Below are 115,370 nucleotides of genomic sequence, written 5' to 3'. Positions count from 1 at the left end.
AGTCTGTTCCTTTTGACCCGAGAAGAATACGATCTAAATCAGCTTGCAGCTCTTTACCAAACGTACAATCGCAATAACGATGAGAAAAGTTCTTAAAATACAGCCGATTATTCTCAAAGCGTCGCCAGTCGTGAAGCGGACACACACAGATACACACATAAAAGCGTATGCTAGTGTGTTAAGTTACAGCACCAGAAAACGTGGTGGTGGTTCAGCGAACTAGAGAAAGTACTAAATAAGCAAAAGCAAATGCGGCGCACTCGCGCAGCCTCGACTGACCTGGTCACCCCTATAAAGCCGGTCGTGGACGTGCCCCTAGTCCACCTCAACATGGCGAAAACGTTACGTGGCGCCAGCATCGCTCACAATGGCAGCGCACAGGAGCCTTTCTTGCAAAAGTGTATAGTCATAGTATCCTTTATACTCACAAAGCCTGGCAGTTCGACGACGGAGCCTTAGAGTGACCGGTCTCAAATTTGGAGCGCGAGGATCTGGTAGCACAGAGCATTTCTCGGGGAACCTGCAGTCAGCCCACAGCTTTTGAGGCGGCGAGGACCCGAAACATGGTTTTATAACCCGTCCAGAAAAGAAGGGGTAGCGCGAGGAGCTCGAGGAGCACGAGCGGACGTTCCATCGCTCGGGAGAAGTGTTTCAGCGTATCGCTGTAGCAGAGCGCCCGTTACATGACACTCCTCTCATCCGTTGCCTGGCGCTCTACCTTTCAACTTTCGGCGGCCGCGTCTCGTGGCGATCTGCCAGGCTTTGTCAGTATAGAGGAGGCTATGGTATAGTACAGGCACGGCCACTCGATCCCCCCTGTTGGTGCGGCCTGCCGATGTTTTTCCCAAAACAAAAGAGCGCGCGTGAGAGGAGAACTTCTCCCATTTTCCGTGGGGGCGCTGCACATCGGTGAGCGGTCTTGTGAGCTGAAAGCTATATACTCTGTTTCACCCACGGTGGTTTCACCTTATGTTGTACCGCAGGAAAGGCTGTAAGCGCGAGCTCCTTGCTCTGGGGCAGTTCTCGGCGGCACAAGCTCTCGTGCAGTAAGGGCAGCTGTCAACGCTATGAGCTCGCGCTTCCAGCCTTCGCTGCGGTACAACATAAGGTGAAACGGAGTATAGAGAAGGCGCCCAACGCGCTCTTGCTCCGCTACCCAGATAAAATATCTGCCTGTCATTGGCTTCGCCGATACCGAGGCGCTGCCGCGTTTGCAGAAGGCAGCAAAACCCGCTTTCCCCCCACCTATGCGCCGCTGTGCTCGGCGAAAATATCGTAGTGTCACTCTGCGCTCGCGTGTGTGGTTTGTGTTAGCATTTTGGAAGCTGCCGGAAATGTAAATGCGCGTTCTAGTTCCGAGTGCCAGACGGCGATGAAATGTGCCAACTCCACTCGTGAAACGGAAAATCCTGAAGTTGATGAAGTACAATGAAGTCTCTTCCGAACTTGAGTTCGCACCGCTCACTTACATGGCTGGCTACTTGGCCTTCGTTTGCGAACAAAAGGTGACCATTTTTATTTGTAGAAAGTGCCGTAATTTCAAAGTAATTAGCTGAAACATTCAACCTGGCAAAGCAATAAGAATTTCTCAGTGAAAGCAAGGAAGGCTAATGTGTAGAACCCGCTAAACTTTGCATGTGACGTGTCCTGAATGCAAGCGCAACTTAAGGGAAATGCATCACATGACGGAGCATATCAGTCCATGTTTAGCCTTGACCAAGGAGGACTCAGCTATCCACGACCTGAAGCTGTCTGGCTGTGCACGCTCGTCTGCACCTTTGTCGAGAGGGCTCTACAGTCGGCAGAGATTCGTGGTTGTGGAAGGATTTGCAAGGTCCTCTCGAGCGCTGTGCTTCCACACCTTATGGACTGCCCGCTGATCTGGTGTGTTAACTGCCGAGACCCCTACCGCAGCGAAGAGCTCTGCGAGCTCTTTCTCAGAAAACTCCTCTGATCTTTTTTGGCAAACTGGGCTGGTGACCTAAACAGTCCACTAGAGAATATAATGAGGCTTTCGCGGAAGCCTCTTTCACGAAAGGCACTCCGCTTGTGAACTATATGACTCCCCTGGTCTGTTTTTTGTAAACAATGAAGTTTATATTGCTGAAGTTATGCACGCGGAATTTGATTTTATATTGTCCTTCACAGATGAATAAATGGCACAGCTCACGCGTGCTCGAGCGTCGGTTAAAACCGGAAATCATACGGCCTAGCTATATCCGACTATAACTCCTATATTACAGTGGTAATAGAAACGGGGCATCAGTTAGGGGAACAAGAACACGGCAATTCGCTCATACTGCCAGCAGAATGCAGCTTTAACGCGCAGCCTGCAGCTGAGTGAGCTTTCCGCAGAAAGAATCATGTGCTTTTATTCTACACAGATTTGTCACATCATTCATGCAATCTGGCACTCGTTTCAATTGAGACTTGCGGCTTCACGAAAACAAAATCTAAATAGGCACCGGGCCCGGCCGGGAGTACTGCTTCTCTCTCACTATATTTCGTCTTACCTTAGCATGGACTAACCGCGAACGCTGTGCTAGCGCGAGCGGCTAGCCTTTACTGCCTTGACAGGAGCACTCGCTGCACGAGCGCTCATGCAGCCGCCGAGGCTTCCTTCGAAGCAACTATCTCGCGCTTTTAGCACGCGCGGCTAACAAGTACATACTAACGTGAAACGAAGTATAGAGTTCCTCGATACGCTCCCCCGAAAGGAACTCTATCTCTCACTAGATAACGAGCGCCACGGCTGGCGCTGCGGGGTAAAGTAGAACTATCGCTCTCACCGGCGGAGTGAGGCATACGGCAGGCCGCTCCCAAGGGGAGTCCTAATCGAGTGGCCGTGGTACAGGGGTGGCCAGCCTGACCGGTCCTAAGAGCCGCAAACAAAACCACGAAACTTCCAAGAGCCGCGGGGGGGGGGGGGGGGGGGGGGGGTGCAAACATTTGTTTTGATTTGAGAGCAATGAATGAAACTCAGATTACTTTCAATCTATCCGAATCAAAATGTTTGGAGAAGTGCTCGTGTGAGCGGGAGGGAGGCGGCGCAGTGTGTTTGTGTGTGTGTGGGGGGGGGGGGGAGGGGGGAGGGGAGGGAGCCATGAGCCGCACTTTAACACGCGAACAGCAGCATGCGGCTAGCGAGCCGCAGCTTGGCAACCCCTGGTATAGTACATAAGAAGTTCGCTAAATCTTCACCTTCGTCGTTTTTGTAGCGCTCACGCGTTCCAGCAATTGTGCCATAATCAAGCTTGAAAGACCTGTCAAAACCAAGTGACTTGAAGTCACTTGGGAGGCATGAGACTAGCCCGCAGAAACGAAAGAAACTAGAAATTAGACCGTGGCCCTGGGAAATCTTCTCAACGTCCGGTGTCGCTCTACATGCTCTGTACTTGTATGGGCAGCCCACGTTCTGACTTAAAAGTACAGAGGTTGCGGAAAGCCGACGGCTGAGATTTGCGGAAGCACTTGGTGGGAGACAAGGCCCAGACCGTACTTTGGAATAACATTCCGTTCCGCAGTGGGATATTAACAACCCCAGTGTCCAATTTCTGATCGCTACTTTGTGTCATGATGTATTTCGTCATTCGGTTTCTTGCATCGATTGCGGTCATTAGGTCTTCATGTAAGAATCTTATCTGTGCACGGACGAGAATGACATTTCGCTTCCCGTTTGTCTCTATCACAGTTTATCATATGCAGTCTGCCCACTGTAGAATAAACCTGTGGTAATTGCAAGCCACGTGATCGAGGACCTTGTGTCAATAAAAATACATTGTAGAACTGAACCCATAGTATATTATTCACACAATCTAAATCATATGGACCACCAAAGAATTTAAAAATAGCGAAAGTTTCTCAAATATTTTGTTTTGTTTTTAAACGCGCGCTTTTACCATGGATAGGGTAATTAACAACTTTTTATGTTTCGGTTTTGTTATTTTGCTTTTAAAGATGGCGGCCAACATGGTATTTTGTTTATTGACTTGTCGCGTCCGCTTGCATTGCGCCGTCGCTTAATTGTGAAGTGCGCTCCGCTGGAAGACAATCACAGGTAATTTATTCTCACAAGAGTTATTTCAGGCAGGAAACTGTTTATTTGCGCTGTATATAGTAAACTGACACGAAAAAGTTACAAACAGCACATGCAATGATGCGGTTGTTGACGGGTATCAGCGGACAGACACGGTACCACAAACAGTATAGATGTTAGCGTTCAAGCTGTGTGCATAAAAATGATAAAATTGGTCAATCAGCATAGGCCAAACAAGTAGAAGTAAAGCCGCTGCAAAGGCATTTCAAGACAGCTATTTGTGCAACCATTTTCCTCTTACAATGCTTCACACAACTGCAAACTGGAAGCAGTGCGTAAAACATAAAAAAAATGGTTTGTGTGTGTGTTTATACAGCCTAGAACTTGATCTGCCTCCAAGGGCGACGAGTCTCCCATGGCTGTAGATAAGCAATCTAGCCAGGGCAGTACAACCGCTAGCCTGGGGTTTTTAACGTGCATCACGCAGTAGTGATACACGACCGCACGAGGGTAATTACAAACAAGCTGCTTTAACAGTAACTACAAGCTAATGTGGTTAATAAAGCTGTGTTTTGAGGTCCATTACACCTACCCGTTTTTTTTTTTTCCTAAATTGACGTTTGACGTATCTTGTCAATTTTCTAGGAGCAGATTTCCTTAACGCGATGTTCAAAGGTTAGTCAGGTATGTTTGATCACTTACCTTAGAGAAAGCCTCTCCCCTACAAAACAAACTGAACAGATGGCCTTCCGCTAGTTCTGCAGTTCCCGCAGCTGAATGGTGTCCTGATATATATCAGAGCTCAGAGGCTGCGACCTAAACTTGTGCTCCAGCCCTGGTCTTCCCAGTGTTTCTGCGAAAGCTTATCGGTATGTCAAAAAAGTGTTGTGAACGTTTTATAGCATGTGAGAAAAAGAGCCTGTGGTAATACGAGCTGACCTTGCAGTGCTGAGGCCAAGCTCGCACAAAAGCTGCGCGGTCCTTAACGTTCGTTAAGCTATTCAAAGAATGGTTAGAAAATATTGCCACATTTTGTATTGTAGCAGTGTGGCACTCGGTTTTATTGCTGAGCATGCCGGAGGCACCTCGTGCTGCATTAATTTTTTTTTATAGCAATAAACTAGTAAAGCTCATATTGTCAATGATTGTACATGTTGAGTTTTAATTAAAAAAGAATACTGGCCTAACATAACCTAACTCATCCGTAGGAACCGGTAAAGACAACGACTGTAAGTACAGTGATGCCTCGTTAATATGAATACTCCGCTCTATAGATACAATTATCGGAGACGAACTAAGTAAAAACATACATTTTTGTCTTGTTATTATAGACAGATCATATTATTGACAATGTTCGGGGAAACGGAGGTTTCCGTAATAACGAGACACTACAGTTTAAGGAAATGACAATTTACTTTTTCATAGCACTATTTCATTCTCCAAGGTTTTTTTTTTTGTGATTTATCACAAGCTGGCAATGCTCCATAGGGTGTTCAATGAGCTAGGTTATGCGTGCCGTTGCGTGTAAAGGGAGCTTTGAGAAGACGAGTTAAAGAACACTTTGTCCAAGTTCAAGAGAGGAATAGTCTTCTTATTGACCACTGGCTAACATAAAAGAATGTCAGCAACAAGTTGTTGTTATATTCTAGGGGACTTTAGAACGAGATCTACTGGCATGACAACCTGCAGTTGTCGTGCTGATGGCAATGGCTCCTGTGTTAAGGAGCCTAAAGTTTTAATTGCCATTCATTGATTGACATTGCAGTTTTTATTGTCATTGTGAGGAGGACTTGATATAAGTCCTCCTCACGGTTTGCAACCTGGTTCGACCGGCTAAGGTTCTCCTTTTCAAGTGTCTCATAGGTGGCGGAAATTGCTATCTGTCAGAGGCATCCCTGAAATTCCACTCGTGACTAACGACTTCAAAAATGGGTTTCCAAGACAGCACTGATTGAGACAGATGGTCATAAGGAGACGCCTCTAAGCCACTGTTTTAGCAGTGAAGCAGTTACGTGCTAGGATCTGAAAAAAAATTCCTTCATGGATGTTAACAAAAAACTCCCGTTTAAACGGAGCTCCTTCGTTCCGATTGATCGTGGCAAGTATAAATACAACGGGGGGGTAACCCGCGTGAGTCACCCTTCCTTGGCATTCTCAGATAGTGAGGTCCTGATCGCTTGTTATATTCTACGATCATCGACTTATTTCAGCTACTAGTGCGCTGTGACGAGGCAGAGGGCAGGACGCGCCGATCTAACGTTCTTTTCTTTCGCTTCCTTGATGCAGATAAAAAAACTTGAAACACAATCGACAAAAAAAAAAACTGTCCACGATGTCTATCTAGAAAAATTGGGTTTATAACTTGTCCATAAATCACCATAAGACAATGATCCCTTTAGTCACTAAGAATTAATTACAGACAATTAAGCAAGGAAGTCGTGCACATGCCTCCATTGCAATCATATGTAAATCGTATAGATATCTATATTTGTAAAGCTGTAAAAATAAAAGCTTAGTTGGTCCTCCATCCTCACATGAAGTGGATGGGCTCTACATTTTTTTTTCTTTTCAGATATGCAAAACTGTCGATACAGCACATACCCAATGATTTATACAGTTTGCTATATGACAAGTTGCGGATTATTGACGAGTGATCACTTGTGGCGGTGACACTCATAATCGCATAAGAGATCATAGGATGCATGTCAGAACCCTCATGAGGAATTTTATGCCTCGATGTCAATTTCAGCGGCCCCACTACGGCTAGTCCGTCTCAGCATAACTTCACAAAGAGAAAACTAATCGGAGCAACGTTTGTGAGAGCTCTCCGCAGGAGGTGTGTACTCCCACGATATGCTGACACATCCCTCACTCAAATATACGATTGGCTCGCTGGTGCCGTAGCTTTCGTTGTTTGGCAAATTATGTTGATATGCAGTATAGTACTTTTGTAATGCCCTGTAAGTTGCAGGGGTCGCCGTGTATAGGATGAGTCCAGGGGCGGATTTAGAGGGGGGGGTCCGGATGTCATGACTCCCCTCTTGATTTCTCCATGTGTGAAATTTAGGGCGTGAAACGAGGGAGAGGGGGTTCCTAAACAAATAATACGCTGACCAACACCTGACCCCCCCCCCCCCCCCCCCCCCCCCTCACACCCCTCAGAAAATTCCTGCATCCGCCCCTGGATGAGTCTACCTAGCTCGAAAAGCGGTTCACTTCATGTACGAATATGACCTGAAAATGCCCTGTCACCCAAGAATTAAGCTCTATGTCGACGAATTTCAGCATGATGAGCCGCCTTTCGAGTTTTCTCAATTTATCTCCCTGGTTACCGATTCTCTTTAATTCTCCGAGGGACCATCATACTGGAACAAGAAAGTAATTGCATGCAGTGAACGAACGAAGCGATAACCTCATACTTCTAAATAAGAGAAGTATTGTGGGTCTTTCTGCTTGACGTACTAAACAGAGATATATGGGGTCTGGAGCTTGACGACGGGGGGCTCCACGTACGTTGAACGACAGGTGCGAGCTACAACAACACTTGTTGCTATAGTTTTTTTTTTTTTTTGGGGGGGGGGGGTAATTGTACTTTGGTGTTGTCACGATCTTTCTCGAACGTGGACGAAGGGGCCGAAGCACCCGCCGAGGAGAGACGACACGCAGCCTGGTTGAGGGTGGACGATGTCTGACCGGAGCGGCGTGCGCTCTACGGCGTTTATTGGGCGAGGTGATCAATGTTGCCCGCCGAGCCTGGCGGCCGCAGACGGGCGGACTGGAGGGGGGCGCTACATACTTGTTACACTCCTCGCCCCCAGTTTGTTTTTTCTAAAAACAAAATATATAAACAAACAGACACGGCCGACACCAACTAGGCGTCAGGTCGTGTCAAGTCCCGGCCGGTCGATGGTGAAGATCACCCCGGCGAGTACCGGTCAGGTGGCCTTCGCTGCCGCATACTCCGCCTGGGCCCTGGAGTCGACGGGCCAGGTGTGGCAACGCCGGGCGCTGCCTGTACAGGTTGCGCTCCACCCAGTGGAGCCGCAGGGACTGGATTTGGGTGTGGCACCGGTCCAACTGGTGCTACAGGACTGGCGACACTTGTCGCCTCCGGGGTGGATGGCGCTCCGCTGGCCGCTACTGGTGCTGTTGTTGGGCCTCCTGCAGGCTGGTCCTCTGAAGAGACGGCCGAGGGTGGAAACCAGGTCCCGAGGCGAGGCCTGACATGGTCGGCGTGCCGGTGCCAGGTGGTCCCGTCGGGCATGCGGACGAGCAGCGACGAGGCACTCGCTGGTGAAACCACACACCCGGCAGACCAGGGTGGGCCAGGACGGAAGTTCCTGGCGTACACCGACGCTCCCGGCTCCGGCAAAGGCCCGGGACGGCACCCTCGGTCAGCAGCCAGCTTCTGCTTCAGCTGCTTCAGGAGCGCCGTGGACCGGAGGTTTGGATGCAAGACGTCCAGGGGGGTCTTGACCATCCGGCCCAGCAGAAGCTCGCAGGGGGCACGGCCAGTGACCTCGTGAGGTGTGGTCCGGTACTGGAATAGTACCCGGGCCACCTGAGTACGGAAATCCCCGGGCTGGCTCTTCTTGAGCTTGTCCTTGATGGTCTGTACCACCTGCTCCGCTGCACCATTGGAAGCAGGATGGTACGGCGGAACCAGCATCCGGCGGATCCCATTCCTCTGCAGCCAGTCCAGGTACTCGGCGCTAGCGAAAGCGGGACCATTGTCGGACACAATAATGTCCGGCAATCCCTGCGCCGCGAAGACCTGCCGCAGAGCCGCAATGGTCGCGCTTGCCGATGGACTGGTGACTGGCAGTGCCCCCACCCACTTGGAGAAGGCGTCCACTACCACCAGGAAGTAGTGGCCCTTGAAGGGTCCCGCATAGTCCACGTGCAAGCGGGACCACGGCCTCTGTGGGAACGGCCAGGGGGTGATCTCCACGTGGCGCGAGGCTCGCTGGTTCTCCTGGCAGACCTGGCAGCCTTGCACCTGGTGCACGATGTCCTGGTCCAAGCCAGGCCACCAAACGTGCGGCCGTGCCACCATTTTGGTCTTTTCAATGCCAGGATGCCCCGCGTGCAGCAACTGCAGCACATTGGCCCGGAGACTCTGTGGAATCACCACCCTGGAACCCCACAGGAGGCAGCCTTGCTCCAAGCTCAGCTCGGCGGTCTTGTGGCTGTAAGCCTGGTGACGCAGCTCCTCCCCTCGGGAAACCGCCTTGACCACCTGAGACAGGACCGGGTCCCGGCTGGTCGCCTGCGCCACCGCAGTCCTGGTCAGCACCCCCGGGTAGGCCCGCTCCAGCAGGAAAACGTCAGCTGGCTCTGGAACGGCAGCAGGCACCTCCGGCAGGGGCAGGCGGCTCAGGGCGTCGGCAGGTCCTAGGTCCTTCCCAGGGCGGTAGACCAGCTTGTACCTGTAGGCCGCCAGCGTCAAGGCCCAACGTACCACACGAGGCGATGCTTGCACTGGGACTGCCTTGTCAGGTCCCAGCAGCCCCAGCAGCGGCTTCTGGTCCATGACCGCCTCGAATTGCCGGCCCCACAGGTACTGATGGAAGCGCTGGCCCCCGAAGATGAGGGCCAAGCCTTCCTTGTCGAGCTGGCTGTAGCGTTGCTCTGCCGCATGGAGACGACGAGAAGCAAACGCCACAGGGCGTTCCTGACCATCCTGACCCCGGTGCGACAGGACGGCTCCTACCCCGTACGGCGACGCATCCACGGTGAGGACTACAGGCTTGGCCGGGTCGAAGTGCACTAGCACTGGAGCCTTAACGACGAGCTCCTTGCTGCGCTGGAAGGCCAAGTCCTGCTCCTTCTTCCAGGCCCACTGCTGCCCATCACGAAGCAGACGATGCAGCGGCTCCAGATGCGTCGACAGGTTGGGCAGGAACCTCGTGTAGAAGTTGATGAGGCCGAGGTAGCTCTGAAGCTCCTTCTTGCTCTTGGGCTTCGGCGTCTTGAGCACGGCCTCAATCTTGCGGGGTGCCGGGGCCAGGCCAGCCTGGGAGATGATGTGTCCCAGGTACTCCACGCTGGGGGTCAGGAACACGCACTTGTCCAGCCTCAGCTTGAGACCGGCGTCCTGTAGTAGAGTCAGGACCTTGCGCAGGTTCTGCAGGTGGTCCCCGTCGTCGGTACCGGTAACCAGGATGTCGTCCAAGTACACCGCCACGTGCCTCATGCCCCTGAAGAGGTTGTCCACCTCTCTCTGGAAGATGGCTGGGGCTGAGGCCACGCCGAACGGTAGGCGCGTGTACTGGAAGAGTCCCATGGTAGTCGAAATGGTGACATACTTCCGGGCGGCATCCTGGAGCACCAGCTGCTGGTAGGCATCTCGAAGGTCGAGCTTGGAGAACTTCTGTCCCCCGGACAGAGCCGACCAGAGATCTTCTACCCGAGGCAGCGGGTACTTCTCGACGGTAGCGACGGGGTTGATGGTGACCTTGAAGTCCCCGCAGATCCTGACGCGGCCGTCTCGCTTGAGGACTGGAACGATTGGTGCAGCCCACTCGGAAGTCTTGACGGGCACCAGGATACCCTCTCGCTGCAGCCGTTGCAGCTCCTGGGTGACCCCGTCCTTCAGGGCGAACGGCAGCGGACGCGGCTTGAAGAACCGAGGCCGGGCTCCCTCGGGAACGTGGATGCCGACCGTCGTGCCGGCGAAGGTGCCCACCCCCGGCTGGAACAGGGACTGGAAGTCGGTCAGGAGGCTCGGGACGTCTTGCACCACGTGCAGCGCAGCTTCTTGGTACTCCGGCAGCCGAACACCCAGCGAGTGAATCCAGTTCCGGCCCAGCAGCGTCGGCGACGACCCCTTGGTTAGGTAAAGGGGAAGGATTGCCTCCCTGTCGCCAAGGCGAACGCTGACTTGGGCCCGACCCTGGACCTGGGAAAGCTGCCCGGAGTAGCTGCGCAGCATGACGTCAGACGCCTCGATAGACACGCCGGGGAAGGTCCGCTTGAACAGCTTCCCGGGTATGACCGACACGCTGGCCCCCGTGTCCCGCTCCATGGTGATGGGGTGGCCGCAGATTTCGACGGACACCAAGTAAGGTGGCACGGACGATGGAGGCTTACTCGTCTGCCACACGTCGAAAATCTGCGGGTCCTCGGCCACGACGTGGACCCTGGCTGAAGACGGACCCGGGCCTGGGGCCGCTCGTCCCCGCCGCGTTTTCTTGCGACGACCACCCTGGCCGCGGGCTTGGCTGGAACCCGGGCTTGAACCAGGCTGCCGCCGCTGCTGCTGGCCGCCACTCGTCCTCCCCCCTCGGCAGACACGTGCGAGGTGCCCAGTTCTCCCGCACGTAAAGCATTGTGCTTGGACGAACTGGCACTGTGAGGGGGAGTGGGCAGCACCGCAGCGGCTGCAGGCACCGCTCCTTGCCGCCATCTTGTTCACCGCCGCTTCCGTCGACGGTGAGCCGGCCGCACGCGCAATCTCGCTGGCGTCCTTCGCTGCTGCTTCCATCGCCAGCGCTGCCTTCACCGCGTCGTCCAGCGAGGGGTCGGGAAGCTCCAGGAGTCGCGTCTGCATGGCGGGGTTGTTGATGCCGCAGACGAACCGGTCCCGGAGTAGCGAGTCCAACTGGTCGCCGAAGGCGCAGGTGCTCGCTAACCCTCGTAGCGCAGCGACGAACTGCCCGAGGGTCTCCCCGTCCTGGCGGCTCCGGTTGTTGAAGCGGAACCGCTCCATAAGCGTGGACGGCGCCGGGCTGAAGTGCGAGCGCAGCGTGGCCAGCAGCTCACCCAGCGTTTTGACGTGCGGCGTGGCCGGCTTGAGGAGGTCGAGCAGGAGGCTGAAGACGCGGGTCCCGCAGCTGGCCAGGAAGATGTCCCGTTGTTTCGCCTCGGGCGTGTCGTTCGCCCGGAAGAACACGTGGACTTGTTCTTCGTAGACTGGCCAGGCGGACCCATCTCCGTCGAACGGCTCGAGCCTCCCGTACAGCGGCATGGCGACAGGAGCGGGGTGCGGTGTTGCGACTCTCTCGGCGGCGTGGGCCGAACCGTGCACGTTGGTGGCCTCCAGTGCCACGGTTCCTCGTCGCCAGTGTCACGATCTTTCTCGAACGTGGACGAAGGGGCCGAAGCACCCGCCGAAGAGAGACGACAGGCAGCCTGGTTGAGGGTGGACGACGTCTGACCGGAGCGGCGTGCGCTCTACGGCGTTTATTGGGCGAGGTGATCAATGTTGCCCGCCGAGCCTGGCGGCCGCAGACGGGCGGACTGGAGGGGGGCGCTACATACTTGTTACAGGTGTACTGCCCGTACTCGCACACAAGCCCAAAAGTGCTTTCGTGCGGCGGATTTATATGTTTGTAAAATGAAGCGAAAATAAACTATTACTAGTACTAAAAAAAAAAGTCACGTTTATGTACATATGCCTAAGAAATTACCCGGCTCACATACATTGCGTTCGAGAAACGACGATCGTGTCCTGCCTGACGCGGAAGATAGCACAAACACTTTAAAGGGATACTGAACCAAATAATTAAATGCCCATTTTAAGTGGCACACGTTCTTTCCACGAGCCAGTAGCCACCAGTGTGCGCGAGCACACGCAACGAAAATGGCGTCAAAGACCTCCATTCGCACTTAAGAGGACAGTGAAATGCATGGGCTTTGGGCCAAAGGTTAGACCAATTAATCGCTTACCTTTTACACCAGACACCACTGTGTAGATGAAAAACTTGTCTTTATTCTCTTTTGCCCCGAGGCCCAGTAATTTCACTGTCCTCTTAAGCGCGAATGGAGGTCTTTGACGTCATTTTTGTTGCGTGCGCTCGTGCACACCGGCGGCTGCTGGCTCATGTAAAAAACGTGCGTCACTTATTATGGACAGTAAATTCCTTGGTTCAGTATTCCTTTAAGAAAAGTTTGCACACACCGGTAACACCACAATCCTACTAGATGGGCAAACAGAAACAACTGACACCGACAAGCCTCCAACATATTCAGAATGATGGCGATGGTACCTTTGGCAGACTTTTAGTCATTCGGTGCTCGTGTGAAGTAACCACGAGTGAATGCAGGCCTGCCAAAAATACTCCCCCGTGCATGATGCTCGTGCTTGCGCACAACCCCCTTTATTCTACAAAGCCTGCCAAATCGCGAAAGAATCTTGTTTGAGGCTCGTCGCTGCCGGCTGTTTCTCTTTTTTTTGCTCTAATGGGACTCGGGCATAACGCACTTAAAGAGAAATCCTGGAATCCCGTACGGCCAAGTGAGTCCCCGGCTTTTTGGCTTTTTGTTCGAGGAGGCCCATTCATAAATCATTCATAGCGTGATTCGGCAACAGACGTGACATTAAAACGCTGAGCGAGGATCCAACCGGGGAAATAAACTTGAAAAGAGGCATTCACAAAACAGCAACACCGACAACGCCGACAACGCGACAGGCGAAGTTTAAAAGTATGGATTCGTTTAGTGCAATTAACTTCTAAAGCTACCGGTCACTGCTCGATTTTTCTTTCGATATTGGTATACCATTATAACTGGGCTTATCATGTTTTCTAAAAATATTACCATTAACGCACTCAATTTGTTTTATTGCAATTATTTTTGCCTTGTTTTTGTTTTAGAGCGCAGCTCTTAGGCGCCCGTTTCCGCCTTGAGCGGCGTCGCCGTCGCCGTCAGCGTAACCGCGCGGTGCATTATGGGAAATGACCCACAATTCACCACACGGGGAGGAGGAGGAGGAGGAGGGGAAGGGGAGGAGGGGTATACCCTCCCCTCAGCACACTTCCCTCCTTCTCTTCAAGAGCTGCGCTCCGATTCGGCGTTACAGGGCGTTGTAAACGTCTCATTTTTAGAGCGCAGCTCTTAGGGGCCCGTTCCCAACTTGAGCGGCGTCGGCGTAACCAAGGTCATCCCAAGGTCACGTGGCCCCCAAGGTCATTTCAAGGTCACGTGACCCCCAAGGTCACCCCAAGGTCACGTGACCCCCAGAGGTCACGTGACCCCCTGAAGTCACGTGACCCCCCCCCCCCCCCCCGAGGTCACGTGACCCCCTCCTCCGAGGTCACGTGACCCCCCCGAAGACACGTGACCTCCGCCGAGGTCACATGACCTCCCCGATGACGTCATCGTCACTGATGACGTCATCGGCATCCGCATCGTCATCATCACTGATGACGTCATCACTGATGATGACGATGACGATGCGGATGCCGGTGACGTCATCAGTGACGTCACTGATGACGTCATCAGTGATGATGACGATGACGATGCGGATGCCGGCGACGTCATCAGTGACGTTGACGTCATCGGGGAGGTCACGTGACCTCGGCGGGGGTCACGTGACCCTGAGGGTGGTCACGTGACCTGGGGGTGTCACGTGGCTTCGGGGGGGATCCGCATCGTCATCATCATCATCACAGATGACGTCATCAGTGACGTCACTGATGACGTCACCGACATCCGCATCGTCATCGTCATCATCGCTGATGACGTCATCGGAGTCCGCATCGTCATCGTCACTGATGACGTCATCAGTGACGTCACTGATGACATCATCGGCATCGTCACGTGACCCCCCAAGGTCACGCGACCCCCCCCCCCAGGTCACTTCACCCCCCCAGTACCCTTCCCTCCTCCTCCTCAAGAGCTGCGCTCTAATTCGGTGTTACAGGGAGTTGTAAACGGCTTTCACTTTTTTACTTAGTTTTACACATTCAGTGGTCGCCATCCGGCTTGAGGGCCGCTGTGTACCCCCGATTACCGGAAGCGGCCTTAAGCGGAACCACTGGGTATTATTTGACTGTGGTACCTATAGCTGCGCAGATCCCCTCCTTCCGACCTAATCGTATTCTCAGCTTTGTTGTTCTCTGGGATCCTCCTACTGTCCGTTGTGACTGTCTGTCTTCGTGCTCTGGAGCCACGTGAGATCACGGTCTTGTTTTGAGTGCACAGCACGTCCTATACAGAGCACGCTTATCACCCAGATGGAAAGCGCTGAGTCACTAGGTTTTCGACGCATGCGCGTCGTGTGATAATCCGCAGGAGGGAGCTACTGAAGATGCTCAGAAGGCGTTCCACAGCTCAGCCAACAAAGATGGCTGTGAGCAAAAGGCCATTACTGAAAAGGTCTACGCATTGTTTCAGCTCAAGTCCAGACACCGCCGACTCTATGCTCGTGTTCCAAAATTTACTCGATCTTGCTCGAGGGTAAGGGTTTGGTAACTTGACGTTTGAAAAACTATCCGCGTCCAGAGTTGCTTTTTCTGCCTTGTCACGTGACATGATCCATCGGAGTAACTCGGATCTATTCGAGTAAGATTTGGAAACACAACTTATATGTGCTAATGGGACCAATCAGGCAGCGTCAAACCGCAAGTCGCTATGCCTTTTTGTTTTTGATTCGTTCAGCGATGATAGAACACGTACAGAAACATGACGAACACCATGATGGTGAGATTGTTACGCTGTCTCATTGGTCCCATCAACTCTCAGCATCGGCTGCATTCGGACTTAAAGGAACTCTCCAGCCTAAAATGGGGTCGTTAGTGCTCTGTAAACCTTGTACCAGAGGACCTCCTCATGGAAGTCTCCACGAAATTTTAGCTCGTCCTTTAATGAATAAAGCTTATGGAACGCCTCTGAAAATTCCCGGATCAATTCACTCGATAAACGATTCATGACGTAACAAGATCAGGATGCCGTCTCCTTAGGACTCTTCGTCCTCCACTCTTCTCGGTCCGCCCTGTTGTCTTCGCGTAGACCGCATCTCAACGCATCTAAAAAAAAAAAAAAAAAAAAAAATACTCTGGAAATTTGGGTTCATCAGATTGACTACTTCCCTAAGTAATATAATTATCTGGCGTATAAAGGAGGGGACGTGGCGCTAGCTGATACACTTTCCTTAAGTCGCACGATCCCCTGTCTCAATAATTTACCTTATTAAAGGGTCGTCACCCCGTACCAGTACAGTGCATGTTATGAACTGGGGATCGCGACCACAGTCTCGGCAGTGAATCACTAGATAGCCAGAGACAATCTTGTTTGTGTTATGATGCTCTCACAGCCCATCCGACTAGAGCCACGATATAAGCTTATATAGGAGGCTCTGGTACGACAGAGATCTCGGGTGTCTTGGGAGAGCGGCTAAATGTTGGTAAGAAGGGGTACTTCACACTATTAGTTGCTGTGGTATTTTGTTACGCCACAGGTTTTGTGAAGTGACGCAACGAAAATGTGGGTATCAGTCTGAGCTTCTCGAATTATTTTTTTTCATAAAATTTTAGTTATTTTTGTTTAATAAATTAGCAGCGTAATTGAAGGTACGTAAAATTTCGGGAGCGGTGAACACCTACGAATGTTTATTTTAATGCTGGAGAGACCCTTTTAGGTGAAACGAACTCTAACGGGGTTACTTCATCAAGTAAAAGCCCCCGCATAATTTGCTGAAATCAGTTATCGCTTTGAACGTTATGGTATACATATTGACTTCGCACGTTAAAGATACTTTCAGCCTTTTGTTTTTTTATTTAGTTCATTCGAATTTAAAAAAAGGAAACAGAACTCGTATACTCGTATTGAGAAATGTACGATTCCACTACTCTGAGCGCGGTCGGGATACTGTGTCGCGATGCCTGCATGATAAACTAACAGCTGGAGTACAAGTGCACTCAGACTGTGATTTGTGTGTCCCTGCAGAATTTTCGCGAACGTAGTTCTCAAATCACACGGAACGAAGAATATCTCGTTCAGCAAGTTCAAGAAACGTGACAACATTGTTACGAAAGAAGCAATTTGTTACTTACAGCGTGAAGGGTATACATTAAGAAAAGTTATGTATGTTGTCCTATGACGCACTCTATGTAACATTTTTTACACCTTTCTTTATCGTTGTTAGTCATTGAACCTAGGAAACAATAAATAACCATGGTTTTCAGTGTATAGTTGGGAGAGTATACCTCTGGGAATTCCTGCGAGTACATTCAGCTACTTGTACCTGAGATCGACGAAAAGAACTATATTATAAGGGCTTCACAAAGATATGTTAGTTGTAAAGGTGTTTCGAGACTAGTCTACAGACTGGTAGCAGTATAGTTGGTAAGCAAACAGCTTTAAACGACTTCAGAGAGGTAAAACAAACGAATTAAAGGCCCTTATATAGTAGGCTACGATTTTATTATTTTCTTTGTCTGTTGTCTCTAACTAAAGCAACTTCGCCTTCCTCTATGGTAACAGTGTTTCGTATGGCTGCGTGTCTAATGTAAGGTGTGTACATGTGCTACGTTCTCTTTTTCTGGAACGGGAACCAACTCATCGGAAGTGCAGGGGTTGGAGGAGACAGCGCCAAGTTCTGCCTCTCGACGGGCTGCGTCAACGCCGGTAAGGAAGGCGCTGCATGAACTCTTTGCAGAATCGAGATAACCTAGGCGAATCGCCCCTTTAAAACCATGTTGGCATGCAAACAAAAACACAAATTTTGTTTTCCGCCGTCTTCCATCAGTGGCTCTAAACAAATCTGAGAGCTGAAAGACTAGAAGAAAACGAACGCTGCAGGAATGAAAAGTCTCAATGTGGGTACATGAAGTTTGTGTCTGTCGAATTTGTTACGGTCTTAGAAACTGCCAGCGATGAATTACGGGACGTAATGTAAATTTGAACGAACCGCGAAAAAGAAAGTATATATTGAAGGACACCTGAATAAGGGCTATGTTTCGCCGCTTGAAGGTTTAGGTAACGTTGTTCGAGAATATTTCCTCAACGTGACTCGACTGATATTCTGTAGGTCTTCAGCTTGCATGTGTCTCTGCACGATTTCTTTGTTAACCTGTATAGGCTCTTTCAGGCAGCTGTGCATGGGCACCGCCATAACCGACCTTCAGTTTTTGTTCCCTCTTATTCCGTTCCCTTCACTTCATCATTGCCACAGCAGGACAGGTTATTGCCAATTTAGGCGCTACTGTGTCCTTCTCCTCAGCATAGGCCTTTGAGGAGGCTTGTCAATGCTCAATTCAGTGTCTTGGTATCTCTGTAACACAAGAGAAGGTCGGCAATGGCGGCTTAGTGGGGCGCGTGTTTGAAGCGTCTATAGACACTACTAGCTCCAACGCAACGCGTTCTCCCTTAGCTGAGACAATGCCACAAGCACGAGACCTCGAAGTCGCTGTCTTGATGCGTTCTTCCGCACAACGAGCACCGTGCTTGAAACGTACGTCTCAAAGCCAGGAGTGCGTACTAGCCCGCGCTTCTAGGCTTGGCTGCAGTCTTAGCTTAAGGATGAACACAGTATAGTTAGTGATTGCACCGAAATTAGCAACCGATCAATGTGGGAGAAATTACTTGCGGATATAAAAAAGAAAAAAAAACGTACTGACGATGTAGTCAGACTCTAACCGCCGAATTCATAGATGTCACTCCGAGTCATGCCAAGTGAAGGGCGACCCTTCACTTACAGAAGGGCGGTTGAAGGGGCACTTCCACTTGAAGTGAGGTTTACCATTCTGAAATGGCACTTCGCTTTCACTCGAGCAAGTGAAGGGAGCCCTTCTACGGGATGCGTCCGGGAGCGAGAGTAGAAAAGAAATTTATATTTATACTTTGCGTAAGACCACAAAAGTAAGTTAATTCTTAGTGTGTTTACATAATTTGTGTTTATAAAGAAATATTAGCACATAACAAACATGTTGCGATTTCAGAAACGAACGTAGCTCGTGCATCTTCTTTCAAACTAAATTGGCCAGCAATATAGCCATCAATATCCATGCTGAATACATTCCAAGTCCTTCCGATATCCTTGTTCCAACGCCACCACCGCCGTTGCCTTTTCGTGTTTACTTGCCCTGCTGGTTTTTTTTTTTAAAGTTTTCATTTCCGTAGCGTGTAATGGATAAGGCCAAGGCACCCGCTGCGCGGTTCACAGAGATCGAAAAGGCAATACTGATGGAACTTGTAATGACGTACAAAAAAATCATCGAATGTAAAAAGACCGACGAATCGTCGTTAAACAAAAAAAAGGCAACTTGGATTCGACTCTGCAACGAGTATAACTGCAACCACGGTGTATATCGACGGGACGTGAAACAGCTAAAAAAATGGTGGGAAAATGTGAAGGCCAAAGCGAAGAAGGACCATTCCAAAGAAAAAAACAAGGTCCACAAAACAGGCAAGTCTCTCGTTCAGGTTTCTCATCGCGCTGAAAGTGCCTCGGAATGAGCGATGGGTCACATTTGTAGCCCGAACTGTCGGTCACAAATTCGCCCTTGTTTCGAACTGTTGTTTCTGGAATACCTGTCATGGGGGATGGAGCGTGAACGTGCGCAGACAAGTCGGTTATGCAACCTAATGCTGTCAGTTGAATACCGTAGTAACCTGACAATGGAGCAGCATGAACGGAACCGCAGCACGATATAATACTACCGTTAAATCAGTAATTCTACTTGCAGTTTTTGCGGCGGACATGTACAGTAGATCACAACTGACAACACCCAGATGCTCAATATTTCATTTCATTACGCATGGGGCAGAGGGGATGAACATTCCCTATCAGCAAATGCATGCCTATAAATCGGGGTATATTTAAAAAGGAAAACAGATCTTAGATAACATTAGAACTTGGAGTGCCTAGATTGACTACTGTTTGCTCCTTTAGGAGGGGGGCCACCTGGCAAGCCAATGAGCGCCACCTCCGTGCTGGTTGGGGCGGTGGCCTCACACGTGTTCAACAGACAGGAAAATATGGAGGACAGCGATGGGGCACCCTATCTGCCCCCGGTCTGCAGCCTCCCAGTTCTCCGACTACTGCAGCCGATGCTGGACGGCGAGGAGGACCCTCTTGATGCCGACTTGGGTAGAATGCTTGAACCGTTTCCATGTCTTGACCTGTACTTTCTAAACTGGTACCTTTTCGTCTTTACCCACTGATCTTCTCATGGATATGCATGGATACGGTTATAGATCATAATGAGTCTGCCTTCAGAAATGTTTCACCTGGTGTTCCTCAGTAGTACATACTGGCACCCCTACGTTTTTTAATAATCATGAATGACCTTGCAGCAACCATCTCATCTAATATTAATCTTGTTGCAGATGACTGTGTCGTCAATAACAAAGTAAAAAGTGTGCATGACAACATTCAATTTCAAGATAATTTAGTAAAAATGAACAAATGGTGCGAACAGCATGTACATTACTTATGTACAAGGTAACATATATCATTGCAGGGCTGGGTTCCATACAGCTTCAAAACAGTACATGGCAACTACTGCAGACTAACAATGACCATACTCCCCTGACAAAGAAACAAACAGCACAGGGTATTAAAATAATCATAGCATGATTTCTGCCAAGAAATATCTATACCAAGCACTCCAAAAGGTGGAAACGGTTAAGTGATCTAGTGGCCTAGTTTATGGCACAGGTTCAAAATGGATGAAAACATTGTTACACATTAGATCAGCAGCAGAAAAAAAAAATCAAATACTTCAAATTGCAACTGCATGAAAAACAAAAATACAATCTCAAACTTATAAAAACTCTTTCTACTCTTCATGTATGTCCCATTGTTCACTTCATAACTTCTACGTGTTCTTTCAATTGCAGAGGAGCCCGGTTCACCAGCTGGGCCTGCCTCAGACGTCGGTGCACCACTGTCACCAGCGGCTGCCTGCATCGCTGATAGACCTGCAGCAGCCCCAGCAGCTTGCCTGATTAGCCAGACATCTACTGCAGGGTCACCAGCTCCTACACCTGCGGCTGCTGCAGCGTGCAACAGTGGTAGTGCGGCAGCAGCTGTGGGCAGTGGTGCCCGCCAGGTCGGAGGACGTATGGCGCTGCTGGAAAGGAGCCTCGCAGAGGAAAACGATATGAGGATGGCCTTTGTCCAGCAGGAGCATGCCCTGCGCTGCAACTTCCTTGAACAGGACCACCGCGACGCACTCAGCAAGAGAGCTGCGCTGCATGAAATGGAAATTAAATTGCGCGAGGACGAGCTGAAAAAAAGAAATGCCATTCACGAAATGGAGATGAAGCTCCTGTGTATCAAGGAAAACATACTGCTGCAGGAGCTGAGCCAGAAGGCTGCACAATAAATCATGTTCAAACTGCTATGCCTGCTTTACTGATGGTTCACTTTTAAAGTCAAACTGAAGTATCACACACTTGGAAGTACGACTCCTCACCTTCATGGCCTGTGTGATGGGCCTCTTGAGCCTACGTGCAGCTCACGTAAAGCTCAGCAGAATGATGTTCTGCCGGATACGCAGACCCGAAGGAGAGTCCTCCGGGAGAATCGGTGGCAGGTGTGGCTGCCGCCGCCTTCTGGCATTCCGTGCCCTGGGACTTGGTGGCGGGGGTGGAGGAGGAGGTAGGGGCTCATTTCTTGCACGTCCCAGATTATGCAAAGCCGCACACGCGGTGATGATGCTGCATGAGTGGCGAGTCTTGTGCTGGAGCCGCATATCCAAACAGGGAAATCGTCTCTTCCAGACCCCAAAGGCCCTCTCGACGGAGTTCCTCGTTCGGATCTGGGCCTTGTTGTACCTAAATCAAATTATAAGGCATGTGATCGATTTTTAGGCATCTGGGAACATACTTGCAATCACTGTATTTTCTTTTTCAGTATGGAAATAACAGGTTGACATTCTTTTGTCGAGGTTAGATATGTTTTATTGACAACTTTTCGTGCACGCACGGCTTCATGATACTGTTGACATCTCATGGAAACTTTTTCGTTCTTGCGACATTTCGTCGACAAACGTTTTCTTCTGCTAGGTGGATTGAATTTAGTGGTCGCGGTCGTCAAATCTTATGATTTTTTTTTCATTTGCCTAATGCTGAAAAAGAAAAATTAGACTGAATTTACTTTTTAGTGAATGAACCACCGACGGCGGGGCAAGCTATGTCTTAAACAGACCACACGATCACACCTCGCTTTGCTCCGCTCTGCTAGGGGAAATGGTTCATTAGCGATGTGCGCGACCAAAAGCGCCGCTGCGGTCAGCTTTCGACGATTGGCCAAACCGTGGGCATATGAGCATTGTCAGATTGTCAGCTTTGACGGTGTTACTTTCGGATTGCAATGACTCCTAGCTTCCACTGTGCTTTTTAAACACACCACCGAAGTCGTCGTCGCACCTGATGGTAAGTAGACAGGATAACAACTGGTGACGTCACGTCGAGGCAAATCCCACTCGTGACGTCACGGATGGAAACCATAACAGGGCGCCATTGAAACATCTCGGTGCTAAAATAATCTCAAGTTCGAGCTTGCACCAAGCCTTGTCGAAACCGCCAAGGGTTCGGCAAGGTAGGAAAGAACATTGGATATCGGCGAAGTGATCTGTCCATGAAACGCTTGAAGAACTGTTTGTCACCGGCAATGACTGCCTGCTATTACAGACATTAGTGATGTTGTCAGTGCAGTACCAAAACAAATCTTATACTTCTGCCGATGATTTGGCTTACCTCCCTCCGGGACTATTTGCCGCTCCAGGGTTTGCGAGCGGCGTCATCAGGAAAGGGAGACAGGCATAGCCCATATCCCCCAGCAGGACGCCGGGCACTCTGCTCTCCTCGTAAAGGGCACGCGCACGACTGCCATCAAAGATGCGGCTGTCGTGCACAGATCCTGGCCAACTTGCCACAACATCAAAGAACTGTAGCTGTGGGCCGGTGATGGCCTGCAGGTATATAACATTGCATTAATACGGCAATTTGGGCCAGTTGGCTCATGCTCGAAAACAAGTGAAACAACTGCCCCCCCCCCCCCCCCCCGGGGCTGGCTACGTGCCTGTTGCCCGTAAATAACGTCGCATATGCAAGCTAGGTATAGGCTGTGCAATGGCTATTTCGAGCGGGCCCAGAGGTGTACAATAAGCAGCAACAACACAGCTGATGAAAGGGTTTCCCTATGTTTTACAATGATCGGGTTGAACAGCTGAAATCGTTTTGCGTGAGCATTACCCATGCTTCCCAGCCTGGCAGTTTAGTAGGCAAGCTACGTCAATAAGGGGGGTATAAGAAATATGAGCTCACCTGGACGTTCAGGGAGAAGACTCCTTTCCTATTGCGATAAACTTCCGCATCATCTCCGCCGGGGCTTCTGATGCGCACGTGGGTGCAGTCGATGCAACCCGTGACGCCAGGAAACTGCCCCATTGCGTAGAAGTCGCGCATAACGCCGTGGTACTCCGACGCAGCCGGGAAGTGCACCAGCCTTCGGAAGAGCACCCTCGCGATGAGCGTCGTCACCGTCCTCACTGTGCGGCAGACAGTCGGCTGGGAGACATGCACCAGGTCTCCCGCTACCATCTGGAAGGTCCCGGCGCCGTAAAAGCGAAGGGTGACCAGCAACTGGAGCAGGGGGGTGAGCGGCAGTCCTCGGTTGTCGCCGGTTTGCTGGAGAGGCAGCAGCGTCAGGAGTTCCCTCACCGTCGTCTTCGTAAAGCGATATCTCGCGAGGAACTGGCGGTCACTGTACAGCTCCATCGGGTTCAGGCGGTCCGATAGATTACGCCGCGGCACCGACGGACCGAGCGGGTACATAACGCCGAACACAAGGTCGCACGCACGAGTAGCGAACTCAAAAGACGCGATCCTGCGAGCGGCATCACTCCGATAACCCGGGTAACCCGCCATCTTTTGCGATGAAGGGAGGCTCGAGTGTAGTTGAAGGGCGGTGCCACCACTCACTTGAATTTTTTCGAGAAAAGTCCGAGTGAAGTGCGAGGCGAGGGAGCGTTTCGAGTGAAGGGGGATTTATGAAACGTAATGACACCCACTCAAGGGCGTTGGAAGTTAAGTTCGAGTGAAGTGGGATCTATGAATTCGGCGGTAAGGGCAGCTTTTACTGAGACGTTTTAAAAATGAGCAGTGCTGCGTTAACTCACAGTGCAGTCACAGTGATAACTGCGACACATCATGGCGAAGTCGTTGGGGATCGGCGTTCTGTTGAACATTTGTTGCGTTCACACACCGTGGAGTACGTGAACAAAAGCTTTCGGAACAAAAGACACCTGAACATTTCGTTTCCGACAATTTTCTTTCTTTTTTGCTCCAGAGCGCGTGAAAGTGCGTCTCACGGCACGGCCTTTTGGCATCGACAGTGCTAGGCGGCATTTTATTATTGGCTACTTCTTTCTTTTATTTCAAAAAGCGCGTCCAGTGCATTGGCATCGGGTGCTATCAAAGCCCTACATATAAAACGGGTTGTTAACGTTATGGCGTAGCTCTAGAGACTACAATCAAGGAAAGAAGAAAGAGCGGTCCTCTGATAGTCCAAAGTCACAGCGATAGCCGCGACACGTTACGACGAAGTCGTTGGGAATCGGCGTCGCGTTCACGCACCTTGGGGTAGAGTGCCTTCATACACACGCGCGCTTTTGCTTGAGTGGTGACATCTCAGCCATTTCTCCGCCCAGTCGTTTTTTATGCATTTTGAAGTGCGCGCAATCCGGTGTCAGTCAGCTCGAGCGCGTAGCTTTGGCTAACGCATAGACGCCATTTTACCGCCCAAGTCACGCACCGAGCGCTCGAGAGCGTCACGCGCTGACACATCCAGGGCAACAATGGATGTCTTCACCCTGAGACAGACAGACATGTAGGCACCCTACCTTGGGGGACGTGAACAAAAGCGTTCAGAACACAACGCTTTTGTTTCTTTTTTGTTCCAAAGTGCCTTAAAGCGTGTCTCGCTGCACGAGCTCTTGGCATTAACAGTGATACGGCGGCATTTTGTTGTCGGCCCTTTTGTTTTACAACGACTTGAAAAATTTTCAAATCGTATGGCAAAATGCCAGTTGAAAGGGACTGTGAAAAAAGTTTAGCCAATATCACGCTTGATAATTTCTTCCTATTCTTCAAACATTTTTACATTTATTTCACCTATACTTGCATATAAAGAAGGCCTAAGGTTTTCTCTTATGTTTGCAATGCCAGCAGTTTCGAAAGTAAGCCCAGCCATGGGAATAAGGGAAGTAGGAGGAGCAGTGAAAAACGTGTCACCAATTTTCTGCGTAAAAGCTGAACAAAAAACATCGTTACGCAACTTAGCAGATTCAACATCACGCACGAAGGCGTCGGCGTCATTCTTGAGTATAGTAACAGCATCATACTTCGGATTAATAACTCTCCACAGCTTTTATGGATTACTCTTAAGTATGCACGGAAGGTCGGTGTTATAAAATACACAATTTTGTGCCCGAATGGCGGATGTGAATTGTTTTTTCCGGATTGTAAAAGCAGTTCCAGTCCGAGTTTCGCAAATTTTTCTTCTCTTTACGAAAGAGCCGTTTTTGTTTAGCTTAAATGTTTCAAACTGTTACTAAACCAAGGAGCAGATGAGTTTTCGGTAGACGCGACGGTCGGGATAAAGATGCCAGCTAATTCTCGCATTTTATATTTAAACACAACCCAATTATCATAGAGAGGTCGACCATCAAAATCGAACAAAAACCACCAAAAATTTATTTAACTCGGCATTATTTCCGTGATAATTACCTTTATCATCTCTACGTTCCTTTTCTTTCGCTTTGATCTCGCATCATTATGTAAAAAAACCAAAAAACGCGCAGTTAATTACCCTATTGTCACTGATTTCGCATAGGTAGTTCATTGACCTTAGCGTGTCGGGCTCAGAAACAAGAATAAGATGCAATAAAACTTTGGCTAGGGCTAGTTGGTACATACCGATTTAAAGGTTAAAAGGTGCGAACTGAAACAAAAAGAAAAACGACACATGTACGACAAGGACAACCGTACGACAAAGACAACAATGAGGACAAGGATATCGGATGAATGGGACGTTGATCGGGTGGGTTTGGTTACAAGCTGTGAAAGACTGAAGTTGTGACAGAAATTAACAAAACCTCCATGCAGTTTAGCTCATATCAAGATTGGTGGAATCAGATAGGATAGACCAATCAATTGAGAGGTAATTAAAATCCCCGAAAAGCAGGATGCTTAACTGAGGATATTTCAGCTACAATTTGTTGAAGGCATCATTAAGACAGGTAAAAAAAAAATGGATCACTGTGAGGAGGTCGGTAGCATACACCAATAAGAAGTGTACTATGCGAAATTGCACAACAGAGCCACAGCATTTCCAGCGGCGACGAACTATTCACACGGTTGCATTTAAAAGACTAATTTATTGCAATCAAAACACCCCCACCCCTTCGGCCACTTCATCTGTCTTTCCGAAATACGTTAAAACCGGATCTGCTCGGAAAGATATCTGCCTCAGTCACTGATGATGACATCCATGTTTCAGTAAGAGCAACGTCAGAATCGGTGGATGTTATTAGGCTGCGTACTTCGCCTTGTTTTAACATCGCACTTCTTATGCTTGTGCAAAGGAAGCACAGTGGTCTGGGGGAACTTGCCCATAACCACGGTGACGACGTCCGCCTAGTTAAGTAGGACACTTTTTTACAGCATTCGATCCCTTATCAAAAAAGTACCACTTAGGGCCAATAAGGAGCGTTTTAAAACGCAAAGAGAACGGCTTAGCCTGCTCACGCACGAAAGTGAACAATTGGCGTCTGGCAACCTAAACCGGATGTGAAAAGTCCACAGACGTGGCGGAGCCGGTGACCTTTATCCCACTAGACAAGAGTCGTTCTCTCATTTTGTAAAAAAAAGTCAAAAGTTTGTATTATCTGGCGGTTCTTAACGGGACGAGATTGAGTTGGCCTGTGGGCACGTTCGATGCTGTCTGGGTATCCCCTAGATGTCAAGATGATGCGAACAAAAACTGATAACCTTCTGTTCAGACTGTGCCAAAGTATTCCTGTCTGTGTCAGGCAGTCCATAAAGAAGGAGATTAGAGCGCCGCGATCTGTTCTCTGTGTCGTCCAGGCGTTCGGTCAGCGTCGCCAAACCACCCGTAAGGCCTGCCGTGACACAGCGGAGTTCCTCAAGATCGTTTTAGATGAAATTAAGACTGGAGAACTCATACTCTATTTGTGTCAGGCGGTCACAAAGGCTGTTGCCTGTTTCGTCAGTCTGAGTAAGTTTCAATTCAAAATTATTTTTTTTCTTTAAAAATGAAGAGGGAAGGGAGAGAAAAAAACAATTTAGTAGTTGCTTGAGAAGGCCCTTGCCTCCCCCAACATTAACAGCAGATTAGAAAAAATAAAGAAACCTAGTCTAACAGAATCAGAGAGATAAAGATATAATAAAAACAAATTAACTTAGAATAATAAACATACCTTCAGTTTGCATTCAAGTAAATTTAACACTGACAGGTAAATAGCGTGCGCATAATTACAGATGTAAAATATAAGAAAACAATTTAACATACAATTATAGTAACGTGAATTCAGTTTTCATTCAAGTATTTAAACACTGAAAACTATATTATTAAATATTGTGCATATATTTTTCCTAGTTGAACAAATAATATATATGTTCATTGTGTCTGAACGACACACTAAACATTGAATTGATTTCAGTTCGTCGAGTAGAGTAGCCTGACCGACTTCAAGCTTGGTCAACAAAGAGAGCACAGCTTTTGGGATGTCATAACTTGGGTTCGACTTTATATCGCCGCCAAGGAGCAACAGTTGTACTACGGCACTGCACTGGCAAACAGTTGTAAGGCAACACTGGGGGCCTGGTACCAAAAGCAAACACCTTTTACTACTTTTTTGGCACAGAGAGGGTAGGAAGTACGCATCTGTGGGAACAAGACGAAAGGCGAGCTAGCAGTCTTCATAATAGCAATGCCACCAGGCCCACAAGCGAGCACAGGCAAGTTCCGTCCTCTGTAGCCGAGTCTGGAGTTATTGATGTCGCTTGACTTGTGAACTTGCCGAAGAGAGCGCCACAGTTGATTGCGTCCAGCACCAAGCGAGGGCAACTGAAGGCACCGTCATCCTCGCAGCAATCCGATTAAGCAGCCCATGGTAGAGCCTGTCGAGGGTGCGAACTGGGCGAGGAAAAGAGAAATATCTGGATCTGTGCGAACAAGGCGAAAGGCGGATTAGCACACTTCATCCTTCATGCCACCAGGGGTGCTATGTTGCGCTTTTTGCACTCCCAAAAGACTTGGAAGAAGGGAGTGACGTCAACGACTAGAGCAAACGCAGATTGGATGTTGACGGAAGAAAACAAAATCAACATCCAATCTGCATTTGCTGCGTTGTTGACGTCACTTCCTTCTCCCTAGTCTCCTGGAAGTGCAAAAAGCGCAACATAGCCCCCCAGGCCCATCTCATCGTCTTTTCCTTCAAATGGTAAATACGAAGTTATTCTGTCACCGGTGATCGCAGAAACTGCTGCGCTAAACTCACTGTTGTTTGGCTGTGACCTCCGAGGACAACCCTATGGATCGATGACTTCAGGGAGGAGCTTAGAAAGGGCGACATCTTGAAGAAAATCGCCGCCTTTAGATCCTACCAGATGAATCAGGTATGGATGCTTACCCTTCGATCTCCGTTGGCAAAACAGCAGGTGATGGAAGCCAGGGAACTCAAGGTAAGAGCCATGAACTACCTGGTGCTTGACGCTAACAGCACTGAAGTGCGCCTCCAACTGCACTGGGTACCTTTTCATGTACCCGACGAGGTCGTACATAAGACCCTGCAGCCCCACAGGAACGTGACTGAGCTTGCAAGGGAAATATGGCGTGTTGAAGGTTTCAAAGATGTGGAGTTGACAACCAGATTAGCCCGAATGAAACTGAAGGCGGACGTAAACATCGAAAACGTATCCCACCGGATGAAAATATTTCGCGGAACAGCACTCATTGTCAACCCCGGTCGCACACCGCTATGTTTACGCAAGAAACGCAGCGGGCACATAAGACGGCAATGTCGAGTTCCGAAGTGTCCGAAGTGTTTTGAATTGCCCCATGCTGGTGACGATTGTATGAAGACGTACACGAATGTCGCCGGGCATTCATTACGGACGAAGAACCAAATGGAGATATCATGGACGCCACTGAGGCAGATGACCTGACAAGCATTGGCATGCCTGCAACCAAGGAGAACGAATTGTTGCTTGCTATACTTACCACGGAAACTATAGTGGCGGAAGTACCAAAAGCGGAGAAAAACGCTTCAGGCTCCCGAAATAGCAAGTGTTGGTTGAAGGTGAACAAAAAAAAAAAACGTTTTGTGAGAAAGACCATTAGGAAGCCGCACAGCAGATCGCGGTTGGCATTGAAAGAGAAATAGACAGTGACAGTCAAGACATTAAGCATACTCCTGAGCAGGCATTAGCAGCTACAGGAGGGAACGATGACAATTCGCAACCTCGGATGCAAGTCACGAAGCGAGGGCGATATCGCTCTATGTCGGAGCACTTCATAAACAGAGCGACGAAGCAGGGATTTGAAGCAAAGCGGTTTTTGCCAAGTATGAGGCTTGGTACGACGAACTGTCCAAATATTGAACAAATCCGAAGAGTTTACGCTAATTTTGAACCAGAGTTTGAGTAAACAGGTCTGCAAAAAAAAAAAAAAAAGAACATTTTCTTTAGGAAAGAGTTTTCGTTGGATGACGTGAAAGATAGGGACTGGCCGCGTTTTCAAAGTGCAACATAGCAAGTAAACAATGTTTTAAGAATTACCAACTAGAGTGAACGTTTCAAAGTGATATATAGAATACAAATGCAATGTAAATTGTATGTAAAACAATTGTTCGTGCTAAAATGTCTTTAGCATGCAAAAACAAATTACCGCATCTCCACGTGGTGAATGGTGTTGATTGGGGCGAAGCTCTGGTGGTGGTGATGATACTGATTTTGTTCATAGGTAGTGCTGATGGTGCTGATTTTTTTTTTATCGCTCATAGGTAGTGCTGAGTTCCCGGTTGCATTGGTATAGATCATGGTTATATATGCAGTTGAGCATTTGACCGCAGCACCCTCTCGTCTCTAAACGTTGAACCAATGCATGCAAAGTTTAACGCGATTATATACGCATTTGACCGCAGCGCCCTCCGCTGTATAATTGTGAGCGGCTACATGCAACGTTTCATCCATGACATCCCCAGCTCTTGAGTTATTACCACATCTCAGAGCCCCTACTTGTTCCGCAGTCATGGCCGAGTGGTTAAGGCGATGGACTAGAAATCCATTGGGGTCTCCCCGCACAGGTCCGAATCCTGTCGACTGCGCAAATATTTTTTTCTTTTTTATAAGACAGATGGGATGGCATCGATGTGAGCACGGACGCCGGACGGGAGAAGCTAGACCATAAGAAGCTTCGCCCCTTAAAAAAAAAAATCTGTGGCGTAGCTTTTTGTTAACGCCCCCTCTTCGCACAAAGCGGACCCAGGTTCGATTCCCGCGGGCTGCGGGCGATCATTTTCAAAGATTTGGCAACATCAGCGACGGACACCCTACGTTTTACTACGCCAACTGCAACATCAACAACATCATCATCAACAACACCAATAACATGAATAACAACAACGACAACAACCACTACTACTAGAACGACAACTAAAGCTACAACACTTACAACTACAACTACAACATCAACAACGGACGTCATTTCCAGTGGTTCAAAGAGCCCATAAAATCTACCGCTGTAAAAAAAAACGCTCTGTGGAGATGCCTCCGCTTCGTACGTATCGGACCCAGGTTCGATTCCCGCGGGCAGCGGGCGATCGTTTTCAAGGATTTGGCAACATCGGCGACGAACACCCTCCGTTTTACTACGCCAACTGCAACATCAACAACATCACAAACGACAACAATAACAACGACAACGACGACGACGACAACAACAACGACAACGACCAGTACAACTATAACACTAACAACTACAACTACCACTACAATATCAACAACGGACGTCATTTCCAGTAGTGGAAAGAACCCATAACAGCTATCACTGTAAAAAGAGCTCTGTGGTAATGCCTCCGCCTCGTACGCATCGAACCAAGGTTCGAATCCCGCGGGTGGCGGGATATATTGTTCAAGGATTTGGTAACATTCATATTAAAAATAGCGCAAAAGAGACGAGACAAAAAGACGAAGAAGCACACAGGACAAACGCTAACTGGCAACTAAACTTTATTGAAAGCTTCCAACTTTGCTATCGCCATGCTCGCGCTTAGTCTCGTTCAACAGAGACAGGGCGTACCGCCAAATCCGCACAATCATACCGCCCACCGCCTGTTCCAAAAAGTCAGCAAAACAGCTACATCACCCCGCCGCACAATCCGAACGAGAAAAGAATAGAAAAAACGCCGCGTTAATATTGTCAAGTTAGATAGTGTTAAACACAAAGTTGAGTGCCCTTTCAGAGCCATCGTCACAGAGAGAGACAGCTGGCAGGCCCAGGTGAGCAGGTTTCTGCAACTGCACCTGAGTAACCTCATCCCAGAAGACCCTTACAAGGTGAGCAGTTCGGACCACCTCATCGACGCACTACGGGAGGGCCTATCTGGAGTCAACAACGCTTTCTCCTTGGACGTTGAGGAATTGTTTTATTCGGTTCCACACGACGAACTTCCAGTTGCTATTCGGGAACTGATTGAGACATCGGGCGTTCTTGCGTTTCAAAACGCGTGTGGGGTTACGGTTGATGCCTTCCTGGAAGTGTTGAACTGCTACCTAAACTCAACGCTTGTTTGCTTTGAGGACAAGGTGTATGTGCAGAGGCGTGGCATTTTTATCGGGTCTAGTGTGGCGCCTGTACTATGTGAGATTTTTCTTGCCAAGTTTGACCGCTCGGTTTTGCATGAGTTGGTTGACTTCCCCGTTGTGAAGGTTTGTAGGTACGTCGACGATTTTATTATTTTTGTTAGTGTTCCTGCAGAGCAAAGCCTGGTCTCTTTAGTCGAGACTACTCCGGAAGTTTTTAGCAAATCTTCTAAGCATTTACATTTCACCTACGAACTTCCGTTGGAAGGTTTTTTACAGTTTTTAGATGTCCGGTTGTCTTTTAACTCTCTTGACCATGTGTGCTGGATGTACAGGCCACGCACAAAAAAGGCCCTTTTAGCCTTTGACTCAGCCCACTCTAAATTGATAAAGAGGGGCATCGCATCGCTCTGCCTCCGGTCGGCTCTGTTGAAGTCCTGTCCGCATGTAGTTAGTGAAAGTTTTGACCTCCAGACACTTCGCTTGGAACACTCCGGGTTTCCCTCGGTTTTAATACAGGGAGTTGCGGAATCCCTTCTAAAGAAGTTGAAATGCTCTTCCGTTGTACCTAAGAGGAAATCAACGAATTTTGTAGTGCTACCTTATATTCATAAGGTGTCGCACAATCTGAAAAGGATAGCATCGAAGTTCGACGTGGACGTTGTCTTCACTGCCCCGTGCAGATTGTCAAAATTGTGCGCTATGGTGAGCGGGCCGAAAGTGAAGAAACCTGTTTGTAGCAAGAAACACGTGACAAAGTTTGTACCTTGTGCCACTGAGGTGGTTTACAGGATTCCTCTAACGTGTGGCCGTGTTTACATAGGGCAGACGGGACGTTGCTTAAATGATCGACTTCGAGAGCATGCGGCTTCTCTTGGCAACAATTACGGTTCCCACTTACCGGGGCATTGTAGAACTTGTGGTTGTTCCCCCAAGCTGGACGGTGCGAAGGTGGAGGGACGAAACAAAGGAAGGAGGGAACGAGAGTTGCTGGAGGCAGCGAAAATACGAGATTGTGACAAAGACGTTTGCATAAGCGTCGCATCGGTGTATATGCAGCAGAAAGAGTACCATTTCATTAACACTATCTAACTTGACAATATTAACGCGGCGTTTTTTCTATTCTTTTCTCGTTCGGATTGTGCGGCGGGGTGATGTAGCTGTTTTGCTGACTTTTTGGAACAGGCGGTGGGCGGTATGATTGTGCGGATTTGGCGCTACGCCCTGTCTCTGTTGAACGAGACTAAGCGCGTGCATGGCGACAGCAAAGTTGGAAGCTTTCAATAAAGTTTAGTTGCCAGTTAGCGTTTGTCCTGTGTGCTTCTTCGTCTTTTTGTCTCGTCTCTTTTGCGCTATTTTTAATATGAATGTCCACTACCAACTTGCCCAGCAGACCAAGCTTTTACAATAGATTTGGTAACGTCGACGACGGACACCTTACGCTTCGCTACGAAAGTACGACAACAACATGGACGTTATTTCCAGTGGTGGTAACAGCCCATAACTGCTACAGCTGTAAATTATTGATTATAGTGTGATTATAACCGGGTAAAATGAGCATGTCAGCTTCATGCTGATACCAGGTTTCCGTAAACATGATTATGTCAAAAGAAACACTGCACCGATCTAAATATGATATGATACTGGGCGTCTTCAGATAAGATAAAAAAAAAACTATGTCCGGTGACCATTTTTAAGTTTGATAAAAAAAAATATATTTTGCTGGCTTTATCCCCAGAAAAATAAAACCAAACCTTGTTTTCGAAAAAAAAAAATTGTCTTTCCGAAACAAATATGTAAGCACCCTCTCAATTACGTGTACGCTTTGCGTATCGCGCGATGCTGACATTTCGGGCGGTTTCCCACAAAAAACTGTTCTGGCTACGGGTCTAGAAATATTCACTGAAAAATTGGGCATAAGAAGGATTGACAATAAGTATTAATTACCAAGTATTAGGGTAGTTCATTTAAGAAAAAATCGCAAACACGGCACAATGCGCAATAACGCTCTGGATTAAAGAATAGTTTTCTCCGTATCTTTAAAAGCTCAGGTATTCAAACTTTGCCAGTGTGTTGCCCTTATATATTTAAGTTTTGCGTGAAATATTGTTGTCCTGGTTAAGGTGTATCCACACGACGGACCGGGCCGCGGACCGATTGATCACGTGATGCGCGGCCCGCGGGCCGCCCGGCTGCAATGAGCATCCACACGGCGGACCAAAAGAGCATACGACAGAGCGAACGGGCCGGTCTAACCCTCGACCTCACAGCTCGGCCAAACGCACGCAGCGAGCTGCTTTGAGGCTATTTGTAAGGAGCCAAGATGGAGGTTGAACGAAAGGGACGTTTGGCCGCGGTGGCCCTGGCGTTGACTCTTGAGAACGAGAAGGACTTAAGTGAAGCGAAAAAGGCGCGGGGACATCTTTAGATGGTTATTTGAGTAGTCGTCGTGAATATGGTCCCACAGAGCGGGGAATTGCTCCACGAGCGCGATGAAGTAAAAAGTTCCATCGTCGCACAACGAAAGGTTCGTCTTCTTCGTCTTCAACAGTTGGCGCCAAAAGAAAACGACTTTGGATTTGGATTCCAATCCAAACAACAAAGTCAGCTTGTTGCCAGACTTAGCACTTCAATTATACTAAAAACGCTTCGGTCCGCTGCCAAGGTCCGGGCGAAAAAAGCGCTTGGCATTTCTCACAAGCGCGGGCCGCGGACCGCCGGCGGACCTCGAAAAGCGGTGACGTAAGATCACGTGATGCGCGGCCCGCGGACCAAAACAGCATTTTGGTCCGTCGTGTGGATACACCTCTAGTGGGAGAAATTTACAAGATTTTCTGATTTAACTGAAAATGCATTATTTTAAATATCATTTTTAAAAAAATCTTTAATACAGTATTCTTTTCTAAACTCTCTGAAACTGACGTTTATAATATGTTCTAACAGTCTGCAAAAACATAATGCAATGTTTGTGTTGCTTTAGTGTAATAAAGGAGGACGACGACGACGACGCACCTAAACGGATGCTTGATTCCTCACCTCTGCAAGTAAATCAGTTTTTTACTATTATTTTGGTAATTTAAACTACAACCCCCCTGGGAGCGTTCGCAAAACCTCTTGGGCAGTCACCCTGAACGAAGCCCGTACTCCGAGCGACGCAACCATGAGCGAATCCACCCCCGGCTCTGAGAGCTTCGATGACAACGATATAGATGACGCAGAAAAAGAGGGTTCCGGCTGGACCCTCAACTGTATGAAGCGACGCCACCTCTCCGGGGGCTCTGCTTCAAGTCAAGCCACCATCATTGATGCCCATCGCGAGAACCGGACGGTCATCGTCAAACCCCAAGACCCGACAAAGCTCATCGCGAAGCTTAACCCTCTAACCCTATCTCAACAGCTAGATTCCATCACACCCCATGGAGTGATTCAAATTCGACCGAACTACAGACTGAACCTCCTTGCAATTGACATGCGGGACAACAGCTCCATGCAAACGATCCTTACTTTAACAATTCTATTAGGGATCAAAGTCCAGACCTACGAAGCTCACCGACGATCTTCGGCCGTAGGAGTCATTCGTGACGTAGACAAGGGCATCACAGAAAGCGACCTCAAAAAGGCTATAAGCGCAACTACGCCAGTCATCCTAGTCAAAAGGCTAGGCGCTTCAGAAACGGTGAAACTTGTCTTTGCAACCGAGACCATGCCAGAACACGTCGTTGCGGGGCATATACGCTTCAGAGTACTGCAGTACACCGACAAACCACGACAGTGCGACAAATGTCGGCGGTTCGGGCACATTCAGACCGCATGTCCCCATGTGCAACGTTGCAGCCGCTGTGGCGGCACTCACGACCGCATCGACTGCCAAGCCGACCAACCTAGGTGCGTCAACTGCAAAAGAAAGCATGAGGCGACCTCTCGAAGCTGTCCCTTTTATAAAACGGAAGCAGCTGTATCGAGCTATCGTCAAACCCACAAGGTCAGCTACCCACTAGCGAAATCAGCTGTCCTCTCCGACATCAAGAACAAAACTGCTGGAACTCTGAATCCATCTTCCAGGAAGAGCTAAAACGAGAAAGTGGAGGATGCTATGATGCCGCCACTAGACGACGATCACTTTCCAGCTCTTCCACGCCAGTCAGCTGCGTCCACATCCGCATCAACTAGCGTTGGACCCGAAATATCACCGCGGCAACGCCAGGACAACTTCGCAAGAGTGATAAAAACTTCTGCTCAAAGGGCTAGCGACACAACGTACCGATGTCGTACCCAAGGCTCCGACAATAATACTGAACCTCAAGGACTAGGATCCGCGGTGTACACCCTTGCGATGCTACTTCGTACCTTTCTGGCCACACTGGAGCACCCGCTCGCACGAGCAGGCATTACCCTAATTGACTTCACATTACCTCTCGTCCACTCTTGGATCAAGTAGACTCATGCAACTGCCAGAGCCTTAACAGATATTAATACCAACACCGTGCTTGATACCCGAACGATCCCCAAAAAACGATCACAAACCCCAAAACGTTTTAAAAAACTTCCATCTATCATCCAATGGAATACCAATTCGTTCCACCGTCGCCTGCCAGAGCTTCGTCGCAGACTCATCGAACTTAAAACAGACGTACTTGCTCTGCAGGAGACATACACCCAGAAGGGTTCCCAGCGAATCTCCCCTTACGTGGAGTACCACAGCGTCACTGCTCACCCCGATGGAAAATCAAGGGCTTCCCTTTTAGTCAAACGAAACTACCTGCATGGAGAAATAGATCTGTCTGACCTGAACACCACGGTTGCCGAACATGTCGCCGTCAAATTACAGATTGCTGATCAAACAGTCGTAATTATATCATCCTACATCCGACCAGCCCAATCGTGGGACCCAGACCTGCTGAGAGTAATAAGAGACCGATGCCCAGGGCCTATAGTCTGGTGCGGAGATTTTAATGCCAATCATTACGCCTGGGGAAGTGACACAACGACGGAACGAGGAACCGCACTGCTTGAAGTCACCAGAGACCTTGGACTACGTTTTCTCAACTCCGGAGCTCCAACATTCGTTCGCGCGCATCTACAAAAGGCGAGTGTACTTGACCTCACTTTTGTATCAAAAGAAATAAGCTTCCTATGGGACATCGAACCAGACACCTGGGGGAGCGACCACCTACCAATCCGACTCACCCCACGTTATGGCACCCAACCAAAAACCAGGGTTCACATTACCAACTGGTACAGGTACAGAGAAGTATTCTCAAATCTGATGAAAAGCACAAAGGCCCCTTGCTTAGAAGAAGCTATACTAACGCCCTTAAATATAGCTACAACAAAAATCACCCTCCGGATAAGCAAGCCCGTACCCGATCTTACGTATCTTCAAATACGCGCCAATGCCAGACAAGCACAGCGAATCGCCCGACGCACACACCAAGATGAAGATTGGATAAAATATCGACGCATCGACGCAGCACTTCGTCGATATACCATAAGGCTGGGGAGACTACAATGGGACCAACGCAGTGAAAGTCTATCGACAGATACTGGGTCAGGGCGGCCTTGGACCACTGTGCAATGCCTCTTAGAACCAGTGACTCCCCAATGCCCCTATGCAGCAATTGCAATGGGAAATCAAACATCGCTCCAAGAACTGGCTGAACATTTTGCAGACGAGTTCTCACGCCCCATAAGCCCTCCCCAAGGAAATCCGCCTTCCAAAGGCCCCCCCTTCCAACCTATTCAACAATCAACATAGACGATGACTTTACCTTGTCCGAGCTCCGATATGCCCTCTCCCGATGCCCTCGACGTGGAGCTCCGGGTCCTGACCGCATCACAAACCAGGCTCTAAAAAACCTAGACGAGTCATTCCTACCCGGACTGCAACAACTTATAAACAATATTTGGCAATCTGGGGATGTCCCTGACACCTGGCGACACTCAGTAATAGTACCAATAAAAAAAACTAACAAGCCTGCAGCTGACATATCTTCGTACCGTCCGATTTCTTTGACTTCGTGCTTATGCAAACTGACTGAGCGCCTGATCTACCGCCGTTTAAATTGGCGATTCGAACGAGGGCAAGCCTTTCCTTCTCAGCTGTCAGGATTCCGAGGAAGCCGGTCAACAACAGATGCTATCGGCGACATCGTTTCGTCGTTAAAGCAAGGAAAGGCAGAAGGAAAGGTCATCCACACCGTTTTTCTCGACATCCATCGAGCATTAGATGCTCTGCCACACTCTGTAATCCTAGAACGACTACAGAACACAGGAATAGAAGGGTGCGCCCTTCGCTTCATTACTTCTTTTCTTTACAACAGAACATTCGGTGTCCGACTGGCTGGCCACCTGAGCACGATACGAAGCAGCACCCAGGGGGTACCACAGGGCAGTGTTTTGAGTCCTCTGCTTTTTAACATCGTAATGGCTGGACTACCGACTGCTCTTCCTGGGGGTGGCCCTTATCCCATACACTGTGCCATATACGCCGATGACGTCGCGCTATGGTGCGCTGGGCCTACCAGACTGTCCACTACCGTCCGCGCAGTGCTACAACGAGCTCTATAGATCGCACGGCCTCTTTCCTCCACCATGCCGGTCTGACACTCTCTACATCTAAGACATAAGTTCTCACCTATCGCCCTAAAGGCAGAATGAAAGGAAAATACTCTGCACTTAAAATTGGAGGCAATGCCATTCGACGTGAACCACAAGTTCGATACTTAGGCGTAATCATTGACGACCGCGTCACTTGGCGCCCCGCGGTAAAAGGTATCCTCAATAAGTCCCATAAGCTCCTCGGCGCTCTCCATCGAATATCTGGAAAAAACTGAGGCGCCAGACAGATGACAATGACGACACTCTACCGAGGACTAATAATAAGTCGTATCCCGTATGGAAATCCTATATCTGGTCCATATCTGGCCATATCAAACATTATATGATTATATACGGCCTATATACAGCCTTATCTGGCATATATACAGACTTATCTGGCGTATATACAGCCTGATATGGCGTATATACAGACTTATCTGGCGTATATACAGACTTATCTGGCATATATACAGCCTGATATGGTGTATATACAGATTTATCTGGCTTATATACAGACTTATCTGGCGGCCGGTTTTCAATATATTAAAAAGCTAAAAAAGTAAAAAAAAAAGATTTTATTATCAAGCTTGAATGACTCATTGTTCGCGAGCTAAATATTAGCACAAATAATCCCAAACTTCAGCTTTGACAAGCTTAAGTTTGAGATTATTTGTGCAGTTTTCACGAGGATTTCAATGTAGCTTAATTATTTCAAAGTGCTAACATTACGCCCGAATAGACAATTTGCTATATCCCCCAAGCGCCTCGGCCCGTACTCGAGGAATCGTGGGGACAGTGTTTCTTCAGCTGCCTAGTGGTCGAAAATTTCGATCAATTTTATGGTTACACAGATTTGAGTGTAATTCGGAGTCACCCTGAACACGTGCCGTACAGAACCCAAATACCTAGCATACCACTTTTAAAATGTCCCGCCAATGTCAGTACTGTGCATTTCGTTCAACCTTCAACCTGGATGAGCTGCAGATATATCTCTTACATTATTATCATTCTCGTACAGCTTCAAAGACGGTGATAATAAGTTAGAAACGCTAAAATGTCATAAACAGCTCCGCTGAATCCGAGCTAAATCCCGGTTTTGGGGGTTGTGATTTCTCGACTTTTAAGTAATTCCTGCTAAAACAACAATCACGAGAATGATAATATGGTAAGAGATGTCGGCTGCTCAGCTTGGTTGAAGGTTGGACGGAATGCACAGTATCATAAACGCTGCCATTGACGAGAAAATTTAAAAGTGATATGACAGGTAGTTGAGCCCTATGGGACGCTTCTTCAGGGTGACTACGAATTACACTCGAAACTGTGTAACCGTAGAATTGGTCGAAACTAGCCATCGTTAGGAAGCTGAAGAATCACCGTTTTCATAACTACTCGAGTGTGGGCCGGGGCACTTGGGAGAATTGTAGACAATAAAAAGATACAAGGTGCTGATGTCCTTTTGTCCTTCAAAAGGACAGAACGGCTTGTGTCCTTTTGAAATGCCTGGCCAGATCTGGAATTTCCATACCTGGCCAGGGGTATCAGGCTATATCTGCATTATGAGGCTATATCTGGCAGATATTACATATCAGGTTATATGTGGCCAATTTTTGATATGGCCATATCTGAAATCTTCAGATCTGGCCAGATATAAAATTTTTGTAAGGGATGCTCTACGCCTTGCCATTCTTAAATATAAATCGTACGCAATGGAGTATTTAGGAACCTTTCACAGGAAGGCCCTCCGTTTCTGCCTTGGGCTATCTAAATCCGCACAGAACATTCCAACTTTGACCGAGGTGGGAGATTCTCCACTGCAGCTCCACGCACAGGAGAAAGCATTAAGATATGTCAGCCGTCTCTCAGATGCTCCATCCTCGGACCCACTTCTTCAACGCCTCATAACACGACACCACTCTCAGGTTGGAAAGGCTGTAAAAACATTCCGCGATACTATCGGCTACCCAACGGATGTATGCCCGATACCTCCCCCTTATCGGGACGACTGTCAACTCCACGTCTCAACAGAGATAGCCGACCTCCCCCGACGCAAGCACGTTTCTGAAGTGGTAGCGCGGAGCATCGCCGTTGAGACAATAGAAAATACCTACTCCGGCATGACCCACATTTATACCGATGGAAGCATAAAAGACAGCTCGTGCACTGCAGCCTATGTCTCGCCTGAAGATGGACACCACGGTAAAGGACGAATTGATATCTGCGTTGATTCCACCACTGCAGAGCTTGCTGCCATTTGGTTAGCAATTACCCAAACTCTACGACACACCAACCTATCCAACATCGCCATCTTCTCGGACTCTCGAGGCGCCTTACAGCAACTAACACGCCTGGAAAAAGCGTGCCCACTAGCCAGATCCATCGCAAATTTGACCAGGCGCGCTGCAAAACAGGAAACAACCATCTGGTTTCAATGGATCCCATCACATGTAGGTATACCCGGAAATGAAAGAGCAGATTCGCTGGCAGCAGAGGCCCACTCAGACCAAAGATCCCACTATTTTTGTCCACCCGTACAACGCAGCAAAATCTCTTATAACAACGGCCATAGAAAGCATGCACCCGTATATTGAAACCAATTCAACACCCATTCCAGCATTGATTCCGCGAAAAAAGTTCTCCAGGCCTCAACAATCACTCCTACACAGGTTGCGAGCCGACTGCGCTTCAACCAACAAGAGACTTCACCTCGTCAAGCGCATTAAGTCTCCCAACTGCACCACATGCAACATCATCGAAGACAGAAACCACATTATTTGGGTGTGTCAGTCGCTAGAAACAGAGCGAACCACACTAACGCAAACACTGAAGGCTCTCCATGTTTCGCCGGGGGATTCCAACGCTCTCCTCTTCCCATCAGGATCCCGGACGAAAAGAACAAATATACTGAAAGCCCTCATTGACTTTTTAGAAACGACAAACCTGTCAAAAGACTGTGAACTAGCATACAACATGCCTTCATCCTATGGCCGCCGATGGGTCGAAGCGGCGGGTGCTTCGTTCCGTCGCCCTAGTCGTGGCGGGGGCGCTCGCGCCCCGGCGCTTCGGCTTCTTGAAGTCAGCGCCCAGCAGGGGAGCGCGTGCTCCGGCTGCGTTTGGGGCGGCGGTGGGATGCGACCTGTCCTTCCATCGCATCGGCGGCTATACCCTTCATTTCTGTAAATACGCCCATCCCCATTATCACCTCCTACCCTACCCTCTTTTTCTCCCGATCCCCGCAAGACGACGAACCAGACCCCTCCATGGGTGACTAACAATGCGTCTTGCATCCCTCTTTCTATTTTATTTATTCTTTAAATTTTATAATAAAAGCAATATTTACACATACATAGTGTTATAAAGCGAGAAATATGGGCAAATTGATGCCAACGGGGTTGCCATAAATGGTGCGTGCATATACCCGTTCTTCGCAATTTTATTGTTATTAAAAAGCGTAAAAATGAGACGGGGTGGCCAAGAAAAGACCAATTGACAGCACAGAGGTGTACGGTAGTTTTGAAGGGAAAATTCCTAATACATTTTCGTACAACCGACCTAAAAGTGCCCATGGGCCGGAGCGATCGAGGTGCGCCACCCTGTAACACGCTTCGCGGTGCCTGTTTCAACAGCCGGCGTGGAGCGTCTCCGTCTACGCGACGTAAAGGAAGCAACCGGATCGACTTCACAAACAGATCAGCGTACAACCTTGGCGGCAACATTATGTAGGAGGTAGGGCGCGGCAGAACCTGAACCTGCGCCGCCTGTCAGCGCCAATAGGTCCGCCGCCGTGGAGGGCCGCACAACGCGCAGAAAATAAAAGAACATTGAAAAAAATTGCGTTGATTGAGATTGTCTGTAAATTAATTTATAAGACAATGGTTTGGAAAATCGTGAAATCCAATTTGGGTATGCTCATGTGACGTAGGTAAGTGATAGTACGGCAAGCCACTTTAAGAACAAGTACCAACTACACGAACTGCAGAGCCACAAGTATACGTCAGCGAGGTGTATTTTTTCCGCAACTTGACATGGCAAGAGTGCCCGTGATTGAGTCGGGGGTCGTGTCAAGCACCAGGCAACGTTGTACAGCCTCTGACGGCCCACCAAATCGCTGATCGAGTCGGCGTCAGAGATGGCTGCCCCACTGAACACTAAACTGCCGAACGCGAAACTACACTACTTCCCTAAAGCTGACGTCAAAGCGTTCAAGGACATGAAAGCAAAGGACTTAGACTCTGTTTCCGTTATGCGTGGAATTCAGTCCTGTCACTCGTGGCAGCGTACGCGGTCCGACACTTCGCAGCCGCGGCTGTTTTAGCAAGAACAGTATACACGGATAAAAGATATATATCTTTAGAAGTAGTGTCCTATGGCTTCGAAAAGCATATCGAGGTCGCGAGCTTGCGGCGCCACTGAAAAGAAACGAACAGTGATCGCTACAAGCAAAACGGGAAAAAAACTGTTCCTCCTCGGAGTGCCAAGAGAGGGCCGTGAGCGACTCAAGTCAGCGTCCGGCAGAAAGAATTTACGCGACAAGCTCCCAATGTGCGCACAAGATCTTGACTAATCAAACTAGTTTCAATTGTTCCACTTTAAACATGTGTTATTTCTTATCACTATTTAAATTTGGTCGTCAGCAGCCAAGCCTCCCCACGAAGGGTAGGCTGCGACATTCACTGATCCGAGAAATCTGTATTTAAATTGTTGACTTGTGCTTGAAACTCACCTGTAATCGTTTGCATGAATTATTATTTTTCACGAACTCCTGTCACAATGCTTTCTCTTCACAGACTTTCTACATCTTCCAACCCTTTGCTTGCCCTTGTTTGAAATCGGCAACTTCCTATCTTTCTCTACTCCCATTTCGGGAATTTTGTATATTTAGAAACCTGTAAAATTAAAAAAGCAAAATATTGCAGGCCATTTCTGAAGGGCCTGTTAGGACAGATTATGAGCCTCGATCTGTGAAAAGAAGAAAAAAAATTGCGATGGCCTTCATTTTAAACTTATTTTCGAATTATTGCAAAATCGTTAACCTTTCTACATTTCAGAAAATTTATGCGAATATAAAACAGACGAGTTTAAACCATTCTAAAAAAATTGAATTTCCAGTCTCTTTAAGATCCGGATTCATAAAGCTCTGAATTGATCCGTAATCGACAATGCACGCTTGCCTCCTCTCATTTTATGTAGAGTCTCTGCACAAAAAAAAAATTAAACCTAAGACGACAACAGTTTTTCTTTTATAAATATCCAAAAAGTGGTTTCACGCAAGTCTAAAAAACGAGCGCGTATACCGACAGCGACTATGTGATTGTTTTTCCTCAAAAGAAATTTTATTTTCCGCAAAAAAACAGTTTGAATATGTTTTTGCAGTTCCACAAGTGAAATATATCTTTAGGTAAAAATAAAAAATGTCATCCGGACATGGTCGTTCGATCCTATCTGAAAACACCCAATACAAACAATCTCAGGCAATCGGATTTTTTTTAAAAGTATCTTTTATTTTCTACAATTGTGCGGCCCTCCACAGCGGCGGATCTATTGGCGCTCACAGGCGGCGCAGTTTCAGGTCCTGCCGTGCCCTACTTCCTATCTCATGTTACCGCCAAGGTTGTAGGCTGATCTGTTTCCAAAGTCGCTCCGGTTGCTTCTTTTATGTCGCGTATACGGCAACGCTATACGCCGGCTGTTAAAACAGGCACCACGAAGCATGTTACAGCGGGTGCACATCGATCGCTTCGGCCCATGGGCATTTTTGTGTCGGTTGAACGACAATGTATTATAAATTTTCTCTTCAAAACTACCGTCCACCTCTGTGGTGTCTATGTGTCTTTTCCTGACCACTCCGTAGCATTTTTACGCTTTTTTAATAATAATGCCATTGTGAACAATGTGTATGTGCACGCCAGGCACGTAGCCAGGGTTTTGTTTCGGGGGAGGGGCGGGGGGGGGGGGGGGGTGGACCGGGCCCGCTACGTGCTTGGTGCACCCCATTTATGGCAACCGCGTTAGCGTCAATGTGGCCATATATCTCGCGCTTTATAACTTGGAAGCCACACAAATATTGCATTATGTTTTTGCAGGCTCTTCTAGTACATATTATGAACGTTAATTTCAGAGAGTTTAAAAAATATTAAAGATGGTCTTTTTTTAAACGATTTTCAAAATACTGAATTTTTATGGAAATACCTGTGTGTGAGCAATTCTTGTAAATTTCTCCCGCTAACCAGGACAACAATATTTCACGCAAAGGTGAACTATGGTGTATAGTGCAACATACTGGCAACGTTTGAAGACCTTAGCTTCAATAGATACAAAGAAAAATATTCCTTAATCTAGAGCGTTATTGCGCAATTTGCCGTCTGCGATTTCTTTTTTTGTTTTTTTCGTCAAGTTGACTACCCTAGTCCTCGGTGATTAATACAGGGTGTCAGAAAACAAAATTTACACGGTCTTTTTTTACCGCAAAAATAAACTAGCCTCGCCGAACGCTCAATCTCCGCCCAAATATAGAGCTAGAGGTCAACACCAGATGCCAAAGTTTCAGCCCGATCCGATAACTTAATCAAAAGTTATAAGTGATTTTCTAAAAATTTCAATAGGAAAATGGATCACATTTTTACCCGTTTTCGGTTTCTGGCGCCATATAGCCTCATGTGTTCAAAAACTCCATCGGCCGCCATTTTCCCATTAAAATTTTCAGAAAATCACTTATAACTTTTGATTAAGTTATCGGATCGGGCTGAAACTTTGGCATCTGGTTGTGACCTTTAGCTATATCTTTGGGCGGAGAATGAGCGTTCGGCGATGCCTAGTTTATTTTTGCGGTAAAAAAGACCGTGTAAATTTTCTTCTGTGACACCCTGTACTTTTTGACAATCCTTCCTTTTGTCAGTGCATATTTCTAGACCCGTAATCAGAACAGTTTTTGGGGGCAGCCGTCCGAAATGTCAAAATCGCACGATACGCAAAGCGCGAACATGACTGAGAGGATGCTTAAAATTTTTTTGCAGAAAGACATTTTTTTTTTAATCAATGATTGGTTTTATTTGTCTGGGTATAAAGCCAGAAAAATTAATTTTTTTTTCATCAAAATTAAAAATGGTCACCGGACATGGTTGTTCGATCATATCTGAAAACGCCCTACTGTCATGTTTATTTGTTACGGAACGGGCATTTAGGTAATCGTGGTAGATTAGAGTTATCTTTCGATGACAAGGAGTGACCAAGGTCCACAGGCTAAATTAGCTCCCAGTATCCCATTGCAAAAAGAAACACAAAGATACCGAGTAGATAAGTTAACAAATCTTCTCAATGTCACCATCATTTTTGATTGGACGAGTGGGAAACCATCGGCTTGACGACCAAATATTTTTCCATTTCTCACCCAGACATGTTTTCAGGTCGACTGCCGCCGCTTCTTAGCAATCGTTTTGCTAAGAATACGTTTTAATGACGGACAAAGATGCTCGTTCCCAAATAGCCGCATATTTATGTCGATGCCTACATCCGAGTTTTGTAAGGCGCTTCTTTTTTGCTTTTTGAAGAATAGCGTCGCGCTTGCTGCGCTCTAGAAGCTGTAGGATTATGTTTGTTGTCTCAGTGTCCCACGTCGGTACACGATGACAGATGTCAATATCCGCTCGAGTAATTGGTTTGCCAATTGGTTCTTCCAGTTTTCGAACCACATCTCAAAGTACTTCGGCATCATGCTTAAGGATTCTTTTGATTCCCAGATTGGTGGTCCTCGAGTACTGCTCAGTGTCCGCATAAGTCAATCCTGGCAGTTTCTCAAGCACGTTTCTAGGTCATCGCACGTTTGCGAGAGATTTCTGTTCTCTTTCTCTAACAGAGCGTTTTTTTTTTTAAAGTAGTGTCTCAAACTTTGTCATCATGTCCTCAAACTCGCGGTTCGTAAAATCCATACTATCCTTTGCCTCTTCAACATTATTCCGCAAGTCACGTCTGTCACTTCTAATATGTCATTCCAGTGTCTGCCTAAAAGCGTTCCATTCCTGGCGAAGTTCATCTTTAAGTTCATTCAGTATTTTGTAGATGTCCTTCGTCATCAACCGGTCGAACGGTCATTTGGGAAGCGACGCGGCGCCGTTATGTTGGTACTGGAGAGCAGACACCGGCAGCCTGACCGAAGCTGCTTGCTTCCTTCTGCTCAGCGTCCACCCTGCTCCAGAACATGAACCAGAGCGTGGACCCCTGCGAGAACTTCTACGACTTCGCGTGCGGCGGCTGGGTGCACCGGCACCCGATTCCGGAGGACAGGCCTTTGGTGTCCCAGTTCTCCCTTATCTGGGACCAGCTGAAAGCCCAGCTGCGCTCGCTGGTCGAGAAGCCGCCACAGGACTGGGAACCAGGCTTCATCCACAAGATGAAGCACATGTACCGGTCCTGCCTCAACACCAGCCTCATCGACTCGTACGCCGAGGAGCCTCTGCAGAGGGTCCTCAGGTCGCTCGGAGGCTGGCCCGTGGTCGAGGGACCCGGATGGAACGCGTCCAAGTTCCACTGGCTGGACGCGCTCATACAGTTTCGGCACTTTGGCTACAGCCACGACATCCTGCTCGACCTGTTTGTCATCCCGGATTTCCGGAACAACACGCGATACATCATCTTCGTAAGCAAACGACGTTTCAGGGAACAGTTTTGAAAAGCGATTGCTTTATACGGGAAACCTGCAGGGACCTTGCTTGCTCGTGGCGGTGGTGCTTTTGGTCACGGTGTAGTAAGGCCATAGAAGAAAGTAAGGGGGGGGGGGGGGGGGGGGGAGATTCACTCAAGGGAGGAATCCCGGAGATTTCTCCTCAGCGCGCGCATCCCGCCACAAAAACGTCAGGCTATTGCCCACCGCAAAAGCCTCACGTTTTTGTGGTGGGCAATAGCCTGACGTTTTTGTGGCGGGATGCGCGCAAAAGCCTCACGTTTTTGTCGCGTGATGCGCGCGCCAAGGAGAAATACACCGGATTTCTCCCTCGTGCCCAGGGTGTAAGATAGACAGGTGGGTAAAGGGCCCATAGAAGCCTACCGTAGCGCCGTGACCGGATTGCGTACTCGTCTGCTTGCGGGTACCCCCGATTTCCGACAGATGGCGCTGGGGCGAGAAAGAAATCACAACATAGATTTAATAAAGTCATTGGGTTTTAGAGACAGCGAAGGGAGAGTGGATTTCGAGACTGTAGAGATTACCAAGCAAAGATTAAGTGAATGGTGGCAGAAATCGAGAGAAAACTAGGTATTTTCTTATTCACTGATGGCAAGGGGGTTTCATAGCCTCATTTTCTTTGCACTGCGGAGTGAATATAGATTTCACATTTAAATATTTTAAGCTTAAATGGTAAAACAAAATTTCTAGGTGGCGTAAGCTACCGCCCGATCCAAAGGGCTCAGCCGTATTCATCCATCCATCCATCCATCCATCCATCCTAAAGTTCCTGTATAGACGCTTTACATACGTGCCATAATACAGCCGCCATTGCTGACCTTCTCTTGTTTTACCGAGATACCGAGCCACTGAAATTGGTGTGGACGAGCCTCCACGAAGACCAATGCTGGGGAGAAAGACAGGAAAAAAATCTAGGATGGCAATGTTCTAGCCTGCTATGGTAATAATGAAGTGAAGTAAACGTAATAAGGGGAAACAAAAACTGAAGGTCAGTTATGGCGGCGCCCATCCACAGCTGCTGCAAAGCGTCTATAGGCTCCCTACGGGAGCCAGAGTTGCGCGTCTGTTTTCCACGTGCCGCCGCGCCGCTGTTCGCCGAAATTCGATCACGTGAGGAGCCGGATCAAGTGCTGTGCAGGAAAGTATACTCTGTTTCACCTTATGATGTAGCGCAGGAAAGGCTACAAGCGCGAGCTCCTTGTTCTAGGGCACATCTCGGTGGCATAAGCTCTCGTGCGTTAACAGCAGCTCCCAACGCTATGAGCTTGCGCTTCTAGCCTTTTTTGCGGTACAACATAAGGTGAAACAAAGTATAGACTTTGCACCCGCCCCGCCGTACTACCTCTGCTTTTGAGCGCGACCCGCGCCTCGAACGCGCGGCGCCGCTATTCGCCGAATCCCGTCACGTGAGGAGCAGGATCAACATGCTGTGCAGGAAAGACGGGGCTACAGAGACGAACGCGCAATACAGGAACTCTAGGCTCTCCTAGAGTTCCGGTATTTTTAGTTAAATATTTGATGCAGCGCGAGGAATATTATATCCTTCTGGCCGTTCAACTCACCTGCACTAGCCGCATTAGTGTGCCTTTCACGGATATCTTAAAATAAATATGTTCGAATTCAAATCAAACACCCCATATATTGCGAACAGACTCGCGAAATATTTATTGAAGAATACCACCGCTGATATGTAAATGGTATCAGTGTTGCGAGTTGCGTGAAGCGCGTTAAGCAGTGTGTAGTAAGCGTAAGTATCCAAAACCTACGTTGAATACGTGTAATCCTGTTTGGTTGAATGCCTCTGTCAATGGTTCTGTTGTCTTCGTCATACCATCGGAGTCTGCATGATAGGTAACTAGGAGCCCAAGGGCGACTTTCGAGGGCCCTAATCTTCACAGCGGGATCGAGAGACCGGGACATCGCCATCTGCTGCGATTGGTCAGCAGCCGCCGCCTTCTGCGATTGGCCAATCGCAGAAGGCGGCGATATCCGGTCGCTTTGTTTCTCTCTTTTTTTTCAACAGATGAAAAAAAGATAATGACGAAGGTAATGGAAACCTTGATTGAAAAATTTGAAATTCGGTTTGCTCAGGAACATTGATAGAATGCCGTCTGAGACCTGCTTCTCAGATATGCGTTTGAGCGTGACCGACTGGGCTTGGACTCGCTCGTATACGCTTATGACGAGAGGACACATCGCATAGCCCTGACACCCTACCTTCCGTTCAACGTATATTTTTCGCGTCATTCTTTCACTGTGTGCTGAAATGATTCTAACAACGTTATAAGCGACAATTTCCCAGAGAGAATGCGTATATTCGTCCCGCAAAAGCTTCATTCTAGTTCTACGCGGATCGGAATTCTTCCGGAGCTACCTGGGGCTGAGCGACGGTGCCAATTCGCCAGGGTGCTTTGCCGTCCCAAGGTGTTACATTTAGTTGCACCACGGCTGATCCTAATCAAAAACCATTGTGTGAACCAGTTCTAAATTGCGAGGAGTGCCAGGAGGGTAGTGGCATGTTTTAGGGGCATGGCGGTTTTTTCGACTTTTAGTTCTGTCGGCTTCCTCCGTTGATCGCATGTATTGGTTGTCCGCGACTTCTGCGGGGGGAAAATATACGCACGGGACTCATCTAAAGAGTGCAAGATAAAAAGGGAACAGAAAGTTAAAGTGAGTTCCTCTTCTTGCAGCTGGACCAAGCGTCCCTGGGACTCCCTGACCGCACCTACTTCCTCAAGGGGCTGAACGACAGCGTCGTGGCCGCGTACATGAAGCTCATGACGGAGGCCGCTCACCTGCTGGGAGCCGACAAGAAGGCGGCACAGACCGAGCTCTGGGACGCGCTCCAGTTCGAGATCGCGCTGGCGAATGTGAGCAATGCTGCGTCCATGCGAAACCACCTAGAAAACAAAAAATTGAGCCCTTCCCCCTCATACGGCGTCACTAGCAGGTCCACGCAAGGCCGTTTAGTACGCTTCAGCGTCACCACCAGCGGGTCCTGCAACGTCTGACAACGAGCGCGACGCTATATGACGGGGCGACGCCAATACGCGCGGGTTAGCCACTTTGCGGGGACTCTTGTTTAGCTCCGCAGCGTGTTGCCGCCTGGCGCGGGAATCACTACCGGTGACGTCATGTGCAGGCCTTGTGTTTTCTAGGCGGCATTGGTCCGTGCCCGTCAGTGTGTAGACCATTGCCGTGTGACGGTTCCCACGTTGAAGTATGACGTAGTTGGGCTGGGCGACAGTGAATAAAAAATTCAGTAACATTGGTGGCCGCCATTTCTTGGCCGCGAATTGTGTGTTTGAAGCCGAGTCTTCGCCAAACGCTCACACAGCCCTTGTGTCCGATACACGCTAAGAGTACGTGCCCAAGCAAGCAATCACGGACTCAAATAACTGGTGCGGCAACTTATAAACGGCGCGCACTTTTGAAAAGTGTCTAACAGAGGATCTCTAAGACCCTTTTCAAAAGTGCGCGCCGTTTACAAGTGCTTCTTTTAAAATGCTCGTAACATTTAGGCATAACTATAAGAAATAAAGTATAGCCGGGGAAAGAATAGTAGCGGCACGGATCCTTTAAATTCTGGCGCCATCCAATTGGCAAATGAAATAATTTGCTACTTTTCACCAACCCAGCTAGATCGATATTTAACATGGTGGCCGTCAGAACCAAGAAAAATAAACAAGGTTGATCGCGTTGACACAGACCAGAGTGAATGTGCGACAGGCTTTTCAGGGAAGAGTAAAAGGGCGTCTGAACGGCACCGCCTAGAGAAGATTCGCTCGCATATCGGACAGACACCGTGAGGAATGCAGCTTGACAGGAGAGGCCTGGCCTCGTGCCATTGAGTCCCTTTTAGGTGCTATATGCCACCGACCCTGGGTAACTCGGTAACTCAGTCGGCAAGGCACCTGGCTCGCAATCTCCAGGTGGGGAGTACGGATCCTGCCAGAATAATTTTAAGCAGTTTCCTATGGGTGTAACGCTTTTCGGAGTCGGTTTTTTGTTACAGCTGGCTGTTACACTTAGACGTTACATAACTCCATGAAAATCGCTTGATAAAAAAACATTCTACGTTAAACCAATGATATGCGTATGATGAGTGGCAAAAACCGTTGATTCGTTTTGATGCATTGAGAGGGTATGGCAGTTGAAGCAACACCTCGCAGATAACAAGGCCATATTACTGGATGCGTGACATCAGCCCGGGGCACCGACTGTATACGAGTGCTGCGTCAGTGTTCGGCTGGCACTAGTTTCCTGATTAATTGAACATGAATCACAAGCGAACGCTGACGCAGCACTCGTGTCCATTCCGTGCCCCTCACTGGCCTCTGATAGGTGACTACACAGATCCAGCTCTGTGGCCTCTTTACCTGGGAGGCGTTGGCTCGTTCTCCTCACTGGCTATAAGCCGACTAAAATGACGTTAGGGTATTGATGCCTAAAACACGCAAGTGGTATATTAGTTCCTGGCCTTATCTGTAGAAAGCTGCACGGAAAAGTGATGGATGCCTCTGCCTCTGTGCTCCGTTTCACTTGAAGTGTGAGCGAAGCAGAGTTTACAAGCGCGATCGAGCTACGGGCTTTCTATAGTCCCTGCTGACCATATGCGCTCCTGCAGTGCAAGCATCGTTTAGGGCAGCGTACTCATGATTGTAGCGTCGGCTTCGCTGGCACATAAAGTGAAGCAAACTATAGTCACCGACACCTTAAGAAACGTCCTAACTTATGTTCACACTATTTGCTTCGTGATTTGTTTTTCGACGTTCTTATTGGCAGGTGGCAAAAGTTCCTTGGCTCATGAGCAATAATGATACACTCGGAACTCGCAACGCCCTTCGTTTCTGTCAGTGACATATAGCGTGTCTGAAATAAGCAGGCTTGTTCTAAAATTTGTCGTGAAAGTCGGTGCGCTGCCTCTAGCAATCTAAACTTTTCGTCAAAGGTGTGTTTCACTGGTGGCTTTTACCTTGTAAAATTACAAAGGGTGGCTATCTTTCTGTCCAAATATTCGGCCAAAAGCTTGCCAGGGTCTATGGCGGACGCCGACAACCGAATCAAGTGACGGGGCGTGTTTTGAGTACGTATTGATAGATGGCGTCGAGAGCAGCGTCAGGAGGTGTAGCAGACAGGCAAAAGAGAGCAGACGACACGCAGACGAAATCCCTCGGCAGCGAGAACGCCGTCGCTATGCAACCGCGTTTTTTGTTTTTTTTTTGTACTTTAAGTTTTTTTTTTTTTATTGTTCGCATTTATTATTAAAGCAAAAGTGCATTTAAAAAATGTAGCGTTCTTTTTATTAGACCACGGTCGTTGCGAGCAGTCTTGATAAGGAGGTAGAGCTATCAATCAATACGTGCGCCAAACACGCCCCGCCACACGACTCGATCGTCTGCGTCGCCATCCGCCATTGACCCTGGCATGTTTTTTTGCCTTATCTGTTTATATAGAGGGAGATACGCTTTGTAATTTTACACAATAAAACCGACTAGTGAAATACACCTTTGAAGTAACCTATAGAATGGTACGTGCAGTTGTCGATTTTTACAGCCCATTTTAGATCGAGCCTGGTTATTTAGGGCACCATATAGTTTAATGACACTTTTCTTTTTGCAGTATTCGTTGCCACGCGAAGAGAGGCGCAACATGAGCAAGCTGTATAACAAGATGCCCCTGAACGGGGTTAAGAAGCTCGCACCACAGGTACGTGCAAGATATTTCTTAGATGAGTACTATTAGCGCTGAGATGTTTCGGTGGCGCCCTTTTATGTTTTCCATCCGTGACGCCACGACTGGGATTTGCCTCGCCGTGACGTCACCAGTTGTTATCCTGGCTACTTACCATAAGGTGCGACGACGAGCTTGGTGGTGTGTTTAAAAAGCACAGTGGAAGCTAGGAGCCGTCGCAATCCGAAACTAACACCGTCAAAGTTGACAATCCAACAATGCTTATATGCCCATTGTTTGGCCAATCGTGGAAAATTGACCGCAGCGACGCTTTTGGTCGCGCACATCGCTAATAGTATGCGCTGTTTCACCTTATGATGTACCGCATGCTACAAGCGCGAGCTCCTTGCCCTAGGGCACATTTCGGCAGCACAAGCTCTCGTACGTAAAGAGCAGCTCTCAACGCTATGAGCTCGCGCTTCTAGCCTTCTCTGCGGTACAACATAAGGTGAAACGGAGTGTTGGCAACATGAGCGATCGAAAGCGTCGTTGTGGTCGGCCCACCACAATTGGCCGAATGCTGACTCGGGGGTCAGCAAAGGATGTCTCATCGACAAAAATAAGAGGCATGTAAAAACTTCAATTTGGACGGTGTTGGCAGTGTTTCTTTGAGAGCGCTATGATTTCAGGCTTCCACCATGCCCATTACAAACACCACCGAACTTTTTGTTCTCGAGGTAATGACGTCACGAAAGGCAACCGAACGAGGGCGCCACCGAAACATCTCGCCCCTAATAGTCGGCAACGATCTTACTAAGAGCAAACTTTGACTAAGCGATCCGCGTATGCGTGACGCCTCCATAGCTGTAGACCACGGGAGGCAGTCACGCCAGTGCACGAGAAGGCTTGTGCCGTCGCGTGCTCGGCTCGCACAGACCTGCAGCGGGGCTGTCACGCGCGCACAAAGACTGCAGTTCCCACGGTGCGTGCCGGCAGCGATGGCGTATCGAAACTGGCTCGTTAGATCAACATCATAAAGTATAGTGAAAGCACGAAGCTTTGGAAACAGTCCTCTTAAAGGTGTATCCACACGACGGACCAAATTGCTCTTTTGGTCCGCGGGCCGCGCGTCACGTGATCTAACGTCACCGGTTTTCGAGGTCCGCCGGTGGTCCGCGGCCCGCGCTTCTGAGAAATGACAAGCGACTTTTCTCGCCCGGACCTTGGCGGCGGACCGCGGCGTTTTTAGTATAATTGAAGCCCTAAGTCTGGCAACAAGCTGACTTTTGTTGTTTGGATTGGAATCCAAATCCAAATTCGTTTTCTTTTGGCCCCAACTGTTGAAGACGAAGAAGACGAACCTTTTGTTGTGCGACGATGCAACTTTTCACTTCATCGCGCTCATAGAGCGATTCCCCACTCTGAGGGACAATAGTCACGACGAGTACTCAAGTAATCATCTAAAGATGTCCCCATGCCTTTTTAGGTTCAATTAAGTCCTCCTTGTCCTCAATAGTCAACGCCAGGGCCACCGCGGCAGAACGCTTCTTTCCTTCAATCTCCATCTTGGCTCCTTACAAATAGCCTCAAAGCAGCTGGCTGCATACATTTGGCGGAGCTGTGAGGTCGAAGGTTATACCGGCCCGTTCACCCTGTCGTCTGCTCTTTTGGTCCGCCGTGTGGATCCTCATTGCAGCCGGGCGGCCCGCGGGCCGCGCATCACGTGATCAATCGGTCCGAGGCCCGGTCCGTCGTGTGGATACACCTTAAAGGTGTATCCACACGACGGACCATATTGCTGCTTTGGTCCGCGGGCCGCGCATCACGTGATATTACGTCACCGGTTTTCGAGGTCCGCCGGCGGTCCGCGGCCCGCGCTTCTGAGAAATGCCAATCGACTTTTCTCGCCCGGACCTTGGTGGCGGACCGCGGCGTTTTTAGTATAATTAAAACGCTAAGTCTGGCAACAAGCTGACTTTTGTTGTTTGGATTAGAATCCAAATCCAAAGTCGTTTTCTTTTGGCGCCAACTGTTGAAGACGAAGAAGACGAACCTTTTGTTGTGCGATGATGCAACTTTTTACTTCATCGCGCTCATGGAGCGATTCCCCGCTCCGTGGGACAATAGTCGCGACGACTACTCAAATAAATATCTAAAGATGTCCCCATGCCTTTTTCGGTTCACTTAAGTCGTCCTCGTCCTCAATATTGAACGCCAGGGCCACCGCGGCCAAACGACTTTTTCGTTCAACCTCCATCTTGGCTCCTTACAAATAGCCTCAAAGCAGCTCGCTGCATGCGTTTGGCTGAGCTGTGAGGTCGAGGGTTAGACCGGCCCGTTCGCTCTGTCGTCTGCTTTTTTGGTCCGCCGTGTAGATGCTCATTGCAGCCGGGCGGCCCGCGGGCCGCGCATCACGTGATCAATCGGTCCGCGGCCCGGTCCGTCGTGTGGATACACCTTTACGAGCGTAGAAAACGTCAAAAGCTGGCAGCGGAAACAAAATGCACTAAACGAAGTTCAGCAAACAGTTTGCCAGAAGCGTCAACAGGACTTTAAAGGCTCAATCACAGAGACTCGTTTTCTTGCGTTACGTTACAAAACGTTACCAGGAAATATGTGCTTCGTATTAAGCGTGGCCACCAATTCAAGGAGATAGCCTGGCACACGACATTCGAGACGCGGATGTTTCGGTGACTTCGACGTAACGTAAGAAAACGGTGCTCTATGAAAAGTTGAACCGTGCTCAACTCCTTACGTTACGTTACGACGAGCCTTGTGTCCTTGGTTGTCACGGTAACTGACCGTCCTAGCTCGTCGTCACCGAAACATTCGTGTCTCGAATGTCGCGTGCCAGGCTATCTCCTTGAATGGGTAGATACGCTTAATACGAAGGACAGATTTCCCGGTGACTTATCGTAACGTAACGTAAGAAAACGGGTCTGTGTGAACGAGCCTTAAGAAAACGGGCTGTGTGAACTAACGCCGTGTGAACCATCCTGTAATGTGATAAAAATAAATCATAGGTTCGGTCAGTATTGGAGGTAACCACCCACGCAGGTTGGTTCCTTGCAGTGCCTTAGATTTTAAGAAAATATATTAGATTAACTAAATTATTTAATATTTGAAGACCTTGGTCTGACTCAACCGTCAGCTTGCAGTTTCTGAGCGCACCGAAAAATGGTTTCATTAGCGCTCTGAACACATGTCTAAAATTATACGTGAATATAAAAACCTGACCACTCGTCGCACAACCTACATATGGCGGCAAACGACCACTGCGTCTGGCCTCGTATGCAAAAAATCACGGTCGCGACCGCAGACTTCACGAGGGTTCCCGTTTGGTTTCCAAACTGCCCTCGCTGTATACACGCAGATTGACTGGGACCGCTACTTCAACTCGCTGCTTGTCGACAAGGTGACCCCGGACGAGCCCATCAGCGTGGTCGTGCCCGAGTTCGTGAAGCAGTTCGAGTCTCTTATCCTGCGCACGCCGGCGCGCACCGTTGCTAACTACATGGTGTGGCGCGCGGTGCTCCAGTCGTACGGCATGCTGGGCAAGCCGTGGCGCGAGCGACTCCAGGAGTTCATCGGAGTGCTGACGGGCCAAACCCGCGAGATGGCCCGCTGGGAGCAGTGCATAGGCTCGCTCACGGGCTACTTGGGCATGGCGCTCTCCTCGCTCTACGTGCGGCACTTCTTCCAGGAGGACAGCAAGGGCGCCGCGCTGGACATGGTCAACTTCATCCTGAAAGAGTTTATGACCATCCTGGACGACATCGACTGGATGGACGAGCAGACGCGGCAGCGCGCACGGGCCAAGGCCCTGGCCATCCAGCCGTACATCGGCTACCCGGAGGAGCTGCTGAAGGACGCTCTCGTGGGGGAGTACTACCGCAACGTGAAGCTGCAACCCGACACGTACTTCGAGAACGTCATGCGGCTGCGAAAGTGGTACACGGACTACGAATATGGGCATCTGCGAAAGCCGCACATCAAGGGCAAGTGGGAGAACCTCGCCCAGGTTGCTGTGGTAAACGCCTACTACAACAGCCAGGAGAACTGCATCAGTAAGTGCTGTGTTGCCGGTCGGCGGTTCTCGCTTCACTGGTCATCGTGGATTGGTGCTCGAAGGGTCCAAGTGTCCGCTAAAAAAGAAAGCCCGGACCTCGGAATGCCACTGTTTGTTCTCAGAAAAAAAGGCGCTGAGGAAAATATATAATACATCTCTGGCCCGTGAATAATTGCAAAATGCAGTTTGTCGTACCGTCCAATTTTTAAGCAATAATTGGTAGGGGAGAACAAAAACTGAGGTGGCTGCTATAGTCAGTTACAGGTTAAGAAAAGTTTTCGGTGGAAAGGAAGGCTGGGGAAGAAGAAGCAGACGGAGTGCTGAAGAAAAGAGTAGAAAACCTCCTCCTTTTTTCAGCGTTTAGTCTGCTTCCTTTTCCCCATCCTTCCTTTCCCTCGAAAGCTTTTCTTAACCTATAACTGACTATAGCGGCCCGCTTCAATAAACCATTCAACCCAGGACGCCAACGCTGCGTGAAAATGTGACGCTATAGACTAGTTGGGAGAAAACGCGAAAGTCTGAGAACATGACGTTACCTGGATTAAAAGAAAAACGAGAAATACCAAATTTTTTTGAGCCGACGTCCAGTATAAGCTTAATATTGCCGTGTTCCTGACCGAGGAGGAACGCTACTTCATAATTTTAGAAGATTCGCGTTTACTCTCACCCCGAATGTTCGATGCTCGAATGTCCGAGATACCAAGTGTGATAGAAAAGGAGCCCAGGGTGACCTTCCCGACTCACTCCCCTGACGACGACAGACTATCGCGCTTGCGCGCTATCCAGCTGTCACGCCGACCTCTCGACGCTCGCTGCTGCTGTCTCGACTAGGGATGCCGCGAACTTTTTTCGAATCGAAGTTTCGATGATCGAATCAAGCGGTTCGAAAGGTTCGAAAGATTTCGATTTTTCGAATTATCTATATCGTAAAATTCGACGGAGGTCGAATTTTCGAACTTGTTAAGTTAAGAAGTTCGACGCTTTTCGAACCGTCGAACTTATTACGCTAAAAAATTCGATCTTTTTCGAACTTTCGAACTTATTGCGCTGCAAGATTCGATGCTTGTCGAACTTTCGAAATTGACTGACCAAAAAATTCGATGAATTTCGAACTTTCGAACCTATTTATCAGGAGAATTCGAAAAGTTTCGAACTTTCGAATTCTGAAAAGTCATAAGTTCGACGAACTTCGAACTTTTAGGGTAAAAGTTCGACGTTCGTCGAACTTCGAAAGACCGGCGGACGGTTTCATTTGATTTCAAGTAGTGGGGTACATTCGTAATTTTTTTTTCTCGAACTTTTACACGCGGTGCTGCGTTCCTTACGAAAGACAATGTCGTTTATTTCAATGTTCTGGCATGCTTAGGTTTAAAGAAATAAATCCCCGAAGGGGCGAGGAAAGACGACGGGTTTTTGACGATTATCGTTTGTGCCAGATTTGAAGCACGCTGCAGCCGGAGCTATTTATGGTAGATATGTTATACTTTTTTAAGAATGATCTATGTATAGTTTAGGTAAGTGCCGTCTTAAGATGTGATTATTGTTATTCAACGTGAGTTTCGTAGAAATGTCCAAACATGTATCTGCATGCAATTATGACCTAAACTTGATATTTATTTTCGTCTAAGTTGTTTGAGGTATCGCATTTTAATTAACACCACAGACAGTACATATCATTGCCATCTGCAGAATACAAAATAATATATTTATTGTTTTTTCACGTTAAGGAATAAATTAACTCATGAGAGAAGATTTCTAGTAGTGTTCAAGTTCAGCACGTCACCAAAAGAAAACTTTTTTTTTTTTCGCTTCACGTTCCTGGGACGTGTTTCTTTTAGCCTGTACACATTTTGGTAAAAGAAACTTGTTTCGAAGTTCTGAACCTCTGAATATGCAAGAATAGAACACTTCCGAGTCCGACGAATTCTTGATAGATTTTTTTTTTCTCCTGCTTTTTATTCCCGCATTTATTCTTTTTTTTTTTTTTTTTTTTTGTTACTATCGGCACAGGTGTTTAGGTCGAAAAGACAGCTTTGAACTTCCGAACCATTAAGCATGTGACGAGCAGTGCCTTCTGACAACGAGTTTCTAACAATGACCATCTACGCAACCTTGTGTGCAGTGAAGAGCGACATTAGCTATACATATGCATAAATAATTTCAGATTAAAATAAGCTCGACCACGCCCTCTTTCCCCGTATTGTTTTCTTTAACAGTCCGAAATACCTGCAAGGGGGAAAAAGAGGCTGAAGCCCCCACCCCCCGGCTACCCTCTTTCCCCCCGTTTTTCCTCTTCCGACGCCACTTGTATGGTAGAACGCTCCTCGACCTCGAGTTGTGTCGGCTTTTGTGAGTTTTGCGAGGCGATTCCTCCGACCCAGAAAATAAACCTCCAGGGCAATTATAAACTTCACCGGATCGGATTACTACCAGCGTGCAAGGGGTGGCGAGCTAGTTTGCCAGGTCGCTTCAAGGTTTTTGTGAGCCTCAACCTCCTGCTCACCCCTGGCCGTTTCGAACTGGAAGAGTCTCGTAAGACAGTGTGTTCGTGCAATCACTACTGCGTGATGCAGGTTAAAGATCCCCCCCCTCCCCCCCCCCCCCCCCCCCCCGGGGGGCTGGCGGTCACAATTCTGCACTGGCAAATATTCTAGCACGTCCGGGACACTCGTCGTCTCATTTAATTGCTGGACCAACTTCGCAGAATCTAGATATCACACCCTAACTTTTCTAAACTTGGTTTTGTGAAAACCAGTGAGTCGTGAAAACGTTATTTGAAACTGAAACTGTGGAAAAACTTGAAAATCGGACTTCGAACTTTGAAAACTTGGATTAAAAAAAATTCAAAATCTTCGAATTTTTTTTTTTAATTTAGCGTTAAAAGGGAATCGAAACCTTCGAACTTTTTGAACTTTATGCAAAAAGAAATTCGAAATTTTCGAATTGTTCGAACTTCATGTCTACAAAAATTCGAAGCGTTCGAAGTTTTCGAATTTTTTTTACAAAGAATTTCGAAATCTTCGATTTTATCGAACCTGAAGTAAAAAATATTCGAAATATTCGAATTCGAAATTTTAGAAACCGTGAAAGCTTCGAAATTTTCGAATTCGAAACTCCGCTCTGGACAAAAGTTGCGAATTTTTCGAAATCGAACCTCGGTCGGTACGAAAATATCGAAATTTTTCGAAATCGAACCTCAGTTCGCTTCGCAAATATCGAAACCTTTCGAAATCGAACCTAGGGTGGTTCGCGACATCCCTAGTCTCGACGCTCGTACTTTTATTTTTGGCACAACATCCTTGATTTAACCTTTAGTTTCAGGTTTACGCTTGTCGATCCGTTTCCTTTTACGACAATATTATGAAAACAAGAGCTAACGTTGAGGACGAATGTGGCATTTTTATTAATAAAAAACACGTGGACTCCGCAAGGCAGACACCGGGGCCGCACGGTGCGCTAAGCAGCGAATCTTTCTCCGGTTCAGGCGACACCGCACTTTGTGCAAGTGCGATTTCGTGCATGATAGTCAGCTACCGCACCAAGAAGCAGTCTACCAAAAAGCAGTGAGGTTGCGCATTTCCGGTTTTCTTAAAGCCGTGAAAGTACGAACACGAAAGTGCGAAAACGGCCGCTTTGCCACTCTCGGCCTCTAAGAACGAGAATGACTCTCGTGAGTCAACTGGAAAAATCTCCCCCTTCCACTCTAGCAGAGCGTCCGCTGTGCTAAATAGGAAAGAGCTGGGAGGACCCCAGAGCTCGTAGATAACAAAGGCGTAGTGGTGAATGAGATGGCCTCATCAGCGAAGGCCAACGGGGGGGCAGAGATTGGACACGACGATTGCGTCAACGTTCGCCTCAAACTTGATCCGAAGCCGAGCGCTGACGCAGCAGTCGTTTCCAATCAGTGTCCAGTGGCGCATACCAGCTCGGAGCACGTGGAGCGAAAGCTCGCGCTGCATAACCCAGCGATGCTGGGTTCAATCGCCACTCCTGCCCGTTTCGATCTGGATGAGCGTCGTACCGGCGTGCGGTCGTGTATCACTACTGCGTGGTGCACGTTCAAGACACCAGGCAAGCGGTTGTTCTACACTGGCCAAATTTCTTATTTATAGGAAGTATTCACTAGCGGCCATTGCCGTGTGCGCGACCGCTGAGCGCGAGCTGATGACGAGCTTCCACAGTACTTTTGTAACGTGCATTCCGCACCCTCAAGATTGCCGGTCTTAGCAGCCTATTAATGTGGGCTCGTTCTGAGCATGCGCTCTAGACAGCACCCACAAATATGACGCCCGCTGAATACTCCTTAGAGCTGGGTGACAAGTCGCCCGTTGAGGCAGAGTCAGAGTAAAGGGCTGTTTATACTACAACGAACGTCGACGGGCGCGCGCGCCCGACCACGTTGAGTGACATTGCTGCAAAAGGAGAGTTTATACTCTGACGACAGGTGGAACGTCACGCAACGTAACGCGCCTCGGCGCGCGCCGGCATAGCTCACGTCGAGGTAGGCCCTGCTCGAATCTCGGCGTCAGCCGACGACGGTCGCTATCCAGAATTCCTCGCGCGAGCGTCAATCGGAAAGAAAAATGGCAAACCGAGGTGCCGCGGAGCGCGAACCGAGCGATCTGACGACGGACCTGGTTGAGCGGCTCATTGAAGCGGTGAGAGAGCGCGAGTGTCTTTATGACATCGGTTATTTAACAGGGATTCCAAACAAAAAAAGAATGCCTGGGAGTCCTTGCGCAATGCCTGCGGCATGAAACCCGGTATAGTTGACTGTTTATACCTCCATACAGCCTCCGCAGAGATGGAACTCGGCAAGTGATTAATCCTTGTATCCACTTGGAAAGTGAACAGCAACATCGATGTCTGTATGGAAACCTGGAGGCAAATAGCTTTGGAGAGCCCCAGCTACGTCGTCGTGCCGCTGCTAGCAAATCGCAAGTCGTCGGCGTACCTGCGTAATGTTCAGTACACCACGCTATAAAAAGTGGTCGGTGCTATGCTGAATACATTTACGTAGAGCTGCGTGCCACTGCGTAGACTTTCCGTACCACAAAACTTTGCATTATTCCCGCACCTTAAGGAAGCTTAGATGCAGAAAATCATAATTTCTCGTGTTCCATCTCTGGACGCTGCCTTCGTGACGTGAGGGCAAGTCAGTTGCTATGACTATAGTGCCTTCATGTGCGCTTTGCTTGGGGTGATGACATCTGACCATTTTGTTTCAAAAGTTTATCTTATTTTTTTTTATGAAGCGCGTGAAAGAGAGTATCTCTGCACGTGCTCATAGCGGTGACTGTGCTGCGGCGACATTTTGTTTCCTGCAATTTCTTTGTATTTTCCCTGTGACCGCGTGCTGTCGGCATCGGGTACTACAAACGATGGCATCACCCTAAACTAGGGTCCCTTCATGTGCGCTCCGCTTAGGATGGTGGCATCTGATCATTTTATTCCACACGTTTATTTTTCCTTTTTGTTCAGAAGCGCGTGAAACAGCGTGTCCCTGCACGCGTTTGTGGCGCTGATTGTGCTATGGCGACATTTTGGCCCCGCAGGGGGCACCTGTGAAAGCAGGTGTTTGGAGAGTGGCGTCTCCACGGACCCCGAGCCCCGCAGGGGGCGCCTGCACCTTAGCTGCTAGGTGCTTGGTGAGTAGCGTCACCACGGACCCCAGCCACGTGGGCCACCATACCCGCACGGAGGGGGCACCTACTTTAGTAGGTGCTTGTTGGGTGGCGTCACTACGAACCCCGAGCCATGTGGGTTCGCCTACCCACGTCTGGCTGTGCGTGGCTTAACCCGTGTCCAGGGAAAAGGGGACCCTAGTGTTTGAGCTGAGCCCGGGGTATGTTCGGACCCTTCGGGGCCAACAAGGCGGTAAGTTGGGCTAGGTTGTTTAACATTGTCAAACGTGAAAACAGCGCAAAAAATTGAACAAAGGACAAGTGAAAGAAGTGCACGGACAAAGCGCTGAGAAAAAATTTTACAACCCAACCGACAGGATTTCTACCACGTCATCACCCTCACACATGCCTGCGATTCTCCCTGATAAAAAGGACCTCATCATCCCCCAAGTGCACCGACGGTGCGCTCCGGGCAAGGCAATACATCGCTTCGACCCCTGATTCTCGTAGACGGGTGTCCTGGCTTGGCCCGACCAGGATGATTCAGTCAGTCGCCTCTTCTACCCTCTTCTTCCTTCTTTGACTTTTTCTCCCACCTCTTTTTCTTTTCTTCTACACTCTCATCCTTCCTTTTTCACCTTCTTAGGCGGCAAGGGCCAACCTTGAGTGGAAACAGGTCCTGTCCCTGCAACCACACTAGGGTATAGTGCCCGGGCAGCACTGGTAGTGTAATTGTGTCAGCCAAGCCTTTCTTGCTATGGCACATTACCTACCCCCTTGTTGGGCTCCGTGGTGGGCGGTGCACCCAGGCACTGAACTTGTTTTCCATCTTTATGGGTTCTAGGCAAAAAGCCACTGATCGGTCCCAAGGGTCCGCACCGAAGCTACGACTGCAAAGACACCTGACCTTCCTCCAAATTCTCCAAGTTTTTAGTGATTCATTCTGAAGGTGGCAAACAACTCTCACAAATGTCCCCATTCTTAGTAGCAAAGGTGCTTGAAGGTGCAATTGGAAAAAACTACAAGGCAAAGAAAATGAGCTCTGGGGATTTACTTGTTGAGGTGGAAACGAATCAGCAGAGTAGTGGACTACTAGGCTTAACGTCTGTTTCTGGTTATGACGTCTCTGTCTCTTCTCAGCGAACGTTAAACAGCATTCAAGGAGTTATCTCCGAGGATGACCTTCTTGACAGCTCTGAGACTGAAATTGTTGAAGGCCTCTCTGACCAAGGTGTCACAGCTGCAAGGCGTATCACCATGCGTCGTGACGGGAACGAGCCGAAGACAAAACATGTGGTAGTCACCTTCCAATCGACCGTCCTTCCTGAAGCTGTGAGGGCCTGGTACCTGCGCTGCAGGGTTCGGCCTTATGTGCCAAACCCCCGTAGATGCGTCAAGTGCCAGAGATTTGGCCATGGCTCTCAAAGCTGCCGTGGAAAGGCCGGCTGTGCAAAGTGTAGCAAGACCGACCACGAAGCCGATGCATGTACCAACAACCCACACTGTGTAAACTGCTCAGAATCTCACCCAGCATACTCCAGATCATGCAAGACATGGCAATACGAGAAGGAGGTCCTCAACTTCATAGTCAACGAAAACCTTTCTTATCCTGAAGCACGCCGTCGCTTTGCAATCGTGCGAAAAGGCGGCTACGCCCAAGTGGTGCAGCGGGGACCTGCACCACTGAAGGTTGCAGCTGCAACCCAGGCGTCCTTTCTGGACTATGGGAAGCCGCTGCAGTCCCCCACGCCCCAGCTGAACATTCAGCTTCCGGGGCGTGCGATCTCGGCCGGGCGGTCTACCGACCCTCCTAGCCAGAGTGCGAACCCTCGCGCTTCAACGGGACAACAGCCTTTGTCCTCTCTGGCTGTCTCCCAGACCCAGGATGGGCCGGTGGCTACTGCAACCGTCCCTCCTCCGCATTCTCCTTCCAGGGAGAAGGGTGGACACTCTCGCCCACACTCCCTGGAGAGAGCATCATCGAAGGAGCGGCATGGCTCTCGTGCCGCACCTGCAGCGCCTAAGGGACAGGAGCGGGTCGACTTGGGTGACGCTCCACCCAGCACCTCCTCTGCCCCTTTGGCTGGGTCTGGTCGCGGGCGGCGCATGGTGCCCTGTTCCCTGTACCTGAAGAAACCTGCAGGAAAAGCCTCGCCTCAGGAAACTGAGACCATGGATGAGTGTGAAGAAGTCTCCACTCATGCGTCTGTCCAAGACGACATGGAGTGGCAGACTATTAAGAGTAATCATAAAATAAAAAAAAACGGTGATCCCACCAACGTGACATTGCGGATTAATTTTTGCCACATGCGGCAGCTTTAGAACTTTTACTTACTCTCCCAGCGGTTCTTCTTTACTCACATTTTAACTCGTTTTTTAAACAATGAGCAAGTTCCATTTTATGCAGTGGAACTGCCGTGGTCTAATGAGAAATATTGATGAGGTAAATTATTTTATGGACGAGCTGAAACCCATTGCAATCAGCCTGCAAGAAACACATTTAAATAACACTGATACGCAGAATTTACGTCCGTACCAAGTTTTTAGGAAAGATAGACTTTTCCCTAATATGTCGGGAGGAGTGGCACTAGTGGTGCAGAGTGGTGTTGCTTGCTCGGAGGTCCCCCTTTCTACGCCATTAGAGGCTGTAGCGGTGCGCCTTCTGGTTGACCGTTTGATCACGGTAGTTTCTCTTTATCTGCCACCTAGCTCACAACTGCATATCAGTGAACTTGATCAGTCACTTGTAAAACAATTACCTCAACCTTTTTTTTTAATTTTAGGCTATTTTAATGCCCACCACCCTTTGTGGGGTAGTACTCGCCAGGATTTACGTGGAGGTTTCGTAGAGCGGTTTTTATTCTCATCTGGGTTGTGTCTTTTTAATGGGAGGGAACCTACATTTTTTAGTGCAGCACATCAATCATTTACATCTATTGACCTTTCTATTGCATCACCAATTTTACTTCCATGCTTTTCATGGAAGGTTTTAAATAACCTTTTTGGAAGCGATCATTTCCCTATTGTTTTAGAAAGCACGATACCAATTCCTTCCATTCCGACACGACTTCCAAGGTGGAAATGCGAAAAGGCTGATTGGTCTCTTTTTTGTTTGGAGGCTTTTATTTATTCATCTGTTCTCGTAAAGAAAAGCCCTGAAGATGCCACGCTGTACGTTTCTGAAGCGATTATAAATGCCGCATCACACAGTATCCCCCAGACCTCTGGACGACTCCCCAAGAGGTGCAAGCCATGGTGGAACAAGGACTGCTCCACAACACGCAAGTTGCAAAACAAGGCATGGTGCATCTTTAGACGTTATCCCACTCAAAGGAATCTACTTGAATTCAAGAAAATAAGAGCGAAAGCTCGCTGGACGCGAAGGCAAGCTAAAGGCAGTTCGTGGAGAAAGTATGTGACCTCTTTGAGTAGTTTTGTTTCTTCAAAGAGAGTGTGGGATCATATCTTAGGAAGATGAGGGGAGACTATCGGTCTTTCAGGATACCTCTTTTCCCATCAGCAACATCGCTTAAGGAACAAGCAAATGTTCTTGGTAAACACTCCCAGGAAGTGTCTAACTCTGCGAATTATAGTGAGTCTTTTAAGAGGTTTCGATCAGCAGCAGAAAAACAAGCCATTTCTTTGTCTGATGCTCAGAGTGTTCCATATAACAAGCCATTTACACGGTGTGAGCTTGAAGTGGCTCTCGGCGTCAAAAAAGACTCTGCGGCTGGGCCGAATAGGATTCAATACGATATGCTAAGGAGACTATCGCCTGCATCTTTAAACAGTTTCCTCACCTTTTTTAATTTATTGTGGGATGCTGCTTGTTTTCCTGACTGCTGGAAAATGGCACACATAATTCCTCTACTGAAACCCAGCAAAGACCCTCCTTACCGACGAGCTATCGCCCGATTGCATTGTCAAGCTGCCTGGGCAAAACCTATGAGAGACTTATTAATCGCCGTCTTGTCCACTTTTTAGAGGCAGAGGGTGTGTTTGATGAAAATCAATGCGGCTTCCGAGCGGACCGCTCCACGGTTGACCACCTTGTCCGCCGGGAAACTTATATTCGGGAAGCATTTGTCCATCGCCAGCATTGTGTTTCTGTCTTCTTTGACCTGCAAAAGGCTTACGACACGACTTGGAGATATGGTGTCCTTCGAGATTGTACTCGTATGGTGTCCGAGGTCGCATGCTTCGCTGCATTCAAAGTTTCTTGACGGGTTGGACCTTCCAAGTGCGTTTGGGCTTTATCCTGTTGGATATTTTTCCCCAGGAGAATGGCGTCCCTCAGGGTGGAGTATTAAGCGTTACACTCTTTGCCGTGAAGATTAATAGTCTGGCTAAGGTTATACCACCATCTGTATGCTATTCAATGTATGTAGACGAAGTGCAAATATTGCTTTCCTCTTGTAACTTGTCCAACTGTGAACGGCAACTGCGGCTCACAATCAATAACATGAGCAAGTGGGCTGATCAAAATGGCTTTAGGTTCTCCCCCGAAAACACAATCTGCGTTCCCTTTTCACTCCGCCGTGGCCTGTTTCCAGATCCAGTGTTACACTTGAATGATGTTGCTATATCTGTAAAGGAGGAACACAAGTTTTTAGGAATAATATTTGATAAAAAGCTCACTTGAAAGAGTTGAAACAGAAATGCCTGCGTTCATCAAACATCCTCAAAGTCCTGTCGCATACGTCTTGGGGGTCTGAGAGACGGTGCCTCTTACGACTCTATAACTCCTTGGTGCGGTCCCGTCTGCACTATGGCGCGATTTTTTATGGGTCAGCGCGTCCGTCTGCCCTAAAGATGTTGGACCCCGTCCAGGGCCGGATTAAAGTACGGGCTAAGGGGGCTGCTGGCCCCTGGAAATATGAAAGAAAAAAAAAAAGAAAAAGAAGGCTGATCGGTTTCAGTTTAAAACAGCTCAAACCTAAAGGAGGTTTTAGACACTACAGTCTTGCAAAAATTTGCCTTCTCTAAACGAGCTGGTGTTCGTGAGCTCGTTGTAAAAGACTGCTAGAGTAACAAAATGTTAGCGTGGCCTCCCACCCTTCTTGTGGAAGGGAGCAAAGTTGTCGATGCTGGCGGTCCCGTTTGAAGTCTTTAATTGAAGCCAGGTGGTAGGACGGCAACGAGGTTTTCTATTGTACTGGGGCCCCGACGAATTTTGCGGAGAATGGTGGCTTGAAAGGCAACAAAAAAAAAAAAAGTGTTGCCGGAGGCTACACGAGCAACATACATGCTACACATTATTTTTTTTTTTTCATTTAGCGTAGTTCCATTTGAAAGTTTTCCTCCGAAACGACAAGTTTCAAAACTAGCAAAAAGAAATATGGGTGAACCTCCCGAAGCCATTCTTTCTATCACTAACAGGCGTGTCAAGGAGCCGGCTCTTGAGATGTCACCCAAAAGTTTTCGATATGCAGCAACTGCAAGAAACTGCTCTGGAGCCTGTGTCTGATCTCAGTGATCTGCCAGTGCGAGACAACACTTTTCCTGCCTCTTAGGTATGACCTATTATTCTTAGCTTAGAGTAATATGTCCAAATGAATAAACAAGTTCTTAATTAGTCGGCAGAGACACCTGCTGTATAAAATTGTAGACTTGGTCGCACAAAAGTTCACAGGAATGCGGAGTCATTATTTTCAACTTTTCAACGGATGTTTACAAGGCCCTGCTCACCATGCGGGACACGTACTTATCATTTCCCCTAATCGTTCATTGCTTTGCGTTTTGTGCCTCTTTGTGAGTCATTGGCTATTTCCGAAACAGCCTCTAATCCACAACCGCATCTGCTTCGTTTCCACCGAGTGCAACCCTAATTTCCTAATCATCGATTCTACGGATCCAAAAACCTTCCGAGATATACCATAAAATGAACGATATTAGTATTTTATATGTTGGTGAAACATACATATTTCCGTCATGGTCGTTACCACGACCATCATAGTCATCATATATCACCATTAGGGGCCTCTTAAACAGCCTTAGCCCAGGGACCCAAAATTCCTTACTCCGGCGGGGCTCCGACTTTCCACGGGGGCATTTCGAACATCACCTGTGCTGAGCTTGTATGCTGATACACATCAAATGTCCCTGGAAAGACGAATGCAATATTTGAGTCTTTGTTATGCTTACAAGTTACTCAGCTATCCTCAACATCCCACCTTTGATGCCCTCCAACCTTCTAGATCCTTCCGACTCTTTGAGAACAAGCCTAGTATTGTTCGGCCACTGAGTTTCAGAGTTCAAGGGATGACAACATCGCTCCATCTTCTCTTTAGTGAGGCTGCTTTGCTCAGGAGCAATGAGAGAGTTGCACCTTGGGACCTTCTACCAACCTCCTGTGACTGGTCACTGTCCAAGTAAACAAATAGAGCTGTTTCACCATTTGTTCTTCAACAGGAGTTTTCCAATTTACAACAGAAATAAAAGGACTATTTGCATTTTTACACTGATGGGTCTAAAACATCAACTTTTGAAGGAAAGTTCGACAACTCAACACTCTTGCAGGTATTTTTATAGCAGTTAGAGAACAATATCAAGAAAGCAATTCTGTTTGTCGATTCCCAGAGCGTTTTTCTAGCAATTTCCTCTTTAACAGACAGCAAGAACCCTCTTGTGCAACGTCTTCGGGTTCAGTTAAATCGAGCTCTTCAACAAGGACACCTGATCAAATTCTGCTGAGTCCCAAGCCACGTGGGTATTCCTGGCAATGAGAAAGCAGACTTGCTTGCTGCCTCTGCGAAAGAGTGCCCAAAACTGCCCCTTGGCCTGCCACACCAAAATCTGAAACCGTCCACACAGAAATTGATTATGAAGTCATAGCAGCTGGATTGGGATATGTTAGAAGAGAACAAGCTCCACGTCATCAAGCCCCTTCTGGTGGTATGGGAGAGCTCTTTTCATAAAGACCGTCACGTTGAAGTTCTTCTTTGCCGCTTAAGAATTGGGTATATCTGTTTGACTCACCTGCACCTGCTCTGCGATGAGGATGTTAAGCTCTGCGACAACTGTGGTAAAGCTATGATGTCTTGCACATCCTGTGGCATTGTAAATCTTTAAATCAACAGCGCCAGTCATGTTTCCCAGAACTGTTCCGAGGTCATCTTCCTTTTCATCCATATTTTCTACTTGGTGATCAACCCTTGGTATCGTTCAATCGAGTAATAAAATTCCTGCATGAAACTGGCCTTTTACACCAGCTGTAGCTTGCAGTTATTTTAAATTGCATTTCTAAGCTCCTTATAAAAACCCCTGTTTTGGCGCAATATGGCCTAAGTTGCTCTTGCGCCATTAAACCCCCAACCATCATCATCATCAACATTTTGGTTTCGTCGATTTTTTTGTATTTTCCCCGTGAGCGCGTGCTGTCGGCATCGGGTACTATACAAAGGCTGGCATTACCCTAAACAGAAGGACAATGAGGCACCCTACCCTAAACAGAAGACATAGAGGCACTCTAGCTATGACTTTTAGGACTTTAAATAGATAAGCAGTGGAAGCAGCTTAACTGACTTGGCAACTAGTTCAGCATTTTATTTTTGGATTAGGTTTTCATATGGGAGAAATGAAGTTGACATACTTATTTTAGATGAGGACGCACAAAAAGCGTGGAGGCGTGTACGCGACAGGTGCGTCAGGGAGGTCCGCGCCATCGAAGCTGCGACAAGGCGGCAGTAGCTTCGTCCGGAAAAAACAATGGGTCTTCCTGTAAATGATGTCGTTTTACAAGAAACATCTGAACCAGGAAGTATGTAAACGAAACTTGCAGTCCTTCTTTACTGTCTAACTAAATTTCTCTCCCATCTGTTAATCCCACTAGCAGGGCAACCACCAACGTAAAGGCACCGCCTGTGAGCGACACAGCACAGTGTCGATTAATAGAAATGGTGGAATCTTCTCCTGACGACTCGACCATTCCCACTGACTTCGAACCTGCCGAAGAAGAGCTGCAGTGCAGCCCTAAGGCTCCTGTCGCAGCCACACCGTCCACCTTGGGTAAATCAACTTCATACACCTCGAGGAGGTCATCAGGCCAGTCACAAAGGTGCCACGGACCACCCCCCTTCCACACGCAGAAGGGAGGCTGACACAATGGAGATAGAACTTTTAAATCATTTAAAGAGTAAAATGACACAAAATGAGGCGTTTGCTTACTTTCTAGCACAATCTCTGGATCGTTGGGACGTGGTCACAAGTGCCCAATTCAGGGTTTGTGTAATACAGATGTTGTATGAATATGAATAAGTTTTAGCAAAAATAAAGCGCCCGACCTTTGTGCATCTGAAGGCACACGTTTCCACCCATGTCTTGATAATATACACATCCTGCAAATATAAACTACGTTTGCGAAGAGCAACTTCTGCTTATGAAATTCTACCACATCGTTAGAGGAAAACATAATCTTTGAAGCAGTCTATGTTAATCTGAATGTTTTGATAGAGCCCTCGCCGACAACGGTCCACCAGTCTGCTTCGAGCATCGACGGCCACGTGACATCAAGCAAGCCTACTTAAGCGCGCAACACTTCGGCTTCGTGGGATTTGGAGCCGGCACGCTTGCAGACATGCACCTAACGACACTGTTGGTTATGCAGGTCAGTTCACACTGCCCTATTCAAGTGCTTAAACTGTTGTATGCGTTGCCGGCTCCTCCCATGACAAGTGCTATTTCCCACTGTCGCAAACGAGTGTGTTTTGTGCGATTGCCTCGTAGAAATTTTCGCCTTGTTGCGAATCCGGTGCTGTATTTGATTCTTCTCCTGTTACTTTCCGGCGATGTTGAACTCAATCCTGGACCTATTACTGAAGAAGAAATGGACCTGCTTAGAGGTCTTCAAAGTGGCCAGGCTATAATCATGAGCAAGCTAGATACTATCGACACTAGGTTAGCCAAACAGGAAGCTATGTTGACGGAAGTAAACAAAAGGCTCTGTGTAAACGAGGGGCAGGTCGAAGCGGTTAATAAACTAGTGTCTGAACAAGGAAACGCAATACACTCTAAAAAATGTCTGTGCGTCTACTTTCACGCACAGAACTCGGAGAACCAATCAGCGCAACTTACGGAGGCAGCTCAGCGAATGACGATGCGGAAACATATGTTTAAACCAAAAAACGCAGTCTGAGTTGTGACATTAAGCAATGCGAAACGTCACGCTTGCATTGCTTAATGTCACAACTCAGACTGCGTCTTTTGGTCTAAACATATGTTTCGGCATTGTCATTCGCTAAGCTGCCTCCGTAAGTTGCGCTGATTGGCTCTCCGAGTGTTGTGCGGGAAAGCTAACTCACCGCCTTTTTTTAGAGTGTAAGAGACCTTGCACAGCAAGTAGCTAATCTGAGAATCAAAAATGTTGACCTCGAAAACAGAAGTCGCAGACAAAATCTTGTCTTTTATGGAATAGATGGCGACAACCGTTCGGAAACGTGGAACCAGTCGGAAAGCTTGGTTAAAAGTATTTGCAAGGCCAATTTGGGGATCGAACTAAAGACGGTTCAAAGAGCACACCTTGTTGGTCGATACAATGAAAAGTTTAAAAGGCCAATCATTGTAAATTTCGCACCGTATAAGGAACAACAGGACGTCTTGTCAAACGCTAAGAAGTTCAAGGGGTTGTCCTACAGCGTTGATAATGATTATTCCCCTGAGACCCGAGATATTCGAAAGCGACTGTGGGAATACGCGAAGGTTAAAAAAGCAGATAGTAATAACAAGGTAAAGCTAACTTATGATAAGCTTGTTATTAACGGAAAGACTTTCACATGGGACACAGAAAAAGAAGAGGTCGTTCCACTCTTGAAACAATGACGCCCCAGTAAGAATAAGAAAAATGCCTGCCGCGATCTGGTTGCTGTCGTAATAAACTGCAGAAGTGTAATAAACAAACTTGATGAGTTCACTACCCTGCTCGAGTCTGTAAAAGCTGATATCGTATTTGGTACAGAATCGTGGATGAATCCGACTATCGCCGATAGTGAGGTGTTTCCAAACGAATTTATTGTTTATCGGAAGGATAGGCCCAGCCTCGGGGGGAGGCGTTTTTTTTTTTTTTTTTGCTAGTTCCTTCCTCTCTAAAATCATCTAGGCTAGATATTGATCATGACGATGTCGAGTCAATTTGGTGCTCAGTTACTTTATCTGACAATTCGTCATACGCTGTCGGAACGTTTATCGGCCACCGAATTCAGATTTAAAGACGTTACAGTCGTTGTTTGAAATCGTTTCGGAGGCCTCTCGGCACCCTATTTTACTTGCAGGTGACTTTAACCTGCCAGAATTAAAATGGAATGATGGCACTTGTTCATGCAAAGTTAGTAGTCGCATTAATCTAGAAATGAAGAACATCGTAGATACTTATGGACTGTTACAATATGTAAAGGATCCAATTCGGAATAATAACATATTAGACCTTTTGTTTTGCAGTTCACCCAACCTTATAGATTCCGTCACCATTATACCAGGAATAAGTGATCATAAAGCCGTCATTGCAAGCGTCAAATCAGGAATCATCCGACCGACGACATGCGCAGCAAGGAGAGCTTTTTTCTTCGAGAAAGGCGACTATACTAGTATATCTCAGCAGCTGCTTGACCACTTGCCGGTCTTTGAATGCCTAGCTGAGGATTACGACGTCTACAAATTATGGTGTGCATTTAAGAACAAGCTGCTTGAACTTATGAACCGTTATGTTCCAAGCATAGATTCTACCAGACTCAAAAAAAGAAAAAAAAAACCTGACTGACTTCACGTATTCTAAGGATAATTAAAAAAAGAAGGAGAGCATTTTTCAAGTATAAGAAAACTAGAAGTAACAATCACTTGAAGAGGTTATCTGAATTAGCGCAGGAGTATAAATTATCTATAAAAATTGCGAAAGAAGGATATTTTAAAAAAACTTAACGACAGGATGAAAACTAGCCCTAAACTTTTTTGGCAGTTTATAAAAGGCTGTGGACCCGAAGTCTTAGGAATAAACGAAATTGTGCACAACCATCATGTCCTCTTAGACGATACTGAAAAGGTTACGTGCTTGAATGACTACTTTCAATCCATCTTCCTACCTAAAGATAGCAGCTGTCCTCCAGCACATGCAAGTGCCATCGCGTTAATGGAGCCAGTTGAACTAAGCGTGAGGGGCATCGAGTTGCTTTTAAGAAACATTGACGAAACTAAGGCAAATGGCCCTGAAGGTATTTCTCCCCGTTTACTAAAGCGTTGTGCCGGACCTATTTCGTTGTATCTTTATGTAATCTACGGAAAGTCACTCTCCACTGGTATCCTACCAGGCGATTGGGAAATTGCCCATGTTGTCCCTATTCATAAAGGTGGTTCAAAAAAAGAGGTCAGGCCAATATCACTAACAGCCATCTCATGCAAAATTATTGAACATGTTTTATATACAGGAATAATGAAACGTATAACAAACAACAGCATACTAATTAGTCAACAACACTGGTTTCGTAAAGGCCTATCTTGCACGACACAGCTCGTAGAATTTCACCATGAACTGGCGTCCAATATTGATGATGGAGGGCAAACGGATTGTGTTTTTCTAGACTTTCGTAAGGCGTTCCACACTGTGTCGCATCCGCTCCTTTTTAGTAAACTATAGTCGTTAAACTTAGACTTAAGTGTGTTCCGATGGATCGAAAATTATTTATTTCAACGTCGCCAATGTGTTGTCTTGAACGGAAAAGTTCGGAGTATGTTAACGTAACGTCAGGAGTCCCACAAGGCTCGGTCCTGGGACCACTTTTGTTTTTGATTTATGTAAACGATATTTCCGTGGGAATTTCCTCCTCTATACGGTTGTTTGCTGACGACTGCGTTGTGTATAGGGAAGTTAAGGACGAGCAAGATGCTGCTACGTTGCAACGAGACTTGGATTGTATTAATACTTGGTGTTCCAAGTGGCAGATGAATTTAAATTCAGAGAAGTGTGTACACCTGAGTTTTACCAAGAGAAAGAAAAAAATTTAAAGTACGTATCAGATAGATAACGCCCTAATAAATAACGAAACTACCTACAAGTACCTTGGTGTCACACTGTCATCCGACTGTTCTTGGAATGCTCAAGTTGATGATGTCATCCTAAAAGCTGGCAGGGCGCTCAATTTTATTCAACGGAATTTGAAATGTTCACAACCCGAATTAAAGAAAACCGCGTACTTAACATGTGTTAGGCCGATTTTAGAATATGCCTGCGCCGTCTGGGACCCTCCGCACGTAACCTTGATTGACAAATTGGAAAGAATTCAAAATAGAGCTGCTGGGTTTGTACTGGGTCGTTATGGGCGGAGGGAGCGCTGCACTAAAATGAAAAGCGAATTGAATTGGGAGCTACTTTCTTCTCAACGAGAAAAGTTGAGACTGAAGTTTTTATTTCTCATGTATAATAATAAAACTGGCATTAACAGAGAAGTATATTTAAAACACCCACATTATGTTTCTAGGCGGACTGACCACGCTTTCAAAATCCGAGAGTACCACGCCAGGACGAACATGTATGCCAATTCTTTTTTTTTTTTTTTTTGTTAAAACCATTGCAAAGTGGAATAGGCTGGCTGAAGACCAGGTGTGCTCTACAAATGAAGATGTATTTTTTTTTCAAAACTGTAACCCCCCTGCAATAACGCTTCCGGGCAATGTGGGGTAATCTTTGAATAAAGAATGAATAAAGAATGAATAAAGAATGAAGAATTATTCTGTAGTTCGAGAGTTTAGAATAAGTAGAAGTGTCCTTCTTTGAGAACAGCGGGGATTCATCGTGCAAATGCCTTGCTAGCCTTGAGAAACACTGTACTCGTACTTTGCAAAAGAATGTACTTGCAATGCGCAAACTTCGTCATTTTCTTTCATTTTGCTACTTCGAATAAGTAAATCTGTTTGATTTTTTTAATTCGAGTGGAGCAGAAGCTACAAGAGCGAGTGCCGGCCTTTCAGCGCCCTTGACCAGCACGCGCGCTCGTGCAGTGCAAGTACCGTTTAGAGCAACATGATCATGCTTATACCTTCGGCTTCACTCGCACATAAGGTGGAACGATTATATTTATATTTTATAGCATAATATATTTTCCGGTGTGTGCCTATTCTTTTGTGTTTATTATTGTCGCCTTCGGTTTTATTACATCTAAAAACACGCTCCCTTTCACTCTCTTGGTGTTAACGTTTAAATTTTTTGTCTTACTAGTACTATACACGTCCACTTGTGGGGCTACGCAAGCAAATTTTTCGAAGCCTCTTAAAACTCTCTTACGCTGAAGAAAAACGCTCTACTAAAACTCGTCTTTGGACCTCCGCTTTTCATTCCGGCGAAGCAGGCCGAGCATGCGTAGTTTGGCACCCTCAGAGCGGAGCGGAAAATGAAAACGGTCTACTAAAACTCTCTAATAGCTTGAAAAAACACCTCCAGGCATTTTGCAAATTTACCCCTACCGCCGAGGAAGCGGCTTGGAATGTAGACGCTAGCTTGCGCAGCGAGTGTACATACAAACCCGATGTTGTATTCGCATAGGCAGGAAGGCTACCGCCGAATACTTCGTATTTATTTTGGTCCGGCCGTTGCGACCGGTCGGCAGATCGAGAGCTTGCAAGTGCGCGCGTTCTGTGAGTGCGCGCGTGCAGTGTGTTGCTGGCTGGTGTGCCACCATCGTCGTCCTTTAGCACAGTGTTCCGACACAGGGTATTACACCCGGCCTGATCCTTGGTGCTTGTATAAATTAGCAAACGGTATAGTGCACATAATAGCATCAACTGCTACTCAGACGCACAGGCTGCACTAATACCGTTAATCAAACACGTTTCTCCCAATTACGTTCTCTTCGTGGGTGGCACGCATGGCTTCAAACCTGTTTATACTTCCGACAAAATGCCAGTAAAAAAGCAGGCTTATTAAAAGTACATTTAGAATGTTATTATACTCCTCTGTTGTGTAAATGGAAAGACTGAACCCAACTTTTGCAATTAACACGCAAGCTTTCTTATTTTCGAAGCGAGTGACTACTCCATTGCTGCGGGTTCACCTAATGAGAAGCCAATTATTTGGCATGCGTGCCAGTGTCTACAGTGGCAAGCGAAAAACATGAATTACCCCACTCTTCCCTGTACAACAAAATTCAACAAGGTAGATAGGTGAGCTCTTTGAAGGTGAAAACTACGAGGGGTTGCAAAATATATTTCGCAGGTCAACACTGCTAAGCAAGCAGAGCAGATAGAATATATACAATTTATTTGCAAGGAAAGGAAAACATCGAACACCATTGAGAACAACCAAGTGTCGTCGTCTGCTCCCTTGTCACTAAGTGGTGTTGCCATGGGATGGCTCTTCTAGGGGAGAGGAAGTGGTCTGCTAGCTGGTCCCTGATGCTGATTTCTGCTGAGCTGCTGTCGCCACGTAAGCTCCTGTTCACACCAACATTCAAAATGTCAGCTCGCTACTGACCATCTACATGAACACCCCCATCCTTTCACTGTCAGCATGTCAGCCTATCCAGGAGGGCAGTACGCTTCATCCCGTGTCAGGAAGTTGTGGAGGCAGACTTTCGCCTTTATCATGTTTTCACAGTATCAACAGTGCCACGAATTGGAGCCAGAAGTGCACGCCAGCAAGACACAAGAATTCCGAAGGCGTTTTCTACGGTACGACTGCCCCGGAAGAGCCTGTAGTTGAAGATCTTTTCTCGGTAGTCCAAACCTCTTCCGGGGAAAGGGCGCATGCGGTATGTTTTCAACGGGAAGGCTTCATCCTGCAGGAGGCACTGAGGTGGTGCAGGCTGTGCAGGTATTTGGAAGGTGTTGGCAGCTAACGCCTTTCCGAGGTTAGACTCTCTCAACACACCGACATAGGACTGGTGCCCGGCAGCCCCAATGTCCACCAGTCGAAACCTGTAGTGGGCCTCAACAACAGCCAGCAGCACCATCGAGTAGAATTTCTTGTAGTTTTGAAAGGTTGAGCCAGAGTTTGATAGGCACCTGGTCGCAAAGTGCTTGCCATCTATTGATCCAATGGCGTTAGAAAAGTTCCACTTGACGCAGAACTCCCTCCGGATCTCTTCCCAATGTTGTGGTGTGGGTGGCTGCAGCACTAACGGGGAGATGCAGTCCCAGATGGCTTGCAGTGTTTCTTGGAGGATCCCCGATAATGTTGCTTTATGCATCCGGTAACTTATGGCCTAGAAATCATAGTGAGGCAAGGAACCTAGAAATGTGAAAGAAAATTGTGAAACTTAGTACATAGATACAAAACTTGAAAGTACAAAACAGAGAGGACGGGAACAGGAAAGATGTCCTGTTCCCGTCCTCGTCCTCTCTGTTTTATACTTTCAAGTTTGTATCTTTTAACCAACACGCTCGTGTTCAATTGTTAGTACGTAGCTCGGAGCAACTTATGGTCAGTCATTCCCACTGTTTTTGACCGCGTGCTGAGAATGACCTACGATAGTACTCCGTCCGAACTATATTGCTATACACGCAGTATGTCAGTTTGTACTAAATATGTCTGACTGGCGCTCTACAATGTGTTTGGAAATAGGTTCTACTCTAAAATCTCCCGCAAAAATCAGGGAATGGGTGTATGAAGTAGAAGTTGACCTCGAATATGAATATTACTGACCAGATTTACTCATTAAAAAATTAAGTCTCAATTTCAAGTACAAAATAAAAAAGCAAGAATGCCCCATGCTTTCAAATGGGTCAGATTATCTCTTTAGTAAAATATGTGTTTGATGTAGTAAGTGTTACATTGATATGTTGATTCGCTTATTTATGAGTGTCTGAAAATAAAGTTACAAGCTAGTACCAATAGGCCGTCAAACATCAGCAAATGAACCTATCAAGTTGAAACTTATCTCGAATGCATACTTCACTGGTCCCCTTTGCACATTAAAAATTGAAGTATATTTTAAGTACGAAAAAATAAAAAAACAGTACCTTTGAGGATTTTGTTTTTCTAGGAGTTGAGACTTAAAATTTTAATGCGTACATTCAACCAGTAAAAGAAGCATTTGAGGTAAGTTTCTACTTGAATCGTCGTGTCCCCGATTTTGGCTGACGATTTCAGAGCCCAAATTTTATTTCAAAACGCATTGTCAAGCCCGGACCACTCAAAATATCGGAGTAGACCAGAGCGGATAAGTTTCCGGTTCGGGGTGTTTTGATACGAGTTGGGCGTGAGTACGGCGCTAGCATAAGGTCTAGAAGCCTAACCTCATCAATCGAGCGTCCGCGAAAAGGAAGGTCATATCACATATGCAGTCCATACCTCAGTGTGATGGCCAGCCGCTCAGCGGGCAAGATGGGAGAGCGATGTGGGGGCGCGTGTACAGGACGGCCGTGGACGAGCCCGAGCAGCTCGCCAAATGAAGCCTTCGTCATACTGCAGCAAAGGAAACGACAGAATTGATTCACTCTGATAAGCGACATGACTATCGACCGCCGTCTTACCTGAAATATGGGAAGTGGTATTCCGGGTTGGACTCGCGCAGCTCCTGCACTAGATGATGAAATTCTCCAAACACTGTGCGTTTATCATATATATCTCGTACGTATACATCGTGCTTGTTCTCTAGTGCCGGATTCGGCGCCATAAAAGCACCGCTGCATATTTTTTCTTTGTTTGCTGATCTAAATGCATGGCGAATCGGCTCTCATTGGTTCCTCCCGTCGGAACAAGTCTGGACAGAATGCAAACGGAAATGGAAATACACCATCAGCTTACGTCGCGGTTGCCATGGCAACGCGCATGCGCGACGCGAAATGCGCGCCGGAGCAACCTTTTCAGCGCGGCGCGTCGTGTAGTAGTTGACGACGAACGCCGGCGCACGTTACGTTTGTCGACGTCGGAGCATAAACAGCCCTGAAAGGGGCCCTGCAAACATATTTAAGCGTCCACCTTTTTTGCGGTTTCCGCGTCCCTCGGGGTTTGGGCAAGCCAGCGGGCACGGAGAGAGTAACTAAATATCAGTGCGTCATATTTCAACCGGGGACGCAGAAACCTCCTCCCCCTACGGGGGTGACCCGCGGTGCCTAATGCACGCGATATGTGACGTCTGTGGCCCTGGGCTTACTACTGGTCAGAGCCGCTAAAAGCTTCTTTTTAGTCCAAATACAAAATATAAATGGCGCGAACCGTTTCAATTTTTTAGAAAAGTAGTTTTTGTTTACTAATTTAAATTAGAAAAGAAACAAATGCCGTTTAGAAAGTACGGAAACAAGAAATGACTCGTCGACATACCCGTGGAAAAGGCGGCGCATACTAGAAAGGTGTACTAGGACCAGGCATTAACGACTGGCGAGCTAAGGTCCCGGACGTACGCGGCGGTGCTGCGGTCGTATGGACTGGAGGATCCGACCGGTTCCGAGCGTTCCCAAGGCCTTCGGCGAGCAGCTTTGGCTTGTGGTTTAAACTTTTGGCGGTATGGCAGAGCGAAGTGGCTCCCGTTCTGAACTGGTCTTTACCCCGTGTTTGCTGTCGTTTGTGGACAATGAAGTGTCATGCCAAAGTAGTGTTTAATCGCGCAGCAAAATGCAATGCGAGCCGTCCTGGCTGCCCGCTTCATACAGCCTAGCCAGAATATGCTTTAGTGGCACCCTCTCGAGCCGTTGACACGGAGTGCGGCAGCCGTGACCACTCGCTGAGCTCACTGCCCCTCCTCTAGTTTACGGCCACACAAGCAACCAAGGACGTCATGAAGGAGGTTATTTTTTGCTTCTTTTTCTTACTTTTGATTTGGCTATAACTTTTAAGATAAAGCCAAATTATATAAAAGAAAGGTTTCATTCAGTGCGCTCAGGTTCGGTGCAAATTAAAAACCAGTAAAAATTCCTTGCAGGGCCCCTTTAAGTTCTAAGCTGTATAAACACACACACACACACACACCAATCTTTTTTTCTTGAGTTTCCAGCGTTGGCCTTCGCTGGCAAGTCGAAAATGTCAGCACTACGGCCTTGTCTTCTAGGCGGTGTTGGAGGAGCTTCCACTTTACCCATAACCTGTCACCGACTATAGCGTTGGCGGCGCACCTGCGTTTGCTATCTTTCGGAATGACTTTCACGTTCCACGATGTCAGTTGTTCTGCCATTGTGCAGTGGTTTCGATCTTCTAATACTAGTCACGTGGCTTTCGAGAAGGGTTAGGACGGCGCGCAAGTTCGTCTGCTCCTTGCTCACGTCTAGCGCTTGTTTACATCCTAAGCAGTGTTGTACACGTTCCTCAATAAGAGGAACGGAAGCTCGTTCCTCGTTCCTCTTGATTTTTGAAACGCGTTCCCGTTACAAGTTCCATCTGCGAGAAAGGAACTCGTTCCCATTACAGTTTAAAAAATGGAGCGTGTCATTACATATACGTTACATTTGTATTTTGATAATTAAAATATTTAGTTAGATGAAACCAAAATGTTTTTATCTAACCCATTAAATAGCAACATACGAATTTAAATGCCGTGATGGAAGGACGCTAGCAGAAGAAAACAAGCCGAAGCAAGGTTTCATTTGTTGATATATTCACTTTTAAAAAATCTCAGCGTTTTGCCGATGTCACGTTTGTGGTGGATGATTCAGATGAGCCACAACCTCACACGTTTCAATCTAACAAGGTCCCGTGTTCGAACGTAACAACAGTTAACGAGAAAAGAGTCAAAGTACAGGCTAGCTGGTGGAAGTCAACCATTTCGTCGTTTACCCTGAGACTGGGTTTTTTTTTTAAGAGCAGAAGTAACAGAAAAAACAGACAGGTCTGTTTTTTCTGTTACTTCTGCTCTTAAAAAAAACCAGTCTCAGGGTAAACGACGAAATGGTAACAACAGTTGCTTCTCGATGCTGTTCTCAGCAAGACGAGCAAATGAAGAAGAAGGTGGGGCTTTTTGAAAGTCAGTCTTGAAAACTACCAGTCCTTCTTCGTGAAGGTTGGACTCGTTGTTCAGTTTGAAGGCGGGTAAAGAGGGCAGAGAAGGAAGGTTAATTTCAGTGCGTCTGGCCAATGCTTGGGATACAAGGGTGTGTATGATGTATAGTAACCTGTTCTTTTGGTGTAACTGGTTTCTTTGTAGACGTTCAGTGATGGCTGCAGTCGGCCTTCGATTTCTGGGTGTATGAGGGTTCTTGGAAGCAAGGAAAGTAGCCGAGTTCGAGACGTCCCTTTTTTTGTCTTTTCCTTTGGCCAAATGTTCTGATTTCTTTGGCGCAGTCTCGGGCGCTGAAAAAATATTCGATGGTTACTAGCTCTCCTGCACCCTACTGTTGCCAAGCGAGGACCCCACAAAATAAACCCTGAGTAACAAGAAAACCGAACAAGATCCTCCTCTTCGTAAAAATAATGTTTTTACACTTTTGTTTTTTCGAAATTCCCCTCTTGCAAATAAAATAAAAACGACCCCACCGGACGAAGAAAAAGGAACACCGTTCCTACTTCCGCTTTCGTAAAATGTAAAGAGTTCCCGTTCCAGTTCCATGGATGCGAAATGGAACGGCGGCGTTCCATCGTTCCTCCTAAAAGGAACGCGTTCCAGGAACGCCGTTCCTTGGAACGCCGTTCCGTACAACACTGATCCTAGGCGAGCCCACGCGTCCTCTTGTTTACCTCCGATCTCAACCAATGACGGCGTGCGCTTGTCCAGCTCGTCATCACGCGCTCCCTGCGCGTTCTCTGTGTTGCCCTTTGATTGCTGCCCTTGCATTCGGATGCGCCAAAGACGCAATTTGGAACAGTAGCTCGGCTTATAATGTCGGAAAAAAGCAAACTGTGCCGAAATTTACATGAGACGTGAACATATTCGGTAGTTATCGAGACGTTCGTCGATAGTTTTTGTTGATGCGTCATTCACGTTCTCATGCAAAGCGGTCCAGTCTTCTTGCACACTCCTGTTTGTTCTCCCACAAGGTAAAAAAGAAAAAAATTAAAACCGGGATACTGCAGTTTTGCTTTTCTCTTTCTTCTCTTTCGACTGTCTTGGTGCGACAATTGATAATCATGAACAAAATGTCAGGGCGTAAACGAGCTGGTGTACATTGCACATGGTTGAAAAAAACCCGAGATGCGGGTAAGTTGGAGACTTTTTAATGTTGTGTCGTTTACCCGCAGTCTCGGGTTTTTTTCAACCATGATAATCATGCACGACACCGTACTCAAAATGCAAAGTGCGGTGTCCCTGAACCCGGGAAAGATTTGCTTCATAGTCCGATCCGTGCGGCCGTGGATGTCTGCTGTCACTGACGTAAAGTCTGCGATGTACCCCGACTTCACTGGCTCGCACATGAATATACTCTATATGAGCAATTCATTCCGGTTATAATCGTTGGATATAATCGGTCCACCAGTACCAAGGAAACACTATAAATATAAGGGCAGAGTGACCTCAGCCGGAATGTTAGAGCAGATGCCTAAAATGGTTTAGTTTAGGAGACGTGACGACTAGCAATCTTTGGCTAACCGATAACACCATAACCAAGGTCCAGTGTGCAGGGAGTCTAAACGTTTCACGGCAATGCGATCCGAACGGCATAGTAATATTGATAGTAATCGAATAGTCGCAATAGGCGCAACGTTGCACGATAACCATCCCCGATACAGTATTAGGCAGAAAAACGTGGCGACGTGGCATAATGTTTGCATAATATTGGACAATATTGAAGTGAAACTGGCGATCTCGCACATCTCTTGATGCTAGGCGATACACGAGGACTTATTTCTTTGTGCGCAGTGTTCCCAGCCGGCATCCTGCAGGGAGTCTTCTTCTCGAAAGATCGGCCCAAGTGAGACAATTTTTCTGGGCTGTCATCGAAATGCCCATGCCTAACCCAACTCCTTTCCCTCTAGCTACCTGAATTACGGAGCAATTGGCTCTGTCATTGGCCACGAAATTACGCACGGCTTCGACGATCAAGGTACGTGGTCACATTAAGCCAACACCAATTAGATAATGAAAGCCTGTGAGCAGCCTCCTCTAACTCCACGTAACGTCATCCCTCTCGGATGGCGTCAACTCAGCAATTGTAGTCCCGAGCGCGACGCCGAATGTCCTTCGGCGCATTCAGTGGACCCGAGTCCCTGCCGAACACTGACGTAGCGCTCGTGTCCAATCAGCGTTTGCGCGCCATCTCACTGTGATGGCGTAGAAGTGAACTGGCTTTGATTATTTTAGGTGTAGTTGACCACAGTCGGTTCAGGCAGGTTCTTTTCACAAGAAATCGGGCAGGCTCTGAGCTGGTGTCCCCCGCTCTGCCGTTCACTCGTGCACTTCGTTGTCGGCTCCACAGGGCGTCAGTTCGACAAGGACGGCCACAATCTCAACTGGTGGGAGCCCGAGACAGACCTCAAGTTCCGCCAGAGGGCTCAGTGCATCGTGGAGCAGTACGGGAACTACACGGTATCCGAAGGCACCTTGAACGTGAGAGCAGTTGTGTTTATTATGAATACGTACGCGCCGCTTCGTTGGTGATTTTAGAAATCGATATCTTCTTTAAATAGATGAGTATGTAGCACATACTCCTTCCCTTAAAGCGCTTCTTACAACTGCACATGCGCAGTTAGTATTTTGTTTTGTGTGTTGTCTGGCGTTTCTTTTGCTCTTTTCCTCAGTGGTACCTGGCGCTGTCATTGGTCCTCCGGAATTATTTTTATGTGCTATTGGCAGCGAACTTCGACTCCCAGAGTGTAGAGAAAAACTACGCTATTTTTGTTTTTATTTATTTTTTTTTCGGGGGGGGGGGGGGGGGGGGGGGGGGAGGAACGGATGAGATGTCACGTTTGCAATGCAAAACCTTGGAACGCGGGCATTGCATGCTTCCTCGTGCTGTAGAAGTGGCTAAGTGTTCGCACCTGTAGCCTTCCTGTGTTCTACTGCAGTATTTTTTTCTTCTGCATTGCGAGCACGAAGGAATCGTCATATCACCCATAGAAATCAATGAATAAACAAAAACTGGTTTACACGCCATTCGCATGGACTGAGAAACTCGCAAGGAGCGTTCTAGCTAATGCGGCGTTCCAGGGTAATGAATCCCGAGAAATTCGCGCCAAGCTCTCCATATGGTTGCCATTTTGGTTCATTGAATGAGCAGTCTCTTATTGACTTCTCTATTATTGGCGAACCGATCTAAATTCGCTGGGGACGGGTAGCCTCATAGAGACATTTCTTGAATGGCGAGATTCTGTTATCCGCACATCGGCGAAACAAGCGCACATCTTCGCACCGACACCACGTACGGCGTCGGTGCTTGGCTGGAATAAGAAATAATCTTCCAGTCTTGAAATACAAGGGAACAATAATACTATTCAAAGAGATCTGTGGAGATAAGCATGATCGATAAGTTGACTGCATGCGCAGCGTCAAAGGCGCTTACATTGGCGTGGAACGCTTCTGTACGATGATTCTCCGTAGCTATCTTCGTGCGACTGGTTCAGAACAACTCTTTCGAAGATTTGAATGGAATAAAATGCGGTTGCCATTGCAACTGAGGCCGATCTTTTTGCAAGGTTTGGTCGTCTGTATGTTATTAGTATATGTTTGCATTCGACTAGTGGGCAGGGAAGCCAATGGCGCTACCTCCCCAGGGTCCACTGACTTTAGTTTCCTCGCCATATTTTGCTGATAATTCATGATCCACTCTGGATTCCACCCCATATCTGCATTGACGTGGCAATGCACTGAAAGGGTCTCTCGTTAACGTAACCGCCTTTGGCTATTTCCACGCAATAAATTGTCGCATTGTCGCGATCTGGAACGACTTCTAAACGTAATACCCGTGTTTCATTCCCTTTTTATGTTGAAATTTATTTTTATATATCCCCACCACCGCCACGATTCCCGTGACAGAAGAGAAACGGTTTGCTACGCAGAAACTGCGAACCCGTGCTCTAAATTTCGTGACTTTTTTTGCATTTTTTGTCTGAAAACAAACGAACAAAAGCTAACTTGTGACTATTCTTATTGAAGATGGATAAAACGTGCGCGGTCTTTAAATGCAGTGATAAATTACAGGCCTAACAAAATATTCATGTGGCTTGTGCAGAGCGCTAAAAGAAAACGCATCCCATTTGGTGTTATTGCGAGGCTGGCTTGTTCGAGCTAGATATTGCCGGTTCCAAGCTCCACCCATCCGCCTCAAAATATAAACGGCTCTGCCCTACGACTGGCGCCTTCAAATGCGCTTCATGTGACAATGTTTTCACTTTCATGCTGCACCAAGGTTTAGTCTCATGGAAGCTTATATTGCTCAAGTTTGCCACTACGTGGTAGACCTACTCGTATTTTGGTTTCCCATGTTCTAATTTTCGTGATAAACTCTGAAACGAAGTGACTTGTATAACGAACATTTTTTGCCAGTCCCATGGAGCTCGTAATTAATGAGATTGATTGCAATTCGCTCGCTGAATTAGCCCAATAAAGTATTCAAGCTGTACCAGCAAGTCCTCAGGTTATCTCAACTTGTCGATGTATAAATATTCTCAACGTCTAGAAAGAGGAAAAATAAATAATGAATGTGGAGAGTGTGACAGCCCCAAATTCGTAATATTACTTTGCTTTTACGTTAGGTTTCTGTGAGACTGCAGTTTTCAGTCACACGTTCTGAGATGGCTTCGTCTTAAGAAAGCTTAAATCTCAATAATAAATTTATTTATTTTTTGTTTCCCCGGGCTTTTTGAAATCTGACTTGTCCTCTGCTTCAAGGAGGAGGCGACGCACTCATCACGTTTAGAGTCGCTGTCATAGTGGCGACCTGACCCGAGCCCCTCTCCCCTCGTACAGATAAACGGCGTGAACACACAGGGTGAGAACATCGCCGACAACGGAGGCATCAAGGAAGCCTTTAACGTAAGTAACGCCATTAGACGAGCCGAGGCCCATTCACACAGGACCTTTTGCTTATTGGTTCTTTCGCGTTACGTTTCGAGTAGGGTTTCGTTTTTTCGGGGTCTATTTTCCTTCAAATTCATGAGTATTTCGGGAGGGATTAATTTTTTTCCAAGTATTTTGTGTTTTTCAATACAATATTTTTTTTACTGTCAGACAAAATGTCCGTGTTTATAAACCATTCCATCGAAAAAAGAAGAGAGCAAGAAAGGCAGCGAGAGAAAGAGAAAGAGAGAGAGAGAGAAGGAGGGGGGGGGGGGGGGAACAGAGAGAATCCCCTCAGACCAGAGCTCAACTCTTATCCTTTCTATCAAAGCGTCGTCTGATCCCCCGAAGGGACTTTCAGAAACGGTCGTATTAGCATGTGCGCAGCATAGCGGTGCAAGCCTTTCAGGCACTATTGTGCGCCGTTTTATGAAAGTTAACGCCTTGTTTCGCGTACTTTGTCATATTCAAGAATGGAATTAACAGGACAGCATTGCGCTGTCTACGCTTGTGAAAAAAAAAAAAAAAAAAACTCTATTAGGCGTTGAAAGAGTATATGCTGAGTGTGTCAAACGAAATAAATGTGAGTGCGAAACGTTTACATGCTGCACCAGATCCATGCTGATCCCTATTTACAGAGCCGGTAACTGTTGAATTCAGAACTAAAAAAACTTTTCACCGCTGAGAAAAACATGCATCTAAATGCTTGTTTTTTCAATGGCCTCACAAATTATTGGGTGCCTCGTGATGTAAGCGGAGTGCAGCCTTGGTTTTGAATAAACCAGTTGCTTGGCAGCTAGATCGATATTTCAATGACTTTGGGTGGCGCTTGGTAAAAAATATACATGCTTCCCATTTTTAAGCGTCAGATAAGTACGATTGGATTATTCTTAGAGCTTGTTTTTTTATGTTAATTTGACGTTTACGCGTCGATGTTTTGGAATCATTTACAAAAAGTATAGAGCAACACCCGCATAAATAAAGTCGAAGCAAATATATATGGGATAGAGGTTCAGAACAAACATTATAACCTTAGATTGTGGGGAAGAAAATCACAAAATTACAAACGCTAAGCTCCGAACAAAGCTTAGATTTATGTTCAATAAAGGGATTTGTGTTCAGCCCCCCAAGCAGATCGAAGCAATGTGTGAAGATCATATATAAAAAAAATCTTGTATTTCAAAAGATCACAGTCCATTTGAGGTCAACGGAAAGAACCCTGCAATAACTTTCCCACAGTGACATCGCGGTGGCAGGGAAGAAAAGTATGGTCCTAAAAAAGCCGAAAAGGGGCCAAAAAAAAAATACCCCTTCAAACTTTTTTTTTTTTTTTTTTTTCAGAAAATCCACATTGAAGCCGACATGTTCACGATAACGATGTGCCGGTGAATTCGGCCATCTCAGTAACGTCGGAAGAAGCAGGTGCCTTTCAGCCTTCTTTTGGTGAATTCGGGTGGTCGCCTCTCTCCTCTGACCTTCATTCAGCAGAACGCCCGCTCCTCGCCGCCAGAGCTACTCGGGATCCTTTACAGCCGATCACAGCTGCTGGGTTAAGAGCGCTCTGACATTGCCAGACCAGTCGCAGAAGTAAAACTTTCTGACATTGGTAATGCACTAAAAAAAAAATAAAAAGAGAAGATTTTACAGCGTACTGGGGACGATTCAGGAAAATGTACGCTCGCAACGTGATGAATAACGGTTGTGACGTAAATTGTTTTAAGCATCGGCAGGTAAAAAGAAGAAAACAGTAGGTATGCGAATCGATTTTTGCAGAACGGAACGAAAGCTAATGCTTGGAAAGAGCTGTCAACCTGCCATGTTTTCGAGAGTGAACGCGCTGCGATAGAGGTAATGCGTACGGCAGAGCAGGCTAATATAAAATGGTTAATAAACCGCATTTTTCTTACGGCGAAAGATCGTGCAAACAGGATACAGCACATATCGCCATGTGACACAAATCACAATGCATTATATTCGGCTCTGCCTTTATTTTGCAACACAAACCTTTTCACGCACTTTTACCAAACCTGAAAATTTCTGGAAGCGACCACAAAACCCGATGAAACAGCGGTGAGCTCAGCGAGCTGTTTCTTCGTCGGTTAGGCATAGCGGATTCACCGCCGTGAGATGAACGATCCCGTGAAAACACTGAGCATACTTCACACGCCGACTTTTCCTGTTACGGTCACAAACGAATGTCGTCCCGTCCGTTGTAATCCTTGTACCGTCGAATGCACGAACACTTTGTAAAACAATATATCAATCGCCGTCATGCCGGACCCCGCACATCACTGGAGACAGGGTTGGGCCGTATCGCGATACAAGTGTATCGCGATAGTATTTCAGAAATACATTTCGTATCTGTATTTCTGTATCGCGATACATTGCTTTCACCAGTATCTCTATTCCTGTATCGAAATACATTTTCGAATGTTTCTTTGTATAGCGATACAACTAGGATGAAATGTATTTCGTTACATTTCTTGAGAAATACACCCCCCCCCCTTTTACCGGAAAAAAAGCAAATCCGAACGCATATTTTTTTTATTATTTTTTTACTTCTCAGGGCAACAGGGTTAAGGAGATGCTGGGGCATTGTTACTATGCTGACCAAGTTCCTTCCGATTCTCCAAACTATTTTTTATGCGTCCTCTTCTCTCTTCTGAGAACTATTGCGTAGTCGGCGACTCGAACCAGGTGGCGCGCCAGGAGCGGAGTCAGAGCATCTTCTGCCGCAGGTTGTGGGTTTCTTTACGGAGGTCCACTACTAATAATCCCGCCCGATCGGTACGCGTTCCGCCCGTCACCCAGGGAATCACACATTAAAATGGCGCCCAACGTGGGGCCCGATTGGTCTGCTGCTTGTCCTGTCTCATCCCCGGCCAGGTCACGACGCGACATAACTTTTGAAAAGTCTTGCTGCCGCTGCCATGACCAGCCAAAGCCGAGTCGTGGAAGTACCCGATAAACCTCTTCCGTAGCTTCCTGGGAATCACCACCCTGAAGGAAACTCATTACTCTCCCCTTCATCGATCGTTGGGATGTAGCGAAGCAATAAGCCGTCTTCGCCCAGCAGATATGAATCAAATTGATCATTAACTCGACCGCCAGCCTTCCCGGTGTCGACCGCAATTTCAGCCAGTTTACCCAACACCCGCTGGCAAAAACCATCTGCTTTCTGGGCCTCGACAAGCTCTTCCTTGCTGACCACTTCACCCCAAGCGACGATCCTTTGCTCCTTCGTGCCGCGCGCTAAGGCTGCTACGACTAGAAGCAGACTAGAAGTGCCAGCCCTGCCAAGTGCTCCAAAGAGGTGGCCACGGCCATCCTTCAAGCCATCATCCTGGCCTAGCTGTGCGTCATCCCCGTCCGTAACGGCTATTGGGAAAACAAGAGTGGAAAGCGCCACACCGTACCCTGCAAGGTGCGTGCTGATGCGGCTAATCCGGCGCCCCGCGGCCCAAGCATCGTGTCCGCCCCGGTGCCCAAGAAGCTGCTGCACATGGCGGGCATCGAGGTCTGCTACACCTCGGCCCGCGTCTCGACGGCCACGCTGTGCAACTTTGCCAAGACCACCTACCTGGCCATCCAGCAGACGTACAGCTACCTGACCCCGGACCTGTTGCGGGAGTGAGAGCTCATCAAGCCCCCCCACCAGGAGTTCACCAATCACCTGATGCACGTCCGCCGCCACCAGCAAGGCGGAGATGGGCGACTTGGAGTCCAGTGACCTCCTCGGCTTCCCACAAGGTCCTTAGCTAGGGATTTCTTGAGTCGTTGTTTGCTGGCATCCAATGTCCGCTTATAAACTTGCCTTAGCGTAGACAGTACACCCAGCCGGCAAGGCTGAGTCACACACAGTTTGTTGCACCACGAACCTGGCGGTGTTTGACTTGAAATACTAGTATGATTCACGCAGTGAAGTTCAACACATATTTTAATGCATCTGCGGCTGCGCCCGTAATATTGCACGACTCAAGGGTACGTCATCAGCCGACATGAACGTGACCGGCTGCTTTGAGGATCCGATACCCAGGAAGAAGGCCAGACGTGGCCTCGCTGTGCTGACCCAGACTTCGTACACCTGCGACTCGTCTTGAGGACGCTGTTACTCGGAGAGCTTGCGCCTGTGCCGGCAATATCAGGTCGCAATCAACGAGCTCTCTGTTTGGGGATGCTATGCAAAACTTGATGACGGCAATCCATGTGTCGGTGGCGGAGGGTCTGCAGGAATGACTTTCACAGCAGGAATGCTATCGTTTCTTTTTTTCAACCGTAACAGAGGATGAGACGCGTGTTCCAGGATGCTTCTGGTGGTCCACTATTCTCGAAAATTCCAAATGACACTGCCTGCACGATCTTCAACTAGGTAACCTAGAACGAAAGTACGTATTGTCCTTTCATACAGCAGCGTGGTAAAGTTTAATGTTCAAGGCCACACCTACAGATAAAGAATACCAGCTTATTCCACAGTGACGTCATGTGATCACTGTTGGCAGGGGCGTCCTTATTGGACAGGGGCGTGCTGGCGTTTTGGTGGGATTTAGGGTGACAAAGAATTTATTTAGAGGTCGAAGTCTTTTCGCATTCCTCGTTAGACAGACAGCATGTCAGGGAAGGGACCGCAATCAGTCCTTGATGGAACGTTTTTTTTTTTTTTGAGCCCATTGAAGACTCCTCGTCGTCCGAAACCACTACCTTCAAGGCAAAGTACCAAGCCTACGGGAAAGTTATTTTGGAATCAAAAACTTCCACTTCAAACTTCAAGCTTCATCTCAGTTGGCGTCTCTAAAAAATGTGAAAAATGTATTGCAGTATCAGTATTTCTGTATTTGTATTTCTGCCCTCCCTAAAATGTATTCCTGTATTTGTATTTCCAAATACGTTTTGCCTCTATTTAAAATGTATTTCCGATACGTATCGCGATACATTTTTACAGACGTATGTTAGTATCAGTATTTTGGCTACTTTTTTAATGTATCCCAGTATTTGCATTTCCAAATACATTTTTCAGTATTTCTGCCCAACCCTGACTGCAGACCACTGCTGGCCATCGTCAACAAAACCGCGTGATCCCCATGCAAGTACCACGTGACGCCTGCGCCGCTCCGCACTCCGACGGCTACCGACGGAGTGCAATGGAGCACTCTGAGAGGAAGAGGCGTTCTCGGAATGAACCAGCCGATCAGGCCACAGCACTCTCTTTCGACCTGACGATCTCGCGCGCTCTGGAAAGGGCGCTCGAGAGCATGCAGGGGTTTCCGGACATTTCGTCGAACGCCGTTTCGTCGAACGCCGTTTCATCGAAAAAATGGACGTTTCATCGAACGCCGTTTCATCGAACGCCGTTTCATCGAATCGCTGACGGCCGTTTCATCGAATGTATTTTAAATAAAAAGTGTGACAGATGTTCTTTTATGCACGGATCGAGTGCATTTTCGTGTCATTCACCCATTTCATCGTCTGGTTTTTTAATGTCCAAACTTGTAGCTGTTACATTTTATTTTGATGCAAGTAACCCATGAAGATATTTGTCCCGGTCTTTATGTTTGTTTCGCATATTGTGCATATCTGTTCACCCCCTCTGTATTACCCGATTGGCCTTGAGGGTATTGTAACAAATAAATAAAAAGTCGCACTCCCGGTGAGAGCGCACTCCAACTCATGGAGGCCAGAAGGCGACATAGGTTTTGCGCAAGCGCAACAACTTTAGTCATGTGAGCCTCCTAGCCTCTCATGTCTTTCTATCGATACTTTTTTACTGCCCGAAGCTTGCAGCAGCTAAAGCTGAGGTGCTGTTTATGAAACTACAACGAAACATTGTTTTTTTAGTTTTAAGACTCAATAAAGTCGAAAGTAAGTACGTCACTTCAAATTTTATTTCAAAACTTTCGGGGCTTCATGTGTTCGTGCGACAGCCATTCACCGTTTCAAATGATGAGAAATTGCTCTCAAAAAGTCCCCCACAGCCATGGTCCGTCGGTTCTCATAAAAAAGGCGGACCTTCACATTCCTTTCCGCTATATGGCCATCTTCTGGCGAGGAGGCTCTTAAGAACTCAGCATCGCCTCCAGCTTGTCTTCCGTCAGTTGATGTTCTGTGGCGATGCAAGTCAAAAACTTCCAGGACCTGGGATGGGCACCTCCGACCAGCTTCAGGAAGCGGGAATGCCACCCTGGCGTTCGATAAAACAGCGTTCGATGAAACGGCTTCGATGAAACGGTGTTCGATGAAACGGTGTTCGATGAAATGGCGTTCGATGAAACGGCATTCGATGAAACGGCTTCGATGAAACGGCGTTCGATGAAATGTCCGGTCCCAGCACGCAGGAAGATCCAAGCGAATTCGCCATTTGTATAAAAAAAAAAGCAGGGGGGGGGGGGGGGCTTTAACAGTGAAGTAATGCTAATGCGATAATTAAATTCCACGCTATCATGTCTTATAGGAGATAACAAAACTCAAAACAGCCAGTCAATTTTCGACAGGACCAGTGCACAATCCATCCAGATAAAACAGTTCCCAAATGGCGGTCAGTCAGCCGGACTCTACGTGACGGCTCCAGAGCTCCAAAGTACCCGGAATGAAAACAGACGGCGTTACGTTCGTTAAAATGGCACCGCCTAGAGGCCCATAATGGAACGGCCTTTTGGAGCTTATGTTGAAGAAAACAGGACACAGACATGGTGTTCACCAAGCTCCCGGAACCCGAATATTTGGAAAATTTCCCGATACTGATAAGAGATGGCAACAAGATAAGGAGTGCGTAACATCTTTTCCACAAGGGCGCAGCCATCTTGAATGTCGTCTCTTATATGCGGTAAAACATTGTTTTGATCTCTCCACGCCGCTTGAAAGTGTTTACGAAAAATGCGTCATTGTCACACATTCTTGTTTTGCCGCACTTATATTTTCCTGCATAATCCAGGTTGAAATGTTTTATTATTTTTTCGTCCCGCATAACAGACATGAAACCCACGTGACTGAGAACGAAAGGAAACAGAAGACCGACACGCAGCGCGGCTCTGTTTACCAACATGGCCGGAAGGCTGCGCATGCTCAGAAGTTATGTGGGCAGAAGCGGACAGGCTCTCCGTGTTTTCGCCATTGTGTTGTGTGGCATGTGCTCGCTGCTGACGTTGTAGAGACGCTTCTAGATTTATTTGTGCGTCGTATTTGCAGCCAGCGTGTGTGGTATGTTCTGCCCGACTATTTAAGCCTGAACGGCAGCGGTATCGAGACAAACTGTGCGTGGACGGCGTTACCTTTTACGATCCTTGCGCCGTAAACAAGGCCTGCTGAAGTTCCGACTTGAAGTTGCTACCACCGACGCGATGGCTCACGTCGTCGTTTATTTAATTTTCGTTGTTTTTTTTTTTTTTTTTTGTCAAGTTAGTTTACGGCCGACACAGCGCAGGCGTACAAGTCCCTTGAGGCCTACGATTACTTCGAGCCGGTTTCCGCTCTGCCGGCGGGATCAGCGGACTGTGGGCCTGCCGAAGTGTATTCATTAATTTATTAAATACACACAGCGTCCTTCAGTCAAGGTGTGACATTTCAGAGCGCAGCTCTTAGGCGCCCGTTTTCACGTATAGCAGCGTCGCCGTCGTCATCGGTTTAACCACCCCGCTAAATTCACCGGGAAATCGAATTGGTGGTGAGGTCACGAGATGTAAATTTTCCCGCTAATTCTAGCGGTGCAACTAAATTTGTTTACGGGTAACGTGATACAAAGTCAGGTGACGTCAGTTTCCCGCTAAATTTAGCGGGGAAACTGAATTGGTGTTGAGGTCACTTGGAGTCAATTTTCCAGCTAAATTTAGCGGGGAAACTCTGGGAGGTGGGGAGGTTGTGGAGGAGGAGGGGCGGGTACGGAAGAGTAGGAAAAGAGGATGGGAGAATGAGGGGAAAAAAGGAGGGGAGGCGGAGGGGTAGAGGAGGAGGGGAAGGGCATACCCTCCCTTCTCCTCCTGAAGAGCTGGGCTCTAATTTCGCATTAGGGAGATTTGTAAACGTCTCTCATTTTTGATTACCCTCATGACCACAAGGCATGACCAAAGTTAACGCTTTGTCCGTTCTGCTGCCGATCTCCTTCCGCATGTTAGCACGGGCGTAGCGAGCCACCGACGAGCGCTTGGCCGGTGCTTTGTGTGCGAAGACCCTAGGAAGATAATCTGGGCATTCTCGATCAGACGACGGTTTCCTTGTATGTAAGCAAGCCTGGGGACGGAGAGTCAAATGGAAGCCACACTTGCCTTCAAGAAAATATTTGCCGCAAATACGGTCGTCCGCGCGAGGCGACCATTCTTTTCGATCCACAGTTATTATCCACCTTCTGCGCCTTTCAGAGTCCTCCAGAAACTTGTGGAAACTCACTCCGCTACTTTGCTGTACCTATCGGAGCAATTAAAGGCTACACAGCTTTGCGGCATTATAAACTGCTTTGACGCCCATGCAAAACGTGCGCCCTTCTGCCCACACCACCCGGCTCCGGCTAAAGCCCATGTAGAAGGGATTTATCTCCGGCGCGATCATAGCGCCGTCGCACCTCCGTGACGTCAAACCCGCGTGTCCGTTTATAGCAGCCCCATGGACAGTTCGGTGAGGGTTGTATTCTAATGGGTAATTCCACTAGTCGTTTTGGACAACGTCGGGATCAACTTTTGTGGAGCGCGCTTATTTTACTGGGCGATCGAGATCGAGATGGAAGTGTTTCACTCGTCGGTTTGGGTCAGCTCCCACTTGAGATCTCGATCCGGATCAGGGAAAAGTCGCTCTGCCGATTTCCGCGGATTCGACCCGAATCTAGCCTGGCCAGCCCTCGGCGCGCACACATGACTTCCATTATCGCAAGGCATTAGGGGGGATCGGAGGCCGACTGGTCTAGCGCACACCAGCTCAGAGCACGTGGAGCGAAAGCTTGCGCTGCAGAACCCAGGGATCCTGGGTTCAATCTCCACCCCTGCCCGTTTCGATCTGGATGAGCATCGTACCGGCGTGCGGTCGTATATCACTACTGCGTGGTGGACGTTAAAAAACCCAGGATAGCGGTTGTACTGCACCGGCTAAATTGCTCATCTACAGCGAGTGACTCATCGCAACTTTGAAATGGCTGACCAACTACACACTATAAATACCCACACAATTGCAATTATTACTATTCGCCGGGCATGTCGCCTCAAGATACGGCACCGCGGGAAGGGGATTCCCGGGAACGTAAATGACGGGAAGGCATCCGCCGATCCCGGAGGAGTGGTCATGTTCCACTAAAGGTTAGTTCCACTATGGTGCCTGGAACGCGTTCCCGACGTGGTGTGTTTACCACGTCCAAAAAAGTGGTCCCTCAATTTTCGCCTGATGACGTCATACAAGTGTCATGCTGTCGCCGGTCGTGATCCTGGCGGTGTCCCAACAGCTGTAATGAGTGTGGCAGACGCCTGTTTTGCTGCAGGTCGCTCTCCACTGTGACAGTCCACGGAAGCACAGCACTTGGAAGTTGGGACGCCTGGAACGGCGTGAGGACAGCGACACTCGCGTTCGCTTATGCTTTTCGCCAGCATTTCTACAACCAACCGCCAGGATCGCGACATGCAACAGCATGACACTACGGCTTCTGCGACGTCATTTGTTGCCACTTCGGCACCACTTTTGATGCATGGGCGGGACAAGACGCTAAACAGACCAGTCCGAGACGCGCTCAGGCACCATAGCTCCTCCGCTGAGGATCCGTAGCGGCTTCGTTCGGATCGCATGCTCCGTCTCGGATCTGGTCTACTAATCCCAGCGCGCTCCAAAACGACCATTTGCCACAAGTCGACACAAGCTTGAGTATTTCTTTGTGAAGGACAGCTTGATTTCTGGGGTTTCCGGTTTTTTCAGTTTTTAATAAAACCGGCCCCGGTGTGAACTTTGGGAATTTATTGGTATATGCCAGAAACGCGCAAGCCTAGCCACGAGTCGTCGGGACACTCGTGCTCCACCAGAGCCCGATATAAAGGGCTTTGTGCTTCGTATTCTGCGTGCTGCTACTCTTTGAAATGGTTGCTACGCTCTATAATCTACCACGGATGTATTGGAGACTCGCAGCATACGCACACGCAAGCTCTCGCCACATAACGCAGCGTCGACGAACTGTACAGTGTGAGCGAGCCTTCATATCGTACGACGATCAAGCGAGGCGTCCAACAGCCCGCTTTTGGTTTTGGCACAGGCTTACAAGAAGTGGGTGAAGGAGAACGGTCCCGAGGCCGGGCTGCCGGGCCTCAAGTACACCCCACAGCAGCTCTTCTGGATCAGCGCCGCCAACGTGAGTGCTTGGCGCGCTTAAAATGCTTTTTCTGCACTCGCACTCGCACACCAGCGCTTTCCTCTTGTTCTGAACGGCCGTCCACATGACGCAGGTATGGTGCAGCAAGGATCGTCCCGAGACATTAAAGCTGAGGATCCTCGTAGATGCACACAGCCCGGCTTTATTCAGGTACGTTGCAGGAAGGGTTGTTGTTTGAAACGTCTTGTTATAGAGTAATCGATGGCAACTCAGCCGGTTGCGGCGTTGTTGAAGGGTAGCAGTTCTGGCAAAGGACGCCCTGACTTATATATTCCCAAGCGTTTCTTTCTTATTTGTTCGTACTGGGCCTTCGCGAGAAGGGCTATGCGCATGCGCGCGCATTTCTCGCAACTTTAGGCGAACACACGAAGGTTTATCGTCCACGGCCTCGCCGACTTACAAGAGTGAATGAAGACCCTACCGGGCATGCTTCACCCTCCATTTCCATGCCAGTCCGCGTGGGCAGACGGCTGCGCAATTCGTGTCGCGATGAAATAAAAACTCCCCGAACCAGTTGACAATTGATGTTCCCGAATGAAAGGCACGCTCCGTTTTCCGTTAAAGGGGGGACATTATGTGCGGTGCCCACGGGTGGCGTATAGCAGCAGACTGCACAGTGAGACGCCACGTGCAATGCTAGTGCGAATCGTGCTTCGTGACGGATTTTCCTCGCTTGTGAGAGCTCGCTAGCCGGAAAGAATGGCCAGTGTCAAGAGACTTCCGACTGATAGGCAACAAAGCCTCAACGACGGCGTGAAGAACAGCTGAAGCTTTCTGAAGTGCTCTTATAGTTTTATAATTAGAAAATGCCACGGCCATGGTGTTCAGGTGCCAGCAGGCGTGCAAACAGCCTGGTCGCGTGCATGTTATTCTCGATGCCTCTTGCCCGCAAAAGGTGCTTCATACGCTTGGTGTTTTGTGTCATTTGTATTTACCTGGAAATGATAAATGTCTATTGAAGAGGGGATCCCACCATCGCGAGCCTATAGCCGCTGTCAGGAACTAAGCCTATGGGGACAAGATCATGATTTATTTTTTTGTGTTTCTGGCGCAGCGCTCGGCTGACGTAGCTGAATGCTGCGTTAACATTCGGCTTAGGCTCGTGTTCAGTCAGCAAAGGACCGATTGAAAAGGTGGTCCAGCTGAACGCTGACGCGGAACTCGTTCAATCTCTGCCTTGATCTCAATTGACGGAGATGACGTAAACCATCCATTCACGGGCCTTGTGTTGGTTTAACACCGAGCTCTGTGAAAAACAAGGTGCACAAAACGCCAGTAGAGTTTAATTCCCCCGCCATGCTGAGTAAAAGTTGGTTTGCTTTTTGCGTGAGGGTTGCGGTGTTGTCAGAAGTCCTAGCTCTGATTGACTTCGATTGGAAGAATAGTGGGTAAACCTCAAGGCAGCTAGCACTGAGTGTCTACCCACTAGCCGTCCAATCGGGGTCGATCAGAGCTCGGCGTTCTGACATTGCCGCAATCCCTGTGCAAGAGGCAGGCACGGCGCAAGCGTACCGCCAAGTCCAGACGATTTAAAGACGAACTTGGGGGGCTAAGCTCGGCGCGGCAAGATCGAGGCGAGTTCTCCACCAAACTCGCCGACCGCCGCGATTGGTCGGCGCCGTGCATGACGACACGCGCCGACACTCCCTAGATCGTGACGTTAAACGGAGGGTTTGAGGCAGTCGGAGAGTTGCATATTCGGAACTCGCGGCGAGATGCGGTCACGTCATTGTGACGTGGCAGAAGCCGCCGCGGATGGGAAAAGCTTGCCGGCTCCGACCTAGGCGAGTTTGGGCGAGTTGGGCGCGAGATCAGGGAGAAGCGTCCAAAATGGCAGCGTTTTCGTTCGTGTTTTGCCGTCGGCGTAGGTATTTAAACCACGCCAATGTGTTTGACATGGACGACGTTCATTTTCAACAACACTATCGCCTGTCGAAAGACGTGGTAAGGTGGGTGTGCGATGAACTGCGTTGCGAACCGGGCTTGAGGCGATGGAGCCGTGAATGAACCGTCGCCCCCGTCGTGAACCCTACATCCAAATTCTACAAAGTGAATCCTAGAAACAAATGTGTTTTTACGGCGATCTGCAACCAGGAACGCAATTTACCATTACCTACAGGCTTTTACAATTATTTTGATGGGTTGCTGTGCTGCGTAGATGCAAGATAAACGCACTTGATAAAATTCAAACTAAAACAGATGATAGAAGAAAAGCAATATACATGAATGGCGCAGACTAACAACTGTGTAATTTCTTTCTCATCTTTCTTCTTCCACACCGTATTTTGACAAACAAATTGTCCGTTAGTTGTTTATACAGCAGGAGAACATGCCAGATCATGGCGACATTGTTACCCACTGTAGATAAGCAATTTAGCCAGTGCAGTATAACTGCTAGCCTAGGGTCTTTATCATGCACCACGTAGTAGTGATACACGACCTCATGCCGGTACGATGCTCATCAACATCGAAAAGGGCAGGGGTGGGGGTGAATCCACGATCCTGGGTTCTGCAGCGCGAGCTTTCGCTCCACGCGCACCCTATTCTAAAAAAAAAAAAAAGAAAAAATATTGTGGCTGTGTGGCGGTGTGGGAAGAGAAAGATGAGAAAGAAATTACACAGTTCTTAGTCTGCGCCATTCCTGTATGTTGTTTTTCGTCTATACTGTGCTTCAGTTTATATCTTTATCAAGAGCGTTCTTCTTGCATCTACGTGGCGCAGCAAACCATCACAATGTCTAGTCAACTAGCCCACATCCAAGCAATGTTTGTATAATTAGCATCCCTGCTGTTACCTATTCTTATTTGTTATTTACGATTTAAATAAAAAAAAATTGGGCTGTATGTACGTTGATACTGCCTAAAACTTGGTCTGCCTCAATGGGGAAGATTCCCCCAGCTGTAGATGAGAAATTTAGCCATGCACTGCCGTACAACCGCTAGCCTGGGGTCTTTAACGTCCATCCCGCAGTAGTGTTACACGACTGCACGCCGGTACGATGCTCATCAACATCGAAACGGGCAGGGGTGGGGATTGAACCCAGCATCCTGGGTTCTGCAACGGACCTTTCGCTCGACGTGCTCCAAACTGGTGTGCGCTAGCCCAGCCGGCCACCGATCCCCCGATTTAAATAAAATAAAAACCCTTCACTGCGGAGCGTAGGGAAAAATCGGAGCTACGCCATGGGGAACTCGCCGCCGCTGGGGGGGTCGGAAATGTAAGAGGGGGAGTGGGAAACTCGCCGGGGCGGAGTCAAAAGAAGCTCCTCCCCTCCCTCGCGACGTGGCATCGGAGAGATTCCCGCCGGAGGCGAGCTTAGCACCCCTGCGCTCCGCACAGCCTTATGCACGAACTCATATCTTCAACGACACTTCACCGGCGGTGACGATTTCCTCGCATTTCGCGCGCGAATTGTGGGCATTGGGCAATTTAAGCGTAGCACATGCTACCAGAGCGAGCTCCGCGCTCTGAGGGGACCTGTTGAGCACGCACGCTCGTGGAAAAGTAGTTCTGGGATCTCCAACTGTGAAACAGAGCGACCCCCCTGCATACGTGCAGTACCAACATCACCCATTGTCTACGTGCTCGACTACAAGCATCGCGGTGGTCAGCCTTTCACGATTGGACAAACGCTCCGGATGACGTTGTTACGACCGCAACTTGTCATAAGAGGGTGGCCCGATCGGCGAACCAAGCCTGAGTTAAGATAGACAACGGCTCGGGGTACCATACTGTAAGGGTGTCCAGTTGCGGTGGTGGAGGGTACTCCCTACAGAGGGCTCTCATACAGCTACGTCTGCTTTCGGTCGAACCGTCCGGCGTATCGTGCCTCGATTTTCCTCTCGAGAGCCAGCCTGAATGTCGTCTGAGTGATGGACGTCTCTCCCGTCCGAAAAGTAGGTTTCCCTCATGAGCCACACCTTGGGGATAAAAATTAGCCGACAGAGGGAATGAAGAGTTTCCTCCTGTACCATCTAGTGATGACAGTCACTACGCATTGTGCGCCGGTAGCGCCACCTGTCAAGGGCTCATGCATTTAACATTTATTTTTGTAACGTCTTGAGTATGATGAATTTTACTTTCGCAAATGAAAGTAAGAGGGACATTAGAGTGTCACTTTCATGGTGTTGGTTTAAGGACGCGATAATTGTAAGCTTTCGCCGTTCTTTTTACAGCCACAATTACAATTGTCACTGGTCATCGAAAATCCTGGTCGTGACGTCCCAGATATGTACCATAAAAGAAAACCAGGAAAACAACTCGTCGCCAATAGTGTTTAAAGTTTGACGTCGTAACAGAGATTTAGCGAAGACACAGGTTGGACACGAGTGCCACGTCAGCAGTCCGCTGGGCTTCGTGTCCAATCACGTGTCGAAAGACGCATGGCATCGGGCTCGTGTCCAATTTCCGAGTTGGCGCCGTCCAACTGCGATGACGTTCCATGCAAAAAATCATGAGCCATTCCACGCTGAGAATGTGGATGACTTGCGGAGCTGTTTAGCACACGACACAGACCCGCCCCGAGGAGCCGAAGGAAACTAGACACGCGCGACGGGACCGCCACCCCGGGAGAGCGGAAGGAAAGGAAACTAGGCACGCAAACGCTTGGAACGACGACAAAGAGAGTGCGGTGCGAGGCCGGTGCGGGTCGCAGAGCGGGAAATCTTTGGGAAACATTTATTATCTACCTGAGGGTCTACTGATATTGAAAATGGTGCCTATTGATAACTGATCTACTGAACAGACTTATTGCTAAATTACCTAAGCATCAAGGAGAATGCAGGGATGGTGTTTCACGCGCCGCACGTGCCAGCGTCTGCAGCACTGACTGTTCTTAAGCAAAAGCCTGTCTTGCACGCGCGTTCGTCAACGCTTTATTATGATTATTTACTTCGGATTGTTTATACGGGGAAGGCGTGCGCGTGCAACACCGGCGTCTGCAGCAGTAACTATTCCAACGCAAAATCCTAAAACAAATGGCATCTTGCACGTGCGTTCGTCAACGCTTTATTTTGGTCATTAGCTTCGAATCTTTCATACGGGTAAAGCGTGCGCGTGTGGCGCGTGCGGCGCGTGCGGCGATGTGAGCGTGGAGTTTTTAGTCATTGCACACGAAAAATCCACGGAACCTTTGTCATAAAAAGCTTCGCTGTAAAGAGGAGGCTGTTCGCAGGCCTCGGTTCTTCTAGGTGTTGTTAGCAGACCAACAGTTTTCACTTGACCAAATGCTTATTTATCAACAATAAGTTGATCTATATCAGGGGTGGCCAGGCTGGCCTGGCCTAAGAGCCGCAAACAAAACCACGGAACTTCAAAGAGTCGCGGAGAGGGGGGGTGTGCATACTTGACTTTGGTTTAGTTGATCTATATATATAATTAACTCACGAATTGCTGCAACCAGACGTTCAATGTGCTGCGTAGGGTCATCGGTCCCACGTCCAACACGCCCGAGTTTGCCGCGGAGTTCAACTGCCCGGTCGGATCTCCCATGAACCCAGTCAACAAGTGCACCGTCTGGTGATCCCCGACCTCCTCCAAATAAGATCTGATCGCGCGACCCACCGCACGGAGTATGCGTCGTCCACTTCCTCTCACTGCCCCCTCTCATACAAAGGGAAACCCCCGCCCCTCTTTCCCCACAGACCGCCGCTCTGGATCCCGAACACAAGGTCCTCAGCAGTGTCCCTCTTCCGACCCCACTTTTGACCACGTCATCCCTGCCGTCGAAGGCCAAGCGTCACATACCCAACGCGAACCCTCATTATCAATCCGATCACCACCACCAACAGCTAGCCTGGCAGCGATATACTCTTTATACGCTCTTGGGAACCCATCTATGATCCCCTCAGGTTAAAATCTACGAATATGGTGGAATCTCAATGTCTTGTAGTGGTTGTTATGGCGTGCAGCATCGGTGATTCAGATAAACGTATCTCTACGGACCCACGTACACATTCATACAATATGAGAGACCCAATAGCCGTGACAGTTTATGTGGTGGTGCTATACATACCTTGGCCAGAGGCACCTTAGAAACAACAGAAGAACAGTCAATTTACTTTCTCTCTCCATGCAATAGGTACCCGGCTTAATGCCCCACAACCAACGCCTGCAACTTTCTTCGTGAAAAGGGTCTTACGTACTGTTGGAGACAGTACACTCTTAAAAAAGCACTGGCAGGTCAAAGTGATTTTTTTATTATCCGAAACGATTGAAAACAATGTTTGGAGATTACTCTTTAAAATTCGGAACTTGGAAACTCGGAATTTGTGAAATAAAAAAAAAAAAAAAAACCTTAAATTCGAATTTGAAGTTCCCGCGCGATCCGCGCCAGTGCTGTGACGCCAAAGATTAAGTCGTCCTGCAACTCGAGTTTCTCTAACGCCTCCGAATTATCCAGACCCGATCGTGTCGTGTTCGGAGTGTCGAACCGAAATTTTTATCGGTTCGGTGCGGGTTCGAGTTCACGGCTTTCGGTTGAGCTCCGGTCCAGTTCCGAGAAGCAAAAATAACGGTTCAAACCGGTTTGAACCGCTAAATTAAGAATATATTTTCCGCGTTCTTTTGGTAATAGGTACTATTTCAACAGTGAAACGAGTAACTATATAGCTTTTTATCATTTGTAGAATCCACTTATATTTTCAGGTACCAAAAATACATTGCGTTATTTAATTTTGATTAAACAGTGATAAAACAAAAAAGCTAGATTACCATATATGACTCAATATATATATATTTTTTTTTATCTCAGTCGCATATATTTAACCTGAATCGAAAGGTTATCAGTCTGGAAGGTAGCCTAAAATACCCGTGATTGGTACAACTTCGCGTCGCAGCATTAAATGTCGATTGTTGTTGTGCTCTTGAAATTAGAATTCATTACAGTGCAATAAATCATAAAATGGGCGCGTGCTCGCCTTATATATCCTGTAATCTAGTTTACGAAATACGTTTCACGATATACTGCAAGCGACTTAATTTTCGCGGGGACCTAATTTTCGCGAATTTCGCGAATCGCCTACAGTTCACAAAAAATAGGCCCCGCGAACAATGGCGGTAAAATGCAAACACACTGGAATCTATATTGAGATCGCACCGCGTCGCGAAAATTAGAACCCGCGAATTATTTCAAAACTTCATCTTTAAACTAAATTGCGAAATATTGAGCACGCGAAAAATAAGTCGTTTACAGTATATGATGACGACTCAAGTGAGCTAAAAGCAATGCGGGGAGCAAGTCGTCTGCTTCCTGCGCAGGAGTTTCGGTGACGTCAGAACGACGTCGAGCTCTGATTGGCTGGTAATAATGATTGGGATTTTATGGCGCACGAGCAACTTAGGCCATATTAAGCCAGATAAAATTACTTAAGACGGTTCTACTAAGAAAGAGATATTAAATAGTTTTAATGGTTAAAGTTATAGCTGATGTATATGTCCGGTCTTTTTAAAAAATGTAAAGTCACTGTCAAGTCACACTAAAGGATGATCGCCAAAGCAGAAACATAGGATGAAATGGAAGATGACCTCTAAAAAGTTCAAAAAAACTTTGTCGGCAAAGTTGGTGATGAAATCTACAATGCCATAAAATCTGCAAAAACTGTCAGTACTTCCCCACAATGCACACAGAGCTTTATGCCTTCGCTAGAAAGATGTAGATGCGTCAGACGTGAATGGCCAATCCCCAGGCGGCAAAGTAGAACCTCAAGCCAACGTTCCTTGTGGAACGAGTTCTCCCACAGAGCCAAGATGGGTTCAATGACGTGAAGTTTATTGCTGCACACCGCGTCCCACTCCGACTGCCACGACTTCAAAAGTGGCCTAAGTTCGTGACAGGGCAAGCCAAGAGATGTCGCCGAGTTCTTCGCACATGCAGTCAGTTTATCTGCTCTCTCATTCCCTAAAATTCCGACATGACTGTGTACCCAGAAGAATTTTATGGTGTTTCCTAGTTCGACAGCCCTGTTCATTTTTAAACGTATATGTAGTAAAAGAAGGTTCTTTGTAGTAAGTCTATAAGAAAGAGCCTGTATCACGCTCTGTTAATCAACAAAGATGATGGCCTTGAATATGCAGTTGCCCATAATACGTTCAACTGATAGAGAAAGACCATAAAATTCTGCAAAGAAAATGCTTACTACAACATCCATTCACAAAGCTTTCGCGAAGAAACCAGAATATACGGCAAAACTAAGAAAAGCTTAAGATTTTGACTCATCTGTATAGAATTCAGTATAATCTCTCCTGCAATGACTGAGACTCCTGCTGCAAGCCTTGAGGAGAAATAGCCCGTTTATTACACTTTGTGAGCGACCAGTCGCAGAAGATCGGAAATTCGTCCCACGGAGCAACTTTTTCATTTGTGCTTAAGTATCGCGTCATTGAGTGAAAACTCGAGGGAGACACAAAGGCTTTGAATGCGAAAGTTAAAAAAAGTGGTTTGTTTTAAAGAAGTTGAGAGAATCGACAGGTTTGAATGGTACTGTAGGATGAGTGTTGAGGGTTTAATAGACCCTGCAAGCATGAGAGAGACTAAGGTACTGTCTACACTTGTCGAGAGACATCTGAAAGGTGCCTTACACAAACTCAACACGGGTGATGTGCGAAAAGCACCTGTAGCCATTGGGAGCCCCAGATGGTGAATCGGATCCAGCATCTTCAGTGTAGATGACGTGCAAACCCATACACAATTGCGCCACAGTCGAGGCGACAACTAAGGAATTGCAGAGTCGCAGGAGGATCGCCTGTCAGGCCCCTACGAGTTGTGGGACAACACCTTAAGAATGGTTGATGACTAAGTATTTTCGCCTCAATTCCTTCAAATGAGGTACAAAAGTGAGTTTCTTGTCGAGAATTATGCCCAGAAATTTGTATTCGTGTTGAATGGGTATGTCAATGTCATTTAAACGCCAGGAACGATCCAGGGACAATACCCGGGGGAGCAAAAAGGAAACGCAGACAGTTTTTTTTTTTTTGAAAATGTGAAACAGTTTTGAGCCGCCCACTTGCTCATCTTATTGACTGTAAATTGTAGTTGCCGTTCACAGCTGGAGATGTAGCACTTTTGTGTGGGTGACACTCAGATAAGTCTCCTGTAGGCACAAGGCCACGGGACGGAGTTCATGTTAATCAATCTTACAAAGAAGGCCGCGACAATTCCACTGCACGATGCTAAAAGGATAGACCATTGCAAAGTTTATAAGAAAAATAAAATGAAGTCAAGAGTATAAGTCAATTTTCAACGACTTCTTTACGCGCGGAGCATTTTTCTTTTTAAAGATAGAGACTCTGAACTCGAGCGGGGTCTGTCCTCGTCGGACCTTGACCCACTCTCACCTACTGGCTCTCCTAGAGCCGGAAGGGGCTGCACCTTGGGAGCCTGTAGCCTCGACGGCTCTCCAGGTTTCTGTGATCCACCAGAGGCAGAGGGGCCCGGACCCCGACCTCGCGGTAGCTGGTATGGAAGAGCAGGGGGTGCCGACCCCTGTGCAGCGAGCGCAGACCCTTGTGCTCAGGTGGATCTTGACAGACCAGCATTCACCCTGTCATCCCGGGTGGAGCAGCGTGCACTGCTCCAGAGGTACCTTCCGTCTGCGACTGGTGGCCTCCGTCTGCGCGGTTGATGAATCTGAACCTTTCGCACGGTTGGGAAGGGCACCTGCCTGGGCAGCTGAGATAGCACACCCTGGAAGTTGCACCCTTAGCCTGAGACCAGAGGGCTTCAGTGGTTACGCAAGGTTCCTATAACACACTTGCGCTCCCACAGACGCCATAGGCGGTGCAGGTCCCCTGCGCACCACCTCGGCAAAAGAGCCTCTCTGGAAACCCAAGAGGCGACGCTTCCCAGGATAGGAGATATTTTCCTTAACTTTCAGGGTCAAAATTATTTTCTCTCCCTTGAAGTGTTCACATGACGTAGAATACGCAGGGTGCTTGCATTTCATGTCTTCATGACAGTCATATGATCACTGCGACCGTACCTGGCACATGCCTCGCAGACACGGCAGGACCGCGCGCCATGCCCAAAGCGCTGACAGCGGAAACAACAAACAGGGGCAGGTATGAGAGGCTGGACACTACAATGGAAGTACCCCACTTTTACGGAAGAAGGAAAGGTACTGAGCTCAAAGGTAAGTACCAGGTGTCGCGTAGGAAGTTCTCTGTCATCTCCACGGATGGTGATGCGTTTTACACCAACAACACACTGGCTGCGCATGACTTCAAGAATCTCTTCCTCCTAGAGCTCTCCATCAGGTCGTCCTCAGATATAACACCGCGAATGGTGTTGAGAGTACGGTGTCCAGAGGCGCTCACTTTCGTGTCCTGGGTATAGTCGAGGCACAGCAACGCTGCTGTCTGATTTTTCTCAAATACTTTCACCCAAAAGTTCTCCAGAAAAAAGTCTCTTTTGCATTAAACTTTCCCCCTAACAAGCCTTATAAGACTTGGTTTTAAAAGCGCACAAAAGACGAGGACAGAGTAAGAAACACAAACGACGGACGAGCGCTCACTGTTTCTTACTCTGTCCTCGTCTTTTGTGCGCTTTTAAAACCAAGATGAATAACTACCAACTAGCCCAACTTTCCACCCTACTGCCTTATAAGACCTTAGCCACAAGGAAAGGGTAGAGTTTCGACATCGGTTTTGTCTCAAATTCAAAATATACAATGAAAAACTTAGTAACGTAGTCAGAGTTCCTTTGTCCAAAGGTGGGAAATATGCAGCGGCGGGACACCTTCTGAAAGGCCAATCAGGAGGTTTAAGTTTGGAACCCATATGAATGGGGCTGTGGCGCAAACGTCCACTACCGAGCCCAACAAAGGAATAGGTAACGCTTGATAACAAGAATGCATGGCTGAAGACGTTGCTCTGTTAGTGCTGGCAAGCCTCTATAACCAAGTGTGGTTCAGGACAAGGTGTCTGTCGCCACCCAAGGTTAGCCCTTGCCGCCTAAGAAGGTGAAAAAGGGAGGAAGAGAGTGTAGAATAAAAGAAAGGAAAAACAGGAAAAAGGAAAAGTGAAAGAAGGAAGATGTTTAAGAGGGACGATTGACTGAATCATTCTGGTCGGGCCAAGCCAGGACACCCCTCTACGAGAAGCAGGGGCCGAAGTGGTATACTGCATCGCCCGGGGGCCCCGAAGGGTCCAAACATACCCCGGGCTCAGCTCAACCACCCGTATCCCCCTTTCCCCGGAGACAGGTTAAGCCACGCAAAGCCGGGCGTGGGTGGCTGAACACACATGGCTGGGGTTTCGTACTAACGCCACTCGCCAAACACCTAGTAAAGCAGGTGCTCCTTGCGTATGGGTAGGGGGGCCCACGTGGCTACTCTGATTGGCTTTGATGGAAAGGATAGTGGGTAGACCTCAATGATAGATGCTTTGAGGTCTACCTCCTATTTTTTTTTCAATCAACCAATAAGAGCTCGGCATTTTGACATCATCGCAAACCCTCGACTTGCTCTCCGCATATTTTCAAAGTGTCAGGAAAGTTTTAGGATAAACTCTTTCAGTCTACCTTTTATAGAAACGCTGAGCAGCATTCACAAGCCTTGCTTTCCTAACCAACATTGTTTAAACTCAGCACCGTGATGCAGGCGAATTATCACGCAGGAAAAAGTGACCTTCGTACTCAAATCGGATCTGGCCTAAAATAGCGCGTACCGAGGTTAACATTTCCGACATAGCTTGGCGTTTGAAATTTGTTTTTGACAAGATGTCGGTCAATACAATTTACAAATAAACATCGCCTTTGCTAATTTTTTTTCATTAAACAGAACAAAGTAGTATTTCATACTCTACTCGACATTACAGCTACTTAGCTGGTCACTTTCTGACGGTGTGCGTGTGCAATCGTCATAGTTCCGCCACGCGCCCTTGTGTACTCTGTTTTTGTCCAACCTACAGACACATAAAATTGTTGTTCATCACATAAAAGAGTCAACACACTTCTGTATACTTGAGAAGTTCAATATGCGTCAGGAACACATGTTACTTAAGTCAGCTTAAAAAGATGTTTAAGGTTCTTTCAAATCACTTATAGACGTGCCTATTCAGAATAAAAACACCGGAAAAGCTTTGCAGAGCATATTTCAAATAATTTGAGGGTGCATTTACTTATGATGTATATCTTTAGAGTTATCGGCCCTTTATTTATGTTGTCAAGTATTCAGGCAGTAATATTTTTTTTATTATTATTGCCATCAATAAATTTGACTGTATGAAGCTCACATAACCGCTTGAGACCAGCTCGGGAGGACGGTACTCTAAAATACGCCATCTGTTAGGTCTGCGGAAAGGTGCTGTTTCGTTCGCTGTTTGGCAGTGTGAAACACCGGGTTGCGGGGTATGCCAGTGAAGTAACCAAAGGTCTTTTCAATTTATTTACAGCGGAGACTATTTACAATAGGAAATAGCTACATCCAATGTACATCGCAGACCTGTCCCGTCGGTGTGTTCTGTCTCGAGCCGCCTTGCCCGCGTGTCGCTTCTTCTTTTTCTACCACCACAGTTTGCTCGTCCGCTACACCAGAAAGGACTGTGTGCTCATATTATAGATCTGAGGGCAAATACACGAGATGGGCGAAAAGAGAGATAATAAATGGTATTGTTCTAAATAATCCCATACACGACGCCTTACTGCAAAAAGAAATATATAGAGATGCATGTTTTAAACGGCAAACATGTTTGACGGAACTCCGTCTGGCTGGGTTAAAAAGTAGAGAAATACGGATCTCCACCAACCAAGTCCTAAACAGTTAAGAGCCCGACGTTTGTATAGGTCGGGCTCAATAGGTCGACAGGAACTTTACTAATAGCGTATGTCAACGGACTAAGGCACTTGAAGAAGAGGAAATGAGTGAAGCAAATGACCCCACCGTAGATGGAAAAGAAGCTGCTGCTCTCCACGTGCGAATAGTCGCTTCTGACGAAAAAACCGAAACGGTTTCGAAACGTCGGGCTCCGAACTGTTTACGACTTGGTCGGTTATGGTCAATATTTCTCTATCCGGGACGCATGAAATGAGATTCCCAATTACACATATATAGCGCGAAGGAAAGACAATGTTTCTAAATGAAATCACATTTGGACATCGATACTGTCTCGGGGGGCTGTCTCGGGAGGCTAAAGTTATATTACTGTCTCGGGAGGCTAAAGTTGCATCCGGTTTTACATGCACTTATTTTGGGGCCTCACTTTACAACTCTGCGCTTTATCAGTAACGAGCGCTCTAACATTTTATTAGGCTGCCGCATATGATCGCGAAACTGGTATATATACTGCACAACTTTACAATTTGGACATCCCCTTTTTTATTGTGTTGAGAACATCACATTTCACCAGAAAACTGAACTGTTTAACATGATTTGCACGTGACATCATCGCACTATGTGCTAGCGGTGATTGAGATTTGTTTTTGCTAAGAAAATCAAATCCGGTGGTGCAAAATGCACGCTGCAGAAGGTTCGCGCTCAGTGCAGCTCATGTATTCAGAAACAAAAATTATTCTTGCTTGGTGCAGCGTCGTGAGGAACGGCGCGAGCGTCTGGTAGCACGGAAACACGCTTCCTAGCAGGAGTGATTTTGCAAACAAAGTAGTTTCCGAGATCACGCTGTCTGTCGAAGATGCTTAAAGCGCGAAACACATGTACGACGAAACTGTCCGATCCGACGTCCGACCGCGCAATACGACGGTCGGAGGCGAGGGTTTTCGTAGCATCGGAGAGCGTTGAAAACCCTCGCCTCCGACCGTCGTATTGCGCGGTCGGACGTCGGATCGGACGGTTTCGTCGTACATGTGTTTCGCGCTTAACGGAGGAACATCTACAACACAGTAAGTTTTTAACACCTCCCCCACTTTTCGTTTTACGGTGCCCGTCCAGAGAAGACTTTTTATTACTGAAGGACTCCTGCTCCATCTGGGGGTGTCAATTCAACAATTATATTTGGGTCATTTGTTAACAGTAATCTTCCGTTTATTTTATTTTGCATCCATAAGCTGTAAAGGTTAAACAAGACCGAGAATTCGAGCAGCTGCCAACGTTGGGCTGTCCCTCTGAGGTCACTGGGATCTTTCTTTTAGGGTATCCCTCCCGTACACACTTGTAGTTTTATTTATCGTCTGATTAATAGGCCACATTTGGTTCTTTCAATGCTTCTATTCTTGGGGACAACTTTCCGAGACAGTTCAGCAACAACGAAATCATGTCTGGGTGTCTCAGTGATCTGTACATGTAAAATGGGTCGTGGAACAATTTTTGTACTTTCAGTAAATACCGCTAAGAGCTAATCCCTGACGTTTATAACTTGCAAAAAGACCCATCAGTTTTCCTCCCCGCTCAATGGCAGACGCAGAAAAAATAAAGGAACAAACAGCTTTCTCCTCAACTCGCTATTAGAACAAGCGTCCAGCTGATCCGACGCTACACTGTTAGCAAAAATAACACGCCCAGACGTGTAAACAGTTGTCCCATAGCGGACACGTCGAAACGTGTTCGTTTTACACGAGGCCATCTGTGTTTTTCGTCTACACATGAGTTGCTGTGTAAACTTAACACGCTACACCGTGTCTGCCTTCCGCAAAACCATTTCGAGCGTGTTCCTTATGAAGCATGGCGGCCAGCGGCCGAGAACAGGCGAGAGACGAGCCCAGCGAGCCGCGCGCCTTTCAGCCGAATTGAAAGCACACAGGGCGCGTTAGTTCTCGTTCGATGTCTTTTATACACAGTAAAGTCTCCAAGCGGCGGACGTAGCTACTTGCAAAGGTACGTACGTGTGTTGTCGGCGGTCGGCGGCGTCAATAGCTTCAACGAGCCGCTAGACAAAAAAAGAAAAAAACGAATGCCGAACTCACATGGATAAATAACTTGAGCAAACTATTTAGAATCGGGCGGTAACTTGCGCCACCTATCGAGATTTATAGCAGCCTGTTTTTAAAAAAAACACGAGTCTGTTAACACTGGGAACGACCACGGCCACACAGCAACCCTACATACAACGCAGGCAACACAGCACACAGCTACACGGCACCGACATATACACAAACACAACAACCGACACAACGCCCGACACTTCCTACTCGATATCCATTTCTCCCCGCGGCGCATATAAGCTTGACATGTGCGGGTGAGCTCCTTGGTCACTGACCATTACAGATTTATAGAAGAATACACAAAACACGGCGCAATGGACAGCCGTGTGTTAGAACTGTTTGCATTTAAAAAGTATGGAGGCAAAATCTATAATGCTAGTCCGTTGCAATAAATAATGATATGTTAACAATAAATCTTAAACCGGTCATGAAAAAGTTCCAATTTTTGTTATTTTCTTGCTTGACCAGTGTTATGAGCAGTCCGACTAGCATGAATCAGATAGAAAAACAAATTATTGGGATTTTGTCATTACGTATACAATAATAAATGAAAATGATCCTTGCGCAAAGCATTTTTTATATATTTTTGTGAAGGACATCCGGACATCCGCCCAACACTTCACTTCCGCTAGTTGCAGCAGTTGCAGTACGGGAGCAGACGCCTTCACTTTTGGGGCGTTTTGATGCAGTTTGTTGTCGTATGTCGTGTCGGTGTCGAGAAGAGCGGTGGGGCTTGGGAGTTTGTGACCGGTGTTATTCGTGAACACTGGTGTGGGGCGCTGATGCGTCTTTTTTTTATACTGCCACCACCCCGAACTTTGAAGATACACGGGCCCGTAGCAGTGTATTATGCTGAATCGCGAGCTCCTTCTCTGTTGACGTCGCTTTCCTGGTACCACTCGTGGATACTGCAAGCGTTTAAACAGTGTGCACCGTCTCGCCTACATCCCCGGTGACGTACTCGACCTGTTGAAACTTATTGCTTCCGTCATTTTAGAGTACGCAAGGCAGTTATCTCGTTGTTCTCGTTTCGGTTATAAAAGCAAGGCAAAACGCTCGTAGTTCCCGCCCTCAGTACACGTTGGACATCTTCCACACTTTGACACCGGATAACTGAATGAACGAGGATTTACATTCACTTCCGAGGTTACTCTCGCCGCTTCCTCACCGTTGAGCAGCAGGATGAGCTGGCGACAAGCCGCTGATGAAAGGCTGGAGCATCAACAGCCCAAGCGCACTCGGTGCCGATGCGGGCGACGCGGGTTTCTGTCAACCGGGAGGCCAGCACAAACCGTGACCATTCCAGCTCTTCGTCATGACACGGTGTTGCAGAGAGCAGGGTAAAATACAGCTACACGGATCACCGAAGCAAACGACTGCTATCTTAAATCTTGGCTTGTGATTGCGCCTTTGTAGTAGACCATCTTATTCGTTTTGCTGGAGAGACGCAAACGACGGGCGTAACAGAATCGCTTGCATATTCCGCATATCTCACAAAAGCATTTACCCTGTCACCTTGCGAAAAGCGCGAAACACGGAGTCCGCACCGTCCTAAGCTTCCCGTTTTTTACCTGCTTTAGAGCAGTTTGTACCTGCTAGTAGATATGCCTACTGAAACTGAAACAGGGCAGTGCCAGAGAGAAAGAGACAAAGTTGAGAAAGCTTGCTCGCTCTCTAATTTCTCAACTCTCAAGTGATTGTACCATAATAAATGCACCAACGCGTCTTCCAAAATAAAGAAAGAGCACTACGTTCACAACATAAAAAATGGTCTCAGTACATGCATCTGTGGACAGGTAGGAAACCTTGCCCTTATTTATTCACGCCGCATGATTGCCGCAACAAACTCGTTGCAGGACCGAATCATACTCGAGCGGTGTGCGTCGCTATGCAAACGCAGTCCAACACGAAGCATAAAAAACGGCAGATTTAAGACAACAATCCGGAGTCCATTATTCAATTAAAACAACGTAATTTTGTTGAAAACGCCCGCTGCTTCTTACTCACGGTATGTGTCGGGATACTTCCACAGTTCGAAACGGAACGAGGGAAGATTTACTTTTAAAAACGCTCGCTGCGTCCTCCCGGACCAGCTGGACCGGATCAGCTGACGACGACGGGACTGTACCCGTTGAACCTCCACCACGCAACAAACAATTTGCGCTCCGTGTTAAAAGCGTGGTTCAAACAGACCCGAAATACAAAGCACCGCACCACACACGACGAATGTTTCAGCTCTTTTTCGCATCGCCGGGTTGCACCAAACAGAACGAGATCGCCGAAGTCAACGCCGCGCTGTCGTGAACCTTGGCTTGTGGTTGCGAACTCTTGGACCCTGTGACTCCCTTCGCTTTCAAAGCACACACGACGATTACGAATGCTACTTTCCGTCTTCCAGGAACATCACAGGGGCACTTCTCCGGTCACGTCTTCACTATGTGCTCGCAAACTCCGAAGCTCTATGCGAAGCTTCTCGCGTCCCGTCAAACCAAAACAGTAGCGACGCCATGCGTACTTGCAAGATTTTCTCCGGTCAAACAAAAACAACGAAAGCCAACCGGCGCTTGCTTCCAGCGTACATCGGCGTTGCGCTTGCGCCGTGGCCAGATCGCCAGATCGCTTGCAGTTGAAGGTTGAAGCAAAAACGAAACCAACTGCAATGTCACGTGTTCACATCGAGGACACGCTTTTTATATCCATTTTAACTGTTTGGAACGAATAATTAGACCCATAACTTTATTTGTGATGTCTAAGAAACTGTTATCAGGACCCTAAACTAAATACAAACATGGGCGACATGAAGCGAGCCGCATTGCCATCGACCAGAAGATGGCGGCGAGCCCGGTAAGCGTGGGTTTCGCCAACGTCCTGCGACATGGCGCAATTGCTTTTGGTGCATATCTGTCTCCGAGACATGTTTCTTTCCGCGGCATTTGTCTCGACGGTCCTCTCTAAGTGTGTCCCCAAGCATTCCGGTGCTTCGATAGCCGGCAATGCCGCGGTCGTCGCCGGGGGCGATGCGTGTTTTCGAGGTCGGCTACACGGTTATGCGTGTATGACCGAACCAAAACACGTTTTTTACAACCTCGCATGATTTCTGAACGAATTATCCGTTACTCATCGTGTAAATTTATAGTAATTTGTGTAAATGGCGTGTTTTTCACCCCAAATATTCGCCAAATACACGGGACTTGCTAACAGTGTAGTTGTATACCGCTAGTGTTCATCATGGTTATGCGCTGGGATTGTCAAAGAATAAAGCATGGGTAGAGCTTTAAACATTGTTAGAGTTCGGCTATTCTCAACTTTGATTGAATACGGGTCAATCCGAATGTTTGGCGATGCTGATTGTCAAGAACTCGTGCACTCGACGTGGCGTAGCCAGGAATTTTTTTCAGGGAGGGGGGGGGCTGAGGTCTGGCATGTCCATGGCTTGAGGTGTGGGGAGGCGGAGGGGGGGAGGGGCGGTGAAAATGCATGTGTATAATATAGGGTCGTCTTGATCTTGGGGGGGGGGGGGGGGGGGCGCTGAAGCCCCATAAGCCCCCCCTCCCCTGGCTACGCCCCTGCACTCGACTTGGGCTCATGACAATCGAGTACGTGACGGTGTCACGTGACTTGCGGTGAGAAGTCGTGATGTCATGTGACGTCACGGTGTCAATAACGCTAATACATCTAGTGGCGTTCTTAAGTTGACTTGACGCGGTGAGTCACCGAACTACGTTACGGGGTCACGTGACGACGTGATTAATCGTAGTGTCAATACAAGAGCGTCATGAAAACCCACAATTTATTATCCATTGCAACTCGGTATATGACAATTTGATCACTACATAGAAATACAGCTGCCAATTTTTATTTTCTCATTTTGTAACAATTCAACAAAAAAAAAATATATATATATATATATACCGTGAACCGTTTTGAACCGGTTACCGTATACATATTTTTTCCCCGGTTCAGTTTCAAGACGGCGGCGAAGATTTCGGCTCGGTTCAGTTCCGGTTCAGTTACAAAATAACGGTTCGGTTTCGGTTTGGTTCCGGTTCGACACCTTGGATGTCTCAACATTACGAGGGGGTGATGAGGAGGGCAGGAAGAGAAAT

General features: G+C 47.7%; 3 protein-coding genes across 3 annotated transcripts; 2 read left to right on the top strand and 1 right to left on the bottom strand.

The window, feature by feature from the left end:
- Positions 1–17,280: 17,280 nt before the first annotated feature.
- LOC115313733 (neprilysin-2-like) lies at positions 17,281–102,409 on the top strand. The gene is made up of 12 exons (XM_040216411.1): positions 17,281–17,386; positions 46,366–46,823; positions 49,559–49,738; positions 52,491–52,577; positions 55,915–56,608; positions 82,937–82,988; positions 83,053–83,120; positions 83,493–83,623; positions 85,982–86,047; positions 96,279–96,374; positions 96,469–96,545; positions 101,817–102,409. The coding sequence occupies exons 1-12, from the start codon at positions 17,281–17,283 to the stop codon at positions 101,914–101,916; spliced, it is 2,115 nt and encodes a 704-aa protein (XP_040072345.1). The 3' UTR covers positions 101,917–102,409.
- LOC120844565 lies at positions 19,676–21,106 on the top strand. The gene is made up of 2 exons (XM_040216404.3): positions 19,676–19,850; positions 20,603–21,106. The coding sequence occupies exons 1-2, from the start codon at positions 19,676–19,678 to the stop codon at positions 21,088–21,090; spliced, it is 663 nt and encodes a 220-aa protein (XP_040072338.1). The 3' UTR covers positions 21,091–21,106.
- Positions 20,843–23,673, bottom strand: LOC120844564 (putative nuclease HARBI1). The gene is made up of 4 exons (XM_040216403.3): positions 23,036–23,673; positions 22,466–22,680; positions 21,181–21,541; positions 20,843–20,955 (listed from the first exon to the last, which is right to left on the bottom strand). The coding sequence occupies exons 1-3, from the start codon at positions 23,636–23,638 to the stop codon at positions 21,223–21,225; spliced, it is 1,137 nt and encodes a 378-aa protein (XP_040072337.1). The 5' UTR covers positions 23,639–23,673; the 3' UTR covers positions 20,843–20,955; positions 21,181–21,222.
- Positions 102,410–115,370: the final 12,961 nt, after the last annotated feature.

Source organism: Ixodes scapularis, unplaced genomic scaffold (assembly GCF_016920785.2).
Source record: "Ixodes scapularis isolate PalLabHiFi unplaced genomic scaffold, ASM1692078v2 PGA_scaffold1__304_contigs__length_218370807, whole genome shotgun sequence".
In the NCBI taxonomy this organism is placed as follows: domain Eukaryota; kingdom Metazoa; phylum Arthropoda; class Arachnida; order Ixodida; family Ixodidae; genus Ixodes; species Ixodes scapularis.
The sequence above is the reverse complement of the archived record's forward strand: the minus strand, read 5'-3'. Positions and strand labels throughout refer to the sequence as shown.

Bases quoted from the DNA above. Each gene is read 5' to 3' on its own strand.
- LOC120844565 (XM_040216404.3), top strand. From the start codon at position 19,676: ATGAGCGCCACCTCCGTGCTGGTTGGGGCGGTGGCCTCACACGTGTTC. The intron at 19,851-20,602 runs GTAGAATGCTTG...TTTCAATTGCAG, and splicing joins CCCTCTTGATGCCGACTTGG to AGGAGCCCGGTTCACCAGCT.
- LOC120844564 (XM_040216403.3), bottom strand. From the start codon at position 23,638: ATGGCGGGTTACCCGGGTTATCGGAGTGATGCCGCTCGCAGGATCGCG. The intron at 22,681-23,035 runs GTGAGCTCATAT...ATATACCTGCAG, and splicing joins TCTTCTCCCTGAACGTCCAG to GCCATCACCGGCCCACAGCT. The intron at 21,542-22,465 runs GTAAGCCAAATC...AATTTGATTTAG, and splicing joins GCAAATAGTCCCGGAGGGAG to GTACAACAAGGCCCAGATCC.
- LOC115313733 (XM_040216411.1), top strand. From the start codon at position 17,281: ATGTGCTACGTTCTCTTTTTCTGGAACGGGAACCAACTCATCGGAAGT. The intron at 82,989-83,052 runs GTGAGACAATTT...CTTTCCCTCTAG, and splicing joins TTCTCGAAAGATCGGCCCAA to CTACCTGAATTACGGAGCAA. The intron at 86,048-96,278 runs GTAAGTAACGCC...GTTTTGGCACAG, and splicing joins GCATCAAGGAAGCCTTTAAC to GCTTACAAGAAGTGGGTGAA.